Below are 144,179 nucleotides of genomic sequence, written 5' to 3'. Positions count from 1 at the left end.
TACTTAGTAATTAATATTTTTTTAGCAAAGTGACCGCAGCTAAGTTCTATAAAAGACTTGCCGTGCGATTTGATGCTTGATTTTTGTAATGGCAAAATGTAATGATATTTGTAATTAAAATTAATTTTATTTATATCCTAACATAATTACAATTATAACATAAGCCGAGATGGCCCAGTGGTAAGAACGCATGAATCTTAACCGATGATCGTGGGTTCAAACCCGGGCAAGCACCACTGAACTTTCATGTGCTTAATATGTGACTATAATTCATCTCGTGCTTTACGGTGAAGGAAAACATCGTGACGAAACCTGAATATGTCTAATTTCACTGAAATTCTGCCACATGTGTAATCCACCAACCCGCATTGGTGCAATAAGCTCCAAACCTTCTCCTCAAAAAGAGGAGAGGAGGCCTTTCGCCCAGCAGTGGGACATTCACAGGCTGTTACGGAAGGACATAATTACTTTTTACAGTCGCCTTTGTTACTCGTATATATATTCGTCTTTGTATACAGCTCTGGATTCCGTGCTAATGGTTACGCTAAGGTAGATCGAATTAAAGTTGCAGTTCTCGGTTTTATTGTATCTCCTTCTCGTTTTCAAGTTGTGTTGGAGCGTTTCTGTGCTCAAAACTTGTATTCCTATTCCTAGCCGTGTTTTGACAAATTATACTTTGATGTAGAAATTAAATTGCGTCAGTCGCTTTTAATTAAATTTTGACGGTGCAGTTGTTGTATCGCATTATTTAATTATCAAACAATTTCGGTAAATGGTGCATTTTGCTTTAGATTTATAATTTCAATTAATTGTTAGTTAAATAAATACATTGAAAATAGTATTGGTTTCTTATAAATAATATTATCTTAATTATTGATTTTTATATTGATAGCAAATAATGTCAAACATTAATTTCAACGTTAAAATTGGTAATTTTAATAGGAATGGCGTAATTATTTGCTCGAAGTGTAGTAATTTTTTTACCTTCCTTATTTCTAGGTGAATATAAAGCTGTCTGCATAAAGCGCGCTTGAAAAACAAATCGTTATGCTTACGAATAGTAGAATTGTTGAATGGCTTACATTTTATATTGAACCATCAGTCAACCTTTATATATTCATCCTTCTATACATTATTCGTGGCCAAACAAACGGTAGCTACTAAATTACGCCTCATTGACAATCCAAAACTACGAAAACACATCATACATATCGAATTAATCTCATTCAATAATTTCTTTATTTTAGGTTTACATATTATTTGCATCTATTCTCAGCATTTTTATATTTACTTTGGCGGTGCTTAAGATACATATTGGAATCTTGCTTCTAAGACATGGTAAGTAAATTGAAAACATTGTATAATAATTTAAATTATACATATTTAAGTAGGCACTGTAATCAATGTATAAGGTTTCCATTTTTAATTAATTTTAATTTTCGAACATATACTAGGCCGAGATGGCCTAGTGGTTTGAACGCGTGAATCATAACCGATGATCGTGGGTTCAAACCCGAGTAAACACTAATTTTTGTTTGTAATTCATCTCGTGCTTGACGGTGAAGGAAAACATCGTGAGGAAACCTACATGTGTCTAATTTCATTGAAATTCTGCCACATGTGTATTCTACCAACCCGAATTAGAGCAGCGTGGTGGATAAGCTCCAACCCTTCTCCTCAAAAGGGAGAGGAGGTCTTAGCCCAGCAGTAGGCCATTAACAGGCTGTTACTGTAACTCAATACTATATGTGTACATTCATTTATGCTGATTTTCTTGAACTGGCCCATCAGCAGCATATTAAAATTGGAGTTTTAAGACACCTGCGTCCGGAGTTGATTAAAAACTTTACCAGAATTACTTCTGCTCAAATAGCTCTTTGATTTATCGTTGATACTAAAGTTCTTATATTTTGTCTAGCCGTTTCTGGATTTTAATTACAATGATAATTGACAGGGCGCTTGGCGTGGTTGGTTCGCCGAAGGTTGTGGGTTCGATTCCCACCCAGGACAGACATTTGTGTGCATGAATATGTCTGTTTGTCCTAAGTCTGGGTGTAATTATCTTTGAAAAGTCGTATATGTAGTATATCAGTTATCTGGTTTCCATAGTAAAAGCTTTGCTTAGTTTGAGATCAGATTGACGTGTGTGAATAATGTCTCAGGATATAAAAAAAATGATCATTATGATTTATACCATGTAAAATGTATTAATATGTTAACCAGTTTTTATGAAATTACTAACATTTTCATTACCTTGAATCTGCGTCTTAGTCGTTTTCAATCTGCTGATATAATCATTGAGGGCCATTTTATACGAACATCATCAAAACTAAGTAAAGATAAACAAAATATAAAAGCGAAAATTTTATTTTTAGATATATTTACTTCGGACGGCAATAATTCGTTGATCAATTTACCTTGCATAATTGGGATTGTTACACTTCTAGGATCAGGTGAGTATTCATCATTCAACCATAGCCTTTCCTATTTAACTGTTGGATATATTCTACTTAATATTAGAACTTTGTAAATTACGGTATTATCTCTAAAAATCTTATATTATCATTGTTTGTAATTATTGTTAGTTATTTTTATTTTTTTTGCTTCATTTTTTTTATTTTTTTGCTAATTGTTTGAATGTCAAATAATTAATAAGCGTGTTATATTGCAGTCTGTAGTATTTATTAAATAGAGTATTGTTAAAAAAATTGTTATTGGAGGCTAACGTAACTATTAATGCTGTATATACCTATTAAGTGTTTGAAACTGTATCTGTCATTTTATCGTATTCTTGTTTTAAGTGCCATATTTCAAATACTGTGGTGTATCGATTAAATAAATAAATAAATAAATAAATAAATAAATAAATAAATAAATAAATAAATAGATATGCCTCGCTCTCTGCAAGCAACTGTTTCGATCCTTTTTTTTCTTTTTTTTTCACGCAATACGCAGAAAAGTACCCGGCTCCCATGGGGGGCGACCGGTTATGTATGATTCTTACTTACTAAAACCACTATGTTAGCCGTCCTCGGCACAGGCTCAGGGATCAGAGAGGCTAAGGGATCGTATTGATATAACGCATCTGCGATGCTGTGCTGTGCACCTATCGGTGGAGCTCCACAATCGGTAATCTCGCCCCCACACTCCTCGCTAGTGTGTACAGCAGCTATCCCGGCGGCCGTCCTTCTTACTGCCGTTTGAAATAGGACACATGAGGCTCCCACCTCACGCATCAACGCAGCCCCGGGACTGGAACGCAGTCGGGGCTGTAACTATCTCGATCCTGCGCTAATCTAGCCCAATCTCGTTTGACCAAAAAAAAAACCAGCAAAATAATTACTAGAAACCAACTTATTCCCAAAAGTTAACAAACTCTAAAGTGCTGCATCTTCAATAGAGCTTTTTTGTCTTTCTAAGGGTAACACATACCAAATATTCTTGTAAAATAACATATTTTTCTTTTCAGTGATCCATTTTATTGGAAATGTAGCCGTTATTACTTATTACAATTTCAAATTCATACAACCAGTATCGTTTAATTACGAACTCAAATAAATTGATGTCTTTATGAAGATGTATTTCTTATTTACCATTCAAATACCCAATATATAAAAAAAACTGATATAAGTTAGGTGTCCTTTGTGCATTATTTTTGTGAGCGGCCTGTAACGCCTTTATAAAATTGTGTAAGCAATCAATAAATTACAATCTTTTAATTAAGAAACTGAGTCTGTTAAAAATGTAGTTACAATATTTTTATTTTTTTTCATCATGATTCATCATGAACGAAGAATAAATTTAGAATTTGACTTTATTTCACAATGGTTTAATTTCCTTAAAGTATAACTTAAAGTGTTCAACGTTGTCTGTCTGTAATTTTATTTCAAATTATTATTTTACGAAAATCTATTTTTCATGCTGGAAGCCATACGTATCTAGCTCTACATATCAGCTTACCCGTTTTTTCCAATAATCAACTTCGTTTCGCCGACATCTAAGCTAACTAGTGACGTCCATTTTATTCCGATTTCATTTTAGTTTGAATACGAGCGATATTAATATGAATTTACTTTATACATTTCCTAAATCCTTGCAGTCATTGATTCAAAGAAATGTCACAAAATGTCTCGATAATCACCTGATTTTCGAGGCACGTGAATGTAAAAGTTGCCATTTTTTACTCCTAAAGGTATTTTTTACTATCATTATGTTTTCAATGAGCTTAGATCCCGAGTCTGCTGTAGTTTGAGTAAGTTCAGATAGTCTGATTGTTTGTGGTCACTACTATACATATGTACGTATGTAATATCAATTTTTTAAATACAGTTTTATATTTTTTTAGAGTAATTTATATAAATTATTTAAGAAAAAAATTTTACTATATATATATATATATATATATATATATATAGTAAAAATAAATGCAATTCAAAGAATATAAATATATTAATCTTAGCTGAAGATCGTGGAATCGAATTCAGTCAAAGGCCACACAAGGTTAATTTACTTTACTTTTACACAAGAATTTGAATTATGTAATTAAACAGTCACTTAATAAATAATTGTTAATTAATTATTTTTAAACATGATTTTTTTACGGCCTTACTTAAGGTTAAAGGTTAGCTTAACATCTTATTTCGAATGTAAAATCAATAATGAGAGAAAGGGATAACTCAGTGTTTAACTAATCGGTCGCTAAGTAACGTTTATGGTGGTAGCTTATAAGTAAGGATGTTAGTCTTTTCAGAGAATAAATTCGTAAAATATTTATGGTCCATATTAATTTATAAAAGATTTGATAATAAAATTAATACATAATAATAATTTGATATATTATAGGAAATATATAGATTATAATTAAAAAAAAGCTTCTTCATACAAATTTAGTTGCAGGCGTGAAACCTCTGAATTTCAGTGAGCGTTCTGTATATTTTTCAGGTTAATTGTCAGTGACGTCGAAAGTTTTTAAAAAATGGTAAAAAAATATTTGTATTCGTGAAAACAATTGTTTTGAACGTACATTTTTTAGCTTTCTAATTTTTCAGTTTTTGGTTTTATTTTTTATTTAAATTTAAATTTCCTGATGGTAAGTGGTCACCAACGCCCTTAGACATTGGCATTGTAAAAAAATGACAACCATCGCTTATATAGCCAATGCCCCACCAACCTTGGGAACTAAGATTTTATGTCCCTTGTGCCTGTAATTACACTGGCTCACTCACCCTACACACCGAAACACAACAATACCAAGGACTGCTGTTTTGCGGTAGAATATTTGATGAGTGGGTGGTACCTACCCAGACGAACTTGCACAAAGCCCTACCACCAGTAAATATAGTAAGAATACATAAATAAGTATTTGATTATATAATTAAAAATAAATTAAAAAAATAATAATCATTAATTACTGCAAATGCTAACAAAACCAACTAAAACGACAATTAGCCTTTGACAACGTAATTGTATGTTCGAAGCACCCAAACTTCGTGCCAAAAGTAACGCCTCTTCTGTGACGGCCGATGATGCGCTGTTCTTTTTTTAAATATGTTCCAGCACAAGGAATTGATACGTTCGGTCGAAGATTGTTAAAAAATATAATAATAAAACAAGAAAAAAAATATAATAAAAGTAAAACTAGGAAATTTACAACGAAATTCTATTCAAAAACAATAATCCTTTAAAATATTAAATATAATTAATTTTATAATTTTATTTCAATTTAAAAGTAGAAAGCGTATTCATAAAGTGTGAAAAATTAATTTAATTAAAAACAAGGAATATAATTAAATAAACAAGTTCAACTTTCATGATTTTCAGAACCACAACGATAATTTCCTTTCACTTAATTAACTTAATTAAAGTATACACCTCGTGTGTCAGGCGACGTAACTCGTTATTTCAACCTAATTAGAAATATCTCGATGCTCTACTAGAATTGCTTGCTTTCGGGGTGCGGTATCAGTGTGCTCGGGTATATAAGGTTAATACTGATTTTCTTGTCTTTTATTGAAAATAAGTTGGTGTACTGCCCATTGCCCATACACATTGGGGGACTGAGAAATATTAATGATAACTTATATCAATGCGCCAACAACCATGGGAATTAAGATGTTGTGTCCCTTGTACCTGTAGTTACATGGACCCTTTACTGGATAAAACAGTATATACTTAGTATTGTTGTTTGGCGGTAGAACGTGTAATGAGTTGGTGGTACCAGCCCAACGTGCTCTCACAAAGCCCTACCTTTGAAGATTTCAATTGATTGAATAATCAAGAATTATATAACAAGAATTTGACTTTTAACGTAACGTCAACATTTAATGTATTTTTGTTAAGTTAGCGAAGATTTGCTTAACTAAACAAAACTATTAAAGCAAAAAAGGGAGTTGGCCTAAACCTAGCATTGGGACATTTAAACGCTGTTACACTTTTTCAGATTACAAGATAGTTAGATTACAAGAATTTGAAATATGATAAGAAATGATTGATCTCTTGGCGATTCTTCTCGATATATATTATCTGGTGGTAACAGTACATATAATTTAGTCTTGTAGTTAACTCAAATGTGCTATACAGAGTCTAGTTAATATATAAATTATTTATTCAACTAGACTAAAATCAAACAACAAACAGCTTTACTAATAAACATTGTTCAGCGGGTGATTTGTTAAACAATGTTGTGTCTTCTTCTTTCGAATGTCAAATCTGTGATGACAGAAAGAGAGAAATCAGTGTTTCACAAAACAACCACGTTTATATTCATATAAGGACCGCAATGTGTACGTATCGCACACACTGTTGCCAATCAGATTTTCTCTCGAACCCCACACAATAAATTCGTTGTAATTGCTGCAGAAGATACATGATCCTCGACGACCTTGGAGGTGAAAACGATAAATATTATTAGTTCCATAGATTAGAACAAAGTCTACTAAATTTTAGAGGATTACACAAGAATAAAAAAAAATTCAAGTTCATTGACTTTGAATGGCTCAATGGTTAGACCACGAGAATATAAACAAACGCTTGCGGGTTCGTATTCGGAGCATGGGTATTTTATGTTATGAATTTGATTACATTGCAGATAATATGCTCCAAGCACAGCGCGTTCTCTGGAGATAAGGCCTTTGAAACTATTACAAGTTTATTAGTATAATAGTAAACAATTGAGACAAAGTTACTATAAAGTAGGCCAGTATAGCCCAGTGCTTAGAACGCGCGAATCTTAACCGATGATTACGGCTTCAAAGCCTAAATGTTCCAACACTGAATTTTCATTTGCTTAGTATCGGTTTCGGCTTAAAGACATTTATTTTCTCATCTCCATTAATAATACAAAAAAAAACTTAAAATGATAAATTACAATTTTATATGTTGGTATAGTTTAAAATAGTGTCTCGGATATAGTAAATAAATAGTTGAAACTTAAAGAAAATGAAGGTAGCAGTAGAAAAAAATTAATAAAGCAACGCATAGCAGTAAGACGACATTAACTAATAAATATATTTGATATGGCGATTCTTGAATATAAGAAAATTTTCACTGTTAACAATTTCGTCGGGTAACTTATTATAAATTGTGTTAGAGTTTATTTAAAGGAACAGAGTTACATATTTTATTGAATATTTTACTCTTATATTGGTTTGAGACACTTGAGACACTGCCAGACAGTGTCTCAAGTCGAAAGTCTTCGACCAGTGTGTGTTGCCAGTGATGACTTATGGATCAGAGACGTGGTCGCTTACAATGGGCCTCATAAGAAGGCTCAAGGTCACTCAAAGGGTAATGGAGAGGGCTATGCTCGGAGTTTCTCTGCTAGATTGAATCAGAAATGATGAAATCCGCGGGCGAACCAAAGTAACCGACATAGCCCGAAGAATTGCTAAATTGAAGTGGCAGTGGGCGGGGCACAGTGCTCGCAGAACCGACGGCCACTGGGGCAGAAAGGTTCTCGAGTGGCGACCACGAACCGGAAGACGCAGCGTGGGCAGGCCCCCTACAAGGTGGACCGACGACTTAGAACGAGTCGCGGAAAGCCGTTGGATGCGGGCAGCGCAAGATCGGCCAACGTGGAAATCCTTGGGGGAGGCCTTTGTCCAGCAGTGGACGTCTTTCGGCTGATATGATGATGATGATATGATGATATTGGTTTCTTCATCCGAACTTGTTGAGTTTAACAGTGCTATCCTGTAAGAACTCAATTCATTCTCCTCGATCCAGGTTATACTATGTGGATAGATATATCCAGGTAAAGAACACATGCGGGCTGCAAATAACTTATTAAGAACGATTAACCGACCAATTAAAAATGTTTCATGTCATAACATGTAGGAACAGAAGTGAGTGCTTAATATTTTTTTTGTTGGTACTTACAGAGTCTATAGATTCATAATTAGATTATAATGCTATTAACTAGCTTATGTTATATTACGATAAAAAAAGTCGTGATGGCCCAGTGGTAAGAACGCGTGAATCTTAATCGATGAACGTGGGTTCAAACCCGGGCAAGCACCTCTGAATTTTCATGTGCTTAATTTCTGTTTATAATTCATTTCGTGCTTTTCGGCGAACGAAAACATCGTGAGGAAACCTGCATGTGTCTAATTTCATCGAAATTCTGTTACTGTTACTGTTATATTACGGTTAATGTCAAAATTCAGTTTTATAATTTGTCAACACACCGTGAGTTATTTTAATTAAGATTTGTTTTTTTTTGCAAAGTATTATATTTGCAAAGTATTTGAATGTTAAATAAGCCTGTAATTGGCATATATATACTTTTTATAAACGAATTAAGAAAATATATTTCTTGGTATAAAGTTGGCTTCCTAATATATAAATAAGTAATACTGCTGTTTGCTTTGCTTATTTTTTTTACAATTTGGTATAGTGGTGTTCCAAATAGCCCAAATGATGGCAAGTGAGCACCACACATTGGCGATTTAAGTAATTTTAAAGCACACCTTACATAAATCACCCCAACCCCACGACACAAGACCAATATCCAATAAAACCTTGGGCACTTAGGTTTTATTGTCCCTTGGTTATAGTTATATTGGATCACTCATCCTTCAAAGATAAAATTGATTAATGCTTTCTATAAATAGTACGGAATATTCGGGCGCAGAGTACTAACGGTACGATATGGTTAGCACAAAAATGTCACTTAGGCCGCTTAACGACAACCACGAATTGAGATGGGTCATTTTTATTTCGCCGAAAACCGTAGGGTTCACACTTAATAATTCAATTACCAAAATAGAGTTCGTTTTTTGAGTAATCTCTATTTATTTTTATCATTGTAGATTTATGACGAAAAGTTCAATTCAAAGGTTCAAATACCAATTTGTCGCGTTACATTACTTGCAACTTTAAAGTTACAGTTATATGCTTTCATTACCGTACTTTATGTATTTATTATTTTTATACGACTGCCCAAAAAAGCGTGTAATGTTTTCAGGATTCATTTATAATAATAACATAATAATAAAACTTTTTATTTCAGGACTAGCCCATATAGTGTTAGTAAAACATATTTTTTAACTTTACAAATTTTAAAATACAATACAATAATAAAAAATAATTACATTTTTTTTTTAGATAATAATATTTATCAATAACAATTTTAAAATTTAATTTAATTTAAATAGTTTTTTAACATTATATTTAAAATTTTATTATTATAATTTAATATAAAATTTTTAATCAAGCAGTTATTTAATTTTAAACAAAAAACCATAAATAAAAATATAAAAATAAAAACAAAGCAATTAATTACAACAATTCTTAAAACTACGTTAGTAATACGTGGGCACGATCCCAGCACCTCCAGAGGGGACTATCCAGCTTTGCAGCCAGTGTGTTGAGGAGTTTATTGGAGCTGTTTAGTAATCTGCTCATAGTGGACGCAGTCCGCTTGCGTATGATCGCATAGTAGTCATCTACACGAGCTTCCGCAAACATTGCCGACGCGCTGCAGTATCGAAGCTTCTTCAATAAAATCCTCAGCTCATTGTTGTACTGAACACGCAGAGCAATGTATGCTCGTCGGGAGTAGTTCTCCCACAGACCGCACGTGTAGAAGGACTGGCAAAAGGCTTTAAATAAAATTAGTTTTACCTGTGCCGTACATCGCGCAAATCTACGTGCTAACATATTGCCTCTAACCGACAAAGCTCTGCGTTCGCGTTCGATATCGCTATCATCATCTAAGCGTTCATTCACAATATGTCCAAGGTATTTGAACTCAGATACTTGTTTCAGAGGAGCCCCACATAGGTGTACATTCGGTGTAAAATTGATGGGTTTGTTTTTTCCTCGAAAGATTAAAATTTCGCTTTTTTTAGCATTATATCTCTTTAGCATATTCCTCGCAGATCTTTATTAATTTTCGAAGACCACTGACTGATGGACTCAGCAGTACCATGTCATCCGCGTAACTAAAGTTGTTCATTGAAACGCCATCTATTGAGCAACCGACACCTGCTCTGCTGAGCCTGTCTATCAGCTTGCTTATGTAGAGATTGAATAGCCTGGGTGACGTCAGCCCCCCCTGTCTCACTCCACATTTCAGCTTGTAAGGATCACTAAACGCTTCACCCCACCTTACCTCGTTACTCTGAACACCATACCAGTACTTTAACAACGATATCAACTCGGGTCTTAAGCTACTTTCTGTTTCAAGTTTCTGCCACAAAACTTCATAGGAAACGAGGTCAAATGCCTTGGACAGATCCAAAAAACACGCAAACACATGTGTTTTTCTATCTGTGTAGTATCTTACAGTTTGCTTGAGACACAGTATTGCACTCTCAGTTGATAGTTCTGACCTAATGTATGTATGTATATTTTTATGTGTGTGTGTATATGTGTGTTGTTTCTTTATTCTATCATTCCACTTCCACATAAGTTCCATATAAGTTCATTCATTTATTGCTGTTTTTTTTTTTTAATTTAAGAGGTAATTGTTCATTACTAATGTGTTATTTTTATATGTTTTATATTATTATTGTATTGTTATAGTTCTTATATTTTCATTTGAGTGTATTTATTGTAGATCAACTGGGTACTGGATACATGGTAGACATACAATGTTAGGTCTAGCAGCATTCATTTTTGCACAAGACTCACTCATATTATGTATCCGAAATTGAGTCTTATTTTGTTACACTTGCATACATGTTGTTAATATTGCATACATGTTGCTAGGGGTTCAGAAAAGGTTATATGGTACATAGCTCTTCTGCCCCCGCGGGCGAATCCCAAAATATATGTTACTTTTTTTTTAATATAAAAAAATTCATTGACTTATTCAGTGTTGTAAATTTGAGTCATTGTTTTATGAAAGTAAACATTAAAATTACCTTCTGATAAAACTATTTACACCAAAACCCTTTTTAAAATATCAATTTCGGAAAACGATATGCGATTTTGTTTTTTTTAATTATTCAAATTAGAGGATACACGCATCAAAATCGAATGCAAGTCAGTTTTTAATAGTAAACGATCGAGACACGATAGCACTGCAATATATATTTTTAAGTGCTGTTTGTTAGCAGTCGACAAGAGTGGTTTGAAGATGAATATTAGAATTGTTTGGAAAAGTGTTTTTAGAACGATTTAACGACCAATAAAAACGGTTTCACGCCAAAACAGAACCATTCATAAATCACAAGCCGTTCAAGATTCGTGGCGAAATTCTTTCATTGATAAAGGAACCATTATTTTTCCGACCCTACATTGTACTGGATATGTCTAAAACCCTATTTGTTATAAAGAAAGAATTCCTTTTACTAGTGTTCGCTAAGTGGTCGAAATCCATGAATATAATCGTTATTAAAAATCTGAGGAAAATTCATACGTTTATCTTATCTTATTTTAAAAATGTACTTATTGATAACATTAAAGCTCGTCAATAAATACCAAACTAACTTATTGGTGTAGGTGGTAGACCTACGTGCATGCACATTTGGGTAGGTACTAATAATAGTCCTCCAGACCGATTTCGGCCATGGCGGCCAATCTCAAGAGAGATAGCCTGCGCAGGACATATTATAGTGCAAAAGTATATGCGCAAACACAGGTGCACTCTCTATTGCCTAACTCTCATAATCCGATGGGACGGTAATCCGATACGACCGGAAAGAGTTCAGGCGCAGGACCAACGGCTTGACGTGCTTTCAGAGGCTCGGGAACTACTTAAAACTTAATAACATGTTATTGGTTGGCCTTACATCTAGCCACTAGACCAACGAGGCAAGTACTACACACTCATCAGATATATCACCGCTAAAAAAGAGCGATATTTAGTATTATTGTGTTCCGGGTTAAAGGGTGAATGAGCCAGTGTAACTACAGACACAAGTGACATTACTTCTTAGTATACAAGGTTGGTGGTGCTTTGGTGATGTAAGCGATGAATATTTCTTTCAGCGCTAATGTCTATGGGTAGCGGTGACTACTTTCTATCATGTAGAACAATTGCCAGTTTGCCTTCCTATTAAAAAAAGGTAGTTAAGTAAAAATAATCTTTAACATAATGGTATAATTTGAAAATGTTTACAAAAAATAATTCTTCAACAATTTCTAAACAAAATTAAGCTTTTATAAACTATATTATCGATTAAAAGATTACTGACATGCCGCTTCGTGCAACAAAATGGCGCGTCTCACGTACCGGAAATGGTAGAAGCTGAAGACAACTACGAAGGAAAAGAAGTAAATAACTGAAATAATAAAAAAAAATACATTTAATATATGTTTATAATTTATTTCTATTGGTAGTGTGCGCAATACGTAGCGAGCAAGCGTGCGGCCCAGGCGCATGAAGCCAGCTTTGGTGCTAGCGCGTGCTGCTCACTCACTCCAACTACCCACCCGTTAACCCACCGTACATGTGCCCACCCACCACACTTTCTTTATATATATTTCACATTAAGTGTGCTTTGTTAGGAAATATAGAAACACTTAAAAAGTTTGCCTTTATTCCCGGACCTAGCAACAACAAACCCACAGGAGGTATCTCTTTAATGGTACCACTTACTCATTTATTAAGCTACCACCAAATATTTTTTTATATTTCTTACAGCGACAATGTCTATAAGCGGTGGTGACCAGTCAGGTAGCATTTGTCAGTCTGTTATTTTTTAATTCAGTTTCTTTGCATTAGCATTATATGTACACAAAGTTATTTTAACTTAAATAATTATTTTAATAGTATACTAATATCGTGACTAAAACGATTTCTATAAATCTTAAGCTAAAAAAGAAGTTTTATTGCACACATAGTTATTTAATCCACGATGACTTGCCCCAGTATTAAAGCTTACATTGCAAGCATTCACTGTGACACTGGCTCACTCACCCTTCAAACCGTAAGACTACAATACGAAGTGGAAACGTGCAGGTACTTCGAGCTAACAAACACTAAACTGGCAGGTATACCAAAAGCACGTACAACACGTCTGTGGCACTACAAGACAAAATTAAAAAAAAGAAAACCAATAATCGATATTTTGATACGTATTATAATACGTTGAAACGAACGACCAGTAATCATACGAAGGCCATAATTAGTTGATGCGTTTTGGTCACAGAGTAAATAATTCATTTTGACGGGCCGGTTGGTGTGGTTGGTAAATACTTGCCTTTCACGTCGAAGTTTGTGGGTTTGATTCCCACCCAGGACAGACATTTGTGTGCATGAACATGTCTGTTTGTCCTGAGTCTGGATGTAATTATCTATATAAGTATGTATTTACAAAAGAAAAGTAGTATATGTAGTATATCAGTTGTCTGGTTTCCATAGTACAAGCTCTGCTTAGTTTGGGATCAGATGGTCGTGTATGAATAATGTCCCAGGATATATTATTAATATTATTTTTGATGAACTTTAAAATTAAACGCAGGTTATGAATACCACGAAACATTATTATAGATTGGGAATATGTAAATCATAATTTTTTATCCCAATCAAATTTTTTTTTATTTATCGGCGAGACTGTGGTGCCGTCATTGATTTAGACTATGAAATTTGAAACGAGAGTGATAGCATACTTTTTGTAGTTATGTCACACTAACGGAACGTCAAACGGGTAGCCATATTTATTTATTTATTTCTTTATTTTTTATTTTTTTTTATATGTCCGGGATGGCAAATGACTCTACTCCACCTGATGGTAAGTGGTAGAAGAATGTTCTGCACTAGCCGTCACCGCCTTGCCGGTCCGCAAGATGCCTCTTCACGCCTCGTTTGAAGGAACCCGGGTTGTAAGAGGAGGGGAACACGTGAGCTGGTAAGGAATTCCATTTTTTGGTAGTGCGACAAAGAAAGGAGTTGCTAAATTTCTTTGTGCGCGATGGAATTGATGTCACAGTTAGGCGGTGACATCGAGAACCAGCTCGCGTGGACTTAAGAAGGAAGGAAGGAAGTAAGTAAACGCTGTAATGTTTATTTATATTTTGTAAATACATTAATTCAATTAATTATTACAGTTTGTATGTATTCCGCTGTCGTTTTGCGAAATACAGTAGGTGATATTTTAAACAAGTCGATATATCGTGGTGACGTCATCGACGCATAAGATGGATGGATACCTAATGTATCTACTGATACGCCTATAAATTTATATTTTTGTTGTTTAGTATGCAAGATATATTTGCTTTTGTGATATTATGAGATTATAAGATACGTCATTTTATTAAATTATGATAGATAGATAGAATATACTTAATATACATATAATATATATATCCAAACACATAAAAATACATACACATACGCACATATTCATAGACATACTTTATCTTTTTATTTCTATTAGTATAAGTACTTATTACTAGATAATATATTGTAAATGCTTTAGTCTTTCTCCTGTTCACTATAAAATTAAATAAATAAATAAATAGTTCCTAACCCAAGAGGGGAACCAGGAGACCCTTAGTACATGGCAACCTAGTTTGGGCTCCTGTCTCCCACATATAATTATATATGAAAAAATAAACATTGTTGTCTGTGGGAGAGAATAAATAAATTTATTATTATTATTACTTTAATGTACACACTAAAAAACTTTGGCGCCCTTATTGATATTAATAACGGATAATAATCGAATCCACTCAGGATATGAGGTAGCTTAACAGCTTAATCGAAACAGATGAACATATACATATTTTTTTATAAATATAAGTATGCGGTCGTGCATATAGGCTATCTAAGTAAGTGATCCCCCATAGACATTGGCGCTGTAAGAATTGACCGTTCCTTATATCGTCAATGCGCTGACAACATGGGCAATCAAGATTTTACGTACTTGTATCTTTAGTTATATTGGATCATTCACCCTACAAACTAGAACATAACCATTCTAGAATGTTATCGATATTACTACTTATTTATACTGCTAAAATCCAGTGCTGGGCTATGGCCTCGAAAGGGAGTGGCCATAGCCCAGCACTGCGACATTCACAGGCTGTTGTTTTTTACTAATTAAAAATAAACTTTGATGCCACTTCTAATAACACATGGTCTATGGTGACGAAGTCCGATTGAGTCGGCACTGATTCATTTTCAATCTCGTAATGAAGTTTTCATATGAATGGATATTATATCCTGTTATGTAATATGAAACACTTATTGACGGAAAACATTCATTTATTAACTGCATTCGTATTTCTTATATACTTTGCTTGCTAATATTCAATCGATTTTATTCAACATTTTAATAATATATATTTGAAACTGCACCACTGAATTTTCATGTGCTTTATTTATGTTTACAATTAATCTCGTACTTGATGGTGAAGAAAAACATCGCAAGGAAACCTGAATGTGTCTAGTTTCACTGATATTTTGCCATATGTGTATTCCACCAACCCACATTGGAGCGTGGTGGAATATGATCCAAATCTTCCCCTCAAAAAAAAGGAGTTAACAAATAACGCAAATACACCCACAACAATATTTTAGGTAGATTTGCGTAAAATCACCAGGTATGTACCACCTCGTTTTTTTTAAATATATAGGCTAGCGCTTGAATGTTATCACACCTGATGGAAAGTGAAGATGGAGCGTGCGTCAAAGGTGGAGCGTGCTTGCTTGGAAGATGCCTATTCACTCTAGACTTGAAGAATCAGATGTTCTACCAATACACAGCGATACAAGGTGCGGCGTTTTTTCACGCCACAACAACTGTGCCTGTTATACAAAACACAGGTACGGTCTTGCGTTGAATATTGCTCGCACCTTTGGGATGGCTCCGCTAAGTACCTACTGGAGGCCTTGGACCGGTTGCAGCGACGTGCAGTACGCATTATTGGTGACGTAAAGGTCACAAACACCCTTGAACCTTTACAATTGCGTCGCGAGATAGCAGCACTGAGCGCTTTCTATCGACTGTATTACGGCGAGTGCTCTGAGGAATTATTCTCTCTAATTCCTGCTTCCCCCTTCCTTCTTAAGTCCACGCGAGCTGGTTCTCGATGTCACCGCCTAACTGTGACATCAATTCCATCGCGCACAAAGAAATTTGGCAACTCCTTTCTTTGTCGCACTACCAAAAAATGGAATTCCTTACCAGCTCACGTGTTCCCCTCCTCTTACAACCTGGGTTCCTTCAAACGAGGCGTGAAGAGGCATCTTGCGGGCTGGCAAGGCGGTGACGGCTAGTACAGAACATTCTTCCCGACTGTACTGGCCGTCGTCGCGTTTGGACTCTACTACCACTTACCATCAGGTGGAGTAGAGTCATTTGCCATCCCGGACATATAAAAAAAAAAAACTTAGTATTGCTGCGTTCCGGTTTGAAGGGTAAGTGAGCAGTGTAAATACAGGCACAAGAGACATAACATCGTCATTCCCAAGGTTGGTGGCGCATTGGCGATGTTAAGTATGATTAATATTTCTTGCATCGCCGATGTCCATGGGCGGTGGTGACCGCTTAACATCAGGTGGCCCATTTTCCCGTACACCTACCTATAACATAAAAATAAATCTGACTGCGCCACCACCATCACGCGGGCAAAGTCGCGGGCTTAAATTAGTACTTAGTAAAGCAAAACACTAATTAATATAATAACATACCAGCACCGAGGAATGTAAAAAGTCCAGTAACACACGCTAAATTAGCGAGCCTATGTTGTTCATCTTTTATTTTCGGAGCTAAAATAAAAAAAAAAAAACATTACTTAGTAAGATTATTTATACTAATATTATAAAACCTATTTGTCTGTCCAGCATAGTTTCACGGCTAAACCACTGGCCCGATTTTGATGAAATTTCGTATAAAACAAGCTTGGACCTTAAGGAAGGAAATATGCTATACAAGCACTTCCTATAAATACCTGAACAGATTTGTATGCATTCAATTATTTATTCAGGGCAATCGTGCTTACTTTTATTATAAATGAAATTTTAATATATTAATATTCAAGTAATTTTTTATAGGTTGCGACTTGTTTTTTATTAATTTTAATGCAAGAAAAATGCGGTCGACACGTCCGCCAACCTTGAACCATCGGAATCGATGTTTATTAAGAGAATATTTATAATTAAAGGAAAATATATATTTGATAAACAAAACACGTATCCCGCTTTTATCTTTCGTCTTTTCTTAATGAACCGGTGGTAGATTTGTAGAGAAATGGTTATGCTTCTTTGTTATGATAATTAAAGAAAAATGAGATTTATGATGAGAAAAAAATCCCGCTGAGCTTCTTTCTTTCCAAATCGGTGATTTTTAACGTGATTTTTTAATCATTAAGAAAATGTTAAATAAAGATTATCAATTTTGAATTGAATTATTATTTCTGATCATACATGAAGTTCAATTTGATTCATCATCACCTAAATGTATTCCAGCTTTGATTAAACGTAAACGACTGTACATTGTTTTATATATTTGATTTCGTTTACGTAGCGTTAGTTCAAAATTGAATGAACTATTTGTCAAACAAGAAGAGCTAACGCAATCAATAAACCAATGCAGTAACTAGTATTCATACCTTGTGAAAATAATCAACGTTTACCATCAAGAATTTACATTTTGTGGCGCATGGAAAATTTTATATTTTAATCTATCGGGCAGAGATGGTCTAGTGGTTAGAACGCGTGAATCTTAAGCGATGATCATGGGTTCAAACCCTACTTAATTTTAATGTGCCTTGTATTTATATATCTCGTGTTTGGCGGTGACGGAAAACATCATGAGGGAACCTGCATGTGTTTAATTTCACTGAAATTCTGCCATATGTGTATTCTACCAACCCGCATTGAAGCAGCGTGGTGGAATAAGTTCCAAGCCCTATCCTCAAAAAAAGGAGAGGAAGCCTTAGCCCAGCAGTGGGACATTCACAGGCTGTTACTGTTACTGTACTGTTACCACCACGAGACGAGTTATAACTCTTCTTTATGGAGGTTTAAGAATTTATTCTCAAAAAAGACAGATTCACTTACATGAGAACAGTATGATAAATGTAAAGATGACAAAAAATATATTCGCCTTATAGATACTTAGTTAACGGAATGTAATATAGTAAAATAGATGTGTGTATTTTAATCGGTACAAAAGTGGGTATTCTCTAAAATATATTTTATCATCTTTATTAGCCAATCGTTCACTGCTGAATATTGTAAGATGTGTCAAAGGTCCCAGCTCGCATCCAGTCAGCATTGGGACATTCACAGGCTATTACTTAATGAAGCCTCCTCGACTTCAGATACTAACTACTTTTAAGAAAACTTTCTATGGGAAAACAGAAATTTTGTTTTTGTATGTCATCAATGAGAAATTGGAATAATATAAAATTAATTTAAATGGTTTTTTTTTGTAAATCATCATCATTATTAAAATTTGTCTACAGCTTATAGATTCAAAATATTAACTACCAATTTCAAGGTCATATCCACTTCGCAGCGAAAGTTTAAAAGTCTGAAGAACTTTATGGCCTTAAAAACGTGAATTAAGCCGCGGGAGACTACTAAAACTAGTTGTTTATATTTAAGCAATAATTTAAAGAAGTAAGAACCTCACCATCTTTAAAACGCACACAGGCTCTGCCTATCTTAGCGAGCGCTAAAGACACTATTCCCAGCCAGACCATCGTAGCTACAAGTAGATAGACCTGAAAAAAAAAATAGTTAAAATTAAACAGAAGTTTCATATAAACTTATATTATAATACAAAACTGGCTCCGCCAGTAAAGATATAAAGGTCAAACAAGTTTCTGATCTCGTGAAAACCACTCAGTTGATTAAATTAATAGAGATGGGGTTGCTAGAGTAAAATAAAAAAAATATCAATCATAGGAAATGAAAAAAAACGTGTAAGTTAGGTAGTGAAATATAGTTTCGTTAATAAATGTATTTTTTTTATTATTACAACATTTAAAAGCAACGAAGTATTAGCGGCACGCACAGAAGTAAACAGCGGTGGGTTGAGGAGGCATGAAGGCGTAAGAGCGTTATGCCGTTGAGTTATTCTTACCGCGAGGCTCATGACTAGATGAATCACAATAAAAAAAAATTAGAATTGATATAAAAAATGAGATTAGTAACGCCATCTATTGCCAACTAGCTGTAACTGCAATAAGTGTCATTATTTTTCTAGAATCATCGATACGTCATTGAAAACCGAATTAGTTAACTAATCTAATTCGAATTCGAAGTAGTCCATTACACCGTATTAATCTGACATACCAACGTCCAAATAATTTCAATTCAAATAATTTTAGTGGTATTCAGTTTGATTTAGTTTGACAATGTTGTCAATCAGAGAGCGCAATTCGTACAATCCTCTTTGGTGATAACTGAGTTTATGATATCACACAGTAAGGAAAATGTATAATTTCTCTCCTGGGCTTCAGATCTATCCTTATTGAAACCGAAATATTAACGACAGTTATATTGTGTATATAATATCTATATATATATAAAATCTGTGTGAATAAAAAAATTAGTAGCCGGAGTGCTCTTGCTACTAATATAGCTTGGCTATCCAAAATGGCTGGCAAAATGTCGTCGGTGCAAAGAAGGACATAGTATGCCTTACACCTGCCGCCCCCCCTTCACACGCTAGTGGAAACTATTTAAAAAAACGTGCATACTTACGGCTCACAGAAATTAAATAAATTAAATTTATTTTAATATACAAAAAAGATATGTTTTGTTGTATGTATGTAAATATGTATTTATTTATGTATATATAAAATCTACGTGACCAGTTCGTCTCGAGAAGATGTATTTTTAGTCCAATAAGCTATTTGTATCTTGACTTAAATTTACAAGGGTCTGAAAATGTATAAGGAATCTCCTAAGCCTATTATTAGATATTAAAGGTGAAATTTATGAAGGATCAGATTATCTGAAGGTATTCGCTTTGACATTGTAATTTAATAAGAATTTCTTAATAAATGCTTACGCATCATAAATAATACTTGACGATAAATTTCTTTCGTCTAGGGATTATTCGTTTTGGTTAGAAATAGATTACATAACATTTTTTTTTATATTCGGCGAAAGGGCAAATGACTACTCCACCTGACGGTAAGTGGTAGTAGAGTCCAAGCGCGAATACGGCCAGTACAGACGGGAAAAACGTTCTGCACTAGCCGCCTTCACCTTTACGCCTCGTTTGAAGGAACCCGGGTTGTAAGAGGAGGGGAACACATGAGCTAGTAAGGAATTCCATTTTTTGGAAGTGCGACAAAGAAAGGATTTGCCAAATTTCTTTGTTTGCGATGGAATTGATGTCACAGTTAGGCAGTGACTTCGAGAACCAGCTCGCGTGGACTTAAGAAGGAAGGGGGAAGCAGGAATTAGAGAGAATAATTCCTCAGAGCACTCGCCGTGATACAGTCGATAGAAAGCGCTCAGTGCTGCTATCTCACGACGTAATTGTAAAGGTTCAAGGGTGTTTGTAACCTTAGCGTCGCCAATAATGCGCACTGCACGTCGCTGCAACCGGTCCAAGGCCTCCAGTAAGTACTTAGCGGAGCCATCCCAAAGGTGCGAGCAATATTCCACAGCAGGCTGTTGTGGCGTGAAAAAACGCCGCACCTAGTTCAGAACTCCGAGTTTCCGTGAAGCTGTTTTTATAACAGCCTCGATGTAATCCCTTGGACTAGGGTCGCAGCGAATGTCAATCGCCAGCATGGCGATTTTGATTTGTATCACCAGCGGAGTACCACAAAGGGAGGGAAGAGGGGAAAATGCTGACTTTTTCGCTGTGAGAGCGCATACCTGTGTTTTCTTGGCATTAAACTCAACAAGATTATCAGAGCCTTATTTGGCGAGAAGCTCTAATGTCCTATCGAGTTCAATGACAAGATCCCTCCGCCTCTCCTCAATTTCCACTCGCCCAGCCACTGCGCGTCCGTGGTATCCACCATGCACTGTACTATCGTCTGCATAGCAATGTATGTTCCCAAGAAAGAGCATATCATTGATATGCAAAAGAAAGAGTGTGGGAGATAGCACAGATCCCTGGGGGACCCCAGCATTCACTACATAGAATTGTGAAGCGCAACCATCAACTAAAACACGAAGGCTACGCTTGTGTAGGAAGCTATTATATTAGTTTCTTGTTAGTTCTTATTTGTTGAATCTATATTCCGAACCGGTGCTAGCTTTAATCTTGTTACATGATGATTGTAAGATGTTAATAAACATAACATGATTGAATAAATACTTTTTTTAATCTTGTTTTTGAATAACAAACTGACAAACTAACTCGCTTTCGCATTCATAATATTAGTTACTATAAATAAGTATCTAAACAATTTATTAACTAAGATCCATAATAATTATTGAATGTCAAAGCTGTCCAACTTGATAGTTGAAAGGTATTGAGCACTTTATTAGTGAATTGATCAAATTAATTATTTGACAATAATTAACGTATAACAATAAATTACACATGTACACCTCTACAACACACATATAAAATATAAATATATTATATAATTATAGAGTATAAGATTACGTATAGATAATAATTATTATTTTTATAGAGATAATAATGAATTAATTACTATTCACTACTAATAAACCAAATAGCTTGGAGCCATATATTTTTATTTTTACTTAATAATATGTAGGCGGACTGGCAAATGAGCCACTGAGTAATAAGTCACAAGCGCCCATAAAATTTGACGTTTTACTATTGGCTGTCTCGCTCACATCGCCAATGTCACTTGTGCCTGTAATTACACTGGCTCATTCACTTTTGTTTTTTAAAATGATATATCAAAACTAATCTAATTCGAAGTTGTCGATTACATCGTATTAATCTGAAATACCAACGTCCAAATATTCAAATCATTTCTGTGGTATTCAGTTTGATTAAGTTTTACAATGTTGTCAATCAGAGAGCGCAATTCATACAATCCTCTTTGATGATAACTGAAGTTATGATATCACACAGTAAAGAAAATGAATAATTTCCTTCTTAGGCTTCAGATCTATCCTTATTGAATTCGAAATTTAGTCATGCTTTGACTGTGAATTTAGTTTTCTAATAATTGGGCTATCATAATTTTATAGAATAGGAAGGCGGACGAGAATATGGGCCACCTGATGGTCAGTGGTCACCAAACGCCCTTAGACATTGGCATTGTAAGAAATGTCAACCATCGCTTACATATCCAATGCGCCACCAACCTGGCTGAGTGGGTGGTACCTACCCAGACGAGCTTGCACAAAGCTCTACCACCAGTAATAATAGCCAAACCTGGTAAAAAAATGCAGACACATTTAAATAACTTTGATATAAACTAAAGATAAGATACACCAAAGGCGCATGTGGTGATACAAATATATTTGAATAAAAAGATGTAGACTGTCTTTGGAAACCCCTCGGCTTTATCATGACATTGGTACAAGTGACATAAAATCTTAGTTTCCAAGGTTGGTGGCATTTTTTTTTGAATATGAAAAGACCTATATGGTGTCCTGTATGTTCTTACAATGAAGGTGGAAGAGTAGATGACCCACTTGATGGTAAGTCACCATCGTACATCGTCGTTCAGAAATTTGCGCCGTAAGAAATATGGTTTACCATTCCTCACATCACGGAGTAAAGGAAAGAAAGGACACCATACAGATCTTCTCATCTTTCGAAAACAAAATCAACAAAGCCAAACATGACAGAGATATGTTGAGTAGGTAAGGTGAAAATGATATAATAGCTTTTTATAAAAAATAGAAAAAAAGTTATATAAAAATATAAATTAGTCCAATAAATCCTATATATATAGGCCTCTGCATCTTTGACAGATGATTTAAGCGGCATCGCGAAGGCACTTGCGTTCATGACTGAAAAGACCAATGCGAGAGAGGATCCTCCGGCCGCACTTCCGACAAGTGTATGCGCCCCCAGATGGGCGGGGGTTTGAAACCCGCTCATGACGCCTAGTGCGTTTTTCTTTTAGTAGTTTAAACCAGTCATTGTCATGCTTTGATTGACCTTCGTGAATAAGGCGTCGCCACTTGACACGGTCCTCTGCCAGTTCCTCCCATCGATTGCTAGTGATGTTAAACGCAATCATATCACGCTTAGCGCAATCTTTGTAACGGAGCATAGGCCGCCCAACAGACCTCTTCGCATCCACAACCTCTCCCAGTAGTATTTGCCTTGGAAGACGGGTCTGCTCCATTCGATGCACGTGTCCCAGCCACCGTAACCGTTTTTTTTGAGAATGGCCATGATGCTAGGCAGCTGTGCCTCGCCTAGAACAGACTCGTTTGTCACGCGATCCTGCCATGTGATGCCCAGAATGTTCCGAAGACAGCGCAAGTGAAATATGTTTAGTCGGCGTTCTTGTTTTGCGTACGTTGTCCACGTTGCTGCTCCATACAAGAGTGTGCTTAGGACACATGATTGGTAAACAAGCATTTTCGTTTTTACCGTAAGGTGTCTGTTATCCCAAGCCTTTGAACAGAGCCTCCCGAACGTAGAGGCTGCTTTGCCGATGCGGAAGTCGATCTCTGCATCAAGCGAGAGATTGCTCGACAAATGCGACCCAAGGTAGCAAAATTTGTTAACCACCTGTAAAGGTGCGCCGTTAAGCGAGATGACTGGTTGCTCTAAACATCCTTGCTCTAAAATAACGGTCTTCTTGCAGTTTATGGACATTGAAAAGAGGTCGCACGCTCTGGCAAATTTGTCCATTAGACTCTGGAGTTGAGCTTGGTCATGAGCAACGAAGGCAGCGTCGTCAGCGAAGAGGAGACTATCTACAAATAGGTCCTCCCTGTAGCGTTTGGACTTGAGCATTGAGTATACCCTTGTAGTATTCTACCCATCTTGCCATCTGACGGGTGCTGTCTGTTATAACAGAACCTTCGGTTTCCTTGAGAGGTGCCGTCTTTTTTGGAGTAGGTCCAAGCGCTCTTTTGATGCCCGCGTACACCCCGCCAATATCCCCCGCGTTTGCGCACGCTTGGATGCTTTGGCAAAGCTCTGTCCAATACGCATTTACAAAGAAGCGCATGCTACGCTGGAGTGAGGCTTTTGCCTTCGTGAGATCTTTACGCGTCGCATCGCAAGGGTTAAGGCGAAAATTTAAAGCGGCTTGGCGTTTCGAGTCAATCAAGGGAAGTAAGTGCTCCTCGTTTTCTTGAAACCAGTCGTAAGATTTTACCTTTTGATAGCCAAAAATCTTGCCTGCAGTGTCAGTGAGAAGAGACTTGACTTTTTCCCATTCGACTCGCGCTGATGCCGTACTATCCCAAGTTGCAACTTCTTCGCGGACGAGTTCCCCAAATGACTCCACTACTCCCATGTCACGAGTCTTGAAAAGATTTATCTTTTTTCGACCGAGTGGCTTGGAAGAATGGACTCTTCTAGGGACAAGTCGGACTTTAGTAGCAACGAGGCTGTGATCGGTGTCGCAATCGGCACTGTGAAACGCCCGCGTGTGGAGCGTTTCCCGTAGATCCCTCCTTCTTGTAAGAGCAAGGTCTAATTGGTGCCAGTGCTTAGATCGAGGGTGCATCCACGAGACTTTCCGCATCATTTTGCCTTTAAAAAAGGTGTTGGTAACACACAGCTGGTGCCTTGAGCAAAACTCCAACAGTCGTTGTCCGTTGTCGTTAAGCTTGCCTATGCCGTGTGCACCGAGGCATTCAGGCCAGGCTGATGTGCCCTGACCGACGCGGGCATTAAAGTCACCCAAAATATGCAGTCTGTCAGTTGGATTCACCCTGCGCACTGTCTCATCGAGCTGGCCGTAGAATTGATCCTTGGTCTCAGGTTTTGAACTAAGCGTCGGTGCGTAAGCGGAAATTAGCGTGACAAAGCCGCTTTTTGTGTTTAGACGCAAGACCATAATCCGCTCGGAAACGCCTACAGGTGTCTCTATGGCGTTGATAAGATGGTTTCGAACCGCGAAACCTACACCATGCTCTCGTGTTTCCAAGGAACTCTTGCCCTTCCAGTAAAAAGTGTAGTTAGCTTCACGCAAAGACCCTTCGTCTTCAGTTCTGGTCTCTTGTAAGGCTACAATATCGATATTGAGCCTTTTAAGCTCCACGTCGATACTGTAAGTTTTGCGCAGTTTTTGGGCGCAATCAGAGCTTCCGTAGGTGTTCGGGAAGCCTGTCCTCATCGTTCGGACATTCCATGTCGCAAAGCGCATGTAAGCAGCGTTGGTGTGGGTTTTGAGATTTCTGTTTCTTTGAGCAGGTGGTTAATGTCACAGCGTCAACGTCTAGCTGTAAGGCTTGTGTTCCGTTCACCCAGGCGGAACAAGTTAACGCTGAGGCGGATCAGTACCTTACTGATCGGGGGCTGCCCGACTTAAAGCAGGCGGTAACTGATCAATGGATCTACGATGGATCCTCCTACTGTCAAGAGTGGCCCCTGGCGTCCGCACTTACGCCTATTCGTGCTGACTTATAACCGGTGACTGCCACTCTCCGTGTTGTTTTCCACCTGCAAGACAGGTGAGCGAAGTGTCCTCTCCGTGGATGCTGCTACGCCTGGGCCAGGCGACTTTATGGCAACACGGGCTTGCCCAGTACCCATGCCACCCTCTCCTCCTCCCCAGCAGGATCCGCAGGAATGACGAGTCAATACGTGTGGTGCTGGTTTGGCCGCAGGTGACTGGCTTACGCCTAAACGGAGGCACCGCTCCGGGTTTAATATTAGTTTTCCTTCTTCTTTGGCGTGACGCTGGGATAATTTTGGGAAACAACGTATCAAGGAGAGGGGTGAGGATACTGTGATCACGGAAGATACAGGAATGTGACACTAGTAGCTAGAGCAGTCCGGGGTCGCGTACCCGTAGTGATTCGAACCAGCTATCGGACAGATAACTGGTAGATCCACCCTCTGGACAAAATAATAAATATAAATAATAAATCCTAACTAATATGATAAATAATATTAAAAATACTAATATTAAAATTGTTATCTAGAACTAAAATGCTATGGCTGTTGCGCCTTTAGTTACTCTGGTAATGGGTGCAAAAACGGGATGACATATTCAAAATTTTTTATGTAATGCGATAATTTTGATATGATATTTAAATTTCGAATAAAAGAATGGCCACCTAAATCATTGAAATTGTAGTCGGAATGATCGAATTAAACACACTAACCAGCATCGCTCGACAGTTTTCAGTGAGCGCCACAATGATCAATAGCACACCAGCGCCGGTGACACCACTCAGCACAGACCCAGTAGCCATACTCATAACTAAACAGATAGAGGTTGTGTAAAGAAGGCTACCTGATGGTGATCACCATTACCCAAAGGAATCAATACATGTCTCTTGTGCTCGTTATAACCTGGTTAACATCTTATCCAAGTCAGTAGCAGCATAATTTTTTGCTGTTTAGTGGTAGAATTTATTATTTAACATATTTAACAATTTTTCATATAGACATTTCTTTTCTTTCTTAATTTAGTTTATCGATTTTATTAGTTTCCGATGACTAAGCCAAATCTATAAAAAGCAGTAGATAAAACAAAAGAAATTTAATTTAAATTTCCATAGCATCAATGAAAAATAGACAAGGATTTATTTATTAATAAATAATTATGAAATTGCCATGTGATTATATTTATTATAAAAGAGCAAATATTAAAGGGAGTTTTGTTGGTAAAGAGTTGGATTTATGTTAATCATCAATGATCATCGATCGATCGATCGATGTCACCAAACCCAGTGTGCCTCCACACCGTGAGGTGAGTTTGGTGACGGGGATACTACTCAAAAGTATTCCAAGGAATATTGACGTCGGGAGAAAAATCTGTCAAATCTTTTTTTCAAAGTAACAGTTCCGTTACATAGAACACTGACTTACAATCACTGAAATTATAGCAATTGTATTATGATAATAGCTTATTCTATATACTTAACATATTAATATATAAAAAGCTCAATAGATAAAGGATATTATCATACGCAAGTTTATAAAAAGCTTGGAGTTAGTATTTGTCGATTTTCATACAGGATACATAAATGAAATTTTGTATATAATTGATGGAAAAACAGTTCTCGGTAATTTAATTTTTCACTTCACATTACAATTGATCTTGCAAAATGGCGATTCAAATTTACTTGTATAACCTATATTAATGGAGTATTACATTTTATATCCTTACATTGTGTGCGTGGAGTCTGATGCATATCGTCGTACTGCTTGCCATGTGTTAGAACGATCGTCAACAGAACAGATCCAACTAAAACTTGCGAGAACGCAATTAACAAGACGCCGGGGAATAGATTGCATACCCCGCAGCAACTCTCGAAGTGGCATCCTGGCTTGTGGACAGCGAAATGGACCGGGATGTGAGACGATGTACTTATACTGCGTGGTCTTTTATCGCTTGATTTTGTTCCATCTGCAGTTATGCTTTTTAACATATTTGTTGATAGACGAATGACAAGAAATATTTGACATACGAAGTAAATAAAAAAATTGACGTGAAATATGTACTTGGCCAGCATTAAAATCTTAATTTTTTACACTTATATAGTTTATTATTGTTTTTATACCAAAAAATTTAAAACCAAAAAGTAATTATTATCTAGCCATATTAAGTTTATATATCATCATTCTTTAATGAGATATATATATATATATATCTTTAATAACAATAACAAAGATTAACAATAAAAAAATATTTGAGATCGAAATTTTTGCTGATGAGTGGGTGGTACTTACCTAGACGAGTTTGCACAAAGCCCTTTCACCAGTAATACTAGTAAAACTATAACCCTTAAACACTAATATATTTTTAAGTTCTCTATTTTCAAAAATACTAGCAATTTCTGTTTTTAAGACGTTGTAAGTACTTAATAATATTTTGCTTGCTTAATTAGCTTGTTGCATTTTGTATTTATTTATGGGGCAGCTTATTTATTTGTCTGTTTATTTTTTACAATAAAATCATGCGCAAAACAAAGATACTTTGGTTATTTCCACAGTTTTCATATTCAGTTTGAGTCATACCAACCCTGGCTAGTAGGCCAAAGTATCAGTATGTCTTGTGATCTTTACATAATTAAATAAGGTCATCGAACTACAGACGCATACACTTAATATAAATATGTTAAATTTATAATCATAATATTGACGTTGTAAATATTTATATTATATAAATATTATCGCTGTGTATTCCGGTTTCACCCACCTTAAACTTATTATGTACTTGCGTAGATTAATCGATTATTATTATGGTTGCTAATATTAAGGTTGAAGATTTAATTTATTTTATTAAGGTTGAAGAAGACGAAAGATTATAATCTCTGAGCCCAAACTTTTCTAAAATAAATTTCTTAAGTTAGCAAGAATCAAAATCAATCATTTTCATGAATCAGCGTTCAACTAAATAAATTTACCACCTTTTTTTATAGAATAGGAACGCGGACGTGCATATGGGCCACCTGATGGTAAGTGGTCACTAACGCCCTTAGACATTAGCATTGTAAAAAATGTTAACCATCGCCTACATCATCAATGTGCCACTAACCTTGGGAACAAAGATGTTATGACCCTTGTGCCTGTAATTACACTGGCTCACTCACCCTTCAAACCGGAACACAACAATACCAAGTACTGCTGTTTTGCGGTAGAATATCTGATGAGTGGGTGGTACCTACCCAGACGAGCTTGCACAAAGCTCTACTACCAGCTTTTTTATTATTACTTGCAAAACCCGGCAAATGACAACTAGCGCCATCTAGTGATAACTAAAACAACGTGTAGAGTTTTACGACCTCCTATATGAAAATATATATTTGCCAACATTCATCATGATCGATCAAACGCCGTCGATGCCTATTAATATCAAATAGATATATCAACATCAACTTTTAAATAAAAAATGATATCCTCCTAATAAACCAACTGGACAACTATGCTCTCCTGATACAGTGCACGAGTGTGTTAGCAACCGCAGGTGCACTGTCTCATAATCCAATCATCTCTCACTCTCATAATCCAACGAGATAGCAATCTCATTGAAGCGACAAGAGATCAAACGCAGGACCAACAGCTTCACGTACTTGCCGAGGTCACACAGTAACAATCAACTCCAAAGCTCCTGGCTGTTAATAAGATGTAATGGATAAATAACCTAAAATAAATTTCTATTGGTCCGATTAAGCCTAAAAGCTTCCTAGATCTCGGAATCTGCAGGCTTGTAAGATAGCTACTAACACAATGCGGCGGTTAGCAGTTTTCGGTAGTTTTATAATGTAAGAAAAGTTTAAACAAATATTTTGTCTATAAACAAAGATTGTTAATATCAAATAAAGTTTTATTTCATTAATTTACAGAAGAGAATATCAAACTACGGAGGTAGTTGCATAACTTGCCTACATCTGCAAACACAATTCTGCACTCTTTATATCGAACGTATAAATTAAATACCAAAACGGTGTATATACAGCGAAATTGAATACATACTGGTGTGGTAAAATTTAAAACCGACGTAATCCCCAATTCGTTACACAAATAGCGCGAAGATAAACAAAGCCATGGCTAAAATCACTCTGAAATTTCAATCTCGACCCTGTGTCCGACAGTTCTAGCATGATTGCGGATTACAGCTCCAATCGATTAAGCTGAAACGTTGTTGAAATTTTGGTGCAATACGCTTAGCAATTGATGAGAAATATGCGAAAAAATGAAGATGACAATCTCCGTGAGAATTAAACAAAATTCTTTGTACATACAGAATCTATGTATGAGTGCATTTATACAAATATATAAGTATACGTGCGCCTGTCCATTAACACTATGTAATTGGTGTATTAAGTTCTTCTTAATAACATCTATATTCCAAAATACTTAAGAGATAGGCTTTGTTTAAGCCCATATGGGTAGGTACCATATGGGTAGGTGGGTTCAAGCCCTGGCAAGCACCACTGAATTTTCATGTCCTTAATTTGTGATTATAATTTATCTCGTGCTTTACGGTGAAGGAAAACATCGTGAGGAAACCTGCATGTGTCTAATTTCACTGAAATTCTGCCACATGTGTATTCTACCAACCCGCATTGGAGCAGCGTGGTGGAATAAGCTCCAAACCTTCTCCTCAAAAAGAGGGGATGAGGCCTTTAGCCCAGCAGTGGGACATTCACAGGCTGCTACGTGTAGGTACCACCTAGTCATCACATTTTCTAAGGCTAAATTTAGTATATTTGTGCTCCATTTGAAAGGGTGAGTGAGCCAGTGTAACTACTGGCACAATGGACATAACATCTTAGTTCTCAAGTTTGGTGGCGAATTGGTGATGGTTAATATTTCTTATGGCGCCAATGTCTATGGGTGTGAGCGGCGTGGGCGGTGGTGACCACGTACCATAGGTCCCATTTTACATAGCTATGTGTGTATTACAAACTTTGAATCTATAAATATATTCCGCATATTTATATTATGAAAAAAAAATGTGTTAGGATTACGCTTATTATAGTTTGGTAAAATGACGATTCTATGTGCTTGTAAGAAGGCTCTTACATGAACTTTATATGTATAAAGTTTTTTTAAGGGATTTGACTAGTCCCTTGTCTTAAATGCACGGAATCCTTAACACCACAATACAACGATAACTTCCTACAGTAAAAAATGTTATTATTATATTATGATCTTATAACTATACTGAGGTAGAATTTCTCGTAGTTCCCTCTCTCGTTTATATCATTCAATTTGTCGCAGTATCGTAGTCCTTCCGGAAATTATATTCTGTTTGGACGGTGCCAATGAATTTCACTCAAAGCATTTGTGCAGCGTAATCGAAAATGCTGAATCAGAATTGAAATAGATTCATAGTTTGTAATACACACGAGGCTATGTAAAATGGAACCTGTTATAAAATATAAATGCGATCTTTTTTCAGTATCAGTATTTTTTTTTGATAGGCGATACAAATTTAGTCAATCAAAGTCTATTTATTAGAATGGTATTTATTTGTACACTTTGTGTATTCAAATCTTTTCTACAAAAGGAGAATTCAATGTGGGCTTAACCGACCAACCCCAAGACGCAAAAGGTATTTAAAATGAAAATAATAATAATAAAAAATAAACATATGTTGTACATATACATATCTACATACCAATATTATTGATATTTATAGAATAAATAAATATTATAATATGTGCTAATATATATATTGCTATAACTAGCTGGTATCCGCGACATCGTTCGCGTGACGTGTTCTTTTACTCTTTTTTTATCAACCGCACGTTTTTAATTTTTTTTTCAATGTAGAGATTCACGGCTTCTACTTCTTTATTTTATGTTTAGATAACAACTGCCTCGTTGGTGTAGTGGCTAGTTATAAGAGCATAGATCCCGAGGTCCTGTTTAAATACCCCAGGTTGGGTGGAAAAAAAAATATTGGGTTTTTCTGATGACAAATTCTATATCTCTATCTATATTATAGACAAAACATACCAATAATGCAACGGTGAATCCGTTAATTTCTTCTGCTTTCAAGCAGAAAAGACAGTCTTCTTTTTCAAGACTTCTTATAATATATTTTTTCTATCAAAACGCACTTTTATTAATATTTACGCCACTTTAGCATTAATTTGCAAGTGTAAGTGAGTATATTATCACCGTGGTCATTGTTCTATATAAGTAATCTTTTTTTTCTATCAGAAACAAAGTAAACGCGATATATAAAGGTGTGTGTTAAATTTTTTTTGAGACTGTTTTTAAATTATAAACTCGAATATAGAATTTCTGGATACATTGCGAACAAATTAATCACTGCATCATTTAGTTGTTGTATTGAACTTAGCTGTTTTTGAAAATATTAAAAATGTAGGTATATGCTTAATAATTAAATATTTACATAGATGAAGCCTACAATTGTCGCAAAAGATAGGCTGACGTTAGGTCATCGCCTATCACATCCAGGGCCTGGTGAAGAAGTTCTGATTACCGGCATCTCTGGCAGATTTCCTGATTCGGACTCCGTTGTACACTTGCAAGAAAATCTGTTTAACAAGGTAGTATCTATTTTGTTTATTAACTCAAAATCTTCATAACTCATATATCATAGTTCAAGTAAATAAAACAATAATCATAATTTGAATACTAGTTCAAATAAATAAAACAAAAAATATGTCTTATCTATTAATAAATATACTTGATGTACGAGATAAATTATAAACACTAATTAAGAACATGAAAGTTTAGTGTTACTAGCCTGGGTTTGAACCAACAATCATTGGTTAAGAGTAACGTGTTCCATCTATGAGATGGAAGATAGACCTCTTGGTTCATACATTAGTAATAAGGTGACTTTTTTGGTGATATTTTTAGCTCTGTCTAAATAATTCTAATTGTTTTCAGGTGGACCTCGTATCAGAGGACGGTCGTCGTTGGAAGCTGTCCCATCCTGAGATTCCGCAACGTACTGGAAAAATCAACGATGTTAACAAATTCGACGCCTCCTTCTTCGGCGTTCACTTCAATCAGGCGCACACCATGGATCCAATGTGTAGAATACTTTTGGAGAAAACATATGAAGCTATCTTTGACGCTGGTAACCATAATTCGGTTTTTCCCTAAGTCTTTACACCGTAATGATGGTTATCCGATCAATCGAATTTAAGTGTTGGTTGACTTCGTTTTAACTTTATTTGTTTAGGCGTTGCGGACTCCAAGAGAGAACTAATTGTAATCTATACAATCCTCTTAAAATTTGTGCGGCTATTGGACGTATATATATTATAAAATCAATTGCATTGGGCCAAAAGAATACTTTTAATTTTTTTCGATTAGGAAAATGAAATGCTAATGAATATTATGCGGTTGTGTGTGTGTATTTGTTACGATTTCTAATTTTAATTACTCATGAAATTATTCATACACGTTGTCAGCGGTATATAATGACAAAGGATATCTGACAAAGCCGTGACTGCAAGTAAAAAACCGTTTGTGCTCGTTCAGTTTACGCAACGCATCCTAACTTTAAAAAAATACATTTTGCTATTTTTGGTATCTTTTTTAAGTATGTATTCCTAATTTAAAAAAATTGTTATAAAGTAATGCCAAAAACGCCTTTTTATTACATTGACAATATTTTGTTATTTCGTATAGGTCTTTCTTTTAGGTATACGATCCTATATTTTCATATAGCGTTTACATTCATATTCTTTGTATGTATATTGTTATTCGTAATCACGAATGTATTTAATCATATCCTAGGCCTTAGTACCTTCTCCTCAAAAAGAGGAGAGGAGGCCTTTAGCATAGCAGTGGGACATTCACAGGCTGTTACGGATACGGATAGGATAGTTTCTAGTGGTTAGAACGCGTGAATCTTAACCGATGGTCGTGGGTTCGAACCCGGGCAAGCACCAATCAATTTTCATGTGCTTAATTTGTGTTTATAATTCATCTCGTGCTTGACGGTTAAGGAAAACATCGTGAGGAAACTTGCATGTGTCTAATTTCATTGAAATTTTACCACTAAATATGTACTTGATAAGTCTTAACGTTTTTATTACGTTTAAATAATAATAATAATAGGGTGTATAAAAAAATGACCGTTTTTTAACCAAATATTTGTATTATTATTTCTTTGATATAAAATAAAATTAATACTTGAAGTTTAGTCCATCATTATCAACCGTCATTAGCCATCTGCTAGCCAATTGCTCGATCCCACACTGATACCATTCCTTGGATCCTTGATCCTTCCTATCAAAGAACTCTTGGACCGCAATTTCAACTTATGCAAAATTATCAAATATTTTCCCTTGAAGAAAATGGTGTATGGATCGAAAGAAGTAGTTATCTGATGGTGCGAGGTCTGGACTATATGGTAGATGAGGCAGGAGTTCGAACCCATGAAGTTCTTCAAACTGTTCTTTGGCTCGACGGCAAGTGTGAGGACGAGCATTATCTTGTTGGAATAAAACTCCTTTTCGGATGGTTAAAGCAGGATAACGCTCTGATAATTTGGCGTACAATTTATCCAGTTGTTCGCAGTAAAATTCAGAGTTCATAGAGCATCCATCAAGAACAAGTTTGTGATGGATAACACCTTCAAAATTCAAAAAAACGCAAAGTATGGGCTTTTATCAAATTGCCCCCTTGCAGTAACCGGAAAAGCAGTTTGATCGCGACCTAGCCATTGCTCACGGGTATTCGGATTTCACCAGTAAGCCCACTTTTCATCACAGGTAATAATCTTCCGGTAAAATCTCATATCAGCAAGATTTTTCAGTAAATTTTCACAAATTGCTAACCTCTTAGCTGATTGCAGAGGAATAAGTTAGTGACGGACCAGTCTACTGCTCTTTTTCACCTTCCTCATGGAACTTAGATGGCGACTTACAGTATTTTTTGACACACCACGCTCCCTGGCATGTTCGCGAGTACTTGTAAATGGATTTGACTTAACAGGCTTTCTGCAGAACCTCATCATTATCCATTAATGTTGCCTGGAGTCCTTCTTCCTTTCCAACGTCGTATCTCCACTGCTAAATTTTTCAAATTAACACCGCGCAGTGCACTGATCAAGGCCACCTTCCCCTTCATATTTAATAATTTCACGAGTTGCTTGAGCGGCTGTAAATTTTTTTTTCCAGTAATGCCTTAAAATTACGAGAATTTCGTAGAAATCCATCATGTTTCTTCTCTGAAACAAATAACTAAACCAGGCTTTTTTTTAAGTAGGATAGAAATAATCAAGTTTAGAGAATGCTCTAAAGGAATTATTAAGTATTGGTAAGTATAAAATAGGATTAAAATATTTACAGACTTTTAAATCTTAAATATGATAAAACGGTAATTTTTTTTTGATTTTTTTTGACCCTCCCATATAATGTTAACCTGAAACAGTTATCTTAGCTTAATTTTTTAATTTAAATATTAAAATCTGTATAATAAATATATATCTAATTATATATTATGATATATATAGGAAATCAATTTTACTTACATTTTAGTATTAAATATTTAACCAAAAAATAGATGAGAACCATTAAAAATTAGCTTTTCCTTAATTTTAGGCATTTTCCAGTATAATTCTATGGTTCAAATCTGACCCCAAGCACGGTAATATCAGTAATATTAAATACTTTATAATATAAATATATGAGGGTTAACGGTGTGATTGTAATAATTACTTTGATTAGCTACGAACCGATGTAATAATATAGCCTCCTGTTCCCTCCTAATAGGATCAATTTATTTGATCCGTGAATTCGGAGGTCTTAGATTAAATTCGCGGTGGTCATTGGAGACGACTGTTTTCGGAGTAACTTTATCCGTTTTGTTCACTCTGCTTATTAGCTTATTGAATGAGGTGAGGTTTCATAGGATTGTAAAGTAATTAATTCGTTTCATGGATTACATGTAATTAACATAATACAGAAATAATTTTATGAATCAATTTTCGAAGCCAATTAATTGATTAATAACCAGATAGCGTTATTACAAACAACACTCATTACGTAAAAAAATTCGGTTTGATGCACGGAAGCAATGAAAAAAATATTTGTAAATTTCTAAAATGTTTATAAAAAAGAAAACGACACTATATATCTGACTGTATGTCTGTCTTTCAGTAATCACTTTTATGTATGGGAAACGGAACAACAATAGTTTAATTTAACGAGATCAGTATTATTACTTAAAATAAATGCCTTTTACACATTGTAATTATAAATAATGATTTAAAAAAAAACAAAGAGATATTAAAAGAAAGCCGAGATGGCCCAGCGGTAAGAACGCGTGAATCTTAACCGATGAACGTGGGTTCAAACCCGGGCAAGCACCACTGAATTTTCATGGACTTAATTTGTTATTATAATTCATCTCGTGCTTGACGGTGAAGGAAAACATCGTGAGGAAACCTGCATGTGTCGAATTTCACTGAAATTCTGCCACATGTGTATTCCATCAACCCGCAGTGGAGCAGCGTGGTGGAATAAGCTCCAAACCTTCTCCTCAAAAGGGAGAAGAGGTCTTAGCCCAGCAGTGGGACATTCACAGGCTGTTACTGTTACTATTAAAATAAACAATTGAAAAATTACGCGAGGTGTGTTGGAAGTTGCGGGCATAAAAAACTTGACAATGTTTTTATCTCATTAATTAAATAGCACGGTATACAATCCTTATTTTACCCGAACGAAACTTGGAAGGGCAACGTCATTTATGCGCTTACAAATTATATTATTCTCCTGTCATCTTATTGAACACAACTAAATAAAGAAAACTTCATTTAAACTTTAGTCATTTAAAATTATATTTGTTTTAGGTTTAAATCCTAATGAGCTGCGAAACACCAAGACTGGTGTGTTCATGGGTACTTGCTTCTCAGAATCAGAGAAGACATGGCTGTATGATAAATCAGAGATCAACCAGTTTGGAATTTCTGGGTTCGTATAAATGTGAACACATTGTGTCAAGCTTTTGGATAATAACTGCATGTAGCTGCCAAATATGGTGTCGTATGTCGTTAGTGAGTTGAAAGTCCGAGCGCTGTTGGTTCGAATTGCAAACATGCCTTTAAGTAAATAAATTTTATTTTAGTCAGATTTATTATTAAATTTATTAATTAAGCAAACTAATAGTTAAAATTAACAAAATAATATAATAATAATAATAATCCTTATTAACATTGAGGACTTAAGTAAGTATATATAAATACAGTACAGTAACAGCCTGTTAATGTCCCACTGCTGGGCTAAGGCCTCCTCTCCATTTTGAGGAGAAGGTTTGGTGCTTATTCCACCACGCTGCTCCAATGCGGGTTGGTAGAATACACATGTGGCAGAATTTCAATGAAATTAGACACATGCAGGTTTCCTCACGATGCTTACCTTCACCGTCCAGCACGAGATGAATTATAAATACAAATTAAGCACATGAATATTCAGTGGTGCTTGCCCGGGTTTGAACCCACGATCATCGGTTAAGATTCACGCGTTCTTACCACTAGGCCATCTTGGGGGTCCCCTCGGTAAGTCGTAAATACGTGTAATGACGTAGGTACGTCATGAGATGAATTCGACTTTGACCAAATCATATAGTATAAATAGCTACTGTAAAAATCATGACCAATTGAAATTGTGGCAAGAATGCTATTAACATTTTTCTGTTCTCTTAATTCTTTGGACAAAAAATGAACCAGCCTTCTGTCATCGGTGAAGGCAATGAGGTATTACATATTTTGGAAATATTAAAGATTAAATGTAATTTTCAGCTGCTCCAAGGGCATGTTAGCAAACCGTATATCCTCTTGGCTTGGAGTTACTGGGCCTTCCTACACCATTGACTCGGGTTGTTCCGGTACTCTGTACGCCTTAGACCAGGCATTCAAAGCTATACATGAGGGTATTTGTGATACAGCTATTGTCGGAGGATCAAACTTGTGCCTTCATCCTTACGTGTCACTACACTTCTTTAGGTAAATGGTATATTTTGAATTATTTTGCTAATTATTGTTTTATTTTTATCTTGTCATTAAAAAACTTCTTTAGATTTTTTTAACTAGTTTTTATATATTTCGAAAAATCAATGTCAGGCTCACTTAAATACGCACCTTATAAGTAGATACATTTGGACCAAAACCGCAACTTTACTTAAAATATTATAGTTAAGCTGACTAATTGGTCAAATCCCGGATCTGGACAATAAAATGTTATTTTATAGCTCGAAGCGTACCGCCACTTCAATGCTCTATTATGGGTATAAAATTAAAATAAAATCTCTATTTTGGCGGTATTATGCACTTAAAGATACTCTGCGCTGGTTAGTCCTCATTGACAATGGTCATCTTGGCTGAAGCTATTCTGTTGGACTTATTTAATACCAAATATTACGTTTAGATTGGGTGCATTATCAGCTGATGGGAGATGTAAGACTTTTGACAACAATGCAAATGGTTACGTTCGTTCTGAAGCAATTGTTGTTTGCATACTACAGAAAGCCAAGAACTCAAGAAGGTAATAAAATAATACTATTTGTAACTTTGTATGATTTTATTTTGTAAAATTTACGCTGTTTTTCTAATTTGTAATCAACTTTGTTCTTAAATACCGATTGGAATCTAAAACATTAGTACTATCCCAAAAATTATCCTTTATGGTCAAGTTAATGTCTAAGGGCAAAGTTCTCATACAATACCATGTACTTCTGCTAATTATACTAGAATATTAACGTAAGAAGTAGTACTGGAAGAAAAAATAGACATGCAATTTTATAAATACCACGATTACTTGATCAGACATATTTTCTTAGGGTTTATGCTCAAGTGCTCTATACTAAGACTAACTGTGATGGGTACAAAGAACAAGGTATTACCCATCCATCTTGTGACGCTCAGAAATTACTGCTCAGAGAATTTTATGACGAATGTTCCATTTCACCCAGTGACGTAGAGTTTATAGACGCACACGGAACAGGTATGTGGATTATCATAGCATATATAGTAACAGTAATTGTCCCACAACTGGTTAAAGGCCCTCTCTGCAATAAAAATAAGTTGCTGCACTAGGCAACCACTTCAATTCGATAAGAGAAAATACTTTGAGCAAAACCTGTATGACGGATGAAATTCTGTAACATGTGTATTCATTAAGCCAAATTTTTATCTCGATGGAAAAACGCTATTACGCATTTTCCTTATATGTACATTTGAGTAACTTGGCGGAGTAAGCTTCAAGTTTGAGATTTGAGAGTAGGTCTCGGCTCGTCTTTGAAAATTTTCTAACTGTTACTTATACTATTTTTAAAGTGTAATAACTACATTTCAAATAATTAACCATCGATTATAACATGATGTACATATTCGTTTGAAGAATATTACAAATCGTTGCGCAAGTGTAACTTCGATATGGACTATATAGTGTCCGCTTTCCGAAGGAATTGTGATACATAGTATCCCAATGGAAATTGTATAACGTGATATATTTTAATATTAATGGAACACATCCTCTCATCGCAATATGCATAGCAGTTCTAGCAGTTATAAATTAAAATCGATCGTGATCATCATTCGTTCTCAACAGGTACAAAAGCTGGAGATCCAGTAGAACTTACGGCTCTTGGTGAAGTCTTCTGTAACGGGCGATCTGAACCTCTTATGATTGGTTCTATTAAGAGTAATTTGGGACACAGTGAACCAACTGCAGGTCTTTGTTCTATCGCGAAGGTGAGAAAAAATATTGATGATATGAATTTTTAACCATATTTTTAATTGAATCTATACAAACAAATAGTATTACTTTCAAAATTATTAATATATTTTGTGTCTTTAACCTCAATAATCGTTTCAAAATCAAAGCTTGATAGTTTTGTTGTTGTATATGTATACATACGTCCTAGCTGTCTATATCTAACAAAAATATTATGATTATTGGTGATTTATCATGTATTGATAAGTAAAATGCAGTACAAGTACTTACTAGTGATAGAGCATTGTAAATTTACTCTCAGCACAAAAGAATCACTGAATTCGCAGGCACATTTATCGCTTATTCGTTACTAAATCATATGTTTCTCTTTCATTTACCAACTATGTACCTGATGTAAAATATATATTATTCTTAGCTAACGTTCAATAGGGCTATTCGGTAAGAACAAACTCCAAACTTACCGCAGAAAATGGTCGTGGAATGTCAGATAGTGATATGCGACGTTGACCATAATAATTATAATGTATAATAATACATTACATTACAAGAATATACGTATCAAAAGAAATATATCATTATAAGTTGGCTGTCAACATTTCACGGGTGACTAATGAAGTCAGCTCTTACAGAATCGCACTGTAGATCGTTGTGAATAAAATTTTGAAAAAAATGAATTAAGAAAAAAATAACATGTTTGTTCTTACTAATGAAAATTGAATGGAGAAGTTCGGAAGTTAATTATAGAAACCTTTTAATAAAATTCCTAATACATTTAACATTTTCTTTTTAAATTAAGTGAAACCTCTTATCATCTGTATAATCTTGTACGGAATAATCTAATGCTAAAATATTGTTCAGCTCTGCATCGCCTATACGACAGGATATATTGCTCCAAATCTAAATTACAAAGTACCGAGGGAGGGGATCTCGTTCCTCGCAGAGGGAAAACTTAAGGTTGTGACGGAAAAGCAGCCCTGGAAAAGAGGAATTTTCGGTATTAACAGCTTCGGCTTTGGAGGTGCCAACGCACATATCTTGTTCAAGAATGCCGCAAGATTAAAAGTTAGTTTGCTTGCGACTTTATTAACTTAACTTCTTAAAGGTATAACTAACTTAAATGTATAAATCAAGTCTTTTTAAGTACTCACATTTCTCTCTTTTCAACAAAGATTTATGCATTAGGTATTGAAACAGTCAAAATGATAAGAATCAAATGCAATTTTTCTACACTTTTGTTATTGTTCTTTAAGAAGAAATATATATAATTGTTTTTTTTTTATTACTATTAATTATAATATATTACTTAGTAATTATACAATATAACAATTTTATTTCAAACTGTTCCATTGCTAATAAGAATTGAGTATAAATATGATTTCACTTCAAAATTTGAAATCGTGTAGTATACAAAAAAAGAAATGTTTTTTTTTAAAGAATATTCTTTTAAATACACTTCAACCCAGTGCACGGCTTTAGTTATGATTAATAGTGAGTAATTATGAACTCAACACAATATATGTGGAAAGTATTGTAATGTCCTAAATCTAAAAAAAATAATATTTTTTTAGTTTATTAAATTAATTTAATTTTGTGTTATATTGTTGTGCATGTATCATTAATTAAGTCCAAAATTAGGGACAATTTAAACCTTAATACATATTAAATACCCATTTTTATACTTATTATTGTAACGAAAGTTAAAGTTGTAATTTAAGCTGAATCCAAGCTCCTCGTGTACTCTAATTTTCATTTGATGTTTCTTTCAAACAACGAATATTTAAATATCTGTAACAAGTCTTTTCGTATTTTTTTTAACAAAACGCAAAGATCTCCCGCGACCTTAGATCTGCAACTGATGTTCGAAAATTGATAATTTTGTATTATATATTATATTGTATTGAATATATTTGTATTGTATTGTATTATATTTGTATAATATAGATTGATCAGTCACTACTCTTTACATGCTATAATTTGATTAACAATTGCCTTCCGAATCATGTGTTAAATGGGCTGCAGAAAGAACTTCCACTACTATCTTATTAACTAATTCTTAAGAATTAAAACATATCGACCTTTCCAAACTAGGTAAACAATGGAATGCCATCAGATGATTTACCTCGTTTGGTGTGCGTATCGGGTCGCACTGAATCTGCTGTGGCTAAGATTCTAGATGACCTTGAGTTGAAGACTGTTGACGTTGAACTTGTTGGACTTTTACACGCGATACATGATGAGGATATCAGTGGCCATGGTGTTAGAGGATACACTTTATTGGGTTAGAATTATATGTACTTTAGAGAATTTACAAATTTCATTAATAAAATAACGGTTGTAAATGTATTTTTTTTTAATTCCTAAAAGTACGGCCACTTGATTGATGTGTAATATATTTTGGTCTAATTGATTAATATCTAGTTTATTTATTTCTCGATTCAAAAAACTAAATATTACTAATATATGTCAGAACTGATAAAAATAATTTTATTTCTTAGTAAAATTTGAACTTTTTCATAATCAGAGTCGTCACCAACAAAAAGCGTGCCATTAGCTCGGAACATCCAATACTTCTCCGGTGTTCGTCGTCCAATGTGCTTCGTATACTCGGGTATGGGTTCTCAGTGGGCAGGAATGGCTACACAACTCATGAGAATCCCTGTATTCGCTGCTGCTGTTGAAAAGTAAGGCATTTTTTTTGCAAAAATTATACATTTAAAGAAAAATCTTAAGCTTTTATATTTTAGATATTCAAACCAAATTAGATTAGATTGAAAATACAGCTGATATTATACTTTACGAGTTTGATCAGAATATAAACAAATAAGCTATTTGAAAATGGTACTACTCATTTGATTCTAACTTAATAATTATGCTCATCATATTTTTTAATAAATATCCTAATAATCTCCAGATGCAACAACACTCTGAAGCCTAAAGGTATAAATTTGACGAAGCTCATAACGGATCAAGATCCTAAGATATTTGACAACGTCGTCAACTGCTTCATCGGTATCGCCGCTGTTCAGATCGGTCTCACGGATGTCTTGAAGGCTGTTGGAATTAAACCCGACTGCATTATTGGTAAGAATTACTAGGATTTCGTGAGAAGACTCTTATAGACATTGCCCTACGCTCCCTTCAAAATAAAACAATGATTGATAAATTGGTCCAAAGGTGCTTGTACTTACTTAAGAATCACATTTTTGAAGTGAAAACTTCTTTAGGCGCGTTGCGCTGGTTTATCGTAGCCGATAGACTCGCGTCACCGACATGCTAATTTTAATATAATGAAATCGTTGAAAGTATATATAATTTAAGTATTTGAAATTTACGTAAATACTAACAGTATATATAAATAGACAGTGTATTTTAACTATTATTTATTTAAATTAAGCTGTATTAATATCTTGTATCGAGTTAGCAACATACTGTGTATTTTAATGAATAAAAAGCCATATAATAAAGAGGGATAGAATTATTACTTGCGAGTGCCAATAGAAGTGGAAATTGGATAAACATATTTAACAGTTTCAAGTTTTCACTTCTATCGGCAGTCCTTATAACTGCCTGTTTTTTTTAAAGTAATTTTGACTTTATATAATGATAATCATATAATGATCCCTACATACTTTTGGAAATATTTTAAAGACAGAAAATGCAATTCTAAGTCGATTCCCAATCAAATGATATTAAATGATAGAAAAGCTACAGGAGGACAGGAAATATGTAATCTTTTTTCCTATAATTTTCAGTCGATCTATGATACCACACATAAGTTACCACCTTTCAACCCAAAATATTTAACTAGTATTAAATGTACTAATAACACATACGCCAAATGTTCTGTAACAGACCATGAGGTTAAAACACAGCTTCTATCCTTAAATTGCAATAAAGGGGCGGGACCCGATCTAATACCACCTATATTTATTAAAAATTGTGCTAAAGTTTTAGTTAACCCTCTTACAACTATATATAATAAATCACTTCAATCGGGAATATTCCCAGCTAAATGGAAAGTTGCTTATATAACACCAATTCATAAGTCTGGAGACATTAATAATATAACTAATTACAGACCAATATCCATACTATCTACTTTTGGGAAAGTTTTTGAGTCACTAATTCAAAAAAAGATGTATTCTCATTTAAAACCTTACTTTGATTCATACCAGCATGGCTTTTGTCCACATAAATCCACAACATCTAATCTAGTTAGTTACATATCTGATATTTCTGAAGCTGTGGATAAGAATAATGAGGTACATGCTATATATCTGGATTTTAAAAAAGCGTTCGACTTAGTCCACCACGACATTCTTTTAACCAAATTGGAATGTATGGGTATTCATGGTTCCTTGTTACGTTGGTGTGAGTCATACTTAAAGAATCGATCCCAATTAGTTGCCATGAAAGGTTTTAAATCTCTCGAATGTAATATACCCTCTGGTGTACCGCAAGGGTCACACCTAGGACCTTTGTTTTTCCTTGTTTTCATTAATGATGTTGGAAAAGTACTTAAATCCAAATATCAAATATACGCAGATGATTTAAAAATATACAGGGAAATTAAATCACCAGAGGATATAGAAATCCTGCAAAGTGACATCGACAACCTTGTTTGTTGGTGTCTTGCAAATCGTATGACTCTAAATAAGGATAAATGTGTTCATATTACATTTAGTAGAAAACGAAAACCACTAAAACACACTTACTACATCGACGGTACGCCCCTTACGGAGTCAACGAGTGTAAGGGATCTCGGGGTGATAATAGATAACACCTTAAGCTTTAGAGATCACATTGATTACATCATATCAAAAGCCTCGCAAGTATCTGGTCTGGTGTTAAGATTAATGAAAATCTTTAAAGATCCAAGCTTGACAATATTAGTTTTCAATAGTATAATAAGGAGTATCCTAGAATATTGTTCAGTTGCTTGGAGTCCTGGGTATGAGGTGCACTCTGATAGAATAGAACGTGTACAAAAACGTTTTCTATATTACTTAGCGTACACAGATCTAAATGCTAAGAATTTTAACTCTTACGATGCACGCCTAATTAATTATAAAGTGCAAACTCTTAAATATAGAAGAGAAGCTGCTGACTTTCTTTTTTTATACAAATTATTGCACGGATATATTGATGCACCTGATCTACTTGCTAAAATTAGTTTCTACATTCCGCGTCAAGGTAGCCGTTTACAAAATCGTAAAATATTTAGCCTACCTGATGTCAAATCAAATCTTGGTCAACATTCGCCAATTTACCGTATTTGCTCGCTTGTGAATTGTAGTCGTCAACACCTAGATGTCTTTAGTGAATCTGTTGGTTCTCTTAAGAATAAACTTAAAACAAAATCACATTAGTTTATGTAATAATTAAATAATTAACTAGTTAGTAATTGCACAAGTACTGTTCTTGTTAAATATGTTTTTTTAAAGCATGCTAGGTTTACATCCAGAAGACTGCAACTTATTAACACTCTGTTTAGCGTAGATTTTATTTTGTATGCACTAGTTGTAAGTCAGTTTTGTAAACTTAAATAAAAAAAAAAAAAAAAAAAAAAAAAAAAAAAAAAAAAAACGCACAACAGTAAGTTAAATGTGTATCGTCATTTGTAATTAATCACCGCACATAAATATTTTTTCTTAACTTCAATTTAGGTAACGGTATGGGCGAATTAGGTTGTGCGTACGCAAATGGCTCTTCCACAGCGGAACAGATGATTCTCTCTGCTTACAGTGAAGGTCTGGTATTCAATGATGTGGATTTTGGAAATAAGGAAGTAAGTTTATACACCGTTCGATTTCGATATATATTATGTATCAATTTCAGTTATCCGATTGTTGATGCATTTTTAATTTAAGAACTAAAAACTAACGCAAACGTGTTTGTTGAACAGCTGGCAAGAGACCATTGTTTTCTTAAAATGATCAAATACACAGATCAGATACAGTCTTAGGCTCATATTATATGCCATAGTATATTATTATTATGTACTGTGATATAGTAGTTAATAAATCTTAAAAACAAATCGATATTAAGAAATTCTGACAACTTGGTAACAAATCAAGCCAACACATTAGAACAATCATTCTCCTTACCAGTGTGCAAGTCAGTCATACTTATTTATAATCTTGAATTATTTTTGGATATTATGCTTATTTTATTAATCAGAGTCCAGTACTATTTGAGGAGACGGCTCGAAAAATTCCTGAAAATGCGATCACTATAGAAGTTGCTCCACATGGCCTACTTCAGGGCATTATACGTCAAACTGTCAAGAACGACGTCATCAACATTACTTTAACCGAGAAGAAACACCAAGACAATGTGCAGGTTTTCTTAACGGCTCTGGGCAAGTGAGTAATTATTTCTTTATACGTGTTTGAAATTGGCGGCCTAAAGATTTAAGCCCTTTGGAAACCTCCCTTCCCTTTGGTGTCTAGTGGATATTTAAGGGGGGGCCTTAAATATCCACTAAACACAAGAGATAAAGCTCATTTCATTATTTAGACTCGATAAGAAAATATAATTTTCATTTCAGTTCTATATAAAATTTCCTATAGCTAAAATATCAGTACGAATTCTAGGTGAATTCGTAATATTCCGTAAATTTATTAAAGATTGTTACAATAATATTTAAATTTCAATGTATATTTGTGTTTTTTTTTTAAACCTGCATATTTTTTTTATGTATTGCAATGCGTATATTTGTCTCATCCTTCAATATATTTTCTCTTATATTGTTATATATTAGTCGAGCAAATTAAATTGTAATCGGCGCAAGAACACTAAGCATGCAGTGTTTGCTTTAAAATGGGTGCATAAAATGTTTCTAGTTTTTCACGCATGATTTTTTAAGATATAGCTTATGTAACATTAACAGACTTTTAATAAATAAATGAATCACAACACAGTTCACAGTTTTCTGAGAACTGGTAACTGCTTCTGAATCAAATCAATCTGAACAATCGCACACCGAAATTTAAAAATATAAAATTTAAAAACATCCGATGAGTAATGTGTCACCTTCCTTACTTGTCATTACTTTTTATACGCGCTATGTTTATTCATTATTTATGTTTTCTTTTTACTAGAACCTACTTCACGTCACACCTACTGGTGGTAGGGCTTTGTGCAAGCTCGTCTGGGTAGGTACCACCTACTCATCAGATATTCTACCGCAAAACAGCAATACTTGATATTGTTGTGTTCCGGTTTGAAGGGTGAGTGAGCCAGTGTAATTACAGGCACAAGGGACATAAAATCTTAGTTCCCAAGGTTGGTGGCGCATTGGCTATAAGCGATGGTTGACATTTCTTACAATGCCAATGTCTAAGGGCGTTTGGTGACCACTTTCCATCAGGTGGCCCATATGCTCGTCCACCTTCCTAATCTATAAAAAAAAAAAAAAACTACTCGTACTTGCTTGCACTGTGCCGATATTATTATTATATTATTAGATTATTGTAACATTCATTGTTTAACTGTGTACGCCTATTCGATTTAAACAATTTTTTATTCTTATTGTTCTGTAATTTTCTCTGTAAGTGATTTGAATGTAAATCTTTTGAGAAAATAAATGTCTAACCGTAATTAAATTATTAAATAGATAATGTCAATTGTTTATTTTTTTTGGTTCGAGTAAACTGTTCTTAATCGGAGATGATATGAGTATAATATTTGCAGGTTGTACGAGGTCGGTTTGAACCTGCAACTAGCTAATATCTACCCGACCATAGAGTTCCCAGTCTCGCAAGGAACCCCGATGCTTTCTCACCTCGTCGAGTGGGAACACAGTGAGAACTGGTGAGTTTGGCTGACATATACATTTGTTTATAGTTTTAAAATAATTCTTAACTTCTTTATAAATTAATCTGTAACTGTTAACTGAAACTTAAAATGAATATAACCGTTAAATTAAATACCATAGTATTATCAATGTTTTGTACGTATAATTTATTATTTATTCCAAAATAAAAAGGCAATTTTAAGCATTTCCTGCCACCAATTCTAGCAAGTATTAGTTATGTAATGTATTATAAATATAACTATTTATTAAGGAAATAAGAAAGGATACACATTTAAGAGTACATACGCGGATTTATGTTTTAAAATATGTGTGCTCCTTCAATTAAAGTAGACTACAGAAAGCACACAAATAATGACTAACCGTGACAGCCTGTGAATGTCCCACTGCTGGGCTAAAGGCCTCCTCTCCTCCTCTCCTCTTTAATGACTAAATAGAAAAAAAAAAGAAATGTTACATAGTGGTACTCAATAAATAAACACGGGAACTATAAAAAAGGTAAAAAATGTTTAAACAAAGACTACGTTGTGACAATGTGATTTAAGTACATATTACAAAACAAAATATAAAATGTATTTATAGGCGTATTGGCGTATAGGTGTATCAGGTGGACGATTTGAGCGGATGTCCTCACCATCAGACATTATGTGTGGGCGATATGAGTGCACGGGTAATTCTAACGATTTACTAAACACTTTTAACACAATTATAATAACGAGTCGTAAGAAAGTTTATAAACGTGTTGTCTGTACGGCAGCTGGCACTGAAGTGTCGTGTCGCCAACTCGCACCGACCCATCTAGACTCCGTCGAAGCGTTATGTAACACTGACAACGTTTGCGGCTCATTGTTAAAACAACTCCCGTATTGTTGACATCACCGACATATTTAAATAGAAATAAAAATTAAAATAACGAAAATAATAATAATAAAACTTAAAAAAAACTTTAAAAAATAAATAAACATTTTATTTGACCCGTGTGAAGCAGGGACGGGTAACTAGTATATTACAAGGCAACGTGACGTGTTTGAGCGTAGACTTCTAATCAAGTTGCTTTAATTGATCCCGCTATCTCAACTGCATCGATCAATCTCCTTCGAATCTTCTCCATCCTACGTTTCATTAACGAAATTATCTGTGCTCTGTTAGAATAATTCCGTCATTAGGTAAATAATAAAATTGATATTTTTTTCTTAATGTTAACAATGAAAGTAGTAAAAAAAAACCATCACTTATTCAGCCTTAATTGGCCTTAGTGTTGAGCATCTGCGGTATGCTGGCGTGCACCTTCCAAGAGTCCTAGGCTGGTTCTACAATATTTGTGCTAGCCATAGTTTCCTGCCGGACTCGATGACTGGGACAGTAGTCGTGCCTATTATCAAAATTAGGACAGGGGATGCGGCAGACAGAACCAACTACAGACCTATATCTCTTGCTACCATTACAGCTAAGGTTCTTGGCAGTTTGCTTGATACGCAGCTTAGTAAAGCAGTCAATATACATGATGCGCAGTTCGGCTTTGGGTCAGAACTATCAACTGAGAGTGCAATACTGTGTCTTAAGCAAACTGTAAGATACTACACAGATAGAAATACACATGTGTTTGCGTGTTTTTTGGATCTGTCCAAGGCATTTGACCTCGTTTCCTATGAAGTTTTGTGGCAGAAACTTGAAACAGAAAGTAGCTTAAGACCCGAGTTGATATCGTTGTTAAAGTACTGGTATGGTGTTCAGAGTAACGAGGTAAGGTGGGGTGAAGCGTTTAGTGATCCTTACAAGCTGAAATGTGGAGTGAGACAGGGGGGGCTGACGTCACCCAGGCTATTCAATCTATACATAAACAAGCTGATAGACAGGCTCAGCAGAGCAGGTGTCGGTTGCTCAATAGATGGCGTTTCAATGAACAACTTTAGTTACGCGGATGACATGGTACTGCTGAGTCCATCAGTCAGTGGTCTTCGAAAATAATTAAAGATCTGCGAGGAATATGCTAAAGAGAACGGCCTCAGATATAATGCTAAAAAAAGCGAAATTTTAATCTTTCGAGGAAAAAACAAACCCATCAATTTTACACCGAATGTACACCTATGTGGGGCTCTGAAACAAGTATCTGAGTTTCAAATACCTTGGACATATTGTGAATGAACGCTTGGATGATGATAGCGATATCGAACGCGAACGCAGAGCTTTGTCGGTTAGAGGCAATATGTTAGCACGTAGATTTGCGCGATGTACGGCACAGGTAAAACTAATTTTATTTAAAGCCTTTTGCCAGTCCTTCTACACGTGCGGTCTGTGGGAGAACTACTCCCGACGAGCATACAATGCTCTGCGTGTTCAGTACAACAATGTGCTGAGAATTTTATTGAAGAAGCCTCGATACTGCAGCGCGTCGGCAATGTTTGCGGAAGCTCGTGTAGATAACTACTATGCGATCATACGCAAGCGGACTGCGTCCACTATGAGCAGATTACTAAACAGCTCCAATAAACTCCTCAACACACTGGCTGCAAAGCTGGATAGTCCCCTCTGGAGGTGCTGGGATCGTGTCCACGTATTACTAACGTAGTTTTAAGAATTGTTGTAATTAATTGATTTGTTTTTATTTTTATATTTTTATTTATGGTTTTTTGTTTAAAATTAAATAACTGCTTGATTAAAAATTTTATATTAAATTATAATAATAAAATATTAAATATAATGTTAAAAAACTATTTAAATTAAATTAAATTTTAAAATTGTTATTGATAAATATTATTATCTAAAAAAAAAAATGTAATTATTTTTTATTATTGTATTGTATTTTAAAATTTGTAAAGTTAAAAAATATGTTTTACTAACACTATATGGGCTATTCCTGAAATAAAAAGTTTTATTATTATTATTATTAATTCAATCAATTCCGGAGTATATGAGACATGATATGACAATACAAAAACAAATATAAATCATCAGAGTATTATGATAATTTATTAGTTATATAATATTAGAAATCAAGATAGAAATAGGTTTTTAAAAAGAGATAAATCAAAATAACTATACAACAATAAAGTAAACGTAGACCGACACGTACAATTCACACACACAAATAGAACAAAGGAATCAAGACTGAACAAATGAAATATTATTTATGAGATATCCGCCACAACCGAGAGTCCAAGCAGAAGTGTCTAAATCCAGCCTAGCCGGCCGATGAGCTCGGCAGGGCCAGTCCCCACTATGATGATCATTACATGATCAAGTCGCGCCGCTAGGCCACTCCCCGTCGGAAGACATTCTTAACAATAACATATCCACCTCGTTGGTCTAATGGCTAGATATAAGCTGGCTAATATGACTGCAGTGGCTATAATGGCTAGATATGGCTGCAGACCCGGAGGTCCTGGTTTCAATTCCCAGGTCGAGCTAATAAAAATTTATTGGGTTTTTCTGTCAGAAAAATCTCAGTATAAGCCCGGAGTCTGGAAGTTGGAAGTGTCTACACTCCCGTGCCTCGGAAAGCATGTAAAGCCGTCGGTCCTACGCCTGAACTCTTTCCGGTCATGTCGGATTGCCGTTTCATCGGATTATGGGAGCTAGGGAACAGGGAGTGCACCTGTGTCTGTGCACACACTTGTGCACTATTATATCTCCTGCGTAGTTGGTTAATCTCTCTTGGCCCCCGCGGTCGAAATCGGTCTGGAGGACATTATTATTATGATAATTTAGTTTGTCATGCTGTAATTATATAATAATAATATCCTTGGTCATTATTCACACACAGCTGTCTGATCCCAAACTAAGCAGAGCTTGTAGTATGGAAACTAAACAACTGATATACTACATATACTATATATACTTTTCTTTTGTAAAAACATACTTATATAGATAATTACACCCAGACTCAGGACAAACAGACATGTTCATGCACACAAATGTCTGTTCTGGGTGGGAATCCAACCCACAATCTTCGGCAAGAAAGGCAAGTATCTACCAAGCACGCCAACCGGCCCGTCCAAATCATTTTACTTTAAAAAATACACAAATAAAACTTCTCATACACAGGATACTCAATAGCATTTCACTGGTAATAATTGTTATAACTTTTAATAAAAATACTAAAAAATACGTGATTATGTTATCAATTCACAAGGAGCAGTGTGGTTAAATAAACTTTAAGCTCACAAGAGTATTGAAGGTTACTTACTTGGGCTACTTTACTTTCTCGAGTTTGGGACTCAAAGCATGATTGCTATGTTCAGTGTGAAAAATTAACATATCTTATTATTACTAATTTTCGCCTGCGTTTTAGAGTGAGGGACCACATTACAACTACAACTTAAGGTTCAAGCTTGCTTCATACAAAATTTCATCAAAATCGGTTCAGTGATGTAGCCTTGAAAGAGTAACAGTCAGACAGAGTTACTTACGAATTTATAACCTTAGTATAGATCTTGGTTGTAAGCCTGAATTTTGTACGGGATCAAATTATTCAAAAATTCTCTCGTATTTAGGTACGTAACGACATACAGGGCACAAGAGAAGATGGATTGTTGTGAGAGGACAGTGAAAATGTCTATTAAAAATGAAAACTACGACTACATGGTCGGACACGTCGTTGATGGTAAGATTTAATTCTTCTATGATAATTCTTAAAGAATAAATATGGGCCAAAAGTTTAAATAATTCTAATAAAAACTTTTTTTTTTAATTTATATGAATTGTCAGACAGACAAATGAACCACCTCATAGTATGTGATCTCCACCACGCATAGACAATGTCACTATAAGATATATAACCCGAATAAATTAATTACTCAATACCCAAATCACATTGACAATACGCTACCTATCTAAGGAAATAAGTGTTCGCTGTCTTCAAACAGGAACACAACGGTTGGTATAAAATTGATATTTTTTTCTTAATGTTATCGATGAAAGGAGTAAAAAGAACCATCACATGACTGATAATTCTCAATTCAGTCAATTCCCTAGTATATGGAGTATGATAATGACAATACAAAAACAAATATAAATCATCAGAGTATTATGATAATTTATTAGTATTATTATATTATATCCTCCTCGTTGGTCTAATGGCTAGATATAAGGCTGCAGACCCGGAGGTCCTGGGTTCAATTCCCAGGTCGGGCCAATGAAAAGTAATTGGGTTTTTCTGTCAGAAAATTCTCAGTAGCAGCTCGGAGTTTGGAAGTTGGAAGTGTGTTCACTCTCGTGCCTCGGAAAGCACGTAAAGCCGTTGGTCCTGCGCTTGAACTCTTTCCGGTCGTGTCGGATTGCTGTCCCATCGGATTATAAGAGTTAGGGGATAGAGAGTGCACCTGTGTTTGTGCACACACTTGTGCACTATAATATCTCCTGCGTAGTTGGCTAATCTCTATTGAGATTGGCCGCCGTGGTCGAAATTGGTTCTGGAGGACATTATTATTTATAATTAGTGATTTGTATTCATCCAAACGTTTGAATAAAGCCCTGCCATAAAGTAAAATCTAGTTCCTAAGAGTTTATTGTAGAAGATAACAGGAGTCATATTAAATTAAGAAATATTTCGTTAATGTTAGTTTTACAACGTCGTTGTAAAAGTCGATATCATATATTTATTTCAGATTATTTGAAGCATCAATAACGCAATGGTTTACGGTGTAAAAGGTTTTTATGGTGTAAATGTCACAGGTTCGATTCTGACCCCTTGGGCTATTGCCGTTCCCACTACTAACCCAAACCATACGCTTAGTTGTAGAGGTTAATATTAGTGTTATGCCTTTTTTAGTTATTATTATGTTATAACTTTCTCGTATAACTTTATAATAAAAAAGACGGTACACTTCATTAAACTAATATTTTTATCTATTGAAACCTGTTAAACTGCGCTTGTTCTGACCAACAATCTGATAGCCTAAAATTTTCATCATAGATCGTAACTTGTACCCTGCAACGGGTTACATTGTGATGGTGTGGGAGACCCTCGGTATAATGATGGGAGAGCTGTTCACGGAAGTGTCCGTGGTGTTCGAAGACCTTCGATTCCAAAGAGCTACAAACATACCCAAAAATGGAAACTTAGAGTTCACTGTGATGATTCAGAGAGGAAGCGGGCATTTTGAGGTGATTATTTCTTCATTATATTATTTTGGTTTTTAATTCAAATGTATATTATTTACGCATTTATTCTGTAATTTTAAGTAGACAATTTTACGCGCGAGTCGAGTCGAGATTTTGAGATAGTAGAATCAACCGTACGTTTTTTGCTTAATGATGCCATACCAAGCACCCAGTACACGTCACTATATTAAAAATTTTATATTTAAAATTGAATGTGATAGATGCTGTCCAAGTAAACAAGCGCATACTGTCGAACGTGATACGTAACTCGACATTGTAAAACGCTTATCTGGATAAGTTATATTTATAAAGGAAGTAATCAAATGTAATACCGAACAGGTTATGGAAAGCGGAGCATCCATCGTGACTGGACGTATTTACGCAAAGAAGAACGTTGGGCACGATTACCGTGTGCTTCCAGCTGAGCTGGAGGCAACAGGACCCAATATTAAACAACTCCTAACAAAGGACTTCTACAAGGAGTTACGTCTGAGAGGTTACCAGTATAGGTAATGTGCACATAAAATTCAAACTATGAGTGTCTATATCACATTAGTTGTGTCACTATTAATAAGGAATATGGTTTTAATAGAAGGAAACAGGCATGAGGATCATTATGTCACGTCATATTTTTATGTTTAATTTTCATAGAATCAATCATGAAGATGGTAATGTAAAGAACGTTTTAAGCTTATAGAATTTTATAATTTAATACTTGGTGTTGTAGTGTTCCGGTTTGAAGGGTGAATGAGCCAGTGTAATTACAGGCACAATGGACATAACATCTTACTCCCCAAGGTCGGTGGTGTATTAGCGAAGTAAAGGACTGTAAATATTTCTTAAAGAGCAAATATCTATGGGGCATTGGTAACTGCTCATTTTTAAGTAAACAACCTAATAATAAAAAAGTTTTTGATACAGAAATATTATTAATTATACTAAAAACATACTAATTAAATTATTCACGGTTCGTGTTAAATCCTAAATTACTGTAACACATGCTTATAATATGAACTAAAAATCATTGATGATATTTTTCATGTATTTTACATTTAGTAAATCATTTCCAAGTATAACGGACTACGGCGTCACACAAATAGGGTTATTTGACAAATTAGTTTAAACTATAAATTTAATGAACTCTTTATCCTCATAAAATTAGCGTCTTATATAATATTTCTATTATGTTTGGGTGTGTATATGTATGTGAATTATATGCAATATATTCGATAAACCCATTTACGTTTACAGGGGGCTATTCCGTGGCGTAATCGGATGTAACGTGGAGTACACACGTGGTCGTTTAGCTTGGGTCAACAACTGGGTCACCTTCTTGGACTGCATGATGCAGATGAAGATCATCAGACAAGACACCCGAAGACTTTACGTGCCAACCAGGATTGAGAAACTGTGCATAGATTCTACTATGCACTATGACGCAACATCCAAAATGAAGACAGATTCTACGAAACAGTCATTTGGAATTAAGGTGTATCCGAATGCCGATGTTATCAGGTAACCTTATGAAAAGCCAGCTTATGTAAATATAATTCAATACATAATTTTTAATGGTACTGTATAAATTAAAAGAAAAACAGCATAAAAATCGGAGGACGTTTTCATATCTTTCTTTTTCGCTAGGGCTGGTGGAGTTGAAATTCGGGGCTTTCACGCGACACCTATTTCAAGAAGAATTCCTCTTGGCACACCAGTTTTAGAAAAACACATATTCATTCCTAATTTGGGGAAGTCTACGATGAGGGTAATTTTAAAATATAATATTGTTCAAAATACTGCCGTCAATTAGTTTGTCATAATCGTATCTTATTGTCTTTTTTATATAATTATGATGTCGACACTCATCGTAGGACACAATGTGAAATGTCAAAAAAGTGATACGCGGCATTGATTTATATTTTGTAACATTTGATACACTATCAATATAGCGTAGCATCGTAAGTCGGTGTACATAATGTTTTCAAGAGTGAGATACGAAGTAAGTTCTTAGAGAATAGCACTATTGTTCTAGTAATATAAAGTTTATTAATCACTAACCATAGTAAGAGACATATGATTTTATAAGGTCCAGCAATGTAGATTTTTTGAGATCATTGATATTTGATTAAAAAATTTACAGATAGAAGATATTCTTAGAAGCAACATTCAGCTCATTATTGAAAACATGCATACTTACAAAGTCAAAATTATTGAGATTGTTGACGATGAACATAAAACTAACGGATTTGAACTTATTCGGAATAAAGTAGCGGATATCGTATGCGACGTGCCATTTGTTCAAGCTGACATATCTGTTGTTTCTGAGAACAAATTGAGGGTGATTCGAGGAAATGATAATCTTATACTAATTGGCGCTAATTTGCTTCAGAGACCTGATGTAAGTAATATATATTTTTTATTTTTTTATTTCGAACAATTTATACATATTCACACACGGCTATCTGATCCCAAACTAAGCAGAGCTTGTAATATGGAAACCAGACAACTGATGTTTTTTTTTATAGAATAGGAAGGCAGACGAGCATATGGGCCACCTGATGGTAAGTGGTCACTAACGCCCATAGACATTGACATTGTAAGAAATGTTAACCATCGCTTACATCACCAATGCGCCACTAACCTTGGGAACTAAGATGTTGTGTCCCTTGTGCCTGTAATTATATTGGCTCACTCACCCTTCAAACCGGAACCCAACAATACCAAATATTGCTGTTTTGCGGTAGAATATCTGATGAGTGGGTGGTACCTACCCAGACGGGCTTGCACAAAGCTCTACCACCAGTAAATACTAATATTAAATATACTACTTATCTTTTGTAAATACATACTCATATAGATAATTCACTAAACACCCACTCAGGACAAACGGACATGTTCATGCACACAAATGTCTGTCCTGGATGGGAATCGAACCAACAACCTTCTGCGTGAAAGGCAAGTACGCCAACTGGCTTGTCAAATTATATTGACCTGAGTGTACAGTTTCCTATATATTTTTATTATTTATTTATATATTTTCGTTATTCTTTTAAGATTTTACGTATCCGATTTACCGTTGAATATACTCAACAAAAAATTCAGGAAATATTATAGTGCACAAATATTGACACACAAACAGATGTACTTTCATAATTTGATTTGACAGCGATCTGACGTGGTTGGGGGGAGTTCGGGCCTTTCTTTACGTACTAGCCGTAACAAGGGACTGTTAATAACGCCCACTTCTAAACTTGGGTGAATTTAATGACAGAAAAACCCAATAACTTTTATAATCCGATTCGTAGTAAGCTCGGAGGATTAAAGTTTACTAATCACCAAATAAAAACAATTAAATTACATTTCAATTTGGTTATTGAGGATATTCTAAAATATAGTTTGGTTTTGAAAATTAATTGTAACGAATAAAATTTAGTACTTTATTAAATTACTGATTTTTCATCTACAGATACTTGAAAATGCATCAAAAGCTGTCAATGACAAAGGATACATCATGAGTCGAGAAAGAAAACAAATAATTCCAAAAGATTTCTCAAATAAATTCGACATAATTACCGTACAACGTACTGGCTTCGAATATATGATCCTCTTTCGGAAACGAGTTAGCGCAAAAGCGGCTAAATTCATTAAAGTTATTTCATCTGATCAAAGATTCGCTTGGATTGATAGAGTTAAGGAAGAAATTAAAGACGCTCAAAAAGTCGTACTATATAGTCAAGATGAGCCAATAAATGGACTATTGGGTTTGATTAACTGTCTGAGAAAAGAACCTGGTGGAGGAATATTTCATGGTCTATTGATTGCCGATCCTTCGGCACCTCCATTCAATCCAGAATTAGCATTCTATAAACAGCAGTTGGACATGGATTTAGCAGTAAATGTTTATGAGAAAGTAAGTGTCATATAACATAGTATAAAATAAAAACTTTTTAAAATCACAAGTATTTATTAAAAACAATTAATTGGACGACAAAATTCCAAATTTCGATTTGTTAAAAATATTTTAGGATATATCAAATACGTATAAGGGGGCCAATATAATATATAAGCCATAAGTAATATCAACGATCTGTCCCTTTCCTTTTTGTTTTAACTTAATAATATCATTATTATATTACTAAAATAGTCAACGTCGAATTTAATAATTAAAATACATGAATATTAATCACAGATTGCAGGTTCAAATCCTGGCAAGCCCCTTTCATGTGCTTAATTTATGTTTATAATTCATATCGTCCTCGACGATGGAATAAAACATTTTGTGGAAATCTGCAAATGTGTGAGATGAAAATCTGCCTTAAGTGTATCCACTGACAGGAGCAGCGTAATAAAATATATGAATGACGAGCCAGTTGGCGTGGTTGGTAGATACTGGCCTTTCACGCCGAAAGTTGTGGGTTCGATGCCAACCCAGGACAGACATTTGTGTGCATGTACATGTCTATTTGTCCTGAGTCTGGGTGTAATTATATATATAAGTATGTATTTACAAAAGAAAAGTAGTACATGTAGTATATCAGTTCTCTGGTTTCCATAGTACAAGCTCTGTACAAGCTTAATTTGGGATCAGATGGCCGTGTGTGAAAAATGTCCCAGGATATTATTATTATTTTTTTTATGAATGAGTGTTACCCTGGAGCCAGGAGTGAGACACAATATGACGTCAAAAATGTTGTAGAACGTGGTAGTGTTATATTTTTTTCATCCTTAGAGTCAATGGGGCACGTATCGCCACATGCTTTTGGATAGCATGGATACAATGCAGGTCAACCACGCCTTTGTTAACACCGTCAATATTGGAGGCCTATCCTCAATCAGTTGGTTGGAGGGGCCCATAAGAGAGAATCTAGTTTTCAAGAATCCAGAAAATTATCTCGTTCATGTGAGTAGCACCGTAGTTACATCAACACCCCACAAACATCATACGTATTATTAATAATAATTAAATACTCATTAGATACCGCTAAATAGCGCCTTAGTTCTTAAATATATAACATCTTAGTTCCCAAGGTTGGTGGCGCATTGGCGATGTACGGTTAATATTTATTACAGCGCCAATTTTTATATGTACGTATGTACAGTATAAATAAAATAAAATGAAAATAAATCTAATGTCAATGCAGGTTTACTATGCAGCTCTAAATTTCCGTGACGTGGTAATGGCAATGGGACGCTTGACGGTCGACGCCGTCGCGAGAGGCAGAATCGAACAAGAGTGCGTGCAAGGGTTCGAGGTCGTCGGCAGAACGTGCAAGTAAGTCCTTAATTTCTTCCATATTTCCAAAAAATTTTTCAATTCACTTACTAAGTACAAATATCGGATCATGTTAATATCTTTATAAATAAATGAAATTCTGTATTTTGGTATAGAGAAGAGCTTTTAAATGATCGTAAAAGTGTGAATTCGGTTATAAAATATGTAGTTTTTGTATTAAAAAATATAAGTGAAAAATCGACAGGACAGTTAAGTCAGTCAACTAGATTCTGATAAAATTGGATTCATTTTATTTCCTCGTTCCTGTTAATGTTTCACGACTTACCAAAAGCATTTTCTCCTAATGAGAAGAAGATTGGGAGCATATTCTACCATGCTGTTCCAATTTGGTTTGGTGGATACACATGTGGCAGAATTTCATTCGATGCGCAGTTTTCCTTCACCACTGAGCACGAAATTAATTAAAAATCGAAATTAAGTCCATAAAAACTTAATTCCGTAATCTGTCACACGTTCCATCCATTGGACCATCTCTGCTTATATAATATACTAGTTTCCTCCCGCGGCTACACCCGCTTGTGAGGGAGGGGACAACGTGTATGTAAAATTTCATGATGATCAGTTGAGTAGTTAAAACGTAACAAACAATAAACCAATAAGAAACCCACTTTTACATTTATGGTATTAGTAAGGATTTCCATTATTATATAAATCGTTTTTAATTTCAAATATACTTGTTTAGTGGTAACCGAGTTATGGGCATTGTAAAGAACAGCGGTTTGACGAACATGGTGTTGGTAGATAAAACGCTATCATGGGGCATCCCTGATGAATGGACCTTCGAAGAGGCTGCCACTGTCCCTGTGGCTTACACGACTGCATATTATGCTTTGGTATGTTAGTTATTCATATTAAATAAATTAACTATTTGTATATTTAGTATATAGTTTGCCGGATATAGGCCATATGGTAATATAACTTCCGCCCATAGACATTGACGCCTTAAGAAATATTAACCAATCCTCAATATCACCAATGCGCCACAAACACAAGTCCACATTATATTTATTACAATCTATATAGTCTCTTAGCGAATATCATCAGCCTTATTTAACAATGTTTTCTAACATCACATTTTAATTTCTTGATTTCAGATACTTTTAATGCAAAATTAAAATCTTATATTAATAACGAAAACTATACTAACTTTTTGCCTTTGAAAGTTAGTGATAATATAAATTAACTAGTTAGTTTACCTTAAATTCATTTAACATGAAATTCATTTAACCAGGTAATGGTAGGCCAGATCCAAAGAGGAGAATCAATCTTGATCCACGCTGGTTCTGGTGGTGTTGGTCAAGCAGCTATCAACGTTGCTCTTTCCTTCGGATGCGAAGTGTTCACTACTGTTAGTACTGAAGAGAAACGACTGTTTATCAAGAAACTCTACCCGCAGCTTAAAGGTAACATTGAATTTCAATATACTCTTATTGGACTACTTTAATTCTCTAGATCATTGTGACAAATAAATACTTATATTTATTAACGAGATATTAAGAAGATTCATATATTATATGCATTTTTGTTAATTAGTATTCAGTTTCAAGGCTACATAAAAAGTTATAGTTATTGGAAACAATAATGATAATAAACGTATAAAAATAAAGACAAGACAATTACAGTAAACAAATGAAATTAATTGTGAATTTACAAAAGGCGGCCTTATCGCTAAAGAGTAATCTCTTCCAGGCAACCTTTGGGTAGAGGAAACGGTTTATGTGAGTGTAAAAGTGTACGAAAAATTCGATATGAAAATAATTGCAGTTTTTTATCTAGAGATCCTAGGTGTAAAATGTCTAACGTTTGCTTCCCAGACAGCCATATAGGCAATTCTCGCGACACATCCTTCGAAGACATGATCAGGAAAGAAACAAACGGAAAGGGAGTGGATTTGGTTCTCAATTGTCTTTCAGATGAGAGATTACAGGTATTTTGAAACATTTATTTACTATTTATTTTGGAAATTATATATTACAATTCTGTCAAGCCTATATATGTATATGTATAATCTATTTTGTATAGGTATCTCACCCAAGTTGTTATGCTAATTGATGTGAGCGTCATAAGAGTTTTATTTTAAATATGAATTAGGCGTAAGTGACTTAAAAGATTTAAAAGATCATGGTTTTTCGCTTTGAAGGCAAGACTTCAAGTTTATTCCACCACCCTGCTCCAATACGATTTGGTGGATACAAATTATTTGGTGGAGCACGAAATTAATTATAAACACTAATTAAGCGAATGTTAAATTAGTGGTGCTTGTCTGGGTTTAAACCTACGATCATCGGTTAAAATTCACGCGTTCTAACCACTGGGCTATCTCGGATCCACCTGCTTAAGCGTCTAGATAAATAGTTTGTTAAATGAAATAAGCTGTATGAATTATTTAGGCTTCGATACGCTCTCTCGGAAATCGCGGTCGATTTCTCGAGATTGGAAAGTTTGACATCAACAACAATGAGCCCGTCGGCATGCACAATCTCCTCAAGGAGATCTCGTTCCACGGAATTATGTTGGACTACGTCCTCAACGAAGGCGATGAATTTAGAGAGGTAATATTTTGTTGTGCTTATTATATAAAAAATAAGTTATAATGTTTATGAATGTTTATCTTTGTAATTATTAACTTCATATTTTATTTACTTTGTAAACATATTTACAATAAATTAATAACTAACAAAATTAAATTGCCCTATGCATATGTATCATTTCGAATAGAATCTTCGAGATCTTTTATTATCTGGTATCCAAAGTGGCATTGTTCGTCCGCTCACGCACTGCTCTTTCGAGAAGAGCCAAATCGAGTACGCATTCAGATACATGGCCGCTGGGAAACATATTGGAAAGGTGAGCACTAAAATAATTTAATTCTATTTTAAACAATAATATTATAAAGTGTACATATATTTCTTCTATAGATAGTCAGATAAAATTAAATAGAATTTGTCACAGACATTAGCCAATCATATTCTAGCATGAATGCTATGAATTTTGATACATAATTCATTAGATTCCTCAAGACTTTCAGCGCCAGCCCTGGTCCTTTATCAAGGTAGAGTGAGATTGTCTTTTCGCCACTTTTGGTCGACGCGTTCACTTTACATAATTTAATAAATTTCATTTAAATAATATAAATAATAAAAAACACATTTATAAAAATCAAACAATGCTTATGTACCCCTCGAAATTGTTTTTGACATTTTCACCTTGATACCTGGTGCCTAGACCGATCGTTCCTCTCGCTCAACTACAGGGCCATCGCCGTTGAAAATTTTGCCGTTGTAGTGTTTTGGGATTAACTTACCATCCACTGGACCACGATTCGTAAGTAAAAGTATGTAATACAATAATATGTTCTAGGTGATCATTAAAATTCGTGATGAAGAAAAAAGTAGCCGTCATACAAAACTACAGAGTATACCCATCGATGCTGTTCCTAGGTACGATACTAACGATTGAGATAATAATAATAACGTCCTCCTGACCGATTACGGCTACGATGGCCAATCACAAGAGAGATAAGTCAACTGCGTAGGATATATTATAGTGCATAAGTGTGTACGCAAAAACACAGGTGCACTCTCTTTTCCCTGACTCTCATAATTCGAGGGGACGGCAATCCAACACGACCAGAATGAGTTCAGGCGCAGGACCAACTTTACGTGCTTTCCGAGGCTTTCCGGACTGCTACTGAGAATTTTCGACAGAAAAACCCAATAACTTTTTATTGGCCCGACCTGGGATTTGAACCCAGGACCTCGGAGTCTGTGGTCTTATATCAAGCCACTAGATCAACGAGGCAGCCAACGATTAAGATTATAAGCAATTAATCATCAATGTTAATTATAAATAATTCATAAATGTTATTATTATTATTATTATTGATTAATTGAATTAGAATTCGTTTTTATGGTTTATATGGGGGAAACCGATTGGAGCTATGCTCGCGATTTTTTTATAGTTCGATACGACTCTTTACGACCTATTATACGTTGATGTTACTTATATGTCTGACTGTCATTAATTTTTTTTTTGGCACAAACATGCATTGAAAAATTATATATAGAAAATACATAAATACAATTATAATAATTAAAATAAGTTCTGGAATAATACAAGCTAACAGGTAAAGAATGAATTAATAATTACTAAGAAAATAATCTCTCATTAAATGCATTAATGCGTACAACAATAATTACAAGACCAAAGACAACACACAATACTATTGTGAAGCGAGAATTTAATCTAATATTTTTTTCATAATCAGTAACCGTTTCAGAGATTTCTGATACTCTAACTGTCTCAGTGCTCTACTATCACTATAACATAATTGCGTGTTTCCGTAATATTTTTATCTATTTACTTATTCGATCGATAGCGCCATTAAATGAGTGTCGTTAAAGCGTCTTCCGTAGAATCTTGACTAAATTTGATGATTGCTATAGATACATGTGTCATGAAGATTTAGTCTACATTGTGGTTGGGGGTCTCGGGGGTTTTGGTCTGGAGCTTGCTGACTGGCTCATCATGAGAGGAGCCAGGAAAGTGTTGTTCAGCTCCAGTCGAGGAATCACTAATGGTTACCAGTCATCGCGATTGAGGTAAGTGATTTTAATTAATCGGATTTTTAATTGGAAAGACGATTTAGATTTCTTTCAATCATATGGAATTGTTAGTTTCTGCTATCGTAAAAAAATTATGTGGAACCCATTCCGCATTAAATAAAAAATTATTCGCCTTTAAATTTTTCGTACTAATTAAAAAATACTTTGCTATGACAAATGCAAATGTTTATGTTAAATATTTTGTGTGACAAACGTATCTTTCAATAGAGCGTGGGCGGGCTATGGGGCCGATGTTCAAATTTCAACTCATGATGTCACAACGGAGGAAGGATGTGAAAAAATTTTGAAGATGGCGAACGCTATGGGAGAAGTTGAGGCGATATTCAACTTAGCAGTGATATTGAAAGATTCCATCTTCGAAAACCAGACTCCAGCCTCTTTTATGACATCGTTTGCACCCAAAGCACTGGCAACAATGTATTTGGATAAGCTTTCAAAGAAATTATGCCCTAAGTTAAAGTAAGTAAACTACATATCATTTGTAATTGCGTTAATTGTATATATACATAATAATGTTCAATTCTATCTTAAAATTAATTAATTTATTAACAAAAATCAATTCTTGTGCACCAGGAACTTCGTCATATTCTCATCTATTACTTGCGGTCGTGGAAACGCTGGTCAGGCCAACTATGGTTTTTCTAACTCCGTGATAGAGAGGATCTGCGAGTCGAGAAAGACGCTCGGTTTCCCGGCGCTGGCAGTACAGTGGGGTACCATCAGGGACGTGAGTGTTGCAATATAGTGGTTAACATTTCTTACAATGCCAATGTCTATGGGCGTTGGTGACCACTTACCATCAGGCGGCCCATTTGCTCGTCCACCGATCTATACTAAAATATCACATAATTTTATTTGCCAAAATAATAGATTGAAAATAATAGAATATTTTTGCATTTCTTAAAGGTGGGTTTGGTAGCGGACATGCAAGAAGGCCAAGATGTCGATCTAGAATTCTGTGGAACTTTCCAACAGAGCCTTTCCTCCTGCCTCCTAACTCTGGACAAGTTCTTGAAACAGGATGCCGTGGTAGTATCGTCGATGATTGTAGCTAAAAAGAAGGCAGGATGCTATGGATACGGAGGCAACGTTGATTCAGTTGCACAGATTCTGGGTAAAAAAAAAGAATATAATAATAATAATAACATATTCTTTTTATGTAAGAATAATTGATTCATATGGTTAATACAATTTGAAAAGTGATTATGTATCCATACTATACTTCAATCAACAGCCAATCGTTGTCCACTGCTGAACATAGGCCTCTCCCAAGGTGCGCCAAAGCTCCCTGTCCTCCGCCTTCCGCATCCAGTTGGTGCCCGCCACCTTCTTAAGGTCGTCGGTCCACCTGGCTGGAGGGCGCCCTACGCTGCGCTTGCCGATTCGCGGTCTCCACTCTAGGACTCGTCTGCTCCAACGGCCATCGGTCCTACGACATACGTGACCAGCCCACTGCCACTTCAGCCTGCTAATTTTGCAAGCTATGTCGGTGACTCCGGTTCTTTTCCGGATAATCTCATTTCTGATCTTATCCTTCAAAGATACTCCGAGCACAGCTCGCTCCATAGCACGCTGAGCGACTTTGAATTTGTGGACTAGTCCCGCAGTTAGTGTCCACGTTTCGGCACCGTATGTCATGGCAGGTAAGACGCATTGGTTGAAGACTTTCGTCTTCAAACATTGCGGTATAGACGACTTGAGGACTTGACGAAGGTTGCCAAATGCTGCCCATCCCAAGCGAATTCTTCGATCGGCTTCCTACTCGAAGTTGTTCCTACCGATTTGTATAATCTGTCCTAGGTAGGTATATTCACTAACAACTTCGAGAGGTTTGCCCTCGACGTATATCGGTCCCGGCACGACATGCCTATTGAACATGACCTTGGTCTTGTCCAAGTTCATGCCGAGACCGACACACCGGGAAGACTCGCCTAGGCTACGCAGCATTTCGGTGAGTTGTTCCAGCGACTCTGCTATGATGACGATATCGTCGGCAAATCGAAGGTGTGAGATGTACTCGCCGTTTACATTGACTCCATACCTAGTCCAATCCAGCGTTTTGAAAACGTCTTCCAACGCGTTGGTGAACAGTTTCGGGGATATTACATCCCCCTGTCTCACCCCTCTGCGCAATTGGATCGCCTTCGTCTTACAGTCCTGGATGTGGACAGTCATTGTAGCGGCGTTGTACAGACATCTCAGTACCTCGATATATCTCCAATCGATATGACATCTCTGCAATGAGTCGAGCACTGCCCAGGTTTCGATGGAGTCGAAGGCTTTCTCGTAGTCCACAAATGCCATACACAGCGGCTGATTGTACTCTTCGGTCTTCTGCACAATCTGCCGAACAGTATGGATGTGGTCCACGGTGCTGTAGCCTGATCGAAAGCCGGCTTGCTCTGGGGGCTGGAACTCGTCAAGTCGTCTGGCGAGACGGTTCGTGACGACTCTTGAGAACAGCTTATACACGTGACTCAGGAGGGAGATTGGTCTGTAGTTTTTCAAGAGGGTTTTATCACCTTTCTTGAAAAACAGTACCACCTCACTCCCGCTCCACGTTTCCGGGGTCTTGCCATGTTGGATGACGGAATTAAAGAGGCTTGCTAGCTCTTTCAGGACCGGAGTCCCGCCTGCCTTAAGCAACTCTGTTGTGATTCCGTCATCTCCCGGAGATTTGTTGTTTTTAAGCTGTTCTAGAGCCGCCCTAATCTCTCCTTGGTCAACGACCGGGAGCTCCTCGGAGTAATGGCGCATAAGAGGGGCGCGCTGGTCATCAATACTGATTCCCATGGGTTTATCCGATCTTGAAGAGAACAACTGCCCATAAAACCTCTCTACTTCTCCGATAATCTCAGGCCTAGAGGTAACGACCCCACCATTTTCAGTTTTAAGTTTTGTCAGACGCGGCCTCCCAAACTTGCGAGCGAACACTTTCGATCCCCGATTTTGCTCAATCGCAGCCTTGATGGCACGGGTATTGGAGCGTCGGAGATCGCGTCGCGTCAGCGTTTTTATTGTTCGGTTTAGGCCTTATCTGACAAAAACGATGGTAGTTCTCGTCGTTTTCTCATGAGCTCGAGTGTCTCAGCAGAGAGTTTTGGTGCGTTGTCTCTTCTCTGTGGCGGAAAACACTTGCGGGATGTGTTTTGCAGTATTTTGACCAGCGTGTCGGTTCTCTCATCAATGCTGCTTATGGTTTCCAACGCGGTGAATTGATTTTGAAGTTCCATTTGGAACTTTTCGGAGCCTTGAGCAGCTTGGAGCATGGTAGGTCGGAGAGTAGACCTCATCATTCTCGATCTTTCGGCTTTTAAGTTGATATTTAGAGTGCCTCGAACCAAGCGGTGATCACTTCCGGTATTAAACCTGTTGATCACTGAAACATCTCTAAATATGTGCCTTTTATTCGAGATGATAAAGTCTATCTCGTTCCTTGTCACGTTATCGGGGCTTCGCCAGGTCCACCTCCTCTGAGGCTTCTTTTGAAAGAAAGAATTCATCAAAAAAAGCCCCTGCGCTTCGAGGAAGTTTACCAGCATTTGCCCCCTGTGATTTCTGCAGCCCAAGCCGTAAGGTCCGACTTTCGATTCACCGCTATCTTGTACTCCCACTTTAGCATTAAAGTCTCCCATAACAACATTGTAGTGGGCCCTCGAGGTGTCGTTGAGGGCCTTTGCGATGTCCTCGTACATCGCTTCGACCACATCATCAGAGTATGTCGAAGTTGGCGCATATACCTGTACAACCTTCAGGGAGTACCTGTCGGAAAGTTTTAGGACAAGGTACGCTACCCGGTTCGACACACTACTGATTTCCACAATGCTGCTAATGAGATCCTTTTTGACTAGAAAACCGACACCACCCTGGGAGAGGTTATCACCTTCGCGGAAGTAGAGTAAGTTACCGGACTCTAGAGTTATCGTGTCCTCCCCCTGTCTTCGGACTTCAGATAACCCCAGTATATGCCAGTTTATATGACTTAACTCTACTTCTAATTCGGCGAGGTGATGGTCCAGCCTCATCGAGCGTCCATTATACGTTGCCATTTTCAGTCGTTTTATACGGTAGCCTGCCGTGAACCGGTGATTCTTAGCACCCCCTGCCCTGCCGATACCGCGACCGCTACCTTGGTCGGGCCTAGCGGGCTTGCCGGTAACTGGGGGCCTTTTTTTGGGCACATCTGCCATTTAGGGAGGTGGTTTGCCCATACTCGCCGCGCTGGGCAGGCGTGTTGGCGAGCGCAGTAGGGGGTAAGATGTTTATGGGAGGGGGGACGCTGCTGCCCATCCCCCCTTTTCCCCGTCCCTCAGTCGCCTCTTACGACACCCACGGGATGAGATTGGGGGAGTACTATTCTAAGCCGGTACTCCACGGCTATATAATATAATTAATGTGTACTATACTTAGTACACATTAATTTAATTCTAGGATGTTGTTGGTACCCAAACGAAGTCTTGCCTGTAAGGATTGTTTATTGAAAGCCCTGACCAGTGTCGAGTGGCTAGACCACTGGAGTGAATAAGCAAGAAACTATAGTAAAATATCGAAATATTGTTAACGACCTTGAAACCCACGCTCACACACCCCCACAGCTACCCGTTTTTGTACTTATATCAATTCTACAATTAAATATTTATAAAACTAGTAGCTTAACTGTTTAAGTGGCGGTGAATCCACTCTTCTCACTAATATATTTAGGATGTTGTTGGTACCCAAACGAAGTCTTGCCTGTAAGGATTGTTTATTGAAAGCCCTGACCAGTGTCGAGTGGCTAGACCACTGGAGTGAATAAGCAAGAAACTATAGTAAAATATCGAAATATTGTTAACGACCTTGAAACCCACGCTCACACACCCCCACAGCTACCCGTTTTTGTACTTATATCAATTCTTGTCCGAATAGGTATTAAGGACCTCAAAAAAGTGTCTCCTCGAGTATCTCTCGCTGAACTGGGTATGGACAGTATGATGGCAGTAGAGATCAAACAGACCTTACAGCGGGAATTCGAGATATTCCTGTCAGCTCCAGATATCAGAAAATTGACATTTGGAAGGTACAGCTATAACATAAATGTTTTATCTGAAAACATAATATGATCTACTAAAAAATTATGTTATGAATAAAGCAAAAAAAAAAGACAATTTTTCATGTCAGAATCATTTTAAATATACCAACAGGTTGAAAGAACTATCAGCTCAAAAACAAGCGAAAGCATCTACATCAGTGTCAGTACATCTAGGCCGGCCTGAAAATGCGATTGGACTCCAAGTGTTCATTAGAAACTTAGGTGATGAAAACTTAGCCTCGAAACCTTTTATATACATGCCATCTGTGATCAGCCATTTAGAGCTATTGGTAAGATGCAATTTATATCCATCTAATATGTACCTGTAACATAATATCTATAACATACATACATATTATGTTGTAGCATTATTTAAAAAAAAAATTTAGCTCGTCTGGGTAGGTACCATCCACTCATTAGATATTCTACCACAAAACAGCAGTACTTGGTATTGTTGTGATTTGAATTTCGTGGCGCATTGGCGATGTTAGCGATGGTTAACATTTCTTACAATGCCGATGTCTATGGGCGTTGGTGACCACTTACCGTTAGGTGGCCCATATGTTCTTCCGCCTACCTATTGTATAAATATATATACATATTTTGTATGCAATTGTATAATATTACGAGTATGTGGCATTTTTATTGCTATACTTTCAAAACAGGGCTATTGGTTAGAACACACACATGAATGTTTGGGTTCAAACCGAGACCGCACCGTTGAGTTTTCAAATGTTTAGTTTGTATCTATAATCGTGCATGGCGAAAGAAAACATCGTGAGAAAACCTACGTGTCAGTTAAAGCGTAGTGGAATATGCTCCAAAACTTAACCTTAAAAAGGAATGACGCCTTAGTATTAAGACATTTACAGGCTGTTGTTTATCATTATGACTTCAATACTATATATTTTAATTATTAGATATTAAAAATAAACATATTTTATTTACAGACCAATATATCAGATCATGAAAAGGAGTTGATAATGTTCATGCTGCCCGGCCTAGAAGGTTGTGCTGCGAGAATGGTGCCTTTATGTTGTAGTCTTAAAATCAAGATTTGCGTCCTGCAGTTTGGCAACGAAGAGAAGCGGGATACCTTAGACACTTTGGTGAATAGATTACATAAGGTATGGATCATATGAGCATATTAAAATTTGTATCTTCTATTATTTATGCGAACCGGCTGCGAGTCACTAAAGTGATGAATAGAATAAGATTTTTATCTCATATTTTTTAATCAAGTATTATGTAAAGAGTGCTTTTGGCTGGCGATAAATACGCTTATTGAACTGACTGTATTGCTTTTTGCGACTACCCAAAAGATGACAGTGTTTGTCTTAAAATTTGAGCTATTGTGGTAACTTGAAATCGACATATGATGTTTTTTTTGTTTTGTTTTAGACGATGAAATCAATATTAACTCTTAAAAGTTCGTTAATACTCCTTGGATACAGTTTTGGTACTTTGCCTATGTTGAAATTGGCGAGCATTTTAGAAAACGAAGGTGTGTATCTTAAAATATTTCGATGTTTAAGTCGATTTGGTATTAACACTTGGCTAAAAAATTATTACAAATAAAATATGTATAAAATAAGTATTCGTGTACTTAAATAATCTCTATACATAAATAATTTAAAAAAAAATAGAATTTCCTGGCTTCTCTCAAATCGTTTGTTTTAATTTCGTTATTAAGCTTAATATTCAAAGAACTGAAACTGAAGTATTCTTAAACTTTCAGGTCACGATGCCACAATATTTTGCTTAGACGGCAGTCCGGATTACCTCTACAGAATAATGACCTCGTCCGTCACAAGCGACACTGAGTTACAAAACAGCCTAATAAGTCATATAATCGAAATAATTTCACCAAAAAATAAAATCAGCGACACACTCGTGATGGAACTGAAAGAAATCGAATCGTACGAAGAGAGGATTAAATACGCTATAAAAGTGTGTCCAACTCAACAGAACTATTCGGATAATTTCTTAAAATCAATTATAAATGCGAGTTTCGACCGTATAAAAATGATCCTCAATCAAGTCGAGATAAAGAAGGTCAAGGCTCCAATAGTTCTATTGCGTCCGAAAAAAAATCCCCCATTCTTGGTGATCGAAGAGAATTACGGCTTAGACAAACTAACGGAAGGCCACGTGACGGTACATCTCGTCGAATGTAACCATGTCAGTATAGTTGAGAATAAGGATTGTGCGAATATTATTAATAGTGTGTTAGCACAAGATCGAGGAAAGATTAACAAGGATGCAATAGCAAGTGGAATCAAAAAGCAACTGTCAGTGGAAATATAATTATGATGTGTGATGTAATAAATGCTTGTTAGTCATTAATTTTTTATTTATTTAAAAAGCAACCGTCTGTAAAGTTACCACAGTCAAATTTCTCTTTACCTTTTTAAGGACAAATGTTTAAGGATTATAGCCTTTTCTACCTTTACTTTACTTGGTGGTAGCACTTTGTGCAAGCCTGTCTAGATAGGTACTACCCACTCATCACATAGTTACCGGAAATCAGTAATACTTAGTGTTGTTGTGTTCCGGTTTGATGAATGCCAGGGAGACAAGGCAAAGATCATAACATCTTAGTTCCCAAGGTTTGTAGCGCATTGGCGATGAAGAAATAATTAATATTTCTTATAGCACCAATGTGTGTGTAATATAGTTGTGAAGGCCCATTTTTGTCTACATATTTCATGTAAAAAAAATGAAGTTTTGTTAATTTTGTTATATGTATGTACAAGTCTGATAAAATATAAAATCTCAAAAACCCGTTAATAAAGTCGTACCTCTTATTAAGTACAAAGTAACTTCGATTCATCAAAGAAACATCAAAGTACGATTTTTACCTCGTTAAAGACACAAAGACTTTAGGACCAACATTAATCATTTCGAGTTTCTTTATTTTGTATCGAGCTGGTCATTAATCACAATGAAATTGAATTATAGCTGTTTTGCGGTAGACGTGGCCACAATAGACAATAGGGCTTTTTGCCTTTTGTCGATTTTGTTTTTTTTTCTTTCACAATTAGCTTTGTTTTAGAGAAATGTCAACCGGTTGAATAATTTTAAAGGGTTATCATTCTATAAAATGCGTTCATTATTCAAATATTGAGAACAATGTTTGAAAAGGAAATAGCCTCAATTATTATAGATCACATAACAAAACGAAATTAATGGTCGTGAGTTTAAATCCGGCCCAGGCGCACAGCACTGCTATCCACGTGTTTTTGGACTAATAATTAATCTTGTGCTGGGAAATTTTGAGTAATATGATAAAATTAATTACATGCTTTTATTTATCCTGATCACAGTAATTTTACATCCAGACAAGTAAAATAAGAGTACTTAAAAGAAAAAGGTTTATTAAAAGAATTTACTATTAAATAAAATCGATACATATATACTATAAATATTGAGTAATATACATAAAACCTTGAGTTTCATTAAAGCAATATATATAATTTTGGTATTATTATAATAATTCGGATAAGCGAACGTCATGCCGTCACGGCATGTGAGTCTGACCACGAAGACGCGCCAACAGATCTTCTACATGGAAAATATTTGTACATTTTATCGTCACGACTTAATTTTATGTACTTACTGAATATGATAGCCCGTTTTATAGTTCACCATGGTTTACATGATTTATTTGCATAAGACATGCGTTTATTTACCCTTAATGTATTATATTGTAAGTATATTTACCTTCTCCTCAAAAGGGAGAGGAGGCCTTAGCCCAGCAGTCGGACATTAACAGGCTGTTACTGTTACGCTTAAAGAGTAAACTCGTTCTTGTTGAGTGGAGTCGTGCGTCAGAGCTGATGCTCACATATTTTTTTAATTACTTATGTATAGAATATATATGTACCTATATCATTACGTATTTAAATTTATCGTACTTGTGTTGTCGTTGTTATGTAATTTGACGAAATAATTACTTAACAACGGCAAAACTAATTTAATCGAATAAAAAAAACACACGCGTATTAAAAATGACAACCCCAGTACAAAAAAACAGGTTGTAATTAAAATAAAAAGGAAATAAACCAAAGAAAACGAAATATATGCAATACAATATTAATTCGAAATAAATTTTCCGTTGGACTTTATTTATCGTTGGACCGTTGGTCCTGTACCTGAAATCTTTCCGGTCGTGTCGGATTGCAACTGTGTTTGCGCACACATGTGTATATGTCCTGCGCAGTTGGTTAATCTCTATTGAGAGTGGCTGCCGTGGCCGAAATCGGTCGGCGTAAGCGATGTAAGCGATGGTTAACATTTCTTACAATGGATACTGGCGTGATATGGTGACTACTTACCATCAGGTGGCCAATATGCTTGTCCACCTACCTATACTATGAAAAAAAAATATTATAGTGCGCATGTATTTCTGCACGTACTTGGATGTCGTGTATGTAAGCTAATACTAAGACCATACAGTTATTTTGAAAAAAACAACTCTTATTCCGATTTATATTATTTATTTCAAGTCACTATTCCCGTGTTTGTTCGAAATTTTTTTCCAACTCACGCCATTTTTGTCTTGACGTCATTGTCTGAAGTCTTAAAACAAAATATCACTTCTCATAATAATATAAACTATATGTAAATGCACTTACCTGTTCTCTTACAAAAATTCTTTCACCAAAGGTTGTCTGTGAGAGATCGCTATAAGCGAGAAGACCGCCTTTGCGCACCATTTTTAATTTTTCTTTTTCTTTTATTGTTTTCTATTTCTCTTATCTTATTTATATGTTGTGAAACAAGTGTTAAATAAATAAATAAATAAACAAATAATAAACTCATTATTTAGTTTACAAACCGTTATTATTGAATTATTGAAGCATTGTAAATTCCTAACAAATAATTACAATTGTTACTTTTTTGGATAACGATTAATAAATTATCCTAACAATACGTACTAACAATACATAGTTTTCCGCTGTCGTTAATACGAGACCAAAGGTCATACAAATACATCATATAATATTAAAAGCTAAACCAACGTAATCATCTTTGCAATTAAGAAGTAACAATAAAAAAAAATAATCTCTTTATATTCACAGAATATCTTTCTGACAATGTATAACACGCATATTCTAATATTATAATAATGTTCTCCGGACCGATTTCGCCTACAGCGGCGAATCTCAAGAGAGATAAGCCAACTGCGCAGGACATATAGTACACAAGTGTGTGCGCAAACACAGGTACACTTAACTCGCCAATGCGTGCAAACCAACCTTGGGAACTGAGATGTTATGTCCCTTGTGCCTGTAGTTACATTGGCTCACTCACCCTTCAAACCGGAACGCAACAATACAGAGTATTACTGCTTAGCGGTAGAATATTTGATGAGTGGGTGGTACCCACCCAGACGGGCTTGCACAAAGCCCTACCACCAGGTATAAAGTCTAAAATTACGTAACTAATTCAACACAATAATTATGTTAATTATTATTTTACTCAGTGCTTACATAATATATTAATGAAAATGTAATTACTGGTACAACTATACAAATAAAAAAAAAAGAAGTTTCTAACTGTGATTTCAAAATAACTGCCTCTATTAAATTTAATGTTTTTTATAGTGTAGGTAGGTGGACGAGCACATGGGCCACCTGATGGTAAGCGGTCACTAACGCCCATGGACATTGACATTGTAAGAATTGTTAACCATCGCTTACATCGCCAATGCGTCGTCAAATTTGGAAACTAAGATGTTATGTTCTTTGTGCCTGTAATTACACTTGGCTCACTCACACTTCAAACCAGAACATAATAATACCAAGTAGTGCTGTTTTGCGGTAGAATATATGATGAGTGGGTGATACCTACCCAGACGAGCTTGCACAAAGCACCTTTGTAACCGTTCAGCACCAACGAGAGGTCTCCATGCGGCACATTCCATTGGGGTGTGATGCACCGTGTATTATAATATTAAAATTTCAAGGCATAGCATTTCTCTACCGTATGTTGGATGGTGTGTGGGACCGCGCTGCGTTGTGATACATCACCGTCGCTTCGCATTCTATCTTGTCCAGTCATTACCTGCGTAAGTCAGAAGGACTAGTCGGTTTTGTCTCATCCAGGCTTCAAAGGCAGTAAGGATAGCTCCGACGACGCATTTCTGCGCGTACCGTTTATCGCGGAACCGGTTGCGCCATGTCACTAAAACACTTCAATATTTCCGTCGCTTCAATGCCGCGAGCGCACTCGTAAGGAGGAGGATGCGGGTTTGCTGATAAACTCTCATATAATAATAATAATAATAATAATAATAAAAATTTATTGCTTCAGATAGGTCGTACATTACAAAGTAACTCTTAAGAAAAAACGTACATATTTTTATGAGATACAAATTATTCATACTGGACACATTTTTCTAATTTACCACTCTTTTTCATTGACGACCGTATCGCAATTGGTTGCAAGCTCAGCTATGTGCTGTGCTATGCCCAGCGCTGATTTTCAGCTTGCTCCTTCTATATTCAGTTGATTTAGTTGAGAGCGCCGCACCGTTCCGTATCATATTAAAATATAATGAAATCAAAAAAAACAAAAACTGATATAAAAGCAAGTAAAAGAAAAACCAGTGACATAATTATATAGCACAAAAAGAAGTAAATAAGCAATTTCTCCAGGTCAATAACTACATTTTAAAGCTGAACATTAATAGAACAACCAAAAACTTAATACACGCACGCACATCTTCGCATCATAACAACCATAACTCTATGTGTACGTCATGGCTAGGACAATTGAAACTATGACTAAATAAAAATAAAGAGAAGTCCAAGTTTTTAGGATTCTATTCTTTCATATTTTGCTTCATTCGCATTAATTTGTAAAGTTTTTGTTACGTAGCCACTTCTACTTGTAGACGAAGGTAATATTCTTTAAGGCATTTTTTTAAAATTACAATTGAAAAATGACATTCACGTAAGGGAGGTGGTAGGTTATTCCAAATTTTTGCTGCAGCATATTTGAAAGAACCTTTAAATCCTACTGTCTTATGTTTAGGAATTAATAGTTTAATCTTCTCATTTTCTCGGACACTCCTATCTCTTCTATTCTCTAGCCAGTCAAGCTTTTGATATAAGTAATTTGGCTTTTTGCTCCGTACAATTTTATGTAAAGATACTGCTAGATGAAGCTTCCTACGTGATTTCATGTTTAAAATATTGTGACAATTAATGAAAGGAGCTACATGTGATCTCTTAGGAACGTCAAAACAAAACCTAGTGCAAGCATTTTGAACTCTTTGTACAGCTTTTTCGGTCTCCTTCAATAATCTGGGACCATACACTGTGTCACAGTAATTAAAAATCGATAAAATAAGTGACTCAACCAGGGTAACTCTCACTTTCTCCGACATGAAAGGTCTCAAACTATATAGAACTTTTAATTTATAAAAAGCATTTTTTATTTTCAGATTTAGATGTTCTATAAATCTGAGATTTTCGTCAACGTATAGACCAAGATTTTTAGCAACTTTTACTTGTTCTAAAGATTCATTGCCTATTTTGATCTGTAAGTTGTGTCCCTTAATGCATTCACGTTGATGTTTGCTGCCCAGTACCATATATTTTGATTTATTCGCATTAAGAACTAAATTATTTTTTTCCGACCACTGAGATATATGTTCTAAATCATTATTTATAAAATTTACTGAAATGTTTGTATTTTTTGGATCAAAGTGTAGATATACCTGAGTATCATCTGCGTACTGATGTATCTTACAGCTATTTAACTCGCGACTTAAATCCACTGTATATATGATAAAAAGGATTGGGCTTAGACTTGATCCTTGGGGGGTTCCACGTGTGTTAGATTTAATGTGCGAAATCAGCGGTTCCTTTTGTTCAGAACTTTCTATAGAAACATACTGTTTTCTTCCCTTTAAAAAAGACATGAACCATTTACAGGCATTGTGTGATATTCCATAGTAATATAATTTTGCCAACATAAGTTCAATATTTATACAATCAAAAGCTCTTGAAAAATCTAATAAAACGAGTATACTTCCGTTACCATTATCTGATGCCGAAAGAATATCATCTGTTACTGCTGATAACGCAGCGGCCGTTCCATGAGCTTTTCTAAAGCCAGATTGATGTTCTGGAAGTATGTTATGTGTTTCCAAGTAGGTTGTTAGTTGCATACATACGATTTTTTCTATAATTTTTGACATAACCGGAAGAATGCTGATGGGTCTTAGATCTTTATAGTTTTCTACTGATGTGATTTTTGGTAAAGGTATTACTTTTGCTATTTTCCATGAGTCTGGAAACGTGTGTGTTTTGATAGATTGATTAATGATATAGGTAATAATATCAAGCGTAACAGGCAAGGTTAATTTTATCATAGTTATTGAAATGTTATCATGCCCAATTGCATTTGAAGAGATGTTGTTTATTATGTTAAGTACTTGCTCTTTCGAGCATTCTTTTATGAAAAATTCGGTGTTCGAGTCTCGATTCGTTGTGAATTGAGCTAGTGTCTTTAAATCTGTGATTTCATTGCCTGGCAATGTCATAAAAAAATCGTTAATTTTGTCTGGTTCTTGCAAATGAGGTGGTATACAACCTGAATTGCCCTTGCCTAAGGGAGAAATTTTCTTAAAATGTTGCCACATTAGAACTGGTCTATTGGCATTTTTATTCACATAGAAATTTATATAAGCTTTTTTTTCTCTTTTTATACTTGCATTGGTAAAATTTTTGAACATTTTATAATATGACCAACTTGCATCATTTTTACTATTATGGGCTTTTTTTAGCGCCTCATCCCTTTTTTCCATCATTATTTTAATAACCTCGGTAATCCATGGATAAGAATTGTTTTTTATTTTTATGACTTTAACCGGTGCGTGTTTATCAAATAAATTTAATATTTCACAATTAAACTTTGCTACCATCTCATTGATGCTTTCAGATTCTTTGATTTTATTCCATGAAATATTTTTCAAATCTTCCCCAAATTCTTCCTCGTCTATATCATTAAAACATCTTTTGGTAATTGATTTTACCCCATCTTTTTGTTTTTTTATGTCAAAGTCTGCTAGTATTAAGGCATGGTCACTTAAGCAAGGATTGTGAATTACTTCAATTTTTGTACACAGCATTGGGGTGTCTGTTATTATTAAATCTAAAAGTGTTGCTGATGTCATAGTTATTCTCGTAGGCTCCTGAACTAACTGTGTGTAATTTTGTTGATCTAAGGACCTTAAAAATTCTTTTGTGTCGTTTGAACTACTATTTAAAAGGTCAATATTAAAATCAGTTAAGAGACATTGAAAACTGTACGCTGACAGGGAGCTCAAAGTTTCACTTAATTCTTCTATAGAGTTTCCAATATTTTGTGTTTCCGGCCTATAGACAGTCCCGATGGCTAAGCGAAGCCCTTTGTGTTGTAACTCAATCCACATTTGTTCTAGAGACGTTTTCGGATGTTGTATGATGTGAGTCCTGATTTTTTTTTTAATATAAAAACCAACACCACCTCCTCTTTTCCCTGTAGATCTGGGTATATGTTTAAAAATATACCCTGGTATTTGCAGCAGAGATATGTCGTCTCCTTCTCTAATCCAGGTTTCGTTTATGGCCAATACATCAGGCGAATGCTTTTCTATAGAAACTAAGAGTTCATCTCGTCCCGTGTTGAGTGATCTAACATTGAGCAAACTAAGTCTTAAATATTCCGTCATGTGATTGCTGCCTTGCTACCTGTTCCCCAAACATAAATATATAAGAATTTAAATTTGTTTATAATTTGAGTAGTTAACATGCCCTTGTTCATACAATAATTCAATAACTTAGATCTTCTTGATATAATAATTGTGGGTATAATAATATAAATAAGCATATTTGTCGTCTTTCCTATTGTTATGGTTATTATGATTACACGAGTATAGTGCAGTTTTAAATATACATAGAGTGAATGTGCATTTATTAATAATAATAATAAAAGTAAACATAAGACAAATAAAAACACGAAAAGTAAAAGTATGAAAAGAGTTATCGATAAAAACGAAGTTAATATGTAATTTAAACGCAACATCGGATCAAAATATCTGTGTTCTTATCCAAAATATCCAAGAACAGAAAGCAAGCAACGAATATTTTTATATAATTTTATTTCTGCTAAAGTACACTGGGTGGCTACAACGAAATTGGAGTCGTAATGCTTTTAATTTACATGCAATATTAATGTTCCAAAAAGCAGCTAATGAAAAAAAAAGTCTATGGTCAAAGTAAAACAAAAGCAATAGCCGTAGACTTGCCATCTAAACGATAAGTCATAGTAGCCTTACTTTTTTCTTTTTACCCACCTACAACAATGTTAAATTATAACAAACTAGTTTAAGAATTTACTAATACCCGCTTGTTCCATAATTTTTGTAGTTACTTATATGATGATGATGTATTTCTCATATTAAATGACTTGTATTCTTTTTTGAGAAATGAATGTGTTAAACAATAAAAATAACAAGCCAGGTCTAAGCCTTGAACTAGAATACCTATTAAATCCATAAAATCTTAATTAAAATTTTAAATTAATGCTTATTGAAATCAGTAGAGTAAGTCATAGTGCAAGTATTTGCAAGTCCAAGTTAAATAGTTATTGGGTTCAAATAATTATGGTAATTAATTAAAACAAAATTTTTGGTAACATATTCTACAAAAAGAGATTATACATATGAAAAATCCATCACAAACGTGCCTGGCGCGATAACTAAAGGTTGTTTTGCATATTAATTTTTTGATTTATTTTTTTGAGTGAAATAAATTTTACCATATTATACTAAATTTCATCAATATATTTTTTAAATTTTTTTTTATTTATAATGTAACATATTTCGATTCAAAAATGCTATGAGAGCCTACTTAAATAAAGGATATTATGATTTTAATCCAATGAAATATTTAGGGCAATGGCACCCACAATCGTCTCAGAAGATAGACTAACGTCGGGCCACCGGCTGTCACATCCAGAACCTGGAGAAGAAGTCGTCATCACCGGCATATCTGGAAAATTTCCTGATTCGGACTCTGTTATTCACTTGCAAGAAAATTTATTTAAAAAGGTATCGTTGATTATTTTAAATATAACTTAGAACTTTAAGGATTAATAACCAATAAAAGCAGCACTTGTGACTGTCATAACGAACTTATGACATATTGATTTAAAATAAGTAGTCAAAACCTGCAACTAGTGACGTAAGAAAGGAATTGTTTGATTTATCATTGTTTTCAGGTGGACCTCGTATCAGATGACGGTCGTCGCTGGAAACTGTCTCACCGTGAGATCCCACAGCGTACCGGTAAAATCAACCATATCGAGAAATTTGATGCCTTATTTTTTGGAGTGCCCTTCAAGGAGACGCACACCATAGACCCTATGTGTAGATTTCTTATGGAAAAAACATACGAAGCCATCATCGACGCTGGTAATTTATGTATTAGCATTTTTAGAATTTAAACTTAAGTGAAAATCGTTATTTATCTTATCGTTAAATATTATATTATTACTCCATTTATTTGAACGGGTGAACTGCCGTAATCCGTATCAGCCTGTGAATGTCCCACTGCTGGGCTAAAGGCCTCCTCTCCTCTTTTTGAGGAGAAGGTTTGGAGCTTATTCCACCACGCTGCTCCAATGCGGGTTGGTAGAATTCACATGTGGCAGAATTTCAGTGAAATTAGACACATGCAGGTTTCCTCACGATGTTTTCTTTCACCGTAAAGCACGAGATGAATTATAATCACAAATTAAGCACATGAAAATTCAGTGGTGCTTGCCCGGGTTTGAACCCACGATCATCGGTTAAGATTCACGCGGGTGAACTGCATTTAAATCTTATTTACGGTGTTTCATACGTCAATAAGTATGAAAAGACAAGATCATAAGTATTCAAAATTGATACGTTTTCCCGAGTAAAATGCTAATTTTAAATAGTGTCGTGTCGTGACAAATGAGTAATCAATTCTGACATATATCTATCACTAGGTTTGAATCCAAAAGAACTGCGCAACACTAAGACTGGTGTGTTCATTGGTTCTTGCTTCTCCGAATCTGAGAATACATGGTGGTACGAAAAAATGCAGGTCAATGAGTTCGGCTATTCAGGGTAAGTTAGCACAATCAGGAACAAGTCCTCAAAATAGCTTTAAATAACATATGATGAAATTCCTTTATAAAAAGTGCATAAGTAAACGAAATTTAGCTTATTTAAACAGAGTTATATTTACAGTAACTTGGGCGTATTTACGTTTTTTGGTTTGTAGTATTTCGAGGTCATAAAGTTATGGTTCAATCATTACCTGACATAAAAATCATTCACCCTATTATTTCCTTATTAAAATGAACATTTTAAACGATTCCAAATTAATAGAAAGTAGGAGAAATGGTTCTAGTTATTAAATCATCGCCCGTGTGACCCAATAATGACACGCGGTGTGCATCAAACAGTTGAAAAATTGATTATTTACAAATATATGTACTTCATTATTACATTTTTCCGGCTACAGGATTTTTTTAATGAAAAAAATTGTAGCTAGCAATTATTAATTTAAAAAATTATCTTACCAATGTAAACAAAATGTAGATTAGCTATTATTTTCAGATTTAATTTAATTAGCTATATGTGACATACATAATATTTTCCCAAATATTTTATAAATAATTAATTATATATTCCAAAAAATAATTTAAAGTAATTTTTAGCTGCTCCCGAGCCATGTTAGCTAACCGTATTTCCAAATGGCTTGGAGTCAACGGCCCTTCCTACACTATAGACTCAGGGTGCTCAAGTTCTCTTTACGCCATGAAACACGCGTTCAAAGCTATACGTGATGGCCATTGCGATGCAGCTATTGTTGGAGGATCGAATTTGTGCCTCCATCCCTACGTCTCTATGCATTTCTTTAGGTAAGGAAAAAAATAGTCCTTTTTGAAAATTCTGTGTCCATTTTATTCAATGTCAAGGAAAATTTTCTTTTAAGTTTAAATTTATATTATATTTTATTTATATATATATAATGCGAAAAATCAACGTCTATCGTAATATTTTAGACTGGGCGCATTATCACCTGATGGAATATGTAACAGTTTCGACAACAGTGCAAATGGTTATGCTCGATCTGAAGCAATTGTCGTTTGTTTATTGCAAAAGGCTAAGGATTCAAGAAGGTAATATAAGATTTTATTCGTCATATAGAATTTGATTGGCGTGGTTGGTAGAACACTTGCCTTTCACGCCGAAGGTTGTGGGTTCGATTCCCACCCAGGACAGACGTTTGTGTGCATGAACATGAATGTTTGTCCTGAGTCTGGGTGTAATTATCTATATAAGTATGTATTTACAAAAAAAGTAGTATATGTAGTATATCAGTTGTCTGGTTTCCATAGCACAAGCTTTGTACAAGCTTAATTTGGGATCAGATGGCCGTGTGTGAAAAATGTCCCAGGATATTATTATTATTATTATTATGCAGTATGTTATATATCATCACCATTAGGAAATTATTATCGGTTCACAAAACATTTGCGAAACAAATGTAGAAGTATCTATCAAGTAGATCTATCATATTCAATACTAGCTGTTGCCCGCGGCTTTGATCGCGCTTAAGGATAACCAATTAAGTAATACACATGACAACAATGGAATACGTTTTCTTTATACAAACTTCAATAACATAGTGAAGTTCTTAAAAAAATATTACTTGCACCTCCATAGCAGATATTGATATTGAGACATTGTGTATTTTGCATTTCGTTTTTTGCACCCAGCAGTATGTTTCTCAAGTTAATATCGAATATAAACATATGGCCGGTCTTACTCTTTATAAAAAATATAAAAAAACCACCCGTTTGGGTGGAATTTCTAAAAACTTTGAAATACTTGTTTTATCAATTCTATAAAGAAACACAAAAGTAAATTTCAATTTTTTGCAAATAGACATTAACTTTAAAAGAGGCAGTTATTTTTTATTGTATAGATTAAAAACCAGACGAATACGCCAATTCCAAACAAAATACTAATGAATATTATGATTAATAATTGACATAATTACTTGCTTAAATCTTTTCTCAGAGTCTATGCCCAAATTGTTCACGCTAAGACTAATTGTGATGGGTATAAAGAACATGGTATCTCCTACCCTTCTGGTGACATGCAGAAGGTATTGATCAGTGAATTTTATGAAGAGTGTTCTATTCCATTAAGCTCTCTCGAATATTTAGAAGCGCATGGAACGGGTATGTGAATTTTATACTTAATCTTTTGAAGTTATCACAAAATATTGGACAACTTAGAAAGATAAAATTGGTGATGTGATAAGTTGGTGTTATAGGAAAAACATTTAAGTAAATAATATAAAGTTTAATATTTTTATAGATAAAATAGGATGTTGCGTAATTAACTGCCTAATATTCGTTTTCGAAATATAAATAAGGTTAAAAAAAAAATTAACAAATAAATCAAACAAGAAGTCTTTTTTTAACAGGTACGAAGGTAGGAGACCCCGTGGAGCTTAACGTTATTGGTGACATTTTCTGTGCTGGCAGATCTGATCCTCTTATGATAGGATCTGTTAAGTCTAATTTGGGACACAGTGAGCCAACGTCAGGTCTTTGTTCTATTGCAAAGGTAAGAACTAATTATTAAATTATGAAGTTAGAATTTGTAGTATTGGTATTCTTTTAATAATAGAAAGTTAATGATAAGTTATTGGGTTTTTCTGTCTAAAAATTCTCAGTAGCAGCCCGGAGTCTGGAAGTTGGAAGTGTGTACACTTGTGCCTCGGAAAGCACGTAAAGCCGTTGGTCCTGCGCTTGAACTCTTTCCGATCGTGTCGGATAGCCGACCCATCGGATTATGAGAGTTAGGGAAGAGAGAGTGCACCTGTGTTTGTGCACACACTTGTGCACTATAATATCTCCTGCGTAGTTGGCTGAAATCGGTCTGGAGGACATTATTATTATTCTTTTAATAGTAATAACCTTCTTCTCGCTACGGTCAATAATATTGATTTTCTTACATTAGCATTATTTTCTTCAGCATTTCATTCTTTTTCTTTCATTATTTTCTTTCAGCATTAAGCTTTTGCTAAGAGTAGGTTTAACGAATAATTTAAATGATTGTGGTTTTTTCTTTGTTTAGAAACATATAAAATAACCTATTATCATCTATTGCGACAATATCCTTTCAGCTCTGCATCGCGTATACAACAGGGTATATTCCTCCAAATATTAATTACAAGAATCCAAAAGAAGGGGTACCGGCGCTCAAGGAGGGGAAACTCAAGGTGGTAACGGAAAAGCAACCGTGGGGTAGTGGGTTGTCTGGTATCAATAGCTTCGGCTTTGGAGGTGCTAACGCCCACGTCTTGCTCAAGAATATCGCGAGATCGAAGGTTAGTTACTAGCACAACGGTGACATTTTTAATTACGAAGAAAAATAAACCAATTGACATACGGAAGGCCAGAGCATGTATCGGATAGTCTTCGTTTGGTGTGAGCCAAGGAGTGGACGAGCGGTTCAGTGACTTGCAAGTGCTGTGCTATGCTTGTGCTGTGCTTGCAAGACTTGATATATACATATGTATGTAGTTACAGCCAAAATTGCCACATATACAATTTACAATTGATACTGGTAGATTATTTTTTTTTGTTATATACATATTATATATATCTTAAATTTAAATGTATCATTGCCAATCCTGTAGTAATCGCTTGCTAGTTAATAAATTGCCATGTCGATTATTATATATTAAAAAAATTAATTGATTAATTTGCTATTTTACAACTAGGTGAGCAATGGAATGCCATCAGATGATTTACCTCGATTGGTCTGCGTATCAGGCCGCACCGAATCAGCTGTGGCTAAGATTCTAGATGATCTTGAGTCGAAGACTGTTGACGTTGAACTTGTTAGACTTACACGCCATACACGATGAGGATATCAAGTTTCATTATGCAAGAGGATACATTTTATTGGGTAAAGCTTTCATCTAGAATTCAATGTCATTTTATAAATTAACAATAACTATCCGTATCGTAAAAAATCTGCGATCACGCCTTTCGTAAAAATTAAGAAAAAACAAGTGATTTTGAAGTTATATTGAATAATTATGCATATGTATATTTGAATTCAAACTTAAGTGTCGATTTTATGTAATATTCATTTAACTAACTCATTCGTACTCAGGGTCGACACCAACTAAGAGCGTGTCACTAGCCCGGAGCATCCAATACTTCTCTGGTGCCCATCTTCCAGTCTGCTTTGTATACTCGGGTATGGATTCTCAATGGGCAGGAATAGCTTTACAGCTCATGAGGGTCCCAGTATTCGCGGCAGCTATTTCCAAGTAAGAACAAAAGCAATATAAAAAATATTTTAAAATAATACTTAAAATATGCAGAAACCTTAAAAATACATTATGCAAATAAAAAAAAGCAACAATAAAAATACTAGTGAAAAAACGTAATGAAAATATGCTTACTAATAATGCTTAAAAGATAATTTACTGAACTTCCCCAGGTGCCACAAGGCTCTGGAGCCTAAAGGCATAAACTTGACGAAGCTCATAATGAATCCAGTTAAGACAAACGACAACATCATAAACTCCTTCATTGGTATCGCCGCTGTACAAATTGGTCTGACGGATGTCCTGAAAGCTGTGGGGATTGAACCGGACTTCATTATTGGTAAGAATACTGACATTCTGCAATAAGGGAAATAAAAATAAGCTTTACGACCTTCGGAATAGGGTATATGGATAAAATATTAACCATAAGCTAACTATGATGACATTTATGATGTTAATTTTTTTTATTGTAATAATCCTGAATTGCTCAACCTTTTTACCAAAGTATTATAATGTTTTTGGCTTTAAAGAAACAGGTTAGTAATTATTTTATTTCGTTATCTTATGACACAGTGTTGGTGAATTAGGTTGCGCTTACGTAGATGGCTGTTTAACAGCGGAACAGATGATTCTCTCTGCATATTATATAGGTTTGGCTTCCATCGAGACCTCAAACATTAAGGGATGCATGGCTGTTGTGGGTCTTGGACATAATGATGTAAGTTACAACTGGGACGTTGATCAGGTCAATCACTCAATTCAACACACTCACTACTGGTGGTAGGGCTTTGTGCAAGCTCGTCTGGGTAGGTACCACCCACTCATCAGATATTCTACCGTAAAACAGCAGTACTTGGTATTGTTGTGTTCCGGTTTGAAGGGTGAGTGAGCCAGTGTAATTTCAGGCACAAGGGACATAAACATCTTGGTTCCCAAGGTTGGTGGCGCATTGGCGGCATGTAAGCGATGGTTAACATTTCTTAAAATGCCAATGTCTATGGGCATTGGTGACCATTTACCATCAGGTGACCCATATGCTCGTCCGCCTTCCTATTCTACAATAAAAAATAAAAAAATAAGCAAAATAAATGGTAAATAGGGTATGCTTAAGATAAATATGTAATTGAAATGAAACCAAATTAAATAAAAATAATTGGAATTCCTTACAGCAGAGCCATCGCTAACTAAAGATGGCATGTATATGAAGGGTTTGAAGGCTTCAATTTCATCACCAAAGTTCCTCATAAGGTTCCGATGGTTGACATCCAACATGCCAATGTCTAAGGGCGTTTGGTGACCACTTACCATCAGGTGGCCCATATGCTCGTCCGCCTTCCTATTCTATAAAAAAAACACTCATTTTTTTAACTTTTAAAATTATTTAAATCGTACCAGGTATTTAGAGGTATTGTTACCTGAGCTGATTGTAAAATTATAAAATATTTTTTTATATACTTTAAGTATTTATTGAACACTTTTCTTTGATAGAATATGTTATTGACTAGTTTTGTTTTTGAAAACTATTCTACAGTATAAAATTACTTTGTTTTTGTATATAAAAACAGATGGATACATTACTTCCACCTGAACTTGAAGTGGCCTGCCACAATGGACCTGACTCCAGTATAATTACTGGCCCAGCGAATACAATGAGGACTTTTGTCGCCAAATTGTTAGCGCAAGGAATCTATGCCGAAGATGTAACTTGCTATAATATCGCCTACCATTCGCGATACATCGCTGAAGCTGGTGTGTTTCTATTTTATTTAATAACAATTATAATTTGTTTGATTTTTATAAGTTAAACAGACTACACATTTCAAATATCAAAATAAACATACCTTTCTAATTTCAATTTCCAAACAGGACCAATACTTCTTAAATATTTGAAGCAAGTAATTCCAGCTCCGAAACAGCGTTCAGAACGCTGGTTTTCCACTTCTATTCAGCAGGCATCGTGGAATGATCCCAAGGCTGAGTTGTCTTCCGCTGAATACCACACCAACAATTTAATGGTAAGTGCAAAACATCGCAAAATTATAGGTGAATTAAATCATTTGACAAAACTTTGTTTGTAAACATACATATTTTCTTTGTTCTTATCATAAATTCATATTACCTTTACGGTGATGTCTATTTGACTTTCATATTTAGTAGCGTAGTAGTGATGGCACTACTTATCTAAATGAATTGCAAAGCTTAAATGCAAACTTATTCAACATATAATTTTCTTTTGAATATTCACAATCCTAAATCATTCTTGGCTATTATACAACCAATTGTGCTACGCATATGTTTTTTTTATTAGAGTCCAGTATTCTTCGAGGCGGCAGCTCGTTTAATCCCAACAAATGCGATCACAATAGAGATAGCCCCAAATGGCCTCCTGCAGGAAATTTTACGTCGATCTCTTAAGAAGGATGTCATCAACGTTACTTGTTATGAGAGTAAACAGGACAACGTAGAGGTCCTCCTCACGGCTCTGGGCGAGTAAGTAATATTTTTTTCCGGATTTATCTGTTAATAGATTTTAACTAATAGTAAGACTTCTGTAGCTGATTGTACCATGAAATACAAATACTTATTTTACCATCAAACAGCAATATTTTATATTACAGTAAATACACGACACGATACGTGATACTATTTTTAATAGAAGTAGTTCAATATGTTGAATAGTCAAAATATAGAGTAAAAAAATTTGCAGGTTGTACAAAGCTGGATTAAATCCGCACCTAGCAAACATTTACCCGACTGTAAATTTTCCCGTTTCGCAAGGAACTCCCATGCTTTCACACCTCGTAGAATGGGAACACAGTGAGGACTGGTGAGTTGAGTTTTTAATAATATATGATAAATATATTCCGGCGCCTTTAGTGCCGGCGAGTCCCACGTACATTTTATGTGGGAGAAACGCATAAATGCGATTTTTCAGCAAAAAAAGGGAATTTAATAGGAAAACAATCTTCGGGCAAAATTCGGGTTAGTTAGTTTTATACGATTGGCTCGGGCGATAGTATATAAGACCAAATTATAGCAACTAATATAATCATTCAAATTCTGTTATTTAATGTACCGTCGTTATATGAAAAGAAAACATAATGGCTGCTTTTATGCTCATGTATATAATGGTTATGAATTTTAGTAGGAAAAATGTTTATCTTAATATCGTCTACTACTCCGGCCTTATTCATATCAAGACTCACGGGCACACAATCACAGGTGCAGCTATACAGAGGGAGGATACAGCTGAAATTACAATCATGTATAAGCAAGTTCGCTATTTTTGCACTGTCCTGTAAAAAGTTCTCTATTGTCTATGAATATAGATAAAATATTAAAATTATAATAAAAGCATAACATCTATAAGTTGGTTGCTGATGTTTTCAACCATCGGAATGCTACAACCATGTACCAACACTAATTTAAATAATCTGCAAAGACACAAAACAAAAAAATAAAAACACTATTCCACTATCATTATTTAACACCAACTAAATTACTGTTCAAGAAAACTATTACCTTAAATATCAAACAACTTTATACATATCACACTTGCATTCATATTAAAAAACTATCAACTAATTCTATTAAATCGTTTATAAAACTACAAACAAAATTAACACATCACAACTAAAAAATTTAACAAACGGAAACTTAAAAAACATGTCCCTACAATGTAGTGTTACTCCAATTTCTCCTCAATTTATATTATCAATCCAATCCGAGTATCCAAAAGCAAAAATAATTACCTTATTTTAAGCGAACTATGTTAGTTCTTATGAGAAAATAAATTCTTTAAACCCATGTCATAATTGTAAATTCGTTGGTATTTATAGGTACGTGACGTCATATGGTACCCAAATCAAGGTGAAGTCTGGTGAGAGAACAGTGGAAGTGTCCACTACTCAGGAAGTCTACGATTATATGGTCGGTCACGTCATAGATGGTATGACTCATTTTCTGTTGATTTAATAAGCACTAGCCGAAATTTAAATCTTCAATTTATTTAAATATTATAATTCAAATGACCAAACAACTTCTTTTAGATTCTTCTTTTGTTTGGCCGTTGTTTTTCGTGTTAGTGTAACGTAAAGCTCTCATTCTCTCGTTCTTATTCATTTCATGTGTTATTTATTTATGTATGTATATGTTATTTTACTTTACTTTTTACTTTATTGTACACTACAAAGAGAAAAAAAAATACAAAACATGGATACAGCCTAAATAAAAGTAGCATATATTTTTGGCGACCTTATCGCTACGTAGCCGATCTCTTCCAGGCAACCAACAGTGTAATAACTCGTAGGATATGTTACTTTTGGTTATATTATTTATCATATTATCTTATATCAGTCACATATTCAAAATCTATTTTTTTACGCTTGTTTTCATCCTCTAACTGTTGAATCATTTCCGTCCTAGGTCGTAACTTGTACCCAGCTACCGGTTACATACAGATGGTGTGGGAGAGTCTTGCTGGGATGATGGGACACCTATTTACTGAAGTATCCGTGGTTTTCGAGAACATTCGATTCCTAAGAGCTACAAACATACCTAAAAGTGGAAAATTGGAGTTCATTGTTATGATCCAAAGAGGAAGTGGACAGTTTGAGGTTTTTATATTTTAAGCTTATTTATAAAAAAATACCATCGTAGGCTGTATCAGGAACGCAGAATCAGTGTAGTATGTGTAACGACTTGTGCATCTTATACAGTGTGTGTTAAGCGCTAGATCTTGTACACTAGACAGTACAGGCCATTATATAGATATGATAAAAGAAAGAAATAAATGAGTGTAATTTATATACATATAAATCAAACATAAGCATAAGTACGAGTAATGACTTCTATACTCTAAATAATGATAGTAAAATACTGCCGGTAGTTAACATATTTCATTACATTTGGTTTTTGCAAGTGTACCTACTACCCTATAAACCGAAATGAATGACGTGCCATGTATTGTTAATACCGTATAGTATAAAAAGATCGAGGGGAGGTCAAAGCTAGAGGAACACTCATCGATACGCTTGAACCGGTAGTCAGTTTGTCAGTTTCAAATTCAGTTATTGCTGGCAGCAGGGCTTTGTGCAAGCTCGTCTGGGTAGGTTATACTCATCAGATATTCTACCTCAAAACAGCAGTACTTGCTATTGTTATGAAAATGATAATTTTAACTAAAATGTAACATTAAACAGGTTGTTGAAAGCGGTGCATCCATTGTGACTGGACGTGTATACGCAAAGAAGAACGTTGGAGAAGATTACTACGCGCTTCCTTCCGAATCCACGGGATCTAATGAAAAATATCTACTTACAAAAGACTTTTACAAGGAGCTACGTTTAAGGGGCTATCAGTACAGGTATTTCACAGTTAAAACTTAAGTGACGGAAGTTTATTATCATTATTTTTAAAATTATTAATCTTGTTACAAATAGTTTCCAATGTAAATAGATTATACTGCTACTCATTTTTTATCATAGATTTGACATTACCGACATTTTAAATAATTCCTATCGAGAATATTAGTTAATTATTTCTTAGTTTCATTATTTTTTATACTAATATAATAATCAGTTTATAGAAAAGTGTTTTTAATGGAGTAACACACAGTAGATATTTTGATTGATTATTTTATAATATATAAATTCTTTTAATAATATATACATGACCTTATATCTGAAAGTATGTGTAAGTGAAAGTAAGAATATTTGTGAAAGTAGCTGTTTCGGATTTTCTTGGCATTCTAAAAAAGGCAGTAATTTAAATTAATTTAATTCACAGCGGCCTCTTCCGAGGTGTTCTTGGATGTAATGTGGAGGGTACCCGTGGTCGCTTGGCTTGGGACGAAAACTGGGTCACCTTCATGGACTGCATGCTGCAGATGAAAATCATCGGCGAAGACACCCGAGGACTATTTGTGCCCACGAGGATTGAAAAGCTCAGCATAGATGGAAATATGCATTATGACGCTTTATCCAAAATGAACAAAAATCAAGCAAAACCGTCGTTTGAGATTAGAGTGTATCCTTATATCGATATTATTAGGTAACCTTTTTCGGATATAATTTTTAAATAAATGTTATTATATGAGAAGTATTTTTTCGAGATTTGAAAATATTATTTTAAGATATTCTAAATATGTGCAATTACTTTTATTTTCTGGTAGGGCTGGTGGTGTGGAAATTCGAGGTTTACACGCGACACCAATTTCAAGAAGAATTCCTCTTGGCGTACCAGTTTTGGAAAAGAACGTATTCATTCCCAACATAGGAAAGTCTAAAATGAAGGTACAATTATTGACATGCTTATCACTAGTCCCGTGTCCCTCAATTGAAGTACAAATTAAAAAATAATGTTTCCCGCTGTTTTATTTGCGAACAAAAAAAAAAATTATAACAAAGTAGTCTTTAACAAGATAAGTCATAAAAAACTTTATACATCACGATTGTTTGAATGAAAGACACATACACATAGATACATGACAATTCTGGCTCATAAGTAACAAAAATAAGGTTTCTATTAAAATTAAGGTTATTATTAATTGCATATTAACTAATGCATGCAGGATAGTTTTGTGAAATTTAAAATTCTCATTTGTTACACAAATTCGTTACCGGAATCGAGTAGTCGATATCGTTTCTTAATAAATGACAACCAGTCATGCTCTATGGTACTAGTAAAACTATATTCGATAATGAAATAACGCACATCGTAACTAATAAAGTATAAAATTATTTTCAGATTGAAGACATTCTTAGAAGCAACGTCCAGCTTGTACTTGAAAACATACAAACTTATAAAGTTAAAAGTATTGAAATTGTTGATGTAGAGTACAAAAATAACGGATTCGAACCTATAATGGATAAAATCTCAGACGTCTTAAATGACCTGCCTTTGGTACAAGCTGAATTATCTGTTATCTCTGAGGATGCTATTGAAATGCCTTCTAACATTTCTGTGGAAAATAAAAAGATGATTGGAGAAAATAATACCCTCATACTAATCGGTGCTAATCTACTTCAGAGACCTGAAGCGAGTATTGTTTATAATATTTTTTGTTCAAATAGATAATAGAAAAATTAAATATATGTGATGTTTGAAACGGATAAGAAAGGTTAACGAAAAGGTAACACAATCTTGGTAGTAAATATAACTTGTTTTTGTAGGTACTTGAAAATGCGTTAGCTGCTATTCGACCCCAAGGTTTTATCATGAGCCGAGAGAAAGAAGCCATTAATCCAAAAGATTTTTCTGATAAATACGACATTATTACCACACAAAATACTGGATTTGAATACATAGTCCTCTTACGAAAACGAGTTGATGCAAAGCCGGCTAAATTCATCAAAATGATCTCGACTGATCAAACTTTTGCTTGGATAGATCAAATTAAGGATGAACTAGAGACAGGACAAAAAATAGTTATATATAGTCAAGATGAGGACATAAATGGACTATTAGGTTTCATTAACTGCCTGAGGAAGGAACCTGGTGGAGAAGTTGTCTGCGGTTTATTAATTGCCGATCCATCGGCACCACCATTCAATCCAGATTTAGAATTTTATGAAGACCAGTTAGATATGGATTTGGCTATAAATGTTTATCAGGAAGTAAGTGAATAACATTTTTTATATTTCTAGACAAATAAAATTGACATTTTAAATTGAATAACCAAGGTCAGATTTTTAAGTCATGGGAAACATTAACGAATTACACGTATTCTGTACTATTAAATTAATAACAGTAATACGAGGCATGCCTTTTAAGTTTTGTCGTTTGAAGAAAAAAACACAACTAGAACCTTATAGTAGTTTTTATTGTTTTTCAAAGTATTCACCACGTAGCTTAATACACTTTTCCATTCGCTCAAACCATTTATTATAACATTTATTTCACTCTAACGTGGGGGTGTTCAAAATGGCTGACTTGAAAGCGGCGACTGCTTCTTCACCGGACTTGGACCTTTGACCACGAAGACTTTTCTTAATTTTAGGAAATGTAAAGAAATCGTTAAGGCTTAGGTCAGGACTGTATTGAGGATACCTGGGACTCGTGCTCGACGGTAGGTGGAAGTTCGAAGAGCACTTCCGGCGCTTGGCCCCAAAGTTGGTGGCTGCAGCCGGGGTGCTAGGGAGGATCCTCCCGAACGTGGGTGGGCCAGGAGGCTCCTGCAGGCGCCTGTACACCGGCGTCGTGCGCTCGATGGCGCTCTACGGGGCACCGATATGGGCGGACGCTCTGAGCGCCCGTAACGTCGCCTCGCTGCGACGTCCGCAGCGAGGCTACGTTAATTAGTATTAATAACGTTAACGTTGCCTTTCCTCCCCGAAAAAAAAAAAAAAAAAAAAAAAAAAAAAAAACTGTATTGAGGATGGTCAAGAATTTCTACTTTTTTCTGCTTCAAATACTCAATCGTTTGACGAGCGCTGTGTGAGCTTGCGTTGTCGTGGTGCAGGATGATGCGTCGCTTTGAGTTAGATTTTCGAAGTTCGGCGATGACTTGTAGTAAGCAAACTGTGGATCGTAGAACGGTTACCGCAGAGTGCGTTAACCGTTCTACGATCTTCAAGTGCAATAGTCGCAACATGGCCGGTTTTTCGAACGTGGCCACCATCTTCTTTGAAGTGCTTTGAAGGCTTTGGCTCGTCTTGAAAGACCCAGATTGTAGATTGTTGTTTGGAATCAGGATCGTAGGCATAGATCCAAGATTCGCCACCACTGATCATGTCGTAGACGTGATTTGACTCTCCTCGGTTGAACCTTTGCAGAGTTTTCTTACACCATCTGACGCGGGCCGCCTTCTAATCGTTGGAAAGCAGATGCGGTATCCAACGGCAAACTAGCTTTCTCACACCAAGTGCTTCATGCAAGATCTTCTGAATGGTTGTCCCTGAGATACCTAATAAAACCTCTATCTCTCGATACGACACATGACGATCTTCGAGAATTATTAGTCCCACAACAATGATGTTATCTTCAGTGAAGGCGGATTTTGGGCGTCCTTCGCGAGATTTGTCACTAACACTAGTATGTCCACTCTGGAATTCTAAATACCATCGTTCGACAGTCCGCAGACATGGGGCTTCATCACTGAATACAAATGTTAACTCTTCAAAACACTGAAGCCGTGTCAGGCCTCTTCTAAAGTTGTAGAAAATTATTGCACGAACATTTTCCTTAGAAAGATTCATTTTCGTACGTAACCTGACAGATTCCAATCGACGCCGTGACTAAACAATAGCATTAATCCGAATACTTTCAACTGTTTAACAATAAATAACTTTCAAAATTTAAACACATTCGAATATAGAACAGTTCCAAATTCAAACTTGCCGGGAATTATGGAAGCGACAGAACTTAAAAGGCATGCCTTTTATTTGACTAATGTAATGTAAGGTAAAAAAATAAGCCACTCAAAAAGTTTCAGAAAAGTATATACTTTGATTTTTTTTCATACTTAGGGCCAATGGGGAACCTACCGGCACTTACTTTTGGGTGACTTGGATACAATCCAGTCACATCATGCCTATGTGAACACCGTTACTATTGGAGACCTGACTTCACTAAGCTGGCTCGAAGGACCCATCAGGGAAAATCCAGTTTTCAAGAACCCAGATAACATTCTTATACATGTAATAATTGCACACTTTAATTTGGAATATTAAATGTTGGCTATATTGTGATAAATAGCCTGAGCGACTAAAATAATTAATATGAAAATTACTAATTAGTTGGTAAAACCAGGTATATTGCGCGGCTTTAAACTTCCGCGACGTGATGACGGCTATGGGACGCGTGTCGGTCGACGCAGTCGCGACAGGCAGACTTGCGCAAGAGTGCGTCCAAGGGTTCGAGGTTGTTGGCAGAACATGCAAGTAAGGGTTTTAATTTAAGTAACATTTAAAAAAAAACTTTGTTTTTGCTTACCGGACTTTCTCAGACTTGAGATTCTAACTGTACTGGTTGACGATAGATTTTTTGACTATCAAGAAGCAAATCCAATGCCTCTATAGAAATAAGATTTTATTCTGTTTTCATTTACTTTTAATTTTATTAATAAGTTTTTTTTTTATTTAAATATTTCGTGCAGTGGTACCAGAGTAATGGGTATGGTGAGGGATAGCGGTATGTCTAACATGGTTGTAGCAGATAAGGCGCTCTTATGGGGCTTCCCTGACGAGTGGACTTTCGAGGAAGCTGCAAGTGTGCCTGTGGCATACGGAACTGTATACTATGCATTGGTAAGTCAGATATTAAAGATATGCATATATTTATGGATGACTTATTCTCATCAATCCAGTCTTATGTTTATATGAATTTCACTTTTGATAAAATATGTTATATTTTAACTCAAACTATTGATTATAGGGCTTTGTACTCGTACTGGCAAGATTGGTGGGACATTGAGGATATAATAATTATTAGATGTCTCAATTAGAACGTTCAACATTCATATTAAATAAATAAAATAACAATGAGCTGCGTCAATTCAACAGGTAATGGTAGGTCAGATGCAAAGAGGAGAATCAATCTTAATCCATGCCGGCTCTGGTGGTGTTGGTCAAGCAGCTATCAACGTCGCTCTTCGTTACGGATGCGAAGTGTTCACTACTGTTGGTACTCCAGAGAAAAGAGCTTTCATCAAGAGGCTTTTCCCGCAACTTAAAGGTAATATAAATAATAAAAAAATCTATGAAAACTTCTTAAAACAACGATATAACTTATACCACCCTCAAAGAATTTGAAGATGTTTATAATAAGATTAAAAAATGTTCCTGAAAATATACATTACTCCCACAGAATGGATTTGATGTTATTACGGACGTTCATAATAGAAGACTGTTTTATATCAAAATAAAAATATTCGATCCAACAAAATGCTGCTACAACATTACGCGGTCATAATTTGTACAGCGGCAATATTTTTATTTTGATCTGTATATATATAGTGAATGTTAATTACTCAATTTTTATCATGTTAAAAAATGCTGGGAACTTCAGAAAGACATCGGATGTAGAAAAGAAACAATATCTTAACCAACTTTCATATTGTCGCAGATAGTCATATCGGTAATTCTCGTGACACGTCCTTCGAAGACATGATTAGGAAACAAACAAACGGAAAGGGGGTGGATATGGTCCTCAATTCACTTGCTGATGAAAAATTACAGGTATTTTGGTATATTTAACTTTATATGAAGATTCTTATAAAGATTTTTATGTCTTACGTCCTGCAAACATCAAATTCGTTCTGACATTTGTGCTCTCATCATTTATTAAATATTTAATTAAATTGATTGTAAGAAATACCGTATCGTAAACTAAAAAGTGGTATTATTTATAGGTTATTCCAATACCTCATTGATTTACTCATATTGTATCTATAATTTCATTATGTTTTAGATATTGAATATTTTGTTGCATTATTTCATCTTTATCAATAAAAACTTAAGAATTTGTAACCGATTGATATCTTACATATGTTTTGCATCATACGTACCGTCTACAATTTTTAGACCCTACATTAGTAAAACAAACATGTATATACGTTATATCCGTTTGCTTACACCAGAAGATTTTCCATCTTCCGTCCAGATACCGTCGCTGAGTAAAGTTAATTTTGGTTTGTTGTTTAAGGCTTCTGTTCGTTGCCTCGGTTATCGAGGCCGCTTCCTGGAAATCGGAAAGTTTGACATCTTCAACAACACACTTATTGGAATGTACTTTTTCCTGAAGGAGATATCCTTTCACGGAATCATGTTGGACTCAGTTTTTGACCAAGCCTACGAATTTAGAAAGGTAACGTTCAACTTATATATCCTATTAACACCAAAATAAAGATGTCGAAAACGTTTCTATACGAATGGTGATTTTAGTTTTTTACTGTCTACTAAACATGTCGTCAAACAACATTGAACAGATCCTTCAAGATCTACTGTTATCTGGTGTCGAGAGCGGCGCTGTCCGTCCGCTAACACACTGCACTTTCGAGAAGAACCAAATCGAGACCGCATTCAGATACATGGCCGCTGGAAAACATATTGGAAAGGTAATCTCTAAAATAATTCAGTAGCTGCGAGACAAACAAAATAGTTATAGTTACGTTTGCGTAACAAAAGAAAAATTACCACTATTGTGATGAGCATTACTATGAGTACCTCTGACCATGGGACCTGACTATTTGCGTTGTTATGCCTCAGTAACCCTTTAATAAAATTAGTGAAAAGTAGAGAACCGTACAAAACATTGTCGCTGTAGTGCTTTGGTGGGAGCAACATACATCACGTGACTGTACAGAAGTGAAGAACCAGAAACTACTTTATTTATTAAGAAATTTGTTTCAGGTGATTATTAAAATTCGTGATGAAGATCGAAGTGTTTTTACAAAACCGAAGAGTATATATATGGAAGTTGTTCCTAGGTACGTAATTAATAGTTACGTAATAAAAAAATATTTCAATTAATCACAAAATTAATTCACCCAATTTGAAGTGTCAATATTTATAATAGAATAACTAACGTTATTTTAAATTAGTAAGCTTAGCAACCTTAAGGCAAATGCAGTGCGATCCATAATAACAAATCTTCCAATTTTACCACAAGTACGCCCCACCTTTTTTTTTCTTCTAGAAGAATCACCTTTGTTTCTTTGAAAATTAATTGTTATTTTTACTTTTATATTTGCTATCTAATAACTTAAACAAGATGGATTTATCTTTTAGATACATGTGTGATGAAGAATTAGTATACATTGTGGTGGGTGGTCTCGGAGGTTTCGGTTTGGAACTAGCAGACTGGCTCATCATGAGGGGAGCCAGGAAATTACTACTCACCTCAAGGCGAGGTGTTAGTAACGGTTACCAATTATCACGGTTAAGGTGAGTAATCTTCATGTATTGCATTTTTAAATTAAACATTTAAATTAGTGTAATTACTTGAGAACAAGTTATTTCATTCAGACATATATTATATTGCAAATTTGATCTTTGAAATATAAGTTATGTAAAAGTACTGTAAGGATAGTACAAGTTTAATGCTATTTTCTAACAATTATACCAGAAATTACGTATGGAAAATATTGTACTCGTATTTGTTCATATTTAATAGAGCCTGGAAGGGTTATGGAGCTGATGTCCAAATTTCAACTCACGATATCACAACAGAGGAAGGATGTGAACAAATGTTAAAGATGGCGAACGCTATGGGAGAAGTTGAGGCGATATTCAACTTGGCAGTTATATTAAAAGATTCTCTCTTTGAGAATCAGACTCCTGAATCATTTAAGATATCGTTTGCACCCAAAGCACAGGCTACGATGAATTTGGACAAGTTATCGCAAAAATTGTGCCCAAAATTAAAGTAAGTTTTCCTACATTATTGCACACATACGGACATTATAGTGTTGCGATTAACGCTATGTCATTTATTAAAGTGGTTATTAAAATAATAAGATGATTTCACCTCAATTCGTCCCATTATATTACTTATATTAGATATTAATCCTGCATTTACTAGGGACTTCGTGATATTCTCATCGGTCTCTTGCGGTCGCGGTAATGCTGGTCAGACCAATTACGGCTTCTCCAACTCCGTGATGGAGAGGATCTGTGAAATGAGGAACAAGCTCGGCCTTCCTGCGCTCGCTGTGCAATGGGGTGCCATTGGTGACGTAAGTATTGCAATATTTGAAAGTAAAATGTTTTCAATAGGGTTTAAATTAAACACTTGTCTTAGGAGTTAGTACGCAAACGGTCATAGCTGTAAACGGCCCGTTGTCGTTGAGCAACAAAGTTAATGTATAGCTTGTTATGTAGAACGTAGTTAAACAAACTGAAAATTAATTACATAGCTAGAATAATGTTTCGGGAAATAGGTACTCATACTACTGTTGACAATTATTTTGACATAGTTCTAGACGAAAGAAATCAATAGGTAATACATTTTTTAACTATAATTAAAAATATTATCATCGAGTAAATAATAAAGTTTATTAAAATTGACTTAACCTATAATAATGAACCTAAAATACATTATTTACATTTTTGGTTAGGTTGGTCTCGTAGCAGACATGCAAGATGAAGACGTTCTATTGGAAATCGGTGGAACTCTTCAACAAAGGATTTCCTCCTGTCTCCTCACTCTCGACAAGTTCTTGAAACAGGATGCCGTGATAGTGTCCTCAATAGTGGTAGCCGAAAAGAAGGCTGGTGGTTCTGGGTGTGGAAGCATTGTGGATGCAGTTGCCCAAATTTTGGGTAAGAATAACAATTAATAACATTAAAGTCTTTACTGGCTAAATAAATCAGTACTCATCGCTTGCTGATATGATTAATTATTATAATCTATACTTAATTTCTTCTTATATGATAAACTTTTTCTGCATTTTTTACGTAAACTATTTGGAAATTTAACACGAGTTTCGATTACTGTCTCGTTTTCTCTAACTATTAGGTATTACGGATCTAAAGAGAGTGTCTCAACAAGTGCCACTTGCGGAACTGGGTATGGACAGTATGATGGCGATTGAAATCAAACAGACCTTAGAGCGAGAATATGAAATTTTCCTGACAGCAGCAGATATTAGAACCTTGACATTTTCAAGGTAATTACTGTTTCAAATTCAATTTTTAATTTTTTATAAGCTTTAATGCACACAAACACAAATAAACCATAGCGCAATAAATTTATTGATTTTGGATTTCATAATAAACCAACACTCTTTTATTGTCTGCTACCTCCTTATGTCTATTAACTTAGAAGCCTTCTTCGAGATCTAATAAAGTAAAAAAAAAACTTTCATATTACCAATATATTGATTTTATAATTATTTCTATATACCAACAGATTAGTAGAATTAACAGCTCAAAAAGAAGCAACAGCATCGACATCAGTGTTAGTCCATCAATCCAGTAATGAAGATGCGGTTGGACTTAAAGTCCTTATGAGGAACTTTGGTGATGAAATTGAAGCCTTCAAACCCTTCATATACATGCCATCTTTAGTTAGCGATGGCTCTGCTGTAAGGGATTCCAATTATTTTTATTTAATTTGGTTTCATTTCAATCACTTATTTATCTTAAACATACGCTATTAACCATTTATTTTGCTTATTAGTTAATAGAGAAAATAAATAATAAAAAGGCTAATTTATGTTTAAAATTTAATCATTTTTAAAATACAGTTATTGAATACATAAAAATCTTGTGAAAATTTCTTTACAGAGAGATATATCAGTTTATAAAAAGGAATCGATAATGTTTATGCTGCCCGGTCTAGAAGGTTGCGCTGCGGTAATGGCGACTTTATGCCGTAGGCTTAAGATTAAGATCTGCGTCCTGCAGTGCGCGAATAATGAAGAAAAGCAGGATACTTTAGACTCTTTTGTCAATAGGTTACACAAGGTATGTGTCAATAAAAAAGATTTAAACCGATTTTGACCACAACGGCCATTGTCAAGGGAGACTAGCCACCTGCATGAACATGTTGTAGTGCACAGCTGTGTGCACTTTTTTTTCACATAATCCGATGGGACGATGTGCTGAATTCAGCAGGCGCAGAAGCAGTGGATTTAGGTTTTTTTGAGGTACTTGAGTCTTTATACCTTCAACTTTTAGACTCCGGGCTGCTGCTTTGAACCTAGGACCTCTAGATCTATGGCTTATAATCTAAACACTAGACCAACGAGGTGTATGAAGATATATATGGATAATTATTTTGTAGAATGTTCAGAAAACTATTTTAATAATTTTATTTTCCAAAAATCATAAGGCTGATAGAAAAATTTGATAAAAATAAAATAGCGATTGCAAGCATTTTTAGGTCGTCGATGACGATAAATGAAGTAATTCTTTTATCACATTTTTTTTTAGGTAGTAAAATCAAAACTAGCTCCTGAAAATCCGTACATACTTCTTGGATATAGTTTTGGTACTCTACCCATGTTGAAATTGGCAGGCGTATTGGAAAACGAAGGTATCTTAAAAAAATAAATCTTTAATATTTGACTTGGTTAAGTAGGTATATCTCAAGGATTAAATTATTTGATAAACAATAAAACATTATTTGATAAACAAGCTTTAGAGTCAGTTCTTAAAAAAAACATTGAAGCTATTTTTCGTCTAAAAATATAGTGTATAAGATAATATTTGACAGTCGCTCACTTGACAGAAAAGTTGAGAAAAAACTTATCGTCATTTAATGTATGTCTAAACAGTAGAAATAAACGTGCTATGTATGGAGATAAATAAGGCAAGAGGTACAGCAAAACTAACATGATGACATAACATAACATGTGCAAGAACGTAGCAACTAGTTACGACGTCCATATTATTCGCATATATCTTAGGAATATGTGAAATGGAAATCAATATTTTTTCATTCAAAATTCATTATATATTCTATATATTATATGAATAATAAAAAATATTTGCATCAGACACATTAAATTTTCAGGTCACAACGGTACGATATTCTGCATAGACGGCAGTCCGGATTATCTCTACGGTGTAATTACCAAGACAATGTCCGTCAAAAGTGACACCCAGTTACAAAACAGCTTAATTTGTAAAACAATCGACATGATCGCTCCGAAAAACGACATCAATGGGACACTCATGGAGAAACTTAAAGAAATCGAATCGTACGACGAAAGAATTAATTATGCGTTAAAGGTATCTTCAGCACAGCTTAAATATACAGATAAATTTATAAAATTTATCGCGACCGCTAGTTTTGACCGTCTCAAAATGATCCTTAATCAAAGTGAATTGAAGCCAATTAAAGCTCCAATAGTTCTTTTGCGTCCGAAGGATAACCCACCATTCTTTGTGATCGAAGAAAATTATGGTCTGGACAAACTCACAGGAGGTTCGGTGACGGTTCATTTCATCGAGGCAATCATATCACTATAATTGAGAACAAGGATTGTGCAAATATTATCAATAGAGTTTTAGATGAACTAAATGGAGAAAAGATTGACAAGAACGTTGTAAATATGGTCAAAACACAGCAGTTAATAGAAGCTTAATTATGTTAATGAGTTATTAGTAAATCTTGTAAGGATGTACTTCATTATTAAAAGTATAAAAAAATATTTATGTTTAATTTTCTTTGACTTTTTTAGTCCAAGTATATTTCTAAGTCTTCAATGATTGTGAGATAATAAATCTGTTATGCATAATATCACATATCACATAAAACTACAAAAGAATTAAATTTCTACACAAATAAAATAAAGTTGATGGAAGGGAGCATTATGGGACTTATCGGCGATAAAGGTTGATCAGCCCACCAGGATCCCAGACATTGATGGGCAAGCGCCTTCTCTACTGGATCTTCTGCTGACTTCTCACCCGGTGGAATATCAGGTTGTGGTTCAAGCTCCACTTGGTTCTTCGGATCACGGCCTTATATCTACCAAAGTGCCACAGGCCAAGCTGCCGCCATCAGCGGTATGCAAACGTCGCGTTTGGCACTATAAGTCGGCAGATTGGGACGGTATGCGCGATTACTATGCGTCAGTCCCTTGGAAGGAACGTTGCTTCAGTGGGAATGACCCGACAGCTAGTGCCGCTGCTGTTGCTGATGAGATCATGTTAGGAATGGAATACTACATTCCTAGCTCAGATCTCATCAATAGGGGTACGCGTAACCGTTGGTTCACGCGTGAATGTGCCGACGCTGTATCATCTAAGCAGGCGGCATATCGCGCGTGGATCAACGGCTGCATTAGCGGGGCATCTAACATTGACTCACTGAAAGCAAACTACAATAAAAATTCCAAGTCCTGTAGGAAGGCATACACGAGAGCGGATGCACAGCGCATTGTACAGATTGGTCATGACCTTATTTCGCATCCTAGGGGCTCCCGTAGCTTCTGGCGTCTGACCAAGTCTGTGCAAAACAATTTCTGCCAACCTTCGCTGCCACCGCTCAGAAATCCGGACGGATCGCTAGCTCACAGTCCGCAGGAGAAAGCCGATCTCCTGGCTAAACTCTTTGCTGACAACTTTGTGATCGATGATTGTAGTGCGCAGCCACCAACAATACCTTCATGTGGCCACACGATGCCTGACATCAAAATCAGGCAACGTGATGTGCGTGCGGAGCTGCAATCACTTGATGTACGGAAAGCTAGCGGTCCCGATGGAATACCAGCCATAGTGCTGAAGAAGTGCGCAGCGGAGCTGTCTCCTGTGTTAACGCGCCTGTTCCAACTTTCTCTCTCTTCGGGAAGTATGCCGGAGGCTTGGAGAAGAGCTAATGTACAAGCGGTTCCCAAAAAAGGGGATCGGTCTGACCCGGCAAATTATCGACCAATAGCTATCACCTCGGTACTTTGTAAGGCGATGGAACGGATTCTAAACAACCAACTGATCCATTACCTAGAAGATCACTGTCTAATTAATGATCGTCAGTACGGGTTTCGACCAAAACGGTCCACAGGTGATCTTCTAGCATACGTAACACACCTCTGGGGTGAAGCTATCGACAAGCATGGAGAATCGTTAGCTGTCAGCCTCGATATCTCCAAGGCTTTCGACAGGATCTGGCACAGAAGTCTTCTCTCCAAGCTGCCGGCATATGGTCTGCCTGCTCAGCTATGCACCTGGATTGCCAGCTTCCTACATAAGCGTAGCCTTCGTGTTTTAGTTGATGGTTGCGCTTCACAATTCTATGTAGTGAATGCTGGCGTCCCCCAGGGATCTGTGCTATCTCCCACACTCTTTCTTTTGCATATCAATGATATGCTCTCTCTTGGGAACATACATTGCTATGCAGATGATAGTACAGTGCATGGTGGATACCACGGACGCGCAGTGGTACTGGGCGGGCGGAAACTGAGGAGAGGCGGGAGAATCTTGTCATTGAACTCGATGGGACGTTAGAGCTCATCGCCAAATGGGGTTCTGGTAATCTTGTTGAGCTTAATGCCAAGAAAACACAGGTATGCGCTCTCACAGCGAAAAAGTCACCATTTTAGGATAGGGATGAGGGCATCCCTCCCTCTGTGGCACACCGCTGATGATACAAAGCAAAATCACCATGCTGGCGATGGACGTTCGCTGCGACCTTAGTCCAAGGGATTACATCGAGGCTATTATAAAAACAGCTTCACGGAAACTCGGAGTTCTGAACAAGGTGCGGCGTTTTTTCACGCCACAACAACTGTGCCTGTTATACAAAACACAGGTACGGTCTTGCGTTGAATATTGCTCGCACCTTTGGGATGGCTCCGCTAAGTACCTACTGGAGGCCTTGGACCGGTTGCAGCGACGTGCAGTACGCATTATTGGCGACATAAAGGTCACAAACACCCTTGAACCTTTACAATTGCGTCGCGAGATAGCAGCACTGAGCGCTTTCTATCGACTGTATCACGGCGAGTGCTCTGAAGAATTATTCTCTCTAATCTCTGCTTCCCCCTTCCTTCTTAAGTCCACGCGAGCTGGTTCTCGATGTCACCGCCTAACTGTGACATCAATTCAATCGCGCACAAAGAAATTTGGCAACTCCTTTCTTTGTCGCACTACCAAAAAATGTAATTCCTTACCAGCTCACGTGTTCCCCTCCTCTTACAACCCAGGTTCCTTCAAACGAGGCGTGAAGAGGCATCTTGCGGGCCGGAAAGGCGGGGACGGCTAGTACAGAACATTCTTCCCGACTGTACTGGCCGTCGTGGCGTTTGGACTCTACTACCACTTACCATCAGGTGGAGTAGAGTCATTTGCCATCCCTGGGCATATAAAAAAAAAAGGTGCCGATATACCCACTAAAAAACCAGTGGAATCAACTCCGTCTCTTCAAGGGAGCGTTATAGGATCGCTTGCACATCCTACAGTGATGCCTCGCCGTTTGGCCCGCCCAAGCGAGCCTCCATTCTTAGGGAGGTTCCCAGGGTACCCCTCAAGACCAAAAGACGCTTACGGCGTGCACTCACTCCTTGTTCTAAAAACTAAATTTGCCATATTAACATTGTTTGCTTGCAAAATGATTTATTATAGTTAGTCAGATGCCTTTTTTTAAATGAAGGCAATTCATGCAACCTTTCTCCTATTTTATATTTTAAATTCAGTCATATTATATTTTAAGACAACAAATGTGGATAGGGATAAAGAGAAAGCAACAAAGTTATGTTTTATAGTTTTAATTAAAAATATGAAAAAAAACAAAAGAATTCAATATAAAAGTCAGCTAATATATTCTGAAGTACCCAAAATACATAAACTTACGGAATTAATCGATATAAATAACTAAATAAGACTAATAACATTAAAAAATATTTCTTATTCACGAAAATCATAAAAACAAAAAGATAAGCTTTATTATCAAATGCTTACATTAGAAATCTAAATGTTATCACTATTTTTTTTTCTTTGTAAATTAACGGTGCCATTGTTATTATATTTTCAGATATATTTATTTATTTATGTATTTAACAATATAAACAACCGAATAACACTTAAATTATGGAGCTATAAAACCACGAACGTTTATCTTGAGTGCCATTACGTTTATGGATTTACATACAATATTTGCTATAATTGTTTTAAATAATACATCTTCAACTTATACTTGTTTCTCCTCTTGTTCTGTTATCTAAGCTATATATTAACTGAGGAATCATGTAAGAGCTGGTACGCTGTCCGTATTTATTATTAGCTAAATACAATAAACTTGAAGTTTGTATTCATTCTGGGTCCAGCACTCATTGCTTTTTCCTAACGAATATTTATAGAATACAAACAATAAAACTATATGCTTATAATAATTTTTTGACATAACTGTGTACACTATCAATAAATTCCTTTAAAACTTAAGCCAGAAGATAAAACCAAATATTTAATCCATTTTTCCCTACTTATCAACCATTACTGTTACGTGATTCAGTCCAATCTTGCTTTATTTTGTCCAGCTAAAACTCTATTGATAATGTCCGCACAGTATTTATTATCAATAATACTGACATGGTTACCTTCTAAGAGATGAACGGTCACGGGACCTTCAGTATATTTGTCCAGACCATAATTCTCTTCAAACTCTAAAAATTGTGGATTAACATCCGGACGCATTAGGACAATTGGAGCCTGGATCTTCTTCAGCTTGGCTTGGCCGAGGATCATTTTAAAACGATCAAAACTAGAATATGCAATCAATTTGACGAATTCATCGGAATATTTCCACTGAGTATGGGATTCTGTTATAGCATATTTTATTTTCTCATCAAATGATTCGATTTCTTTTAGTTTCTCCATGAGCGAGCTACTGACGTCGTTTTTCGGAGAAATCATGTCTATACAATGGCAAATGAGGCTGTTCTGTAACTGAGTGTCGCTCGTAGTGGACAATTTTGTGGTAACCATGCTATATAGGAAATCCGGACTACCATCTATGCAGAATAATTTGCCATTGTGACCTGGAAAGTTTGAATTGATGCTTGATTGCAAAAAACATTTATTGAGCTGAATGAGCAAAAAATTGAGAAGTGACTACTACAACATTATTTACTAATTTGACTTAAATGTGCTTAATGACTTTTGCGTTCCATATTCATTAATATATAAGAACAAGTACTATTTTTTTTAATACAAACCTTCACTTTCCAACAGGCTTGCCAGTATTAGCATGGGTAAGGTCCCGAAACTGTATCCGAGAAGTATGTATGGACTTCCAGCAGGTAATTTTGGTTTTATCGTCTAAAACAAAATTTGAGTAATAAGATACTTATTTAACATTTAAGTCGTTAGCATAATTAATAAATTCTTAGTTAACCTTATGCAATCTATTGACTAAGGTGTCCAAGGTATCCCCCTTATTTTCAAAGCCGTACTGCAGGACACAAATCTTGACCTTAAGCCTACGACATAAGGCCGCCATTTCCGCAGCGCAACCTTCTATACCGGGCAGCATGAACATTGTCAACTCATTTTCTTGAACTGATACGTCGGTCTGTAATTTTTTATTAATATTTAGTTTTCAATGCTTGTCATTCTCAATATGTGTGGTTAGGAGCTAATTTCCTGGAACCACTTCAAATATAAATATCATATAGCCATAGCCCACACCAAATATTGACGATTTTAATTGCTATTTAATTTCATTAGATACGATTATTACATTTGATTAAGTCTTAAAAGGTGATATACGCAAACTAGAATTTATTGTGTTATCCTTGTTGGAATTCTGCAAAAGATACAATTTTCTTACCTCGGAGCCATCGTTAACCATAGACGGCATGTATATAAAAGGTTCAGGTGTCAAATTTTCATCACCAAAGTTTCTCATTAGAACTCGGAGACCAGCCGCCTTATCAAGGATGAAAGGATGTGATGAAACTGACGTCGATGATTCTGCTTTATTTTTTACTGCTATTTCTTCTAACCTGAGGATACATATACATGTACAATGTATGTGCAATTAATGGTGAAATCATGAAGCTCAGTCATTTATTTTTAAGTAATATATTAGTATTATGTAAGGATTTAGAGAAGTGGCTTTACATTGAAATTATATGTTTTAAACAAATTAATATAAGGAGCAAAGAATCAAATGGAGAGAAAGAGTAATCTACCTCGCTAATGTTAAGGATCTAATATCCTGCAATGTCACAAAAATCTCGAATTCTCGCTCTAAGGTATGTTTGATCTCGACCACCATCATACTGTCCATTCCTAGTTCAGCAAGAACCACTTGCTGAGATACTGTCTTCAGATCTTTGATTCCTAGAAATTAAATAATATAATATACATAAAGTGCGAGTGATTCAGTATGTTTACTTTTTTCTCAATTAAAAACAACTCCCAGTCCTAATTAATATTTGTAAAATTTGTTGGATTACTCTCTAACTTTAAGCTTATTGAACAACTTTTGATTCTATGTATCACAAAAGCTCGGTTGTTGTTTATGTTGTATAAAATAAAATTAATATGAATTAAAATTTTCTGGAAGCTAAACAATTAAAATAAGTAATCACGAGTTAACTATGATCACTTGTTTCTTTTTACCTGTGCTAAATCAATCAGTATAATGTCCGTTTACTGATGATATCACTAAGGTGACCTGGCGCACTTTAATTGATCGATTCTTTAACAATTACCGAAATTTTTCGCGACAGTTTCAAAACCTTTTAATAAAAATATAACTATACCTATTCAGTAATTTTGCGATTTAACTGAATCTGCTTATGTATGAAATAGAGATAATTGACATAAATTTCGTAATTTTATGGCGCTTACGAATTTATAAGTATGCGATATAAATATTAACTGAATTATGTTTATATATTTAGTTTATTTATTTTATTTATTTATTTTTATTTATGTACCAACAGAGAATTATATAAATGAAAAATGTGTACAAAGGGATAACTTATCTCTAACAAGAGATCTCTTCCAGAAACCCTGAATCTAGTGGAGATTATTTGTAATACATATTTATGGTGTAGGTACAATATCAATTAGTTTTATATTATAAAATTCAAGTAGACTTAACGATAAATGAATATATTACACACTAAATACAAATAAATATATTAATATATACCATTATCTATAATATATATATATATATATATATATATATATATATATATACATTCAACTTACATAGGTACAAAAAAATATATATACATATATATAAAATAAATTAAACTTAAGTGGAAAGAAAGTGTTGCTTAACTCTGATTTTAAACGATCTTATTGTAACATTATTATGGAAAATATTATCTGGAAGAAAGTTCCATAGGCGAGCGGCAACAACGGAAAACGAGTTACCAAAGGAAGTAGTATTAAAAAATGGTACCTCAAGAGTTTTTGACGCCACACATGCGCGTACTGGTCTTTCACGAGCAGGACAAAACAGAAAACGCTCATGTAGGTAATCAGGGCTACCATGGTTTAATATATTAAAAAGAAGCGATAATATGTGCAAGCTCCGGCGAAGTCGGATAGGAAGCCACTTTAACTGACGTCGATATTGAGAAATGTGATCAAATTTGCGCAGACCGTAAATGAAACGTATGCACAAATTTTGAAGTCTATCTAGTTTGTCAAGTAGCTCTTCATTCGCATCAAGATAGCAAACATCAGCGTAGTCCAGGAAAGGAAGAAGGGATTGTGCAAGTAAAATTTATGTATATAGTGCAATTTCATTACCCATAATCTGCGCAACAGCATCTACGACGTTTTCATATCCAGAACTTCCAATCTTTTTTTCAGCTACCACTATTGAGGACACAATCGCGGAATCCTGTTTCAAGAACTTGTCGAGAGTGAGGAGACAGGAGGAAATCCTTTGTTGGAGGGTGCCACCGATCTCTAATTGGACGTTTTCATCTTGCATGTCTGCTACGAGACCCACCTGCGCAAAAACATAGTAAGATCTCTTTAGTGGTTTAATCGGACTGGTATCAGTCCATTAAACCACTAAAATATATAATAATAAATGTATTTCCAAAAGTATAAATCAATAATCTTTAAAATCTCGAAACTGAAAGCTGCCTAGATCTACGTTGCATTAGTTAGTTATGGCACAAGGTTTACCACAAATGTATCAACTAATCATCTTTATCAAAAATATGATCAAATTTAACCAAATCGCCCGTTTTGTGACACTCACATCTCCTATAGCACCCCACTGTACAGCGAGCGCGGGGAGGCCGAGCTTCTTTCTCCTTTCACAGATATTCTCCATCACGGAGTTAGAGAAACCATAGTTGGTCTGACCAGCGAGGCCACGACTGCAAGATACGGATGAGAATACCACGAAGTCCCTGGTGGATAAGAGAACTGATTACTTATTATGTTAAAGACGCTCAGTCATCTCATAAAAGGGTTTAAGCTGCATACCGAATGGAGGAATTAATTATATGCCTAAAAATAAATGTTCACATCCAATAAAACATTTATTTGAAGTGTTTGATTTAACTAATAAGATAATGGTAGAAAACTTACTTTAACTTAGGGCACATTATTTTTGACAGCTTGTCCAAATTCATCGTAGCCTGTGCCTTTGGAGCAAATGACGCTTTGAAAGTCTCTGGGGTCTGATTCTGGAAAATTGAATCTTTCAATATCACAGCCAAGTTGAATATCGCCTGAACGTCTCCCATAGCGTTCGCCATCGACAGCATTCGTTCACATCCTTCCTCTGTTGTGACATCGTGAGTTGAAATTTGTACATCAGCTCCATAGCCCGTCCATGCTCTATAAAAAGTTACATTTTATCAAACTTATACAAGAAAAAGTAAAAAACAAGTATTGTACAAAGGTCCTACTGCTAGCCTATAACATATCTTTCATTTGCAATCAAATATAACTAAATACTTTTTAGAATTCTTTTGCACTACAAATACTGCAACGTAAAATAATCTTGCCAATAGGATTGTAAGAAATTTTGATGTAATAAAAAAGTAAATAATTACTTACCTAAGGCGAGATGATTGGTAACCATTACTGATTCCCCTTCTTGAGGTGAGAAGCACTTTCCTGGCTCCTCTCATGATGAGCCAATCTGTGAGCTCCAGACCGAAGCCCCCTAAACCTCCCACCACAACATATACTAATTCTTCATCACACATGTATCTATAGGATAAATAAATAATCATATAGTTTTACGGATTTACTTATATAACATAAAATAGTTATTACATATAAATTCAGATTCAAAAACACATAATATGACGATTATATACAAAAAGAGTTAAAAAACACTTACTTATAGTGTCTGTAATGTAAGAAGCAGCAATCAAAATTGACGACAGCCGGTCTTTATGTGGATTTTAAGGTCTTCACGTAAATATATAACGAGTGGAATACCATCCTTAATTTTTTTTAATCCAAACATATCAGTTTTAATACTGTCACAAACACCCATAGACATTGGCATTTATTTATTTATTTAGATTTCTAACAGTTGTACGTAACACACATCATCAAACAACATCAAACACCGGCTCACTCACCCTTCAAACCGGAACACAATACGAAGTACTGCTGTTTTGTGGTAGTATACCTGATGCACAAAACCCTAGCACCCGTAAAGCTTATTCTACTACGCTGAACCACCAGTGAAGCTTGATAGATAAAGTCATTAGGTCATTATTATACAGGTCATATTTGATTTATATTGATAAAAATGAGTTTTCATTTATCAGTCTTTAGGTACATACCTAGGAACAGCTTCCATGCATATGCTCTTTGGTTTTGTAAAACGAACGCCTCGTTCCTCATCACGAATTTTAATAATCACCTGAAACATTTATTTATGAATTATTTAGTATTTGCTTACGAGTTAAGCCGAGATGGCCTAGTGGTTAGAACGCGTGAATCTTAACCGATGATCGTGGGTTCAAACCCGGGTAAGCACCACTGAATTTCATGTGCTTAATTTGTGATTATAATTCATCTCGTGCTTGACGGTGAAGGAAAACATCGTGAGGAAACCTGCATGTGTCTAATTTCATTGAAATTATGTCACATGTGTATTCTACCAACCCGCATTAGAGCAGCGTGGTGGAATAAGCTCTAAACCTTCTCCTCAAAAAGGGAGAGGAGGCCTTAGCCCAGCAGTGGGACATTAACAGGTTGTTACTTTTTTTTACGAGTGGCTTCTGTGTAATCAAATGTGTTTTCCACCAAAAACTTCGAAATAGTTTTAATTAACTATACTGGTTGTATTATAGAGTCAGTGAGGTATAAGGAAAAATCGACACTGACAATAATCACATTGAAAATAATCACAAGTCATTGTTGTAAATTATTATTGTTGTGATATTCAAAACGATTCAAATAAAACAATACATTTTACTCAATTATTGACATTTTTGAGGAGTCGTAAACTTATGTATTATTTATTTTAATAAATAATAAATAAATAGCACATAACAAACATAATAAAATTGAACATAGGTGACTATTAATTTGTATATCCCGCAGTTACCCATATATTTTTGTTTGAATTAAAATCCAAATGAATTTTGTGCTTACCTTTCCAATATGTTTTCCGGCGGCCATATATCTAAACGCGGTCTCGATTTGATTTTTCTCAAAAATGCAGTACGTAAGTGGACGGACAGCGCCGCTCATAATACCAGTTAACAGTAAATCTTGAAGGATCTGTTCAAAGTTTTATTATTTATAGTAAAAACTTACAGTGGTAAGCAATCTTTCTAGTGTTGCAAAACTATATTTTTTAAAGAATACCTTTCTAAAATCATCGCCTTGGTCGTAGATGAAGTCCAACATGATTCCGTGGAAGGAGATTTCTTTGTGGAAGGCGGACATGCCGATGAGTGTGTTGTTGCCGATGTCGAACTTTCCGATTTCTAAGAAGCGGCCGCGATATCCGAGACAGCGAATCGAAGCCTGAATAAGAAATTAAATTAAATTCCATTTAGTTTTGGTCACTTTGTTCACTTATATGCTGAATTTTAATATATTATATTTGACCGAGAATCTAAAACGACCGAAAAGAATTCAGGTGAAAGAAAAATGAATTTTCGAAAACATGTCTCTGCATCATGAACGAACAAAAATATATTACAAGCGTACAAATAAAGGCATACATGAAAAAGAATATGAAAGATAATAGTAATTCTTACAGTATATAACAGCTCTTGTCGAAAAATCATTAATTACCTTGTTGTACTCTATAAATATACTAAATTATAATATAGAAAATAACAACAATATGACACTCAGCTCAATTGATGTAACATGTTAGTATATGTGTACACGACGTGTAGAATAGAATTTTATTGAATCACAGAGTTAGATGTGATTTTTTGTTTGAATATAACAGAAATAAACATTCCAAAATACCTGTAATTTGTCATCGGCAAGAGAATTGAGTACCAAATCTACTCCCTTTCCGTTTGTTTCTTTCCTGACCATGGCTTCGAATGATGTGTCACGAGAATTACCGATATGACTGTCTGTGAAGGAGACGTTAGAGTTTAAACCGGGATGTCCATATAAATAAAATCTTTCTGTACATATTTTTCTTTTCTTGTTAATGCCAACTGGTTCTTGTGTTCCTATAGATTACTATTATAACTACAAATCCCCAAACAATTTTAAGGAAGAAAACTAATATTACCTTTAAGTTGAGGGAAAAGTATTTTTATGAAGGCTCGTTTCTCAGGAGTACCAACAGTAGTGAACACTTCGCATCCGAAGTGAAGAGCCACGCTGATTGCGGCTTGACCAACACCACCAGAACCCGCATGGATCAATATTGATTCTCCTTTTTGGATCTTTCCTACCATCATCTGTTCAAATGCATTATAAATAATTATAGAAATAACTTAAATGCTTAAATATAATCTGTTAAGTTAAAAACTTTTATCACTGCATTACATATCAGTTTTAACCTGCAGTGTTGGAAAAAAATCATTAATCGGTAGGTATTTAGTATGTTGTGGCTTTTGTAAACAAAATAATTCGAAAGCTATCTAACCAAGGAATTAGTTAAATACATGTGATGACTCACTTACCAAGGCGCAGTATACAGTTCCGTATGCCACAGGTACACTTGCAGCCTCTTCGAAAGTCCATTCGTCAGGGAAGCCCCATAACAGCGCCTTATCTGCTACCACCATGTTAGCCATACCGCTATTCCTTACCATGCCCATAACTCGAGTACCACTGAATTAATACGTTTTAAAACTATTTATAAAATAACTACAAAATATTAAAACACAAACGAAATTAAACAGAGACGAAACTAAAGGGATATTGTATTTCAATATAACAAGCAATTTTACTGCCTCTACTGGTGATAGGAGCTGGTTCATTTTTTGCCCAGAGAATCGGAATTGTGATTCAAAGGGGAAATGCTGCTAGCATTCTTGCCACCATTTCATGTGGTCACGATTTGTACTGTAACTATATTTAATTTTTACTTACTATTGTTATTATTAAGGCTTTAGTGTAACTACATTTTTTTTTTAATTTTACAATACTTTTGGAAACATCGTTTCAAATTTAGAACTTACTTGTACGTTCTGCCGACAAACTCAAGCCCTTGCACGCACTCTTGCGCAAGCCTGCCTTTTGCGACGGCATCGACCGACACGCGCCCCATTGCCGCCATTATGTCGCGGAAGTTTAAAGTCGTACAGTATACCTGCATAGAAAAATATAATCTACTTTCTACAGAAATAACATTTGCAACCAGATAAATATATATTCAATGGCCTATTAAAATATGGTCTTCTTAACTATATAACACATATAATCATATATGTAATTTATGTAGCCTGTAGCGATACTAGACTACATTTAACATTAAAAGCTTATGTAACATCTTATTACATGTTTTACTCACATGTACAAGAACATTTTCTGGGTTCTTACAAACTTGATTAACTCTTATGGGTCCCTCCAGCCAGGTCAGTGAGGAGAGGTCTCCAATAGTGACTATGTTCACGTAGGCGTGGTGGGCCTTGACTGTATCCAAGTCACCGAGGAGTAAGTGACGGTACGTGCCCCATTGACCCTGAATAAAAAAAGTATATTTTACAAAAAAAAAATATTTTTTTTTTAAATTTATTGCAAATCACTAACGATCGATTAGTTTTTGTGGTTCGATTAGTTTATTATAATTATAAACGCGAAAGAATCGAAGCATTTACGACGTAAAGAATAGTAAATATTTATTTCCGACCCATTATTTTTGGATCTTGGTGATTAATCAACATCGACAAAACCCATTTGATGCTTCTAATAACTTAAAAAAATACACTGTATACATGAATATATATTAATTTAACTTATCAATTAATAAAGAAAAAAAGACGCTCCCTTAATGTTATGAAAGCATCTTGCTAAAATCTTATAACGTTTTGCACTTACGTCTTGATAAACATTGATAGCCAAATCCATATTTAGCTGCTCTTCATAGAATTTTAATTCTGGATTGAATGATGGAGCTGAAGGATCGGTAATTAATACACCATATATCTTTTCACCTCCAAGTTCTTTTCTCAGACAGTTAATTAGACCTAATAGTCCATTTACAGGTTCATTTTGACTATATAAAACCACTTTTTGTTCAACATTAAGACCTTGCTTAACTTTGTCTATCCAATCGTATGTTTCGTCGCTTGAGATGATATTAAGAAATGTAGCTGACTTTACACGCTCTCGTTTTCTGAAGAGGACCACGTATTCGAATCCAGAATCTTGTACGGTAATGATGTCGTAGTTTTCGGAAAAATCTTTTGGATTAATTGGTTCTTTTTCACGGCTCATGATAAACCCTCTGTCGCATAGAGATGCAAACGCATCCTTAAGTACCTACAGACAAAGATCTTATTAAATAATTGTTTAATGAATTATTAATTCTTCGTTTGTTTACCTTTATTAAATACAAGAATAAATTATAGACCATGCTAATCAACCAAGTTTTGCAGATAAGGAAATTGTTTACACAAAATAAGACGAGAAGACATCAATAGAGATAAAGGTGGACAGAACCGAGGGTTGGTAATTTGATTTCATACCCATTTTATAAATGTTAATGTAGAGTTGACAGATCACCATTTAGCTGCGGTCACCATATTGGACTAAAATGGCTGCTTAGGTAATAAAATTGTGCATTATCTCGAGATCCAAATGGATATGCCAAATTTCAGCTTAATTGGACGTTAGAAAGTGACACCGGGACAGGTGAAACTAAATAAATTTTCTGTATCGTTAAAGTTAATCTGACAATTTCATTTTTTGAGAATGACCCAACTTATTACTAGAAAAACAGCCTGTTAATGTCCCACTGCTAGGCCAAGGCCTCCTTTTCCTTTTGAGGAGAAGGTTTGAGCTTATTCCACCACGCTGCTCCAATGCAGGTTGGTAGAATACGCATGTGGAAAACTTTAAATGAAATTTGACACGTGCAGATTTCCTCACGATGTTTTCCTTAACCATCAAGCACGAGATGAATTATAAACACAAATCATGCACATGAAAATTCAGTGGTGCTTGCCCAAGTTTGAACCCACGATCATCGGTTAAGATTCACGCGTTCTAAGCACTAGGCCATCTCGGCTATCTATATATACTAGCAAAAGCCTAGCTTGACAGTGATGGTGTGCGCTATGTTATCAATAGTTTTGTATACTTAAAAAGATATTCAATATTACTAACTTCAAGTCTCTGCAGCAGATTAGCACCAATAAGTACTAGAATATTGTTTTCTCCAATATTTTTTTTATTTTTCACAGAAATATTTGATGGCAATTCGATAGGATCCTCAGACAAAACAGACAGTTCAGCTTGTACCAAAGGCAGTTCACCTAAGACGTCTGCTACTTTATCTAGTATAGGTTCAAATCCAGCAGTTTTATATTCATCGTCAACAATTTCAATGCTTTTAAATTTGTATATTTGTATGTTTTCAAGAATGAGCTGAACATTGCTTCTGAGGATGTCTTCAATCTAGAAATGATTTAGTTTATTTTTGTTATAGATTATTTGCTATCTAAATAGTGTGCGAGTAATGACTAATTTTATATTTGTAATATTATGAAATTTACTATTTGTAGTATTAATTTGGAACGCCCGTCGGTCTAGATTAAAATATGCTTAACATTATACCTTCATCTTAGCCTTTCCGAAGTTAGGGATGAATATGTTTTTTTCTAAAACAGGTATACGAGAAGGAATCCTTCTTGCAATTTGTGTGGTGTGTAAACCTCGAAATTCTACACCACCAGCTCTGACGAATAAGAAAAATAATTAAATTTATTCCACAATTATAAGATAAGAACGTTGTATTTATAAAGAATCAAATAGAATCTTGATATATTATTATATAATTTATATACTTTTTTCATTTAATAAGGGATTTTGCATGGTTACCTGATAACGTCAATAGTAGGATTAACCCTAATTTCAAGCGCTTGGCTTGTAGAATTAGGGTTCATTTTCGATAAAGCGTCATAGTGCATATTAACATCAATACATAGTTTATCAATTCTGGTAGGCACGAAAAGTCCTCGGGTGTCATTACCAATGAGCTTCATCTGCATCATACAGTCCAAAAATGTGACCCAGTTGTTGACCCAGGCCAGCCAACCACGTGTGCCATCCACGTTACTTTTGATTACACCTCGGAAGTAGCCGCTGTGAATAAAATGAGCTTTCATTACTGCTTCACCCAAAATTAAATGAGCATATTGCGTTTTTCTTCATTAACATAGCCGTTTTTATTTCTATTACTAACTGGATATTTTGATTTAGCAACCTAGTTCGCAAAATAAGTGTACTAAAATAAGCACTTGAAATATATATCATTCATATATTTATATTTGCCGGAAAGGCAAATGACTACTCCACCTGATGGTAAGTGGTAGTAGAAAAATATAATTATGTTTGTGATGCTGTTTTGTAACTTACTTTGGATTTCTTTACTAAAATTTATGGGCAATTATATATAAAGGCACTGTATCAATTCAAATACGTAAAATTTATCCATTTTTACGTGCAGTTATTATGCAACAAAATGTCATTAAGTGACCTCTAACTTATTTTAAGCTTTTCTACCTCGATCTCCAACCAAGTCATGATATGACATATGACAAAAAGTACTTTTTATTTGAATTTAATATGCATACCTATACTGGTAGCCTCTAAGACGTAACTCCTTGTAGAAATCCTTTGTGAGTAGATGTTTAACATTGGGTCCTGTGGATTCAGGCTCAACTGGAAGCACATGGTAATCCTGTCCAACGTTCTTCTTTGCGTAAATAGTTCCAGTGACAATAGATGCTCCGCTTTCAACGATCTGTTCATTTTTATAGAATGTATTTAATAATGCTATATAATTTAATGAAAATTTTAATATTTCTATTCTATTTTAAAATTACAGCAGTTAAGAAACGCCTTGGTTTGAGAGAGAAGCACTGTTCGATCTTGCTATTCTATTTCAAGTTAATGCTAATATATTCGGTGCTGTTCTTTTTTATTAAATATTTATTTCGCCTGGGTCACCACTGCTTCAGGTGTTTAAATCAATCTTTTGATTCATAATAAAGTTTTATTTATTCAAGTAGGCTCTTAAAAGTACTTTTACAACGTCGTCTTCTAAGGATTTATTTAGCTAGTCAGCTATGCTACACACAAAGTTCGTGACGACTCTTGAGAACAGCTTATACAAGTGAATCAGGAGGGAGATTGGTCTGTAGTTTTTCAAGAGGGTTTTATCACCTTTCTTGAAAAACAGTACCACCTCACTCCCGCTCCACGTTTCCGGGGTCTTGCCATGTTGGATGACGGAATTAAAGAGGCTTGCTAGCTCTTTCAGGACCGGAGTCCCGCCTGCCTTAAGCAACTCTGTTGTGATTCCGTCATCTCCCGGAGCTTTGTTGTTTTTAAGCTGTTCTAGAGCCGCCCTAATCTCTCCTTGGTCAACGACCGGGAGCTCCTCGCAGTAATGGCGCATAAGAGGGGCGCGCTGGTCATCAATACTGATTCCCACGGGTTTATCCGATCTTGAAGAGAACAACTGCCCATAAAACCTCTCTACTTCTCCGACAATCTCAGGCCTGGAGGTAACGACCCCACCATTTTCAGTTTTAAGTTTTGTCAGACGCGGCCTCCCAAACTTGCGAGCGAACACTTTCGATCCCCGATTTTGCTCAATCGCAGCCTTGATGGCACGGGTATTGGAGCGTCGGAGATCGCGTCGCGTCAGCGTTTTTATTGTTCGGTTTAAGGCCTTATCTGACAAAAACGATGGTAGTTCTCGTCGTTTTCTCATGAGCTCGAGTGTCTCAGCAGAGAGTTTTGGTGCGTTGTCTCTTCTCTGTGGCGGAAAACACTTGCGAGATGTGTTTTGCAGTATTTTGACCAGCGTGTCGGTTCTCTCATCAATGTTGCTTATGGTTTCCAACGCGGTGAATTGATTTTGAAGTTCCATTTGGAACTTTTCGGAGCCTTGAGCAGCTTGGAGCATGGTAGGTCGGAGAGTAGACCTCATCATTCTCGATCTTTCGGCTTTTAAGTTGATATTTAGAGTGCCTCGAACCAAGCGGTGATCACTTCCGGTATTAAACCTGTTGATCACTGAAACATCTCTAAATATGTGCCTTTTATTCGAAATGATAAAGTCTATCTCGTTCCTTGTCACGTTATCGGGGCTTCGCCAGGTCCACCTCCTCTGAGGCTTCTTTTGAAAGAAAGAATTCATCAAAAAAAGCCCCTGCGCTTCGAGAAAGTTTACCAGCATTTGTGATTTCTGCAGCCCAAGGTCCGACTTTCGATTCACCGCTATCTTGTACTCCCACTTTAGCATTGAAGTCTCCCATAACAACATTGTAGTGGGCCTTCGAGGTGTCGTTGAGGGCCTTTGCGATGTCCTCGTACATCGCTTCGACCACATCATCAGAGTATGTCGAAGTTGGCGCATATACCTGTACGACCTTCAGGGAGTACCTGTCGGAAAGTTTTAGGACAAGGTACGCTACCCGGTTCGACACACTACTGATTTCCACAATGCTGCTAATGAGATCCTTTTTGACTAGAAAACCGACACCACCCTGGGAGAGGTTATCACCTTCGCGGAAGTAAAGTAAGTTACCGGACTCTAGAATTATCGTGTCCTCCCCCTGTCTTCGGACTTCAGATAACCCCAGTATATGCCAGTTTATATGACTTAACTCTACTTCTAATTCGGCGAGGTGATGGTCCAGCCTCATCGAGCGTCCATTGTATGTTGCCATGTGCAGTCGTTTTATACGGTTGCCTGCCGTGAACCGGTGATTCTTAGCACCCCCTGCCCTGCTGATACCGCGACCGCTACTTTGGTCGGGCCTAGCAGGCTTGCCGGTAACTGGGGGCCTTTTTTTTTGGGCGCATCTGCCATTAAGGATGGTTTGACCATACTCGCCGCGCTGGGCAGGCGTGTTGGCGAGCGCAGTAGGGGGGTAAGATGTTTATGGGGGGGACGCTGCTGCCCATCCCCCCTTTTCCCCGTCTCAGTCAGTCGCCTCTTACGACACCCACGGAATGAGATTGGGGGAGTACTATTCTAAGCCGGTACTCCACGGCATTAAAAATATCAGTGGAATATAAATGTAGAAAATAACGCCACGCCTAAGGAAACTTGGTGTTGTAAAAGGGAAAGTTACCTTTCTTCTATTTATTTCTATATTTTCTGTATTTTTGTAATGATTAGTTTCTATCCCCGGCTTCGCACACGTGTGTAATAAACACATTTTCGCATGTATAATATCTGTCAGGACTATCGAGGATTCTCTTTAAAATTATATTTTATAAGGATCTTATTAATTTGCTATGCTCATGATTATTGTATTCCTTACTTTAGTTGTAGTATTTACTTTAAATAATTGTGAAGATACTACTTCTAACTTAACTAATTTTTATACGACTTACTTGAGTCTACAAACACAGATTGTTACCCAATAATAAATTGACAAAAAACGTGCCTCATATTACCTGTCTGAAATTTACAATATACGATTATTGATCAACAAATAAGCATATGCTAACCTCAAAATGTCCACTTCCTCTCTGAATCATAACAATGAACTCTAAACTTTCTTGCTTAGGGATATTAACAGCTCTTTGGAATCGTACGTTATCGAACACCACGGAAACTTCAGTGAACATCTCTCCCATCATCATTGCAAGGCTCTCCCATACCATCAATAAGTAACCGGTTGCAGGATACTGGTTACAACCTAGGATGAAAATTTAAATACACAGGATTGTTCGGGGATAGGAACAAGTTTTCATTAAATGTTTTTTGATAAGAGTGACTGATATATTTTAATAAATATTTATAATTATTGTAAGTCATAACGAAATCTCACAAAAAGGTCAGGGTATTTCGTTTTTCGCACCGGTGGTAGCTTTCGATTTGAAAATTATTAAGTAAGTATAATGGTTCTATATTGAGCATCAGACTGAGTGCTTGAGCTTCATGTAATAAATCTTTATATTAATTTTTCCAAAAAAAAATCAAAATCCGATCCGATCCGATGGGATAGCTAATAGTCACCATCGCCCACAGACATAGTCGCTGTAAGAAATATCAACCTTTCCTTCGTCAATGCGCCACCGACCTTGGGAACTTAGATGTTTCTCTTCTTGTGCCTGTTACTCTAGCGTAAAACCGGAACACAACAGTTTTAAGTATCGCTGTTTGGCGATTGAATATGTGATAGGCGGGTGGAACATACCCAAACAAGCTTGCACGATCGAGTGAATCATATATAAATCTTTTTTAATGCTTTGTGTTATTTGTGGCGGTTTAAACATAGAGTGAGCCAATGTAATTATATACACAAGGAACTTGTTCCAGTAATTGGTGGCGAATCGGTAGTTTGAGGAATGGTTCACAGTAACAGTGCCAATATCTATAGGCAGACATCGGCGCCACTAACTATCAGATGGCTCTTCTTACAATATGAAAATAAAATTACCATTAATAACGTGACCGACCATGAACTCGCTCATTTCATCTGTAATGGACATAACCACCGCCCTCTCACTTGAAGTCATCTGAACTTTGCCTCCGTAGTATGTTACGTACCTACAGTAAACGCGAAACAAAGATAGTGTGTTAAATGTATTTTCTTCTTTCTTTTTTATTTGAAATTAAAAGTTTTAACGATACATGTATTTAAACTCACCAATCTTCATTGTGCTTCCACTCAACCAGGTGTGAAAGCATCGGAGTTCCTTGCGACACAGGAAAATTAATGGTCGGGTAAATATTGGCGAGGTGCGGGTTCAATCCGACTTCGTAAAGCCTGTAAGTATGGCACTATTTACTTCGGCTCTTATACTGTAGTCTTTATTACATTAACAAAGTACTCAAATTTTTTAAAACATTATCAGAACAGATAACTTTTCTTAACATTTTTATGGTGGACGATCCGAAAATAACGAAATATGACATTATGACATTAGCATTGATATATTGCGTTACTTATTGTTTCTATTGTAGCATTTTTTTCTGGTAGGCCTCCTATAAAATGAAATAATAAGTCCTACTATTCGTAATATTAATTAAAATATTCATGCAAGAAATTTAAGCACTTACTTGCCCAGGGCCGTGAATAAAGTTTGTACGCTGTCTGGGTTATTTCTCTCAGTGAGTGAAGTATTAATATTATCTTTCTTGAGATATTTACGTAAATTTTCCTCCAGGAGGCAATCTGGCGCAATCTCTATAATAATCGCATTGTCAGGAATTAGGCGAGCCATCTCCTCAAACAGCACTGGATTCTATTGAACGATTATATGTTTAGGACAATCGGTTATGACCGATTTAAATAGTAATTTAAATAGTATTCTACAATTATTTAAGTTTTTATATAATGTATAACGTGCTTCAATATACCCTCACTGGCATAAACTTAAGGGAAGGCCAATCCGATACTACCGGAAAGAGTTCAGGCATTGGAGTGTAAACACTGCTAATTTTAGATTGCAGGCTGCTAATGAGAATTTCTGGACAAAGACACAAATAACAAACGAAGACCTTGTGTATCTGTTGACTTATAAGCTAAAGGTATGGTAAATGATAACTGCGACAATTGGGTTATTTAAATACCTACCATTTCGTAAGAATCGTTTCTTATATCTGATGACATGTATGATAAAGTACGCAACGTGGTTTATATATTTGCCAATTGTAGATAAAGAACTTACTAGAAAATTATTACTGATGTATTCAGCTGAAGACATCTCAGTTTTGGGACCTTTGCACAAGTCCTGCTGAATAGAAGTGGAAAGCCAGCGCTCAGAACGTAGTTTTGGTGTTGGAATCACTACCTTTAAATTCTTTAGAAGTGTAGACCCTGTTTAAAAATTAAAAGTTCAGATTTTGAACGCTTAATTCTCTTTTTCAGGTGTTTACTTGCTTAATGTTATAAAACAAATTACTGACTTTTGATATTAACTACATATAATAACACATTTTGTTAACCAACCTAAAACTAATAAATTAAAAACTTACTGGCTTCAGCGATGTATCTCAAATTGTAGGCGATGTTATTGCAAGATACCTGCTTGGCACAGATTCCTTGCGCTACCAGTTTGGCAACAAAAGTCTTAATTTTATCCGCTGGCCCACAAATTATGCAAGAGTCAGGTCGAATGTGGCAAGCTACTTCAATTTCAGATAGAAGTTTCTTTTTTATCTGTTTTTAGAAACAAAACAAACAACATTATATTCCATTGGCAACACTCAACAATTTATATTTTACCAACAAAATCTTGTGTCTTTAAAATAGTGTTTTAGATAACGTTTACTACGTATGTCAAGAGTTAAAAATATGTGGCATTTAATTAATAAAATCTAAAAAAAAGTTACGATTAAAATCATTGAAATTGCTCAATTGAATTTAAAAAATCAGAATATATACATATACAAAATGGTATAAACTTACATCCTTATATCCAAGGTTTACAACAGCCATAGATCCCTTAATAAATGGAGTTTCAGCAGTTACCAAACCGAAATAATATGCTGAGAGAATCGTCTGTTCCGCTGTGAAACAGCCATCTGCGTAAGCGCAAACTAACTCGCCAACACAGTGACCTAATGTAAGAAATTAAGAAAAATACTTACATATACATATATGTATTTTAATGTAAAATCTCTATCGGAGCGCCCGAGCGATATGACGCTGTCTAATACCGGCAGTTAGCAAAACTTAATTACTTTTTAGTAGACCGACTCACGGCTTGAACTCAGGACCTCGAAATCTGCAGCTTTATAAAATAAAAAAAAACACCCGTCTTGTCACTAGTGGCAGTAAGAGGGTGCATCACATATTACAAAAAGGTGTTATTATATATATATGAGACCGGGTTAATGTGAGTCACCCTCATTTCCAGAGACCTAGTGTTCCCTTCAGGTCTATGCCACCACGACTAACTTCATATTGTAAAAATTAACCCTTAAATGCCTGATTTTTTGTTTTTAGTAAAAAAAATCGTAAATCATAGGAAATATGTCATAGATTACGTAAAAAATAATAAAAAAATCCAGGTTTAATAAATAACATATATTTTGAAAAAAATATTGTGTAGACTTTTGGCAACTTTTTTTGTTATGACACCAAGCAACCTTGCATTTGATGCATTCAGTCCGTGAAAATCCTTTGCAACCTGGAAGTTTGCATCTATTTCTCTTTTGCCAATACCATCAGTCTGGCTAAACCTGTCCCGCCAAAAGATATCTTTTGGTTTAACAGGTTAACCTGTTATAGAACACTTGAACAAATTGTTTGTGAGTGTCGCACCATTTGGCCAAAGCTCTCTCTAGATGAGCAAATGTGTTCGAATAAGTTAGCTCATTTTATGAAACAATATTTATCCAATAAACCCTATAAATGGGGTTTCAAGTTGTTTGTTTTGTGTTCACTCTCGGGATATGCTTATAATTTTGAAATATATTCCGGTAAACAAGATGACAACTTATCTGATGAACTTGATGTTGGCGTAGTAGGTAATACAGCGATTAGATTGTGCCGATCAATTCCAAAAAATATAAACGATATTCTATATTTCGACAACTTCTATACTATATTTGTTCATCTGCTGAATTACTTGTGGACTCAAGGAATATATGCATTGGGTACATTCAAAGGAACCGCCTCGGAAAGAATTGTAAATTGCCAGGTGTAAAAGATTTTATGAAAGATTCTATAGAACGAGGAACATACGAGGAACAAGTTGCTGATTACGAAAGACTTGATATCTCGGTAACATGCTGGAAAGATAATAAGGTTGTAACATTAGCATCAACTTATGTAGGCTCCGAACCAGCTGAAATTGTGAATAGGTATGACGAGAAACAAAAGAAACAAATTACTATAGCCTGTCCAAAAATAGTCAAGAGTTATAACGCCCACATGGGAGGAGTTGACCTCATGGACAGTTTTTTGGGAAGGTACAGAATCCGAATCAAAAGTCGTAAGTGGTATATGGTCGCTGTATACCAAATTACGCTTTTTCCATATAAGTTCCCTACTTCGTTGCCTCCAAGCTGCAACACCAAGAATACTTGATTGTGGCAGACGATTCGAAGGTCCTAAAGATGGATTATTGAAAGGGTCCAACGATCCTTCTTCCATGGTTAAGGGATTTTCATTGTCTTCTTCATGGTCATTGTTGTCTTCTAATTTGTTTATATGTTTTTGCAGGTCCGGGTAATAATCAATTTCATTCAGATCACCCATATCCTCTTCGTCTTCGGAAATATCTCCATTTTCTATTCGTACAAGTAAATCCTCAGTATCGTCATCTTTTAGCTGTCTAAACGTCCTAAAAAGCAAAACAAACTAAGCTAAATACCTAAACACCAAAAACACCCTCTTATAACTTATGAAACAAACGCATAATGTAGACATTTGGCAAAAATCCAGCTTGTATCTAATATAATTTTCAAATAAAATATCAAATATTGATAGCTTACCTGATAGAAGTATTTTTTTTAATTAGAATAATCACTATTTTATTAGGAACTCGAAAATAGAAACTATGTCTTCTAATAACACACTGAACTTCATCACCCATCACAATAAAATTTAAAAAATCGCGTAAATCTACCCGCCAAATGTAATGACAACTCTTTTATTTTCATAGTGATTTATTGTTTATGGTTCAAAACTTGCGTTCAAATACGCAGACACTCAGGTTTTTGAATAAATTTACGTGAAAATGAATGTAGACTATTGGCAACAATATGCATTTAAGGGTAAGCCGTCCGAACTCCTTATTCTTCATGTAAAGCTTTCGCCTTTATTTTTTAAGATCAGCAGTAAATACAGTGACCCTGATGATCTATGTAACCATATAACAAACCCCTAATTACAATTACGTAGCCTGTTTGCTCATTTACCTCAGCACAAAATGTTCTAATTCTTACCAATAATGAAGTCGGGCTCAATCCCAACAGCTTTCAGAACATCCGTAAGACCTATCTGAACAGCGGCGATACCGATGAAAGAGTTGAGGATGTTGTCGTGTATCCTAGGGTCTGTTTCAGTTATGAGCTTAGTCAAATTTATGCTTTTAGACTCCAAAGACTTGTGGCACCTGGGCAAGGTAAGGCATTTAATAAAAATAAATTATTTTTATTCATTAGTTCATTCACATCACAGTTTAAATTTTTGTACAAACAATTTTTAATGCTTTAAGTAATTGAATGCTTTAAAGGAAATTAGATTTACGTAACAATGAAAGTAATATTATTTAACACTTAAATAAATTGCTTTACAATATCTGAAAAAAAAATTTATTTAATTTAAATAGTCCACCTATATAAATTACTGTTCACATATGACTTTTAGTCTTACTTTTTAATAGCAGCAGCAAATGCAGGAATTCTCATGAGTTGTGTAGCCATTCCTGCCCACTGAGAACCCATACCCGAGTATACGAAGGACACTGGACGACGGACACCGGAGAAGTATTGGATGTTCCTAGCTAGTGACACGCTTTTCGCTGGAGTTGATTCTGTGTATAAAAAAATAGTAAAACGGAAAATAAAGAAAAAACAAATAGCGATGACTACACTTTTATAAATAAGGAAACAAATATTTTATTTAAAAAAAAATTCCGTTTACTTTTTAAAATTTACTAAATTATTATTTGTTCACTAATCTTCTAAGGTAATCAAAACAATAACGCCCTTACTTAAAAACGTTGATTAGCTGATGTTCAGTTAAACACTGTTTTCTAACTTTTTTTCGTTATTAATAAAATATTCAAAAGATGTGCGGAGATTGTTAGACAGATTGTGCGGTCAGGGGCCCCCGTTAGGAACATTCTTTGCGATATTTTGTTCAACTCAAAACGTGTTTTAAAATGTAGATTTTATTGATTATATTTTAGACAGTTTTCTTTAAAATGACAAATATTTTGAAATGAAATTTCATATACAATCTTCTGATAGAAATAAATAAATATGTCATTCAGCATTTTTCCAAGTTACTCGTAGAGCGCACTCTGGAACCTGAAAATTGTCCATGTGATAACAGTTCTCACTAAAATCAGTGCCTGGCCGGCAACGCCAGGCAATGAGACTTTTGATTGTCATGGGGAAGCACACTCTTAAGAGGGAACTATATACTTTCAAATTCGAATGATATATTCTCATGGATGGTATTCTCGGAATGGAAACTATCTCTTATCGAGCACATCCTAAAAAACTCTGTAGAAATTGAGAGAGAGAGAGAGTATGTTATTCTATTAGACCTTAGCGAAATTCATCTGAATAAACTTGACCTCCCTTAAATAACGCCTTTTGTCCTAATACACAACGCCTTTTCATTATGTGACGATTTCCGCCTTTTTACTCTATTTTAAGCCGCGTTAAAGAACTTCGTTCCAAAAATAATAACAATATTTATATATAAATCCGTAAATTTTTAACTGGTTTTCTTTCTGACGAATACGAGAGCTATTTTTATGATTTTTCTAAAACAATTTACTGATGAAATTCTTACCTAATAAAGTGTATCCTCTAAAAAAATGGCCACCAATATCCTCATCATGTATTGCGTGTAAAAGTCCAACAAGTTCAACGTCAACCGTCTTCGACTCTAGGTCATCTAGAATCTTAGCTACAGCAGATTCGGTGCGACCCGATACGCAGACCAATCGAGGTAAATCATCTGATGGCATTCCATTGTTGATCTAGTTATAGAAAATGTAAATTAAAAGAAGCATTATTTTAATAACTTGGTAATTGTTAATGTTATATAAAGTACATAAAAATAAACTGTTACTTTTCCGACCCAAATGTTTTACTGGTTGTAGGAATTATTTTAAAATGTATCAGAAATATTCCCTTTAAGAGTCAGTACTTAAAAAAATCAAAGGTTAAGGGCATTATAATAGTTATTACCGTAAGTTGCCAGCATAAATAGAGTTCCTAAAATTCCTGATTCTCAACATTTAATTACAATCACATAAACACGTAGTTTTGAATCGATGAGAAAATAAAAAACAAGCTTCGAATTCCAATTTAATTTATATACAAACTTCTTCAAATCTTATTCAACAAAACCAACCTTCGATCTCGCAGCATTTTTTAACAAAATGTGGGCGTTGGCACCTCCAAAACCGAAGCTGTTGATACTAGCCATTCCTCTGCCCCAGGGTTGCTTTTCAGTCACTACTTTGAGTTTTCCCTCCTGAAGATGTGGTATATTCTTTCTTGGAACTTTAAAGTTTATATTAGGAGGGATATATCCTGTTGTATACGCGATGCACATCTAATAGATAAATATTTTTGTTATAAGATTTGATAAAATTCAAGATAACTTGTCATTCACTTTCTTACTAAATAAAATATTTAATATATTATTATTTACTTCCAAACTAAAACTAACTATTGCTTACGATTTTTTTATTTTTTCTTATATATTTCTAGCAAGCAAGGTTTAACTTTTTCTTTATCCTAAATCTTAATTGTTACAATTATCTATAAATGTATTCGAAGCTAACCATCACCAGCAAGATATATAGGAATAGTTAATTTTTTAAAATAAAAATAACTATGTTAATAACCATATAAAATTTGACACTATTAGAAACGGTGGTGATGAATGAGAGGTTAGCACTTATCGTTCATCTATGTAAATAATAATATTCGCATGATTTTAAACTCATGACAAAATGTATTTAAGATACTGGTAAATACAATAATTTACTAATATTATATGATCTTACCGGTGATCAAAATTTGGGAAATTTAAATTTAGACTATTTGTTAAATTCAACACCTTATAACAGTAATACTCGACGTATCCAGTTAGTAGCGTCTTAAAAAACTAATATTTACTAAATTAAAAATGGTAAAATCACGGTGTTTGAGTTGATTCTTACCTTCGTAATAGAACAAAGACCTGATGCTGCTTCAGTGTGTCCTAAATTAGACTTAACAGATCCTATCATTAGAGGATCACGTCTATCAGTACAGAATATGTCTCCAACAACTTCGAGCTCTACGGGATCACCAGCTACTGTACCTGTTGAAAACAAAGTACTTCTTAGTTGTTTAAAAAAAATAGTACTAGCAGACAGAACCGATAAAGTATATGAGCCAATCGCTGTACCATTTATAAATAAATCTCTCATCAGTACATTGGTAAATGCTAAACGTTAAAATATTTACGACTTGAGTTGCATAACATTATTTTTTTGTTGTTCACTACGAACAACAACCATGTTTTAGTTTGAAGTATTGTATTTTTGACTTTAGTTTTTACAATGTATTGATTCAAATAATTGGAATAAATCATTGGTTTTTGTATGTATCTAACATTAGATTAGTGAACAATAATATTAAGAGGAGATATATCGAATTACAATTTACAGCTAAATAGGTTGTATTATATGGGGATCATGAATTAAAAATAAGAAATTAAATATAGTTACCAACTAACAGTTCACCCGCGGCTTTGCCCGCAATATAATTAAAAATTCCAAAAATGTTACTTATGTTGTATTTTATATTAAAGCTTCTGAGAATAAATTCATACGTATTGCGTCGTTTTTAGAAATTCAATCCCAAACGGGAGAAATGGGGTTAAAACATAATGCTATGCTTGAAATTTTACTATTTGTGTTTCTTGATTGAATTATACATACATGTGTTTCAAATTTTTCTGATATTCCACCCAAACGTCGTTTTTTTGTAAATGATATTATTTATGTATGTAAATTGTAATATCAGAATCACTGAATCTGATATTACAATTTATATTAGTTTCGGAGTCAAGAGTACACCACCTATGTTGCTTATGTAAAAACCCTACATTTAGATAGAACTTCCAACTAAAATTGTGTAAATGATTTTGGGTATAAATATTTTTTTTATTATTACTAGCAGTTGGCCGCAACTTTGCTTACGCTTAAGTATAAGTAAAAGATATTTATCTTTTACTTATAATTGTGGAGAATCTGGATTTCAGGCTCTAAAATAAATAATAATAAATATAATAAATAAATAAATAATATTTATTTATTATATTATTATATATATTTATTTATTATAAGAGCATGAAATGTCATTGTGATTTTTGTTCCGGTTTGAAAGATGAGTGAGGCAGTGTAACACAATACAGATACAAGGTACATAACATCTTCGTTTCCTTGGGCGATGGTGATCACTTAACATCAGGTGGCCTATTTGCCCGTTCGGATACCAATAAAACAAAAAAGCGTCGTTTCCGGTGTTTCCTTTTTTGGCTAAAATTAATAAATTACTCTCAGAGATCACTCTAGAACATGCAACATCAAAACTATCCATGTGATAACAGTTCTCATTAAATCAATACAGTTCATGTTCAACGATTGTCATGTCATGTCACAAAAAACATTTTAAAAGTGAACTATGTATTTGAAATTCAAATGATATATTCTCATGGATGCTATTCTTGGAATGAAAACCACCTCTCATTATAGAGGCTCATGTTGAAGTAAAGCTTCAAGAGTACCATTTAAGCGGTACACCTGTCAATAATCACAGTGATTAGTTTATCAATCATTTTTCTTCCTCTTTCGAACGTTGTGACCCTATAAATTTTAAGTTTTCAATATTTTAATTTTTATTAAAATATTGTATTTATTTTACCTAACCTAACTGGTTTATAAAATAAATTACGGTTATTGAAACGACATTTTTTATCTGTGCGGTTTGAGAGATGGCAGCACTACGTTGTCCGGCCGTCCTTTTGATCATTGAGCAGCCGCCGGTCTCTTAACGACGCCTGTCAGTTTTAAAAGATGAAATATATTCCTTTTTGCAAGTATATTCGTTGTATATAGTGGATTATTGACATTAAATATATTGTTTGTACATTTCGTATATTAGTTTTTACATTCTTTTCAGATTAAATACAAAATATTATATATTTTGTTTTGCTTAGTTCCTGATTTGTATGTTGTAAATTTTATAATTAAAATCTTATAATCTTTATGACGAGTTTTATTAATATAACGATCTTAGTGTAACGAAACCCTTATATACGTGAACTCCTTGACAACGTCAAATCAATATTGACTATTAATAAAATCAATAATCAGTTAACACAGTTAAACAACGCTGTGTCTTCTTCTTTCGGTTGTGAGATCAATAATTAGATAAAGAGATATTTTGCGCGGGAATCGTCGGTACGTCAAACTGTGTGATAGACTACAAAAAATATATATATTCGAAATTCAATTGTGTTGGTTACAAGTGTGAAACGTGAGCAATTTGTGATTCCCTCCTGTAGATTATCCTGGACAAAAAGACAAAAATTCAAATCATTAGAGACGAGCATTGAACTCGGTATTTAGCCTTTCTCTTCATTTAATTCTAAATAAATAATAAAAGTGCTATTATATAAAACTAAAGTATATAAATTGGCAAGATAGTTGGTGAGTTATATATTCAGTGACAAAACTTAGTGTAGAAAGACCTAAAAGTGATCAAAACTTTAATACTTATTATTCAACAACTAGTGAAAACAAAGTTAAGAGTGTGGGTCTATTGGATTCATTTTTCAACACCACCCACTTTTACAAATATAATATCAATCATACTTTACGAGTACAAGCAACTGAAGCAGAAATTCACCGATTCCACTAGCAATCGGCTGGTCCAGCGGTGCGAAACTTGTTGATCGCTCCCAAGATTTAGGGTTCGATCCCCAGTCCTGCCGCAACTTTTTCTTTATTTTAAAATATCTGCCATATCACTAATTAGTATTCCTCATTGAAAAATGACAGAAACAGTGTTATCTTGGGGATGTTGCAATGCACGTATAGGCAATGATGAATACGTTCAATGCTCAAAATGTAACGTCTCATATCAGTAATGCCCCTATAAATGAAACCAATGTCACAAAAAGATCGCACAAAAGACAGGCACTTAGTTCTCCAACGTCACCAAATGAAACAGCATCAATCACTCAAGAGCAGGTTCGCATTATTATTAGTGAAGTAATTGAAAAAGAAATATCTTCTCTAATTGATAACATTAAAAAAACCATCACCTCCTCCATCAGTACTCATTTAAAAAACTTAGAAATTAAGATTGAAGATCTACAACAATCAGTATCATTTATGAGTAATCAATATGATGATATGAAGAAACAATTAGACTCATACTCCGAAATAACTCTAAAACTGCAACATGAGAACCAGTCACTACAGTCCGCTGTCTTGGATCTTTCTTACAAAGTTAATCAAATGGAACAAAGAGCGCGAGCAAATAACATTGAAATTCAGTGTGTGCCCGAGTCTAAAAATGAGAACTTAATAAGTATCGTAAAACAATTATCCAATACTTTAGGCTTTAATATTGAAGATTGCAACATACAAAATTGTACGCGAACTGCAAAAATGAATCGTAATTCAAAGCGACCGCGATCTATTATCTTACAACTAAATTCGCCATCTGTTCGTGATCAACTATTGGCAGCAGTTATAAAATTTAACAAGAAATATCCAACTGCAAAATTAAATAGTTCTCATCTAGGTATTGGAGGAAATACTATGCCAGTATATGTATGCGAACATTTATCTGCAGCCAATAAATTACTACATGCAGCTACGAGGCGCAAGGCAAAGGAATTGAACAGACACGTATGGGTACGAAATGGGCGTATATTTGTGAGAAAAACCGATAATTCTGATTACAAAATTATATATAACATGGACTGTCTTGATAAGTTAAATTAGTCATACTACTTTTTGCATGTTAACTTGATTTCAGTTGTGGAAAATTCAATCGATTAAATATTTATTATCAAAATGTTCAAGGTTTACGAACAAAAACTAATGATCTATATAGAAATATTTGTTGTTGTACGTATGATTTAATAATACTCACAGAAACCTGGTTATGTGACAGCATTCTTAATTGTGAAATGTTTGGCTCCAATTTTAATGTTTATAGAAGGGATAGAGACATGTATAACTCTAAAAAAAACATGGGGGAGGAGTGCTGGTTGCCGTGTCCAATAGACTTATTTCTCGAAGAATGGTCCACTGGGATAGTTCTTGTGAGGATTTGTGGATCGTTCTAGAAATAAAACCATCTATAAAAATTGCTATTTGCGCAACCTACATTCCTCCACCAGTTAATAAAAAAGTCTTGGAAACATTTATGGACAATTTTAATCGTGTTACAGAACAAACGAAATATAACACACTAATAATTGGCGATTTTAACTTAAGTTGCATTGATTGGAACTTGGCTGATGGTCCCCATGACAGTTACCATACAACTACTTTAGCTCAATCTTTAATAGACTTTTCCCATACTAATTGTCTTCGTCAAATGAATCGCATTAAGAATGTAAAAAATAAAGTACTCGATCTAGTGTTTTTTAATGGTGAATCGTTAACGGTTACAGTAGATAATGCCCCTAAAGAATTAACTCGCATTGATCCACTACACCCACCCCTTAATATTGATATTGTCGTAACACACAATTTGCAGGAAAACTTGAGGATTAATCAAGATATCAAAAAATATAATTTCGCTAAGGCCAATTTTGTAGCTATAAATGAATTTCTTAAAAGTATAGACTGGAGTGAAAAATTTGCAGAGCTTCATGATATTAACACAATGGTTGATTACCTATATACGAAGATATATAATTCTATAGAACTTTACACGCCGAATTTCAAAAGAACAAAATCATTAAAATATCCACCTTGGTTCAACAAAACTCTAATAAAGAGAATAAGAGAAAAGGAAAAACTAAGATTGAAATTTAAAAAATCCAAAAATGCTATGGATGGTTTGTCACTTACGCTCTTAGAAAAACGATGCGATAGACTATCTATTGAGTGTTACAATTCTTATCTTAACTTTGCAGAAGAAAAGATTAGATCCAACAGTAAATTTTTCTGGTCATATATGAAAAGCAAACGCGATAAAAATGTTAACACCTATCCAACATTAATGAAAAATGATGAAACTGTAGCGTCTGATGGCTTAGCAATTTGTAACCTATTTACGTCACAGTTCTCTTCGCTGTATGAAGAAAACGAGAGCAAGTACGATATGGACAAAATACTGCGAACCATGGATGCTACAGTCAGTTGCAATAATAGCCTACCTTTGATCCAGCTTGATGAATCCGAAGTCATTAATAAATTAAAGAATTTAGATATAAATAGGGGTTCTGGATCTGACAATATTCCGCCTAATTTTATTATAAACTGTGCCCAAAGTCTTGCTGTACCACTAACAATTCTTTTTAACAAAGCATTAGTCACCGGAATATTTCCTTCTAAGTGGAAAACTGCGAAAGTAGTCCCTATTTTCAAAAGTGGAGAAAAAAATTATGTAAAAAACTATAGGCCTATTTCAATCTTTTCTATCTTTGGTAAGGTGTTGGAGTCTCTAATATATCCATATATTTACAGTCATGTTAAATGTTTTCTTAGTACCCACCAGCATGGCTTCATAGCCGGTAGATCTACATGCACAAATCTAGTAAATTACTCCGAAATCTTATTTGAATCTGTTGATAGGAACAAGAGAGTGGATGTTATCTACACAGACTTAAGTAAAGCATTTGACCTGGTTCCATGTTCAGTACTAGTCTTGAAGTTGTCCAATTATGGTATTGTCGGATCTTTACTGAGATTTCTAGCATCATATCTTACAGAAAGACATTTTTATGTTGTTGCCGGCGGTTATGAATCGGTTGAATGCGATGTAAAATCTGGATTCCCACAAGGGTCACACCTGGGTCCGCTGCTCTTCAATATATTCATAAACGATCTGCCTAATTGTTTTAAATATTCTACACCATTTCTGTATGCTGACGATGTCAAACTTCTTAAAATGATTGAAGAACCAAATGACACTATTCTTTTACAAGATGATCTGACAAGATTATACCATTGGTGTAATAATAACGGCATGAGACTTAATTCAGTAAAATGTTCATGGATATCATTCACCAGGAGTTTAAAAGAATTTCAAACGAATTATTACATAGCTGGTGCCCCTATTAAATCTGTGGACAGAATTTCAGACCTGGGAGTAATCTTCGACAAAAAACTAACTTTCATACCTCATATTGATGCTGTAATTAGCCGTGCCTCGAAAATGTTAGGTTTTGTAATAAGAAATGGAAGATTATTTCGAAATCCTATAACAAAAATTATTTTATTTAATAGCTTAGTCAGGAGTATACTGGAATACGGAAGCGTTGTTTGGAGGCCACATTATGCAACACACTGCCTAAGACTTGAGAGGATACAGAAACGTTTTCTTTATCATCTTACTTTCTCGTTAGGTAAAGGGAAAATACTTCCTTCTTACAAAAAAAGATTGGAATTTTTCAAAATTCTTTCAAAATTTTTAGTGATCGGAGGGATTTGTTGGATTTAAAATTTCTTTATAATACACTTAACAACAACTATGATAACTCGTTTCTGATATCAAAAATTAAATTGAATGTTCCCATTAGATATCCACGTAAACCAATAACACCATTAGTAAGACCTTTCCGCAAAACTGTTTTAGGAAGCAATTCACCTGTATCTCGCTTATGTGGGATTTTGAATGAGCACAGTGCTGTTTTGGACCCTTTTGGAGACTCATCAAACAAGTTTCACAAAAAAATATTGTCAAAATTGTCAGCTAACTAATTTATTTTGTTTATATTTGTATTTTATTATTTTACTATTATTGTTAATTCTTGTCATTTTTAACCTTGATTTACTAACAATTAATTATTTATAAGTTTGTCATCTCCAACTTTATCTTTGCAAGTGGTATTCACCTTAATAGGTAATGCATTTAGTTTTAAGTTGTATTAAAATTGTATACCTTTGTACGTGTTGATGTTTTTACCACTGGTGAATCTTAAATAAATAAAATAAAATAAAATAATGACAATGATTAGCTAAACAATCACGTGTCTTATAATTGTAATATTATAAATATATTAATTATAATTCTTCTTACATCAAAAATGACGGACTCTAACGGAATATATCACGGACCAACAAATCTCTTAATTCAACGAAATCGTTTTTAAGCTGACGATGATAAAGATACAGACAAGGCACATAACATCTTAGTTCCCAAGGTTGGTGGCGCATTGGCGATATAAGCGATGGTTAACTTTTATTACAATGCCATATTTATGGGCGTTGGTGACGACTTAATTAAAAATTAAATTAAAAAAAAAAGCCATCGTAGGAGATGGAGTTTGAAGATTCCTTTCTTAGTGCCTTCTCATAAAAGGGCCAGTCCTGTTTATTTACTACGCCTTTGTTTTAAATTCACATACCTGTTCCATGTGTTTCTACGAATTCGAGGTTGCTGGGTGGAATAGCACACTCTTCATAAAATTCTCTGAGGAGTAACTTCTGCATTTCACCAGATGGGTAGGTGATACCTTTTTCTTTATACCCATCACAGTTAGTCTTCGCGTGGACTACTTGGGCATAGACTCTTAAGAAAAAATGTGAGATCTGATTATTGGTCTTATATAGTAATGGCCGCATAGCATATAATCGTGTATTCGTGTGTTTATTCTTAATATTACCTTCTTGAATCCTTAGCCTTCTGAAGTATACAAACAACAATTGCTTCAGAACGGGCATAACCATTTGCACTTTCGTCGAAGCACTTGCACCTTCCATCAGCTGATAATACACCGAGTCTTAAATAAAAATGTTGCATACATAATCACTATTATTAAATTTTAGCAAGGAAAATGTTCTTACTTTCAAAATGAACCATTTCTTTCCTTACCTAGACAGCTGCAAAGATACGTTAGGATGAAGACACAGGTTCGATCCTCCAACAATGGCTGCATCGCAATGGCCATCTCGTATGGCTTTGAATGCATGTTCAATAGCGTACAGAGAACTGGAGCAAGCTGTATCCACATTATAGGAAGGACCAGTAACTCCAAGCCACTGAGAGATACGGTTGGTGAGCATGGCTAAGGAGCAGCTGAAAATTATATTATTTGTTACTATAACATATCGTATTACTTTTTAAATTTGAAGTCTAAAGTCTACCAGAGATATATGTTGTATATTATGTGTTTTTGTCATCCACACAAAAAACTGCCATTGCTTAGAAGCAGATTATACGATACATAAGTGGCAACAGTCGACCGATTAGCTGAAGCCATATAGCAATTTATAACGCATTCATTAGAAGCATATGTATGTATGTAGTGTTATACAAGCACGTAAAACGGTTGGTTTTGCAACTGAACTCGTTTCGGTTGAGTCGAAATGCCTTCCCATCGGATTATGAGAGTTAGGAAATATAGAGTGCACCTGTGTTTGCGCAAACACTTGTGCTTATAATGACCTGCGCAGTTGTCTAATCTCTCTTGAGATTGGCCACCATGGCAGATATCGGTCTGGAGGACATTATTATTATCAATTGGTATAACGTTTTCGGATACTGGAACTAATTCTTACTTTATAATACAACCTACATTTATAAAATAATTAAAATATATTTAATGATCATTTTAATGTTTTTTTTATTATACTTTCGTATATCGTATAAAAAGTCGTCTATCCCGCGCCAACGAGGGTTATGCAAAGTAAGATCAATAAACGATAATATTTAAACGAAGTATGATATTGTAGATATAAGACAAACTTACCCAATTATTCCGACCCCATTGATATGCATTTTATTATACAACCATTCCTTCTCCGATTCCGAGAAACACGCACCGACGAACACGCCAGTCTTGGTGTTGCGCAGTTCCTTTGGGTTCAGACCTGCAGATAAACATCAGCATCGTTAAGGTTCAGAAGTAAATAAACAATGACCAATATGTACTCGTATATTTAATATTTTCAATTAAACGTTTTTAATATTGCTACATTAAAGAATTTAAATCTTCACTGCGACTGTATTATCCTACTAACCTACTAATCATAATAATATTATAAACGATGGATGAATGGAAACCGCGGACGGAAGTCAGTTTATTAATACGAAAACATTGAATATTTATGTATTATTTATTATTCGTTGGTAAAAATTATATTATTAAATTACATTATAATTTAAAATAAAATAAAATTACAATATAATAAATTACATTACATATTAATTTCGGTTATAGTTAACTAATATGGGTAAACGAATATTATATATTTATTTATTTAGGATCACCAACATGACCTTTTTTTTTATAGAATAGGAAGGCGGACGAGCATATGGGCCACCTGATGGTAAGTGGTCACCAACGCTCTTAGACATTGGCATTGTAAGAAATGTCAACCATCGCTTACATATCCAATGCGCCACCAACCTTGGGAACTAAGATTTTATGTCCCTTGTGCCTGTAATTACACTGGCTCACTCACCCTTCAAACCGGAACACAACAATATCAAGTATTGCTGTTTTGCGGTAGAATATCTGATGAGTGGGTGGTACCTACCCAGACGAGCTTGCACAAAGTGTAAAAGTTGCCATACTTATAGGTAACTACGACATGCAAAAATTACACTAGCATCTAAAATAATAATGAAAGAAAAGAAAAAGAAAATAAGAATAAATTTAACATAATTTGGAAGTACAAAATGAAGTGGTATTATGTATAACAATGATATTATACACTAGCTGTGCTCACGGTTTCATCCGCGTATAACTTAAAGAAATCACTAAGAACAGACTTATAATATTTCAGCATATACAAGATTTTTTGTTTTATTTTCGTGGGAAATTAGTATTAGAATTAGTATTTAGTAGTTACCGACACACACGGATGCAGAAAGGGCAACATATAATTGGCCAGGACAAAAACAGCATTCCCTTAAATCTATTCAGACATACTTGAATGTTTATATTGTGCCTTATTTATTGTGACTGCATACCTCATAGGAAATTGTGTCTTTTTAAAACTGATAGGTAAATCAATAAGGGTGTATTTAAAAAATAAGTACTTGTTATCAACTAACCAACTAAATATAAATTTAACAAAACAATGAGAAAAAATATATGCGACGACGAAACGAAATACCTACCCAGCCTACAAACTTACAAAGATATTTATGAACCGATAACAAATACTTAAGTATGAGTATTTTCAAACAACCTACTCAACTACCTGTTGAAATGTGTCAAAACTATGAAAAGTACTACAAATTGTGTATGATCTTATCTCGAAATCTTTCATAAGAAATAATGGCATTTTATAAAAACAACTTCGGAAATAATGCATTACTTTAGAACAAATTCCCATACAAAAGAAATAATTTCCACAATAGAAACAAATTCCCATAAAATAGAATGAATTCCCATACAAAAGGTTATGTATATTGAGTCAACCTTAAAAGATCGACATATGCTATCGCAGACCTTAGAACATTTCAAGAGGAACAATTCCGTCATACATGATTATTCTTTAACCGATTGAACTTTAACCGTTTATGAAGCGCACGCCACGGAAGCTCTCAAAGGGAATAACTTTTCCCCGTTAATTCGAACCAGCAGTTCCTGAGATAAGCGCGTTCAACCAAACAAACTCTTTAGCAAAAAGGCTTCCATACCACCAATTTCCCTTTACATATACTTACGCGTGAGTGTAGAATTGTGTATTACATATATTGTTAATTAGTTTTTAATCCATAATATGTACGGTTTTTTTTACGAACTACTACCCTAACACAACAAAATATATCACAAAAGAATATAAACAGAGGTTTACCAGGTCCCTATTACCAGGGAGCGCCGTGCGTGACATACGTACGTTTGCTAAAAATAACTCAGACAACAGAGCAGCAATCGGCGCGCTTTACATATTCAGTCGCTATGGCAAAACTAGTCGAGTTAAGCACCAAAGTGCTGCCTCAATCTCATTTTTCACCAGATTTGCCTCCGTGTGATTTCTATTTCTTCACCAATTTGAGAAAAAATACTTGGTGGAATGAGGACAAACCAAAGAGCAATTTTAAAGAGTTCGACAGTGAAAAAATACTTTTTGGATAGCTTAAAAAATTTGGAAACTCGCTTTGCGAAGTGTATCCAAAAGAAAGGAGTCTGAGTCGAGAAATATTTATAAAAAATAAAAATAAAAAATTTTACTCCAGAACACGGGTACTTATTAAGATTAATTTAGAGCACGAGTTCGTTTGTTCGTTAAAATTGACTGATTTTAAAAGATTTTATTCTCAATCTATTTCAGATTATTAATCATTACCATTAATCAAAAAAGAGAGACGTAAACATTATAGATACTTCAATTTTAACAACAATTATAAATATTTATTTGTTCATAAAAATGTAGGAAAAGTTACCAGCGTCGATTATAGCTTCATAAGTTTTCTCCAGAATTATTCTACTCATAGGATCCATGGTATGTGCCTCCTTATAGTGCACACCGAAAAAGGATGCGTCGAATTTCTTGATATTATTTATTTTGCCGGTACGTTGCGGGATCTCTGGGTGCGCCATCTTCCAACGACGGTTGTCCCCCGATATGAGGTCCACCTGAGCGTAGTGACAAATCAAGGAAATTTATTTTAATATTTCCATTAATTTTTCACAATTTCAGATAATAATCAACCGCATTCATTTGAAAAAAAAAAATCAAAAATTTAAGCATTTATCAAAAATACACAAAGCTACCTTATTAAACAGATTCTCTTGCAAGTGTACAACTGAGTCCGAATCCGGGAAGTAGCCGGAAATGCCGGTGATGAAGATTTCTTCTCCAGGGTCTGGATGCGACATACGGTGGCCCGTCGTCGGCCTATCTCCTGAGACGATAGTAGATGCCATCTGTCAAAAGAATTACACGTCATGATAACCTTATATTTATTTATTTGGTTCATTTAACAATATTTTACACCAAAACATAAATAAATATAAGAAATTTACTTAATCTTAAAATAGCTAAATGTAGTAATTAATTATGAGTATACACATAACTTAGGTTTTGGTGAAGCTTTATACAAGATCATTTGGGCAGGTTCACCCATTTATCAGACATTATTCTCCCAACTACTAGTACTAAGTATTATGGTGTGCCAGTTTGCAGGGTGGGTGAGCCAGTGTAACTACAATCATGAGAAACATAACCTATTAGTTTCCAAGGTTGGAGCATAAGCGAGGTAAGGGATGGTTAATATTTCTTACATTGTCAATATCCATGGGCGGTGGTCACCACTTACCATCAGGTTGTCGCGATTTTCCCATCCGTTCCTATTCTTTAAAAATAGAACATTAATGACAAAATGAAAGATAATAATTTATTTTAATACATTTTTGAAGAATAATAAACTGTAACACAACAAGCACTTGACTCCCTTAATTTGTATGTTTCCAGACTCCCAGTACGGAGTATGTTACCGAGTGTTAACAATTGCAACTATTTCAAAGAAAAAAAGTTTTAGATAGAAATTATACGAGTCACACTTGCTATAGTTATCGCGATAATTTTACGACTGATTGAAAAATATATAATCTGTTTTGCACTTATATATTAAAATGTGTAATTTATGTACTGAATCATTTAACATAATTCGCAAACAAACAACGCATTTAGAATTGACTTTCAAATGTTTGTACTATGCCCTATCCTTGATTATTTCAATCGATTATTTAAAAGTTTAATTTTGACTTATTTGATTCTTTATAGAAACTAGTGTTGTATGCTTCTTATTATTATTATTGTATTAATTCAATATTAGTGTATAACTGTTATTTATACTTATTCTACACGTGCGAAGCTGAGACGGGTAGCTAATCTATACTACTATTATTAATGCAAAGTTGAAACGAAGTCTTTCAATCTGTTACTAGGAAAAACTAGTAGTTTATAAAAGAAACAATGAACGAGACCAGACCGACGAGCTCAGAGAATACTTGACTGCTTCACGTTTTTATATTATAGATGAATATTTCTAAAGCCAGACGACATTTTTATTTTCGGGACCAGTGTAATTACAGCTACAAGGGACATCTTAATTCTTAATATTGGTGGAGCATTGGTGATGTAAGGAATGCTTAATATTTCAAAGCAAATTATAATTATTAAGCGTTTTGAATAGAATTAATTATTTTGATTGAGTTTGATTATATTTAATTATTTAACTTAATTTAAAAAAATGGGTAGCTACAATAGGTATAGGCGTTGTTTCAGAATTCGAGCTGCTGCTTTGAACCTAGGAACTCGAGATATGCGGAATATAAGCTAAACACTAGACCAACGAGGTAGTTGTTTGAGGATAAAGCTGGATAATTATTGTGCAGAATATGTTCAGAAAACTATTTTAGATAATTTTATTTTACAAAAATATTAGTCATTGGCTGTTATAAAAATAGTGCAACTGCAACCATTTTTAGGTACCCCACATTTGACTTACCCTTCAAGCCCCAGCGACGTTTACGGAGTGCTCTCACTCCTTGTTCTAAAAAGTAAATATACCATATTAACATTGTTTGCTTGCAAAATGATTAATTATAGTTAGTCAGATGCCTTTTTTAAAGTTAGGCAATTCATGCAATCTTTCTTCTATTTTATATTTTGAATTCAGTTATAATTTATTTTAAGACAACAAATGTGGATAGGGATAAAGAGAAAGCTACAAAGTTACGTTTTAGTTTTAATTAAGAAGATGAAAAAAAACGAAAGAAACAACAATAAAAGTCAGCGTGACATAGAAATCTTATATATTCACTAGAATCGAAACTGAATTACTTAAAATATATAAACTTAAGAAATAATCAATTTAATAAATATGATAATAATAATATAATATAATAATAATAATTTTTATTTTATTTCATTTATTTTAAAGGTGGTTTTTTCTTCAAGAAAATGCCATCCTCATAGTTCTTACATAACATTAAACTTTATACATTGCTTAATTAAATCTATTCTTAATAAGATCATACACTAATTTGTACAAAATTTCGCTGGTTCTGATTTAGGGTCAGCGAGGACACTGTTACATGCCTCCACCTCCCCGCAATAATTAATTAAACGTAAAAAAAATATTCTTTCAGCTTCATTTCGAGCACACTCCATTATTACATGATACGTGTCTTCTATGATATTACATATACTAAAACTATACTATGTTGGTTTAGTTATTTTACCCATAAGGAAACCGAAGTTGGAATGTATCCGGAACGAAGTCAAAGAGCTGTAACAATTAAGGACCTGCTCATATTGGCACCATCAAACCAAAGACTTTTCCATAGTATAGGCTGCATTGTTCTGTACCAGACGCCCTTAGTATGCGATCGCTCATCAAAATACCCTCTCCGAAATTTGTACAAACTGTGTTTAGCCAATTATAATAATTCCGAATGATATGATAGGCAATGGTAGAAAATATAATTTCGTGCTGCATCTTTTAGTATATCAACCTTCTTAATGCCATACCACTATGACCAGATATCCACTGTAACATTACTTTTTTTATTTTGACGAGAGAAACAGAATAGATTTCAACATGGTATCATATATATTTCAGGACGGTAGGTTTTAGAACCTGACAGAATTACAAATCTATAACATTCTATAGAACTGATATATGATAAAGCCTAATGTAAGTTGACAGCTAGTATTACCTTACGGGTCATAAAAAGCAACACCAATATCAGAGTTATCTTTTGAAGCATCTGTAAACACTTGATAAAATGAAAAATATATTTCTGTAATTGCCTGTTCGGATAATAATTTTAAAGCTGCTTTATTATAATTACTTTTACTGTTGTCAATTGTGGCTAAAGAGCATTGAATGTGAGAGGATTAATCCACATTGCTAACCCACGTGTCTAGACTGAAAATTTCTAACTTATCGCTTTGGTGGATTCCGAAATCGTTGTAATCATTGTGAATCGTAATAAGCAATGGTAGTTTCTTATTTCGCCAGTAAGAATTAGAAAACACATTTTGAAATATATTCAATAACCTAATAACTTTATTATTAGATTTACATTTTAGCCAGAATTTAACTCCCAAGTAATATATCTTCTGATCGACAATGGCGATATGCAAAGCTCATTTTCCATTATATGGATTGGTGTAGTCTTAACAAAGTCACTAATCAATCTGAGACCTTAATTTTGTAATACATTAACTTTTTTAAAATTTGTTTTACAAGTATTGTCATATAAGAAGCTGCCATAATCTATTCTGCTACGAATTAGTCCAAAATACAAACTCCTTAAGTCAATAGGATGTACTCCCCAGCCCGGTCCTCTCAGAATTTTAAGAATATTTAAAAAAATATTATTTTTACTTTTAAGTCATTGATGTGTTTTGA

The 144,179-nt window shown here is 35.0% G+C and overlaps 4 protein-coding genes across 4 annotated transcripts; 2 read left to right on the top strand and 2 right to left on the bottom strand.

The window, feature by feature from the left end:
* Window positions 1-12,633: 12,633 nt before the first annotated feature.
* Window positions 12,634-27,871, bottom strand: LOC126775486 (uncharacterized). Its single transcript, XM_050497463.1, has 5 exons — window positions 27,610-27,871; window positions 26,600-26,697; window positions 19,032-19,122; window positions 17,084-17,161; window positions 12,634-12,728 (listed from the first exon to the last, which is right to left on the bottom strand). The coding sequence occupies exons 1-5, from the start codon at window positions 27,869-27,871 to the stop codon at window positions 12,634-12,636; spliced, it is 624 nt and encodes a 207-aa protein (XP_050353420.1).
* A 4,446-nt stretch (window positions 27,872-32,317) lies between these two features.
* Window positions 32,318-70,824, top strand: LOC126775690 (fatty acid synthase-like). The gene is made up of 38 exons (XM_050497753.1): window positions 32,318-32,470; window positions 32,817-33,009; window positions 36,736-36,856; window positions 37,684-37,887; window positions 38,309-38,425; window positions 38,721-38,884; window positions 39,491-39,633; window positions 40,475-40,678; window positions 41,705-41,894; window positions 42,138-42,297; window positions 42,528-42,697; window positions 44,162-44,235; window positions 45,797-45,981; window positions 47,312-47,431; window positions 51,926-52,035; window positions 53,347-53,537; window positions 53,874-54,043; window positions 54,786-55,049; window positions 55,176-55,296; window positions 55,672-55,929; window positions 56,998-57,441; window positions 58,261-58,431; window positions 58,673-58,803; window positions 59,507-59,657; window positions 60,056-60,227; window positions 60,639-60,751; window positions 61,215-61,376; window positions 61,543-61,671; window positions 62,185-62,264; window positions 63,270-63,425; window positions 63,657-63,908; window positions 64,023-64,176; window positions 64,356-64,563; window positions 68,355-68,505; window positions 68,630-68,807; window positions 69,468-69,644; window positions 69,919-70,021; window positions 70,256-70,824. The coding sequence occupies exons 1-38, from the start codon at window positions 32,318-32,320 to the stop codon at window positions 70,822-70,824; spliced, it is 6,813 nt and encodes a 2,270-aa protein (XP_050353710.1).
* An 8,647-nt stretch (window positions 70,825-79,471) lies between these two features.
* Window positions 79,472-101,940, top strand: LOC126775689 (fatty acid synthase-like). The gene is given in 42 exon segments (XM_050497752.1): window positions 79,472-79,624; window positions 79,795-79,987; window positions 80,548-80,668; window positions 81,265-81,468; window positions 81,613-81,729; window positions 82,634-82,797; window positions 83,046-83,188; window positions 83,751-83,954; window positions 84,351-84,478; window positions 84,480-84,538; window positions 84,749-84,908; window positions 85,082-85,248; window positions 85,475-85,626; window positions 86,474-86,657; window positions 86,775-86,923; window positions 87,217-87,398; window positions 87,616-87,735; window positions 88,748-88,857; window positions 89,334-89,524; window positions 90,110-90,273; window positions 90,696-90,959; window positions 91,081-91,201; window positions 91,656-91,946; window positions 92,081-92,524; window positions 94,376-94,546; window positions 94,659-94,789; window positions 95,005-95,155; window positions 95,411-95,582; window positions 95,973-96,085; window positions 96,552-96,713; window positions 96,835-96,963; window positions 97,259-97,335; window positions 97,637-97,792; window positions 98,022-98,273; window positions 98,430-98,583; window positions 98,965-99,169; window positions 99,366-99,516; window positions 99,759-99,933; window positions 100,136-100,315; window positions 100,784-100,886; window positions 101,367-101,801; window positions 101,804-101,940. Coding segments are annotated over 42 exon segments (7,239 nt in total).
* A 3,297-nt stretch (window positions 101,941-105,237) lies between these two features.
* Window positions 105,238-141,326, bottom strand: LOC126775406 (fatty acid synthase-like). Its single transcript, XM_050497299.1, has 41 exons — window positions 141,165-141,326; window positions 140,530-140,682; window positions 140,199-140,391; window positions 137,551-137,671; window positions 136,674-136,877; window positions 136,465-136,581; window positions 136,207-136,370; window positions 128,783-128,925; window positions 127,966-128,169; window positions 127,399-127,588; window positions 126,247-126,406; window positions 125,817-125,986; window positions 123,331-123,482; window positions 122,898-123,081; window positions 122,591-122,739; window positions 121,980-122,164; window positions 121,567-121,686; window positions 121,357-121,466; window positions 120,422-120,612; window positions 117,526-117,695; window positions 116,771-117,034; window positions 116,507-116,627; window positions 116,057-116,347; window positions 114,767-115,210; window positions 114,240-114,410; window positions 113,908-114,038; window positions 113,407-113,557; window positions 113,010-113,181; window positions 112,733-112,845; window positions 112,115-112,276; window positions 111,899-112,027; window positions 111,082-111,161; window positions 110,339-110,494; window positions 109,865-110,116; window positions 109,530-109,683; window positions 109,067-109,271; window positions 107,485-107,635; window positions 107,121-107,295; window positions 106,686-106,862; window positions 106,507-106,609; window positions 105,238-106,329 (listed from the first exon to the last, which is right to left on the bottom strand). Exons 2-41 carry the CDS (start codon window positions 140,680-140,682, stop codon window positions 105,800-105,802), a joined length of 7,212 nt encoding a protein of 2,403 aa, XP_050353256.1. The 5' UTR covers window positions 141,165-141,326; the 3' UTR covers window positions 105,238-105,799.
* Between the last annotated feature and the right edge of the window lie 2,853 nt (window positions 141,327-144,179).

Source organism: Nymphalis io, chromosome 18 (genome assembly GCF_905147045.1).
Source record: "Nymphalis io chromosome 18, ilAglIoxx1.1, whole genome shotgun sequence".
Taxonomy (NCBI): Eukaryota; Metazoa; Arthropoda; class Insecta; order Lepidoptera; family Nymphalidae; genus Nymphalis; species Nymphalis io.
This window is presented reverse-complemented; position numbering and strand designations above follow the sequence as displayed.

What these genes read in the sequence shown, in the direction of transcription:
- LOC126775486 (XM_050497463.1), bottom strand. Translation starts at nt 27,871, where the DNA reads ATGTTAAAAAGCATAACTGCAGATGGAACAAAATCAAGCGATAAAAGA. An exon ending in AAAACTGTCGAGCGATGCTG is followed by an intron (nt 19,123 to 26,599) that starts GTTAGTGTGTTT and finishes TTTTTTTTTCAG; the next exon opens with GTCTATCTACTTGTAGCTAC. An exon ending in TTTTACATTCCTCGGTGCTG is followed by an intron (nt 12,729 to 17,083) that starts GTATGTTATTAT and finishes TTATTATTTCAG; the next exon opens with TTATTTACTTCTTTTCCTTC.
- LOC126775406 (XM_050497299.1), bottom strand. Translation starts at nt 140,682, where the DNA reads ATGGCATCTACTATCGTCTCAGGAGATAGGCCGACGACGGGCCACCGT. An exon ending in GAACTGTATACTGCGCCTTG is followed by an intron (nt 113,182 to 113,406) that starts GTAAGTGAGTCA and finishes GCATTTGAACAG; the next exon opens with ATGATGGTAGGAAAGATCCA. An exon ending in TTGCCGATGACAAATTACAG is followed by an intron (nt 112,277 to 112,732) that starts GTATTTTGGAAT and finishes TTTCTTATTCAG; the next exon opens with GCTTCGATTCGCTGTCTCGG.
- LOC126775690 (XM_050497753.1), top strand. Translation starts at nt 32,318, where the DNA reads ATGAAGCCTACAATTGTCGCAAAAGATAGGCTGACGTTAGGTCATCGC. An exon ending in GTGTCACTACACTTCTTTAG is followed by an intron (nt 37,888 to 38,308) that starts GTAAATGGTATA and finishes TATTACGTTTAG; the next exon opens with ATTGGGTGCATTATCAGCTG. An exon ending in GTCGTCGGCAGAACGTGCAA is followed by an intron (nt 58,804 to 59,506) that starts GTAAGTCCTTAA and finishes ATACTTGTTTAG; the next exon opens with TGGTAACCGAGTTATGGGCA.